The sequence below is a fragment of the Sceloporus occidentalis genome, unplaced genomic scaffold, assembly GCF_023333645.1.
Source record: "Sceloporus occidentalis isolate IW3139 unplaced genomic scaffold, rSceOcc1.0.p SCAF_7, whole genome shotgun sequence".
Classification (NCBI taxonomy): domain Eukaryota; kingdom Metazoa; phylum Chordata; class Lepidosauria; order Squamata; family Phrynosomatidae; genus Sceloporus; species Sceloporus occidentalis.
In genome coordinates this window covers 68,189,546-68,310,210 of record NW_028316987.1, presented here as the reverse complement: position 1 = coordinate 68,310,210, position 120,665 = coordinate 68,189,546, and the positions used below count along the sequence as shown (strand labels likewise).

General features: G+C 39.2%; 1 protein-coding gene across 1 annotated transcript; it reads right to left on the bottom strand.

Moving 5' to 3' along the window:
* Window positions 1-24,962: 24,962 nt before the first annotated feature.
* CALCR (calcitonin receptor) lies at window positions 24,963-104,588 on the bottom strand. Its single transcript, XM_089531389.1, has 12 exons — window positions 104,506-104,588; window positions 94,859-95,012; window positions 89,241-89,351; window positions 78,098-78,210; window positions 71,444-71,535; window positions 68,810-68,936; window positions 51,247-51,400; window positions 46,483-46,543; window positions 46,319-46,385; window positions 43,098-43,316; window positions 36,664-36,705; window positions 24,963-27,687 (listed from the first exon to the last, which is right to left on the bottom strand). Exons 1-12 carry the CDS (start codon window positions 104,551-104,553, stop codon window positions 27,466-27,468), a joined length of 1,410 nt encoding a protein of 469 aa, XP_089387515.1. The 5' UTR covers window positions 104,554-104,588; the 3' UTR covers window positions 24,963-27,465.
* Window positions 104,589-120,665: the final 16,077 nt, after the last annotated feature.

Genomic DNA, 120,665 nt, shown 5'->3' with positions numbered 1-120,665 from the left:
TTTATCACATGTCTATCCTCTGAAGTGTTTGGATTGGTTTATAGACGAAAGCCATATACAAACTCATTCAGATACTTCAGAGGATGAGTGTATGATAAGCACAATTAATTATTATTAATGAAGGCGCATTAATAGATAATTACATATTATGGTTTGGGAGAATCAGTCACTCTTCATTGAGGGATGTGGTAAGGTTTGTCACTCTTTCTGTCTAATGAGTGGGACCTTCTGTGCAGTTAAAAGTCAAGGGACATCCATCAAACTTCTTAAAATGGAAAGCAACAACACAGAGACAAGCCTAAAGAAAGATAGCAATGTTCTGTTGGTTCTCTAATGAACTCGCTGCTGTTTCAGGAGCCAACTTTCAGCCCAATCTGAGGATGAAGCTCTCGGATGCAGCTCAACAATAACATAGCAGAGTACAGAAGCAAAAAGATCTAGATATAGGTATTGACAATGCACTGACCACTTTCCACACTGAAAAAATAACTCAGACACTTGATTTCATCCAAATCCTTGTAACTTCTTTATCTTGAGTTGCAATAAGTACAAATATTTACAGACTCTCTTCACTAATTCCCATCAACTTCTCCATCTGTAGTACATCAGCTTACAGCTTCAATTCAATCCAACCCACACCAATTCAACAATCCATATGTGACCTGCTTCCTGGCCCACTTATATCCAGTATTAGTTGTGAGTCATAATCTGGTGCCTCACAGCATGATACAACCTCAGCAGAGTTTGCATCATGCTGCATTCTATGGCAGTCCCACAGGGTATTATGTCACCCATCGATCAAAATATTTTCACAATTATTTAAAGGAATATTTTTCTAACCTGCCTCTTTCACATGTGCTTATTCCTGGTTTTCAGAAACTGGGATAGCATAGGAGCTAAGGCACAATCAGCAAGAGGTCCTTCCTGCTGGCTGTGCCAAGACTGTAGAATTTCTTACCTTGTGAGTTCTATTTGGCTCTGACTTCATCCTCCTCTCCTCAATTCTTGCCCAACTGGTTAAAATGTTTGTCTTCTAGCAGTATTTATCTTATTGGGGGAGATTATTTTTATGTGGTAGACAAATGATGGGAACTATGCAGCCCTCCAAATATGTTGAATCCCAACTCTTTCCATTTCTCATCACTGACTCTCTCAACTAGAGCTGGTGAGAGTTGTGGTCAAACAGTTCCTGGAGAACTTCACAGTTCCTACCCTGTGGTAAACCAAGTGTGAAAAAATCTGACCCAATTGACAGATACAACCCATACGGGTTGTCCATCCAGCCTTCCAGCTTCTTTCACATGTGCTGCCTTTTCTCTCTTCTTTGGTCCAATGAGCAGCTGATTGATGATGGTGGTGGTGGTGGTGGTGATGATGTTGCTGGAAAGGCCCTTGTCTCTGATCAACTGCTGCTTGGAGATAAGAGTGTTTCCACGATCACTATGAATTTCAGAGAATAAGAGCTAAGAAATATCCCCTCTCTTTAACTGACCTGCACAGAACAGTTGGGGGGCAGCTTTGGATGGATATGGGAATGGTAATGAAGAGACTGAAAACTATTAACAAGGTGCATTTTTTCACATACATACATACTGCCTGCTATGGTTCCTCTTTTCTGATGGCCTTCAGCCCATGATAATCTGGCCAGAGGCCAGTTCAACCTTCAGATTTCCTACTGCTATAATAGATTCTTATTTAAGAATGGCTCAAATCTATTGAGCTTGTTTCTGTGTTTAAACTGTGCCATTTCTTTTATTTAATTGTGGGGTTTTTCCCTAATGGTTGTAAGCGATCCTCGGCAATACAAATCCACAGCAATGGCAGGGTATAAATTAAATAGGTTAGATGGGTGGTTGGCTTATTGATTAGCAATTTAAGGGCATTGGCTGGTAAATGGAAGAACCCTATTACCGTACTCAATTTCTGATATGCCACAATTTAAATAAAGTCACTGTCCCTAAGGTTTAGTCCAGCATCTGTGATCATAGGAATACTATTCATTTCCTTTGCAGAATGATCAGAATTATTTAATTAGCGCTGATGAAAGGTAGGCGTAGTGTTAGCTGAACATCACATAACTCCAGATCTGTCAGGCAGAAAAGAAACGTGGGTTTAGATTGAGTGCCATCCTCCTGAAGGAGAGATGTCTGTATGGCACCTCCAGAGTAAGAGACAGTTTGTGTCTGAATTCCATATGATGTAGAACTACAGCAGGAGAAGGCTTTTGCCCTCATCATGTCCTGGGTAGTCAATGTGGATGCTGGTCTAGATATGTTCTTATGATTGTTTGGGCTCATCCTTTTGGTAAGAAATATATTTGAAGTTCTCCATGTTTATGTGTGGTGCAGCAGAAAAAATATATTGCCCTTAGCAGAAGAGGCATTGTGGGAAAATAGACTGGCAGCTAGACTCCTGCTCAGAGTATTGACTGTGAGCTTTCTTTCTTTCTGGGGAGTCCTGGGAAGAAATTGGAAGTTGCTCCTGCTAAGATGTTGGTGTGCTGGCACCTGCCTTAAAATGAGAGGCAGTGTTGCTGTACATCATGTATTTCTATACAGAGTCCATACATGATGCCATGCCCAGATCCCAGGGCTCTGCACAAGGCTCTGGGGTCAGGGGAAGCCTCTGAGCCTGTGGTTGCCAAACTGGGTGGATTTACAAAGGCTGTCAGAATTCAGCTCCCAGAACTCCCTGCCAGCCACCATGAATTTTCTGGAAGTTATAGTCCAATATCTGATTACCCATTTTGGAACCACTGTTCTAAGCGTTTAGAGACATAGCCATGTTCATCTGGAATATTAGTATACAGAGGGATCTTGTTGCACCTTTGAGACTAACTGTCTACTAACTTCAGTAGACCAAGTCTACGAAAGCTCATGATACAATTTCTTTCACACAGTTAGTCTCAAAGGTGCTACAAGATCCATTTGCATACTGATATTTTAAGCATACAACTCTGTGCAAAGTCTTTCCCACATAAGACATTCACATAAATGCACTGATGGTGGGACTGTGGGGAGTTTAATGACAGCTAAAAGGTGTGTGTGGGGGGGTATGTCTTCCAACATGCTGTACCCCTTTTCCTGAATATTGTATGAAACAAGAGGTTAATTATAAAAATAAAGTTACAAAAATAAAAATAAAGTTTAAAAAAAAAAGAAACAGGAGGTTCATTAAATTGGGGTCAGGGGAGTGGACTACAAGCCTGAGCAAAATCCTAAAGGACAACAGAAGATTGGATTAGGTCGGAGAATGTCCATCATGTTGACCTCTGAATAAATGTGCATAAGGTGAGATTAGGGCAAAGCTCGCCCTCCGGATGTTGTTGAACTTCAAATTCCAATTGTCCTAAATTTGACCTACATAGCCCATGGAGAAGGAAGATGGGAGCTGCAATCCAAATATAAATTCTAGGCTTTTGGTTCATTATATTTTGCTATTTCTTTCATGGTTTTTTTTTGCTGCTAGCTTGCTCAAAAAACCAACAACCCCCAGATCTTCTTTTCTTCTTTTAATTATAAACATTATCTCTTTAAATTGGCTTGACTGTGCACTGTTCCATGATGCTGAACTGTCAGTCTCAGCTGCTGTGTTTAAATAAGTCAAATGTTAACAACTGCTGCTAAACCATCTTGGGAGTTTTATCTTCAAACTAGAAGAAACCATCAGTAGAAAGACATTTGCTTTAATCATAACTTTTGGGTTATTTGCCTCTTGAGGGATAGCAAAATCTCAAGCTGTTTACTTAGCCCTTTCTTCAGGACCTGATTTATGTTCGTCTGAGGACTGCAACATTTATTAGCATTGTGGCAGCCCATGCATTTTGCAGTAAAATTATGTGAATGATATATAAAGATTGACTTTCCCTTATCCAAAATGCTTGGGACCAGAAGCATTTGGATGTTTTTGGGATTTTAGAATACTCGTTTTTGCATATATGTACATAATGAGATATCTGGGAGATGGGATCCAAGTCCAAATAGAAAATTCATTTATGTTTCCTAGGTATCTTTATACACATAGTCTGAAGATAATTTCATACAATATTTTAAATAATTTTGTGCATGAAACAACTCCGTGTATATTGAACCATCAGAAGGCAAAGGTGTCACTATCTCAGCCACCCATGAAATTTCCGGGGAGACTCAATCTGTATCTTCTTTTTTGCACTTGCACATAAAACATGCCAATCAGTTTATTGTGTGTCTTTAAGTCATTTTTGACTTATGGCGAGCCTAAGGCAAACCTATCATAGGATATTCTTGCCATGTTTTTTCCCAAAGGCAGTTTGCTATTTCCTTCCTCTGAGGTTGTGTGACTTGCTCAAGGTCACCCAGTGGGTTTTAAAGTCCAAGTATGGATTTAAGCCCTTGTCTCCAGACTCATATCTAGCCAGCATCACCTAGATAGTCTGAATCATTACTCTATGACTGATGAGTCTGGATCAACCGGTGGGTCATGTTCCTGACACCATTGTTATTTTATCCTTTTGAGGCAGGTTGCTGAAAAATGGAAGCAGTGATGAGATACATTGGAAGAGATCATAGAATCATAGAATCATAGAATCGTAGAGTTGGAAGAGACCACTAGGGCCATCCAGTCCAACCCCCTGGCATGCAGGAAATCCAATTCAAAGCATCCCTGACAGATGGCCATCCAGCCTCTGTTTAAAGACCTCCAAGGAAGGAGACTCTATCACCCTCCGAGGGAGTGCATTCCACTGTCGAACAGCCCTTACTGTCAGGAAGTTCCTCCTAATGTTCAAGCTTGCTCCCTCTTCAATATGACATCCTTTCAAATATTTAAACAGGGCTATCATATCACCTCTTAACCTTCTTTTCTCCAGGCTAAACATCCCCAGATCCCTAAGTCGTTCCTCATAGGGCATGGTCTCCAGACCCTTCACCATTTTTGTCGCCCTCCTTTGGACACGCTCCAGTTTCTCAATGTCCTTTCTGAATTGTGGCGCCCAGAACTGGACACAATATTCTAGGTGGGGCCTGACCAAAGCAGAATACAGTGGCACTATTACTTCTCTTGATCTAGACACTATACTTCTATTGATGCAGCCTAAAATAGCATTGGCCTTTTTAGCTGCCGCATCACACTGTTCACTCATGTTCAACTTATGGTCTACTTGGACTCCTAGATCCCTTTCACACGTAGTTTCATTCAGCCAGGTGTCACCCATCCTATATCTGTGCATTTTATTTTTCCGCCCTAAGTGCAATACCTTACATTTCTCTGTGATGAATTTCATTTTGTTAGCTTTGGCCCAGCTTTCTAGTCTATTCAGGTCATTTTGAATCTTGATCCTGTCCTCTGGGGTATTAGCTATTCCCCCTAATTTGGTGTCATCTGCAAATTTGATAAGTATGCTTCCAATTCTGTCATCCAGGTCATTGATAAAGATGTTGAATAGCACTGGGCCCAGGACAGAGCCCTGTGGGACCCCACTGGTCACTTCTCTCCAGGATGAAAAGGAGCCATTGTTGAGCACCCTTTGGGTTCGGCCGGTCAACCAATTACAGATCCATTTAACAGTTTCTTTGTCTAGCCCACATTTAACAAGCTTGCTTGCAAGAATGTCATGGGAAACCTTGTCAAAGGCCTTACTGAAATCAAGATATACTATATCCACAGCATTCTCTTCATCTACCAAGCTGGTAATTTTATCTAAGAAAGAGATTAGGTTTGTCTGGCATGACTTGTTTCTCTGAAACCCATGTTGACTTTTTGTGATTATGGCATTGCCTTCTAGATGTTCACAGACTCTCTGTTTAATGATCTGCTCCAGAATCTTTCCTAGAACTGATGTCAGACTAACTGGACGATAATTGTTGGGATCCTCTTTTTCCCCCTTTTTGAAGATGGGGACAACGTTTGCCCTTCGCCAGTCTGCTGGGATCTCTCCTGTTCTCCAGGAGTTTTCAAATATGATTGCCAATGGCTTCGATATTACTTTTGCCAGTTCTTTTAATACCCTTGGATGGAGTTCATCTGGTCCCGGAGACTTAAATTCATTTAGATTAACAAGGTGTTCCTCTACTATCTTTTTACTTATTGTGTGCTGAAATTCCCCTATTCTGTCCTCTGCTCCATTATCCTCAGTTTGATAATTCATTTATGTTTAATAATGGTGCTGAACCCTTTCATCCTGTTATATGTTTGAATCATAGAATCATAGAGTTGGAAGAGACTGCAAGGGCCATCCAGTCCAACCCCCTGCCATGCAGGAAATCCAAATCAAAGCATCCTCGACAGATGGCCATCCAGCCTCTGTTTGAAGACCTCTAAGGAGGGAGACTATAACACCCACATTCTCTTACTGCTGGTAATGTGGGATGTGGCTACAGGGGAACTATAGGGCAGAACTTCTGCAGGGAGAAACCTTTTCAGTCTCCAGTCTCATCTTTGGAGCTACAAGTACAACTCTGGGACTTCCCATGTTGCTGATGCTCATTTGCTTGGCTATGTGTGTGTATCATTCTTTTCTTTTTTTAAAATCAAAGTCTGTGAGCCAGTTGTAGGAGCTTCAGTTTCTCAATACCTGTTGTTAACTGCTTGTCATTGAGATATAAGCAGTGCTTGGTTTTCTGTTGGAAAGAGTTATCTCACACATTTGCTCATGGACATTGCTCATGGATCAGGACCACTGAGACTCCTGTGCAGTTGAGCCCCCTGAGGAAACTCTGGTCAGAAGACTTCTAGTTTAGTTTTGTTTTTCTCTTCCTACTGCATACATTGAAGGAATTCCTGTTCCGTGGAAAGAATCAAATTCAACAAGTTGAATACAGATGTAATCATACTTACAGCAGAGTCACTGAAATGAATGGGAATTTTTGTAATGACTAAATTGTTTTTGTTTGTTTGTTTTTTTATTTATATACCGCTATTCCAAAGATCATAGCGGTGAACAGCAGGTAAGCTAATTAGCAGGTAAGCTAATTTGCCCCCAATAGTCTGGGTACTCATTTTAGCGACCTCGGAAGGATGCAAGCCTGAGTCGAGCTTGGGCCCTTTTGCTGGTCTTGAACTCGCAACCTTGTGGTTTTGAGTGAATGGCTGCAGTACATGCATTAAGCCACTGTGCCACCAGGGCTCCCTATTAAATGCCACTGATTTAGTCAAAGTCTAGTACTGCTAAGTTTGGGGTGGCTCTAGACACATTTCATTGCTCATGGACACTCTGTGCTTATCCCTGTTGTTGGAACTCAATAACAGGTTAATTTCTGAAGCCACGTAAGTTCCTTCTGATAACATCATGACTGAGGTAATGCAGAAAATTTGTATTGTTACACTACTCTTGATATTTTTAGAAGATAATGTTTCTTTGTGCTTTTAAAGTCACGTGAATATGGATTTCCTTAAATAAACTCAACCGTACTTTATAATTGTCCTTGTTACTTATGGGTTTCCTCTTAATTTGATGCTCTGACAAGCAATGTTACCAATTAAGCTTACCTCCCACACAATTTTTGTGGTAAGTTTGGGATTTTCTGAGATGAATGCCTTCAGTAACTTAATTTAAGCAAAGTGGAATTATGGCAGCTACTTGTGACTTTTAGACACTTAGCTCCCTCTCCCTCTGCCAAGATTTCAGAAAAGAATTGTGGTTTAGAATCACCTTGTGCCCCCATTTTATCACTCTCTTATGTTGGAATTTTGGATTATACATATGTCATAATGGCTAGGGAAAGGCTGGGCAGTCCTTGAGTTTTTTGTTTTGTTAGGATTCCTAGCAAAACCCTCAAAAATAAATCCAGGGCACTTTAACAACTTGAATTTTTAAACAATAATTAATATGGCGGCACTTTAAAGACATTTTATTTGTCATCAGCTGTGGTGGACTGTAGCCCATTTCATGAGATTCACTCCATGTATTGAAGTGCAGTCTATAAATGTTGCCAAATAAAACATGAGCATTGTTAAATTGCTCCAATATTCTTCGTTGATTTTCCTGCAACAGATTAATAGATGGCTACCTATTTGCATTGTTACAAAAATACTGCAGATGTAGTGGTTCTGTCTGTCTTATTTACTTATTTCCTCTGTTAAAGGTCTATTGAGTCCAAGGTCAGGCCAAAGGTGGAAAGCAATGTGAAGGGAGATCAGGGCTCTTGAAACATATCCAGAGCCCTAAACCACTCCTCATAGGGCATGGTTTCAAGACCTTTCACCATTTTGGTTGCCCTCCTCGGGACATATTCCGGCTTGGCAACATCCCTCTTCAATTGTGGTACCCAGAACTGGACACAATATTTCAGGTGAAATCTGACCAAAGCAGAATAAAGTGGTACTATTACTTCCCTCAGTCTAAACACTATACTCCTGATGATGCAGCCTAGGATAATATTGGCTTATTTAGCTGCTGCATCACACTGTTGACTTATGTTCAGGTTGTGGTCTACTAAGTCTCCCAGATCCCTTTCATATGTACTAATGTCAAGCCAGATGTCCCCCATCCAATAGCTGAAGTTTTCAAAAAAGATTTTCTGCCTAAGTGCCCAATACCTTACATTTCTCCCTGCTGAAATTCATTTTGTTAGTTTTGGCCCAACTCGCTAATATGTTAGTTAAGGCCATTTTGAATTTTGATCCTGTCCTGTAGTGACTCCTCCTAATTTGGTGTCATTGGCAAATTTGCTAATTTGATGTCATCTGCAAATTTGATAAGCGTGCCCTCTATTTCATCATCCATGCCATTGATAAATGTGTTGAATAGCACTGGGTCCGGGACTAACCCTGTGGCACCTCGCTAGTCATTTTTCTCCAGAATGAAGAGGAGCCATTGCTGACCACCCTTTTGGTTCAGTCTGTCAACCAATTTAAAACCCACCTAACAATTGCATTATCTGGCCCACATTTTAATACCTTGTTAGCAAGAATATCATGGGGGAGCTTGACAAAGGCCTTACTGAAATAAAGATACACTCCATCCACAGCATTCCTTTCATATACCAAGCTTGTGACTTGATAAAAAAGAGATAAGATCAGTCTGACATGACTTGTTTTGGAGAAACCCATGTTGACTTTTTTGTGATTGTGGCATTCCTTTCTAACTGCTTACAGACTGTCTGTTCTATGATCTGTTCTAGAATCTTTCCTGTTAAGATGTTTTGTATTTCTTTTTAAATAATAGTGATTATTTAAATTTGCACCTCTATAAAAATATCCATATTCACATTTTTTTCCTGATTTTATTTTTGGCAGCATAGATCAAGGATACCAGCTTGATTCACGCCATGGGCAAGGATCCATAGAGCTGTTTTCAGCATACTCAAGAACTTCAGCATAGCTAGTAGTATTGCCTTATGTTCTCTCCCTTTAACTCAATTGCCACAAGAAAACATGCTTAGAGGTTACCTTTCTTCCTCACAGCCCACTGACTTTGGCATTTGTGCTTTAGTTAATAATCTGACTCAATGAGCTGTGCAGTTACTTCATTTTAAGTAAATGGCTAAAATGAATTCACATGCCTGCTCCTCATTGCATCCAGACTGACATCTATATTAGCTGCATTTTAAAGAAGCAGATTATTTGCATTATTAAAATTTTCTTCCTCAGTCCTTATGAATCGTTGTCAGGCTTTGAACTGGTTTCTTTAAAAAGCTGGATACCACACCAGCATGAAATTAATCGAGCCTGCTCTCAACCCTTTTAATTCTTTGTAGAATGCAGTCAAGAAATCAAAAGAAGACTAGGAATGGGAAGAGCAGTGATTAAAGTACTAGACAAGTTCCTAAAGAGTAAAGACATACAACTGAGGACTAAAGTTAGAATCATCCAGTCCATTGTATTTTCCATCACCATGTACAGATATGAGACCTGGACAGTGAAGAAAGCAGATAAAATGAAAATCAACTCATTTGAGGTGTGCTGGAAAAGACTGCTGAGTATACCATGAGCAGCCAAAAGCACAAACAAATTAATCCTTGAACATGTCAAGCTAAAATGATTAAATTGATTAAACTGAGACTGTTATATTTTGGCCACATCATGAGTTGGCATGAATCATTGAGGAAGACAATAATGCTAGGAAAGATAGAGGGCAGTAGAAAAAGAAGAAGTCCAGATAGAAGAACTCAATCAGGAAGGTCATGAGCCTGAATTACAAGACCTAAGCAGAGTAATGGAGGACAGGTGGTCCTGGAGATGTCTCATACACAGGGTCACTATGAGTTGAGGTTGACTTGAGGGCAGTTAACAACAACAACAATCCTTGCTATGATCAATGCAGTTTGCACCAAAAAAAAAAAAAAAAAAAAAAAAAAAAAAAAAAAGCAAGTGCACAACTGGTCTTGTCAGGAGTTTTATAAAACATTGATTAATATTTTTTTGTGAAATTTCAGAATCAAAGAGTTGGAAGGGCCTCCATAGATCATTGAGCTTAGTGCAGGAAATTCAGCCAGAGCATCCCTATCAGGTAGCTTCCAGCATCTTTTTGAAGACATTCATTGAGAGGCCCCATCAGTTCTCTAGGTAATACTGTATATTGCTTATCGGTTTATATAAAAAATCCCAAGTGTGTTACATCAATACAATGACCCATTAATAAAATGCAATAAAACTTATTAATAAAATATTTTTGGAACAATAAATCACACATACTGCTTTCATTCAGCAAATTTGAATCTGGTTGGAAGATAATTTACAGATGTGTGTGTGTTTGTGGGTTTTGTCCCCAGCTGCCACTTCTCTCAAGAAATGGCAGTGATCCGAATTATGTCCATTGGAAAGGAAAGCTTTTCATACCACATCAACCTGTGAAAGTAACAAACGCAGGGAAAATAAGGTTTTAAATTCTGCTATGCCATTTCAATGTAACCTGAATTTTGACAAATCTTATTTTTGTTGTTGTTGCCCCAAAATGTACATCATCTGTATGTGCGTTGGGGGGGGGGGGGGGAGAGATCTATTACAATATGTTTTTTTCTGGCTGACAGTGAGATTTATTCCTTCTCTTTTCTTTTACTTGTAATAAATTTACCCAAATGAGAATCTGGTTTTAAATCACTCTGATTCCAGAATCAGGTATATATTTCCATCATAATGTAAAATTAGACTTCATAAAGATGAATCTGGGGGCACATTTTCAGTTTTGGATGGGTTGCTTCCTCAAAACATTAACAAAAGGCTAAGACTAAGCTGGGACTAAGCAGCTGTGCTTGCAGAGAAATATAAGGAATATTTGACATTCATAGCGTAAAGTAATTGTTATGCTTGTGACTGGCAATGAATCCCTTTCCTCCACTTTTCCCCCCTCACAGCAAGTATCTTGGTCAGGATTTCTATGATTCATAGCTTGGACCATGAGTATTAATTTTATTAGAACTAGACACTGGGGAAGTTACTTTTCTCAAGCACAACTTTCAGAATCTCCCAGTCAGCATTGCTAGTGGGGATTATGGGAGATATATATATATATATATATATATATATATATATATATATATATATAAAAATTTTCAAGCTGTGACAAGCTTTAGTGGGAAGGGAGTTTGTCTCCATCCTCACCCTCCTGGTCTCATGAGCATCTACTGCTCATGAGACCAGTGACAAACTAGCTGGTTTAGCCAACAAGTGTTGCTGTCACTGACTGCCATTTTAATGCTCTCACAATGCCTGTTGGGGCCCTGAAGTTAATGCTGCTGCTTCAGAACACCACTGGCATCATAGGCTCTGGTACTAGAATGCTGTTGACCAGGCTCCTCATATCAGATACTGGCTTAGAACCAGAACAGCTTCTTTAGCTGTGGATGTGGAAAGGAAAGGGAGAATTGTTTTCTTGCTTTGCTTTGTTTGTCTAGGAAACGGTGAGGCAATCTGTTTGAGACAAGAACTTGTACACACATTGAGTCAATAAAATGTCTATTTTAGCACCTTTGGCTGAAGGGCAGGATATACATGAACCCGTGGCAAGCAATACATCAGGCCAGGAAGCATTTTCCTGAAAGATGTATGGAAACGTTAACACATGGTTGTGTTCTTTCCAGGGGGAAAGAAAGCTGAACTGAGAAACGGTCAGTTCCTTTGGGGCACTGTGAATTGTGAAGCTAATAAACACCACACACACACACACTTGTGGTGCTGTTACACTTGTGTGTGCAACAGAATGAAAGCTAGTGTTCTTCTACAAGGTAGTTTTAAAAAAGTTAAGTTCCTGACCCTGTAAAAGGGGATATATTGGTCATATTTTTTTCCTTAATGTGCACTCCCAAAAACTCTATCCCTTTCCACCTCCACATTATGCTTCATCTGAACACAATAAATGTTTCTTTCAAGGAGAGAAAGGTGTCATTTTATGACAGCCTTCTCCAAACTTCCTGCCCACCAGCTGTTTTTTGGATTACAACTCACATTATCCCCAGCAAGCTTGGCCAGTGGCCATGCTAGTAAGAAAAGATAGGAATATCACCATCACCACCACCATTTTTACTTGTGTCCTGCCTTTTCCCCGGACATAGCTAAACATTCACAACATGTAAAAGAAAAAAAACTAATTAAAATATGAAAAAGTAAGCAAAACTTGTTAAAAACATAAATCACAATTGAACACATCTGGAAGCCATGTAGTTGGGGAAAGCTCCTCTGTTAGATGAAATTCTTTGTAATACGAGATATTATTATTTTATAAAGGTACGTGAATCCTTTCTTCCACCCTTCAAAGAGCACTAATATTCTTATTTTTCTTATCTCCATTCCTGTCTCCACCTGCATAATCTGACTTTTCCCCCTTCTTAACTTCTTTTCTTTTTCTGATGATATTTCATTCTATCATTTTCTTTCCCTCATCCATCTGCTCTCTTTTGATTTGTCTCATTAATAGATTTTTTGTATCATGGCTGAATAATGCAGATCACTTTGGTTTAAATACAATACTCTGCACGTAGATATGTTCAGCTGTAAGGCAGAGGACAGAATACCTTTCTTTTTCACAGATCAGATATCCTCAAAGCCTTTTCCATTTCTAGCTGTAACAATCTTGCTGAAAATGATTTTATATAACTCCTGCTATTCCCCTCCACCTGCATTTGTCTCCTTGAAAAGTTCGTGGAAGGCATGTTCTATGGCTGAAGGAACATGTTCTCTTTCTCAGCAACATCATGTGCAAAATATAGTTTTGAAAAGATAGCACTGCTAAGGATTTGGGGAAAAAAAGACTGCACTTTAGGAATTCCAGACAAAAACTTTCTAGTGAGTGCAACACACCTTGCTTTACTATTCCAATTTCATCTGAATTTCCTTTCAGTAAGGAATAGAACTTGGAAAAGTTCATTTAACTGCAGTTCCTAGAATTGCCATCGACCATTCTGGCTGAAGGTTTCTAGAACCTGTCCTCTGACAGCCCTTCAAATAAAAGAACTGTCCTCTCTCACGTATGACATACAACCACCCTAATTCTCAGGGGCAACTGAATGAACATTGGCTGGTATCCTATTCAGTTGTAAGATGGACCTACAATTTTGTAACTTCAGGGTTTTATATTTATAGATGTTAACTACTGAATGTGACCCCCCCCCCAACTCTATCTTTTCACCCTGACAGTACCCCAACCTACACAGGATTCAGAGGCTGTTCATATTGGGGGGGGGGGGGGTAGTCAGAAATGAGGTTGCATCTTTGTGACACACCTTGGGAGAAGTTGTGGCAGGACTAAGGGGTCTCTCCAGCTGCCTATTCTTGATGCACTCCAAAACTTAAAGAGCACTGCAAGTATTGTTTCCCAGTCCCCTCAACTACAGTGCCTCTGAAACCCTCTGGCTGGCTTGCTGCCAGGGAGAAAAGGTAGGTTTTATGCATACATTGTAGTTACAGCTACAATGACGGAGCTACACCTGACAATGCAGGATCTCAGCTTCTACTGCAATGTAAAATGAATGTAAATTTGGGCCTCAAACATATTTTTAGTCCTGACTAAAGTAGAGCCATTGAATCAATTGTATTAACCTATATGTTAGTTCACTTTCCAACAATTGATTCAATGAATCTACAATAGTTGAGGTTAAACAAGCAGAATCCAGCCACGTTCTTCTGATCTGGTGTAGGTAGTTCTCATGGTCTTATAGATCTGAATCATCTCATGTACATAAAACATTGTATTATACATGATGGAGTTACACCTGTATTATACGTTTTTCATGATGAATGACAATATCTTTCATCCAAAGTGTTCAAATAAAAATTTAAAATGGCAATGTGATCTACAATACTGCTGTTTTTACCAGCATAAAATGTGTATCAGAGAAACCATGTGGTTGGTGTAGTGGTTGTTGGTTGTTGGACTTGAGAGGACATCTGCACATGGGGCAGGCACTCAGAAATGACATCTGCCGCCCTCTCCCTGTTGAGGCATTCCTTGGGAGAAGTTGTGGCTGGACCCTGAAGTCTCCAGCTGTATCTTCTTGATGAACCCCACAACTGAGAAAGCACTGCAGATATCATTTCCTGAACTCCTTACCTGCAGTGTCTTGGAAATCCTTTGAGTTTCTGATTCATAGAATCCATTGGATTGTATTGGGCATCAAGCTAGTTTCAGTTTATGGTGATCATATGAATGAGAGACCTACAAGTCACTCTGGCATCCACAGCCCTGCTCAGGTCTTCCAAAGTCAAGGCAGTGACTTCTTTGATTGAGTCCATCCTCCTTTAATGCACTCTTCCTCTTTTCCTCCTGCCTTCCACCTTACAGAACATTGTTGCCTTTCCTAATAATATGTCCAAAGTGTGATAGAAGCCAAAGTGACTAGTGATAGTTCTGGCATGATTTGCTTTTAAGACCCAGTTATTTTTCTGTAGAACTTTCCTCCAGCACTACATTTCAAATGTGTTGATTCTCTTCCTATCAGCTTTCTTCACTGTCTAATTTTGACAGCCGTACATTGATATCAGAATTATCATGGCATGGACAATCCTGACTTTGGTATTCAATATCTTGATACTTGAGGATCTTGTCTAGTTCCTTCATAGCTGCTTTTCCAAGTCCTAGTCTTCTTCTGATTTCTTGACTCCATTTTGATACGATAGCTGCAGTTCAATAAATCATAGCCTCTTTTTTTTCCTTGATGGTGATGATGATGATAACAATTTTGGTAGTGCTATTGTGTTTGTCTTCACATTTTATCTGTTCCCCAACCCCTTGTTAGGCTACACTTCTCATTCTTTGAACAAGGTGTAATCCCACAGAGGAAACTGACACAGGACTGAGAAACTTATGGTTCCATGGATATTTTTGGACTGTCGTTCCCATCCAGGCTGTCAACTGATGAGGGATCATGGAAGTATTAACATCTGGAAGATCATGGGCTCTTTAGTCCTGGATTAACATGTGGTGCCAGGGCAGAGAGATTGGCTGAGGTTATACAGATAGGGCTGGATGAACAGCTCAAATACATCTCTTTTTAAAATAAGCTCAAATATATCCATGAGTTGTTCATTGAATCTTGTTCATTGAATCATTTCCACATCCCATACACTACAACAATGTCTTTATCTTTCCTATCCCTTCTTTTCCAAAAGAGCAGAAACAAGTCAACTAAATTTGGAAAAAGAAAGTCATGTCCTTAACTTTCCACAGCAGAAGTTTTGGTCCCATGATCATGACTGAAACTAGGCTTGCTTACTCTGTGATTGAAAATCATTATGAAACTGAGCATCCACCAGCACCTGTGCTTTTGGAAAATACATATGGAAGAGGTAAATCTCTTCAAACTCTAGACATGAATAAAGTTTCCCTGATTCAGAGATTTTGTAGGGTTGCAGGTGCTACAATCCACACAGATAAGATCCTTCACCCACAATGACTTCTGTATTCATTGCCTGAGGAAGCAGATTGGCTCATGCATCTGTTGTCTCATTGTGTGCACAGATTTGCTCTTTTCATTAAAACCAATCTGATGCTCTATTTATACAAGAACATCAAATGTACATTGGAGCATATGCACATTTCCAAGGAAGTAAATTCAATTGACTTAATTAGATTTGCAGGATACAAACAGTCTGCTTACAATCAGACGGGTGGAAAATACTGACGCTTGTACTAAACTTATTTTGGGGTCAACGTGTGGGCAGCAGTCACATGTGTTTAGATGGTGGATTTTAGTTTTCAAAAAACTGACAGTCCTCTGAGAGCAGCCTCTGTAAACCCAATGGGTAGTTCTGGAAAAAATTAAAAAATAAAGACTGCTGAAATTAGAAATCAGTATGATTCTTAAGTTGTTTTGTTTGCTTACAAATCACCTTGTCAATAGGCAGGTGGATTTTTAGGAGCCATCTTGGTTTCCGTCTCCATCTTTTCTTTGTTTTGTGCTACTTGTGGAAGGATTTGCTCATTTGCAAAGTGAAAAAGACACAACAAAAGATGGAGAAATGTATGTTGCTAAAAATATGTTATGGGTCAAACCATAAAGAGCACATTGACTCTGCAAAAGAAACAATACCATGAAATATAGGAGAGATAATTTTCCATGGGTTCCAAATTTGATTTTGTTTGTGGCCTTTATGTTTCTTTTCAAGTTACGAAGAGTAACATTATGTGCTTCTTGCACCTTCTTGTCTTCATTTACTTTGTTTGCATTAGAGATGTCTGTGCAGTGTGTCTTATATTATGTTGTTTCCTGTCTTGTTTTTGTGATGTTTGTCTCATTTAAACTCAGGGCTTTTTGATTGCTGGTTAAGTAAAAAGAGTATAAAATGTAGCATTCAAGCAATTTTGCTAAATGTCAGTATCAGTAACTTTTGATAAATAGGTGGGGCACAATGAGTAGAGCTTGAAAAACTTGTTTTTGACTATTGTTCCTACAGTTCCTTCAGAAAACATGGACAGCAGCCATCCTGGCTGGGGGATCAGGGAATTGCAGTCCCAAAAAGTAACATTTCCTAGTTTTGTAGCAGTGATGAGAATTGTGCAGCTCTCCAGATATATCTAAACTACAGCTCCCAGAAATGCTTGCCAGCAAAGCCAATGATGAACGATGCACCCAAACTTATGGCGACCCTAAGGAGATCCTATCATGGGATTTTATTGGCAAGGCTTCTTCAGAGGAGGTTTGCCGGTGCCATCCTCTAAGGCTGAGAGAGTGTGACTTGCCCAAGTGGGTCTCCATGTCTGAGCCAGGATTCAAACCCTGGTGTCCCAGTGTTCTAACCTGATGCTCAAATTGCTACACCAAGCTGGCTTGCTGATTAGGGAGTATCTTTTTCTAAATAACTTTCTAATTACATAGCGGGGGGTATACAAATGAGAAGAAAGGGGCAGCGAGACAACACCCCTTTCTCCCGTGGATTATTGCCGTGGCGACCACATGTCATGGTGATGATGTGCCCGGAAAAAGGCAGCTCCTTTCTCCACCATTGCCAAGGTGCCATTAGCACCTTGGAGCAGCGCGGTGATGTCTCTTGTGTGCTGAGCCGTTTGGATGCAGCGCACGAGGCACGTCATTGGCACACGCACTGTGTAAACGCTGGACACCAAAATGGCACCCGGATGGCACAGTAGGACTCAGGAGCATGCAGACACTCCACTCTCCCAAGCCCTAAAATTGGCCCCAGGCCGACGCTTTGCACCAGTCTGTACTGAGCCTTAGTTTCCTGCATATTCTCCTGTGATAAGATCCAACAAGATTTAAGACAAGACCCAGGAGCAGAGGGAAAGAATGTGCTTTACGGCTGCACAATTTATTTACTGAGAGTACAGCCAAGCCTATGAAAAACGTGGGTTGAAATTAAACTGAACAGATATGTGTCCATTTTAATCTAGGAAATTATTTCATACACACTGTAACAGCGACTAACAGAGCAGACAGACTCAAAGAACGATCAGACTGAAATCTCTGCCCACGTCCTCAGTCCCATGTCCCTGGGAGGAGCATCTTCCATTGGCACAAGTAGAGAAATCTAAATCCATTGCTGCTAACAACTCAGTTGGAAGCAATTTCTTCAGAAACTCCAGTAACCCACTGACATCCCTGGCAAATCTCCCACCGAAGACAGTGTTTTCGCCAGATCTCCGCATGCATACATAATCACACAGAACAAAATGCAGATGGATTGTGCAGCCTTGTGTACCCACAGGACAGCGATTCTTAGACAGTGACTCACAGATCCGGCATGCCTAGATTTCTTGGGTTTCTAAAAAGTGATATGAAAAAGAAGAAAATGATGCCTACATCTAATTGCTAGCCCCAAACAGAGTAGATGCACTGAATCAATTCCTGAAGGATAAGTCAACATTTCAGTAAATCACTTAGATTTAGTGGATTTCCTTTAGGTGGGACTAGCAATTGAATGTAGAACTAAGAGTTTCATTACTCATGTGATATTTTATTTACATAAAATCCTGCTTTTGTAGACAATTTTTCATGGCCAGATGCATGGTAGCATCTGGCAAGATTTTCTGTAGCAGCATCCATCAGTGGTACACAGATTTACCACCTGGCTCACCAAGAAATGATACAGATGCCATAAATACATACATACATACATACATACATACATACATACATACATACCTCTAAGCAAGTGCACAAAGTTTCCAGAATTGTCTGTGCACTGTACATGAAAGAGAGAGAGAAAGAGAGAGAGAAAAAGAGAGAGAATTATATTAAAATCTAATTATGGCCCGGTACAGACGGGCCTTTAAGTACATCCTGGTGACATGCTAGGGTTGCCTCGGGGTACCTCTTACAAACACCCCTTAACCCTAGCACGTCATCAGAATGCCTCAGCTGAGCAATGCCATACAGACGGTGCGCTCAGCTATGATGTCGCAGCTGTGCCGCCACCAAATGGCGCAGTGCAGCTATGACATCATTGTGCCACTGCCAGTGCTTTATGGCATTGCAGGTACACCACAAATAGGAGCCGTTTCCACGCGCTCCTTTCTTGCTGTGCAGCAGCCTCGCACAATTTGGTTGCTGCGCCTATATTCTTTTCTTAATATGTAATTACAGTACACTCACGTTATATGTGGAGGCGCTATACATGGACTTGAGCGTACACGCTCAAGCTGTAGGGAGCACGCGGGGCCCAAGGGGCAGTGTGTCCCATTCAAATGAATGGGGTGTGTGCCTGTGGCGTGTGCGCGCAGCCGCACCACCACGTGCACAAATCCCATTCAAATGAATGAGGTTCGAGCATAGGCGAAATTCACCTTACGTGGGGGATCCATCCAGAACGGATCTCCCGCATAAGGCAAGTTTCCACTGTAGTTGTTCTTTGATTTATTTGAGTCTACTGTATATACTTGTTTATAAGTCAACCTCATATATATAAGTCAAAGGCAGGTTTGGGGGCCAGAATTATGGATTTTGATATGACCCGTGGATAAGCTGAGGGTAAAATTTAGGCATGTAACAAAGGATATAAAGGATGAAGCAAAGGAAAACAATGCCAAAGAAGTTACAAAATTCCAAGAGCCATAACTGTTTGTGCTCATACTAAAAGTTGGATGAGAGAACTGAGGGATGTCAGTGCTTCCAGGATAGAGTACTCTCTTGCCTTTCAACAGGGGATGGTTATATATTAGAGTTAAAGTACAATACTTATATTGATTTGTGGATAGCTTGACTCAGGTTTTTGGGTCAATTTTTGGACTAAGATTTCTAGACTTATACATGAGTATATACAGTATATTAGCAGATAACTGGAAGAATTTGAACATCATTGTTATTTTCTTTGAAATCCACCATTTTTATAATGTATGTTAAAAAAAAAATAGACAAATGATACCACCAAGAACTACAAAAATATATTCAGCATGGTGTGTTTCTGGTCCCTCTTCCTAATTGTTGGATCCCAATAATTTGAATCAGTTGTCCTTCACATCATGGTATGGGTTGATTTATTAAGTTTGTTTGTTGTTCCAGCCCGTTACTGTATATTAGTGGTCTCATAGACAAAGTGTGGCTGCCTTAGCTTTCTGTTGCATTGTGGGGGGAGCAGCACCACCATCCACATTGTTGCCACTCATTCTCTGAAAAACGGAAGTGGTGCTTCTTTCCGCAGAACAAAAAATATCCAACTGCTTGGCTCTTGGGAAGAGTTGCCAGGTCTCAGGACTCTGCAGTCTGAAGTGTCTTTTGCACAATACAATTATAGCACTTTGATGCAATTGCAACTGCCCTGGCTCCATAGTATGGAATCACAGGATTTGTATTTTCCTGAGGTATTTAGAGTACTTATTCCTCACAAAATCCTCCTGTAGGATGGATCCATGGCAATTAAAGTGATATGAAAGTGCTATTGTATTTTTTAACTGTATTGTTTTTGTTGTAAGCCACCGTGAGTCCCAGTCTTGGGAGAAGGGTGGGATATAAATAAATATAATAAATAAATAAATAAACAACTATGCAGTGTGAAAGATCCCCTAGTCACCCTCCCCTAGTGTGAGGGTGACTGAAATCAACTGTTACTATAAAGTTTTTTTGGCTGCTTTCTTGCTTTCATATTGCATCTCAAGATTGAACTGATAAAAATTTGTCCCTTTCGGACCTTGGGTTGCCATCCATAGCAAAAACACAAGTTCTCTAGATGGGTAGTCAAATCTCAGACTGATTGCTGGAGAAGAAGTTGGAGTGTGAGATGGCTTTAAAGTCCAGATACCATCTCCACCCATTCCCAGCTGGCATCAAAGTTGGTTGGCTCTGGAGGAAGCTGTTAGTAAATTTATTGTACCTATAAATGCATTGTATATCAAATAGGCAGAAGGATGGGGAGTGGATAGAGGAGAAAGGTGATCAGATATTGGAAGCAAGTCTGGAGGACCACAGTCATCACATTTTTGTTGTAGTGGTGTTACTAGGGTTGGTGTCACCTGGTGTATCACAAAGCTGAAATATGTTGGGTTAACTGCAGGAATAATATAATCTTTTTTTCAATACCCTGAGACTTTGTTCCATCTCTACATCCCTTCTATTGAATGTTAGCAGTCCTTTTGCCTTTACCACCTTCTTTTTCCAAGTAAGGAGTAGCTATGAAAAGGAATGAAGAGTGGTTTCACATAACTCCTCAATCATACCTCCAAAAGATCCATGATAAATAAATGGAGTACATATTAGTGGTGCAGTATGTGGAGCTACTGAGAATGTGCATAGACGTTTATAATCTGTGCCTTGGCTTACCTAGGGATCATGACAAGAGCCAATATTTGCAAATTGCTATCTGTGGATTGGATCCAGGTTTTGTCATGACTGCCTAAAGTCTGCTGATTTCTCTGAGTCTTCTCTATATATGATTCAATCTGGATCCAATGAGAAGGGGCAGATGGGGAATTAGTGGTGGCACCAGGTTCTGAATGTTGCAGATGTTAATGTCTTAGACAGAAAGAAAAGGCTAATTCCTCAGGAAGAATTAGAGATAATTCAAGGCAGTGTTGCCAGGTCTGTATAAAGATCCTTTGAGGGGATCCATGTTGCCAAATGCAGAATATGTCATCCACATACCACATATGGCAGCAAAATAATAATTTCTTTTGCTGATCTTGAGTGCTGCAGACAAAGGTCACCCATATTCAGTGTGATCTGATTTCCAGTTTCAGAACAATTTCCCATTGACATCTGCTGATGATTCTCAAGATGTTTGGATGACTGTAATGATTCTAAACACTCCTTACCAATAAGGAGGAAGGTGGTATGAAATCTGATTTACATTTGATGTTGTTTCTTTATCATTAATACATTTTTGCCTCCAAGGTGGCTTGCAAAAGAAAACTTAATTTTTTTTAATACAAGCTGTTGTGGAAGAGTAGCTGAGAATCCTTACATGAACCCTTGGAGCTCTCAGAACTGTGAATTCAGGTACACATGCTTCACAACATGTCTGATTTCCTTACAGAAGAAGGCAGGCAGTTATTTCACTGCTAAAACCCTACAAGGCAATTCTCCTATTTGTCTTTTATATATCCAGCATCATCAGAAACGCTAAAATCAGTGTGCACCATTCCAGTGTGTCCACAAATGAAAGCATAGCTATTTCTTATCAGAGAGACAGATATTTTTCTAGCCTTGGGGTATGTAGTACAAGTAATCCAGCTTGATTTAGCTGTATGATTTAGTTCATTCACTGATTCCAGTTTTCACTGCAGTTAATTGGTATGCCTTTGGACTTTATCACATGGGGAAAATTGGGGGTTTAAACTGTCAATATCCCATGGAAGTCACACGAGTGCATGGAGATTTTCACACGATGTCGCAATTAAAGACGACTTATCCCGGCAATAACCAGATAATACCAGCAACAAATCATTCATGGGGAAATTTCGTGAATGATTTGTTGCTGGTTATTACCTGGTTATTGCTAGGATAAGTCCTCTTTAATTACAATGTGTGTGAAAATCTTCCCATTATCACACAATTTTCCCAGGACCCCCCCCCCCCCCCGATTTTCCCCACGTGATAAACTCCATAGATAAAAACCCATAACATCTCTCTCTCTCTCTCTGTCTATGTATGTTGTGTGCTTTCAAGTCATTCTTGACTTATGGCGGCCCAAAGGCAACCCAATTATGGGGTTTTCTTGTCAAGATTTGTCCAGCGAAGTCAACACATATTTTTGACTACCCACCTATACATTGCTGTAGGTCAACATTGAGCGGGGGGGGGGGGGGGACAAATATCATACTTTCCAAGAATCCTGATTACTCCTATATCACCCTACTTATCCAGCTACTTTAAAAAATATCCCAGTTTCTCTCTTATCCTTCCATTTTTTCCTTTTGTCCTTGTCTTATTTCCATTGATGCAAGCTGAGTTCATTGTGTAAAAGTAGTTTTACTGAATTAGTGGGGGAAAGAGGAGAGGAGGGGGCTTAATTTTGCCCTTCCCAGTAGACTCAGGCAAAAGCAAACTGCTGAAGCCTCTCCAAGCTTGTATGTGCTTCTTTATTACAGTCGGCCTTTCTTATCCACAGATTTTTCATCCATGGATTCAAGCATCCACAGTTTGAAAATATTCAAAAAAAGTATAAATTCCAAATAGCAAACCTTGATTTTCCATTTTATATAAGGGACACCATTTTGCTATATGATTATATTTAGTGGGACTTGAGCATCCATGGATTTTGTTATCCACAGGGGATCCTGGAACCAAACTTCAGAGGATAACAAGCATCTACTGTAATAACTTTGGCATCTTATCCACGCTCTGGTGTTGCTTGGCTGTATTGTCCCAGTTTCCATCTGTGAAATGTTGGAAGGTCTATGCTATGGGTGTATCCTAATGCTGAATTCCAATACTTAAAGCAAAGTACAGGTAAAATATATAGAGACAATGTTACTTTGAAGTCATATTCTTTTTCTTATATTCCTTATAAACTGTGGTGAATTTTTCATTTTTAAAAAAAATCCTGATATGTCGTCCTACTGTGTTCTTTTCCTCAAAGTCAGAAATATCTCCAGCTTTGTCACTTTTTAGGCAGCTCTGAATAGGTGTCACAAAAACTGAAACACCATTTTTTGGTGGAGCCATCGATCATGATCAACTGTGATCAGAGCTGGCAAAGCTATTAAACCTTCATACCTTTGTCTGAAACAATCATCATCACAAGTTAAGGAATCCACACAGAGTCGTTTGGGGGAAATGCCTTGGCAATCGTATTGAGTGAGAGCTCTGCATTTTTATTGAAAATGACTACATTTTTTGTTCTACCTACTCTCTCTTAAGGCAGCTGTGTCTCTGTCACTGGAAATGGGACAAAGACTGAGCCCCTCTCTTCTCTCCAGGTTCTGCTTTTCTTCAGACCTTTAAACGCATACTTACTCCAACAGTGGAGACAGGCATGAGTAAGGCAGGGTAGAGTTAGTTGTGAGACCTTTGCTCTCAAAATTTGATTAGACCACATTAATGACCATATTAATAGACCTGACATTTTAGTTCTGGCTCTAGCTGCAAATGAGCATTTTTGGATAAATTACTTAATTATTTCAAAAAAGATCGCTTTGTTAATTTTTTGAATAAGGTGCCTAATGCAACAGAACAACACATTCTACTCACAGAAATTAAAAGTTCATCTTGCATGAAGCCACCAACATTTTGATGGGATGAAAGCAAAGCAGTTAATTTAAAAAAGAAAAAAAATAATTTATATGAACAAAAGGAACATTCATGTTTTTACCATTAATTTGGAATGTCAGCTTCTTAATGACCATATTTATTTATTTATTACTAATTAAAATATGTATACCACAGGCTATATCAAAAGAAAGTCAGTGTGATATAGTGGTTTGAGTTTTGGACAACTCTGGACACCAGGGTTCAAATGCAAGGGTTTGATTTATATAATTCGAGCACAACCACAACATGGTGATAATGGCTGTGGGATTTATACATTAGCTGGTGAATTCCCCAATGTACTTAAAGTGATATATGTAATTCATTTTATAAATTTTGGTTGCCATAGAGCACTGAGAACTAGAAAGATATTTGTGGTATGTCACACTTTGCTTTCCTCACACTTTCTGCTTTCTGCCAGTACTTGTCTTCTCCAGGCTGGTGAACTGTATGTTTGCAGAAATCTGACAGATTGTTATATATTATTTATCTTCGATGAAAAGGTGTTAACACACACTTGATCTTAGCCAAAAGGCCGAGAAGCGTGTTAACAAAAAAGGCTTAATATGCTGAGCTTTGCACAAAAATAATGTATCATTATCAAGACAGAGTGTGTTAATTTTTCTTGTCCACCAAAATACGATGTGTATATGCAGTTTTGTGCCATAAACTTGCAGTTTCCCCAAAAGGGGGGGGGGGGGGGAGGGGCACAGCCTTAATTAACATTAAGATAGCATTAGTGCCTCCTCATGTGTAACTAAAAGGACTGTGTTGCATTCCTTTTAATTATGAGTGAAGAATTACAAATGGGCTGAACCTTAATTGAATAGTATGGTCAATGCACTAACAGCAAAAACAAAGAGAATGGATCAATTTTGAAGGATTTCAGTGGAACCAGTTTAATTATAACATGTCAGCATACAACGGATAGATGGATGTTCAGATATTTTCACTGATACAGGGCATAAGCTTTTAGTCTCTTTATAGCCTTGGTAGAGAAGAGGTCTGAAATAGCCTCTTATTTAAGTTTTATTCATTCTTGTATATCAGGAAAATCTGGCTCAAGAGATTTTGGACCCATTTGTGCTTAACCAGCTGCACCCTTGCAAGTAGCCCCATCACATATCAGGTACCCCACAAATACACACATCTCTAGATAGGTTTCTCTGGGTGTGTAGGCAGCTGTTGTGGAGACCTATTGAATTTCTTTAGGTGTGCAATATAATGTAATATCTACCTGCCTAATAAAACACACCATTGAAGCCAGTGTGGCTCACTCAGCAACAGAGCTGTAAGTTATCTTAGGAATTAAACCAAAGTGTGTAATTTTGCACTAAGATGTCCAGTTCAATAGCACTGAAACAGCTATTTTCATTCTGCAACAAGGGTCAGATCTCAGTTAAGTTTCTCTATAAACATACTCAGTTGGGCTTGGGTGTGCCATCTTATTCAAGCCTTCTTTGATGTACGTCTATTATTTTTCAGTTGCAGTCTCTTTATCACATTCTTCATAGTTTGAACAGTTAGGAAAAGATGAAGGATGTACTGGTATTTGATCTTAATGTAGGGACAGCAAAACATTCACCCAGAACTGGAAGACCTGCCTGGCTCAGGCACAGTTTTGGCCATGGAAGTCTTCAGAAATAACTTTTTGTTATACAAAATGTATACTGCATGAAAAGTCTTCAGCAGTAGCTTTGTAATAGAAACAATATACAATAGGTAGAAAAACATGATGGTTATAATTCCAGTTCTTATATCCCCCACGTGGAAGGCTGCTTCCAAGCAGCAGAGCAGGTCTCCATGGCTGTTCAATAGCCAAGGCAAGATGGTGGTACATGGGCAAGGATGTAGCTCTATAGCTGAGACAGAAGAGCAGGTGGTACATTGCCAGATTTGCAGCGACTACATGATGGAGGGCAGCAGCTGTTCTCTTTTCCTGATGTCAGATCTGCAACCAGATGCCACTTAAGTGCCCCTGCCTTGTCCCATCAATTCTCTCCTGCCCCTGAAGTGATTGTGGGAGCACATTGTGGTGCTTGGAAGCTGCCTTCAGTGTGTGTGTATTGTGTGGGAAGGTATTGAATACTGAGGATGTATTGAATACCTCCTTCCACACAACCTCTCACAAGTGATGTATACTGCTGTGCACCCTATTGCATTTAGTGTATGTCACCACCAGGATTCTGAGCAATCATTCCAAAAGGAACATAATTATTCAGTGGGAAAACTAAGTACAATATCACCCCAAATCCACAAAACAGTAATCCTTGATTGTTTTGTGGATTTTGGCTGATACTGTACTTTGCTGTATGGCCAACCTGGCCACCCCTGGATATGGAAATGGAAATCAGAAGGAGAGTGGAGGGTAGTGAAAGAAAGCAATCATTCCTGGAACAGAATCCTATTCTTCCTATATTGTTTCCACCTCTAGTACCAAATTTTCTGTTTAAGAAATAAGACCCAAGAACATATCTACTTCATTAACTGTGATATACCTGTATATGCTGAATATTTAGAAGCTGAGATATGTAAGATTATAAAGAAAAAAATATCCAAGAACATTTCACAGTTTATTTATAGATAAAAAAGTTCCATATGTCTGATTGTTGGACTGAAAAATATGGCTGAAAATTTCCCTATATATGATTAATCCAGCACATTGAAAAACCACACAGTCTCTTGGTCCTCTCATGAGACTTTCTGACAGAACACTGTGTTTCTTAGGTTATGGTTAATCCATTCTTTTTGAAAGTTTGTGACACAATAAATAGTTTACCTTCATTTCTGTCTTGTGCTGGATGTCAGAATAATACTGAATGACATCCTCTTGAGATAGTGAGGGTTTAAATACAGTGTAATGAAGTTTTATTGTTTTGCTCTAAGTGCAAAAAATGTTAAGAAAGCATTTGAGCTGACTGATATTCAAAGAATAAAAGCTTTCCAAGACACTGACAAATAACTCATATTTATGGTTCCAATGTCTAGTGTGAAAGGAAAGTATCTAATGAAATAGCTGTGAATTGTCTTTTATCTGCATTTAGCTCAGTTTCAGTACCAAAGATCCACTTGAAGAAAGCATGGCATCTCCCAGTGGTACATCTACGGGACATTTTTTCTTAATACTGTATCTTCATTCAATATGACCAAGATTAGGAACAGATGAAATCCTGTGCTTCTCACTGGGTAAGTCCAACTTTGGTCCCTTTTCACCCTTAATGCAGCATCTGACAGTTGGAGCCAGTGTCCACTTTTCTATCTTTCATACTCTCTCTGAGCTGTCACTACCAGAAAGCCGGGTTTCTGTAGTTTGCACATGATGCGTCCTGTCCCCTGACCGAGCACCCTCTTGCAGCGACCTTGCCGACTTTTCCTTCTTTTCTCCTTGCACAAATAGAAAGCAGCGCCTGCTCTTTGAAAGCTAGGCAGACGTCTCTCCTGATTTTAGGGCAACCAGTTCAGAGTCATCTATATACTTTCCATTAAACTGTTCACTGTTGGAATCGTGATGATACAGGTAAATCGGGACCTCTGTAATAGATGTTGCTGTGTAGGAGGTAGATCGTGTAGAGCAATGTTCTCGGCGCCTTTGGCCCCACTGGGTCTTATACTGCATCCACTGCCTCTTCAAAGCTCCTTGGACCTGCAGGCATAAGATATTGGAGTTTAGACTAGCATAAGAGAAGCTTTGGCATTGCTAATTCCAATACAGTGGTCAATAAATCTTCTCATGTCTCAAAAACCCACTTAGAATGGTAGACATTTTTGGCTGAGGTTTGTAACTACAAACAGTTGATGTTGGGATGTTGATAGGCTTAATGTGGTGGATAGGAGCCCAAACCAGCATCGTGTAATTGTTTCAGGGATGGACTAGGACTCTGGGCCACAGGCTTGTGTGAGGCCATCAAGCTTATTTTTGTAGCCTCAGGATCACCAAAATTCAGTGGCAAATTACTAAAAGCAATTAAAATGCTTTTAACCTTTTTTTTTTTGGTCTGCTGAAATTTTGGTTGTACAGGAGTGATCTATAGTTGATGGTGGAGGAAAATTAATTGGCCCTTGGACCCGTTGAACTTGCCTACCCCTGCTCTAGCAGCGACCATAGTTTTATAGCAGCCAAATCCTTTGCACTAGAAGCCATGTTGGTCCAATGAATTGTGGGAAAAATAATGCTACCATCATTAGATTGCCTCTCAGAAAAGGTATGCTATTCCTCATAGTTATTGTATTGCTATTTACTGGTAATCCTCCGACAGAATGTTTGAAATTGGTCCATATATAAAGTCTGAAAACAACAGCAAGAACATAAAGAAAATGAAGGCCCCCTGAAGCTGTATCATGATACCCAGTAACCCTTCCTCCTGCAGACTTTGGGAGGGGTGTCATCCGTGATGGAGGTGGGATTGCTAAGCCACTTTGCTCATGGTCATCCCTAAACCAGATCTAGCCTCATTGAAATTTATTTTTTCACTATAATTATGCAGTTAGAGTAGTGAAATGAGGCCTAGCAAAAGAATACTAGATGAACAATGTGTTGCTGGAGGCACAGGCTTAGTGTAGAGTCAGGAGCAGTGACTCTACAGATGGCACACAGCAGTAGTTCCCAAACTTTGGTCTTCCAAATATTTTGTACTTCAGATCCCAGAGGTCCCAGCCAAAGTGACCAATATCCAGGAATTCTAGGGTGTGCAGTCCCAAACTTCTGGAGGATCAAAGTTTAGGAACCACTGGGTGCTAACATGCATTGAAAATGAACCTATATTAACCCCCCCCCCCCCCGTGTAAGGCAAATACCACGTATGCTCGAGCCCCATTGAAAACACTGACGCTCATGCACACAGTATGCGTGCCATTGCCTGTTCTGCCACGTGGCTTTTAGCCTAAGCTGAAAGCCGCATATGATGTGGGTGCACTGTTCTATAGTTCAGCAAAAGAAGAGGTAACCATTTAAAACTGTTGATCAGGGGTCACCACCCTGGGACACTTTGGATGTATAGAATTATATTCTCCACCATCCCCAATCACCATAGCCAATTGCTTATTGGGGACATTGGGCACTGTAGTCCAACACATCTGAAAGGTCTGAGGTTGAGGACGGCTACTGTAAATGGATGGCCACAAGATAAAATAATAGCTACAGTGCAAAATGAATTTACGTAATGCATCCTAATACATTTCTAAACATTACTGCAGACCAGTCTAGAACTTAAAAAAATATGAAGTGATAATGAAATACATCTGCCTTGAAAATTAAAATGAAAGAAAACACAATACATCACCTTTACAGTTGGCGGTGAGAGTAACATTGAAATCTATCCAACTTTTTATTCTTCATTACTTCTACATAACAGTATTAACAGTTGTGTAGTTATCATTTTTGTTTGCTTAGATTTTTTTTTTTTTACAAATACAATGTTTGAAAATATATTCTAATTCCAACCATTTGCTAGTAGAGTAGAAAATGAAATATGAGAAATATGAAGGACACAGACTGAGGAATATCAAATGGATCCTAATTTTCTTTTTCACGTTTTATTTAATTTTAAAACATGTGAATCTTTTCTTCATGTAGAAGCACAAAACTATTACTGTTAATAATGAAAGCATGAATATGGACATGTATTTCTAGAGTGTGGGTTGTGATCCAAAACAAAAATAATAAGGAAGAGTATGGGTTCATTGACTTTCCATTACTTTCTTCAAAATACTTTCTTTGGTTGTATTTCCATACCTATTACCTAGGTTAAGCCCCATTGAACTCAGTAGATATTTATAAATAGCACCTTTTGTTTCTTGTCTCATTCACGTACACTTCTTTGGTACTGAAAGTATGAATCTATTTCACTCCAAACAGTCCTTAAGTTTTGTTGACCAGATTGTTCGGACTGTAACTAAGTGTAAAACAGAAGGGGGGAAGGGGCCTATGGTCCTGTGATCAAAAAATCAGTGAACAAAGAAGAGTATTACAGGTTGAGTCTCCCTTATCCAAAATGTTTGGGACCAGAAGTGTTTTGGATTTTGGAGAGATTTTTTTAAGAATTTGGAACTCTTGTATATACATTCCTCTATGGCAGGGGGTTGGACTGGATAGCCTTTGTGGTCTCTTCCAACACTATGATTCTATAATGAAGTACTTGGAGATGTTGCTGAGCATGACGAAGGTGGCCGAGATGGGTAGCGACTGAGGGGGATTTTGCTTGTTTTTGTTTTTAGTGAATTAGTATAATATTTTAGTATTTTATACTGTGGTGTTTTATCATTCAAATTTTAATATATATGGTCTTATGTACCATGCTTTGGTGAAAATGGTGTTATAATTAAATGTTGCTATTATTATTATTATTATTATTATTATTATTATTATTATTATTATTACCCAAGAAGTACTGCTTATTGGCCTGAAATGAATGTACCCCCTTTTGCTCCAGCCAAATATCAGTAATTTATTATCTTCTTTTTACAGTCTTCATTATACAGAACTATCTAAATCAATAACACTATCAAAATGGTGATGCAAGGGATGCTTGTATAGGGCATGTAGACAGAATTTTTGCATTACAAATGGCCTTGATAGATTTTATAGAGTATGTCTTTATCCATTCCTTTCATAAGCACCTCACAAAAGGTGGAAACGCCAGCTATTATACATTTTCTTCCATAGCCAATGTGTACAGTTATTGTGCAGCAATTATCTATGTGAGAATCACTGTGATTAAGGGGTTTGAGTGCTGGACGAGGAGCCTTGGAGATGAGGATTCAATTGCCCACTCAACCATGGAAACTCACTGGGTAACCTTGAGCAAGCCACACACACTGTTTCAGCCATGGAGGAAGGCAATGGTGAACCTCCTCTGACTAAATCTTGCCAAGAAAGCTCTCGGATAGGGTGGCCATACGTAAGAATCAACTTGGGGACACATCACAAGAACAAGAAATTATCTGTGTGGATAATGTCATTATAAAGATTCATCACTAGGCGGAATTGGAGTTAGTGTTGTGTTTGGAAGAAGTCAGTAATTTCCTGTGGGAGATACATAACAACATTTCTGTCTAACTTCCTGAATGATATCTCCTTTAAGTACAGTCAGCTCTTCTTATATATGGATTTCTTATACATGGATTCAAGCATCCATGGTTTGAAAATGTTCCAAAAAAAATCTTGATTTTTTTTTATAAGTGACACCATTTTGCTATGTAATTATATTTAATGGGACTTGAGCATCCACAGATTTTGTTATCCACGAGAGATCTTGGAACCAAACCCCAGTGTATAACAAAGGTCCACTTTATTCCACAACAAGATACAAACAAAAATGTTTTTTTTTAATTGATTAAGATATGAAATGCATGGGCTACTCTCTTTAAATTCTTGGTGTTCTGGACAGAGCTTTTGTGGGTACTGAAAATCTGGGAATAAAAGAGACTGTGTCACTTTCTCCAAATGCAGATGTGGAACATTATACTGTTTTTTAACATTTGTTTTGGATTAATTTTGGCTGGTTCTGTCTTCATGCAAAATGGTCCAGTAATAAGCAGTAAATCACTAAGGAAACCAAGCTTCCTTTGCATTACAGTTAATCCCCTTTTTGTGCCATGTTATAGTTTTCCTCTCAAAAGAAATATCACTTTGATCTCTATGCACCTGGCAACAGCTAGCTGGACAATTTTATTGGAAGAAACTAATAACTGAAGATCAGGCTCCCACTTTTGCTTAGGACTGGATCTAAGGGGTATCTGGAGCCTTTGGAGAAATGTTGATAGAAGAAACCAGAATATTTTCAGGTTCTCCAAAAGAAGTCACACTGGAGATGTAACTGTGCCCCCATTTAAAAGGAACAAGGGATTTTATGTTGCATTGTAACTCTGCTCTCCTTCACTGCATCCATGTTTTCAACTTACACATTCCCCCTTTTTTTTTTGTTAGCTGTTGAAAGTCTGCACTGATTCTTCTAACTTTCAGACTAATATTTATGATTTTTTTCTTTCTCAAAGTATTTCTAACCTGCCTTTCAGGGCAAAGATTCTCACAAGGCAACATCTATCAAGAAATTAAAATGCAGTTTGTACATCATAACAACATTTCCCACAGACCTAGTGGTTTTAGATTGTAAGCCTGAGGGCAGGGAACCGTCTAATTAAAAAGATTGTATGTACAGCGCTGTGTAAATTTACAGCGCTTTATAAATAAAGGATAATAATAATAATAATAATAATAATAATAATAATAACTGGAGTGTTCATGAAAGCTTATGTCCTAATAAATTTGCTGGTCTTTAAAAGTTGTGTTGAGATTATTTGTTGTGTTACATCAACGTTTTAGAAATCCATTTCAAAAGTCATCATAAAAGAGTACAGAATCATAAAAATATACCGAAAGGTATGATAACAGCAGTATTGACTAGGATAAGAGTATCTTTAATTTAAAACCAATAAAGCCACAGGGCTGTAAAAAAACAACAACTTTACAACCCTGTAAAATCAATAAGATCTCTAAACATTTAGGGAAACAAAACATGAAATAAACAAGTTTTCACTATTTAGCTGAGGACAGGCATGCATACTTCACCAGGAGAGAATCTCACAGCTATAGGGCCACTGCTAATAAGGGCCTATCTCATCAGCCTAATCTATCTCAATAATAACGACATGACTCTGAAACTGATCTGAAACTCTCTGTGTGTGTGTGTGTGTGTGTGTGAACTAGTATGGGTGAGTTAGAGAACAGGCAGTACTAATATAGGTAACTGATGAACTTCATGTATTTTGCGCAATCTGTTCTAGCAGTAGATATGAGTTATAATGCTCTTTTTGTTCGGAGGGTGCAATAGTGGTAGTGTTGAAGTAAGGTTTACCTGCCATTCCAGGAAACTTCAGTCAATGGAATGGTGGTGGTGGGCCACCATTTTATCCTTTTGCTCGGGGAGCAAAATGTCCTGGGTTTGCTCCATGGAAGTTATTATTATTATTATTATTATTATTATTAAACTTTATTTCTAAAGCGCTGTAATTATACACAGCGCTGTACAAAGTCGGTAAAATTAAAGAGTATATAAAAGCCTGCCCAAGGCGTACACTCTAAGATAGTAACAATTAAAAGAGGAATAGATAAAATTACCATATAGAAAAGAAAAACAAATTAAAAACATCAAATATAAAACAAATCACATCACATCAAATATTATCAGACAGCCAGATGACAATCACAAATTCCCTGAGAACGCTTCCCTAAACAATATGGTTTTCAGCTCAGCCTTAAAGCTGGTTAGGGAAGTGATGAGCTGTGCATGCAGAGGAAGAAGGTTCCAGGAATGAGGGGCAGCAAGAGAGAAGGGACGGATCCGGGATGGGGCAGAGAAGATCCTGGGTTGAAATAGGAGACTTTGGCTACCAGAGCGGAGAGTGCGAGTAGGGATGTAGGGAGAGAGAAGATCGGTTAAATAAAGAGGGGCCAGCCCATGCAGGGCTTTAAAGGTGAGTTTGTACCTGATGCGGAAAGGAAAAGGGAGCCAGTGAAGGGAGGACAACAGAGGGGAGACATGATCATAACAGCGAGCGAGTGAAATAATGCGTGCAGCTGAATGCTGAACAGAAATTAATGGGTGGAGATGAGAGAGGGGAAGCCCTGCCAAGAGGAGGTTACAGTAGTCTAGTCGTGAGACCACTAGGGCATGGACCAGTGTTTTTGCGGTAGAAGCTGAGAGATATGGATATGTTATCCTCATGCCATCCTTGTGAATACTTATTTAACCACTGGGGGCAACAATATATTAGAATTCATGAACCTTTGATCTGAACCACTGGCTTTTATTCTGTTGTTATGTAACGAATAATCATGTACATGAAAGGAGGGTAATGTTGACACTTCCCCACCCATTAAAAAAATGTTCTGAAACTCAATTTACATGTGCACAGCTCCAAAGCAGAGACTCCCTGATAAAATTATGAGATGTCTAGCTATTCAGGAAGATGTAAGGTCAAGCTTTTCTCAGGCACAGATTCCAGCAAAGTTAGCAACACTTGTGCCACTAAAGCCAATACTAGGCAAGACATCCAAACACCACACAGTGAGTTCCTAGTAAAACCAAAGTATAAATTTTGTGGTTCCTGGAACCTGGCCTTGACTTCAAGACATTAAACATCAACATCTCAATCCATGGCATTTCCAGGAAAAAAAGAGTGGAGATTATTATGAAACTATAGTTCAATGTTCAATTCAATATGTGGACATATGAAACCATTACTAAGTTGACCACATTTTAATGTTTCCAGACTGAGGAAAAGGAAAGGTACGCATAAAGATCACTGTAAAGCAGAGGTGGACAAAATGAGGCATAGGGGCTACTGTATACACAGCCCCCAAAGCCTTCTGTTTCCCCCCTCCCCCATGTCAGGAAGAAAAATTGGGAACAAAAATGTTTTTTGCCATTTCTGTTGTCATTTGAGGTGGCGGTTTTGTGTTTAGAAAGGTTGGCGTCCTGCACAATCATGACCTTTGAACCAAAATAATTTACAATTTGATTTTGTCTGTTTATAAATCTTATTTATCTATTGGATCTGTTGATTGTAATAAATGATGATGATGTATTGTGTGCTTTTGTTCAAGTATTCTGTATTTCATTTTCCAGAGACTTCTTCAAACTGGATAAGTTTGGCTAAAAGGTCAGTGCCAAAAAGAGGTCAATGTAAATTAAATAAGATACCTACTTATAATAACAGTCATACTTATTGCATATCATCCACACTTAGAACTCTTGTTCTCTGTTTGCATTTCCATGATAACTTTGTCTGCCCATTTTCTTTGGATGCTTAAATTGTATTTCTAAATGCTCAACAGGAATTTTAATTACTGCAATGTTAGAAATTTAGGGAGAGAAGGAAATTTTTTGGGGTGGGGGCTGAATATGCCTTTATTTCCCTTCTCCCCCATAGCTACACTATTACATCCTGGTTTGGTTTACTTTGGGAGAAGAAGGTTACTAGAGAATTGCTGGAGTTTTGTAATGTTTGCATTTATAGATAAGCAACTTGAGCATCAATGGAAGGGTACAAGCAAAGTATCCCAACATATTTCCAAAGGCACTTCTCCCCAGATTAACTCTCCCAGGGTTGGTATTGCCCAACAGGGCATATGAATTTCTCTCTCATTCAGTCAGCTTCATAAAATGTTCCAGAGCCATAGACCACTACTACCTTTGGGTCATCACAGCTGAGAGGGCCCTCTAACACAACCCCATAAAGTATATGGACCTCACAGTTGGGACACATAGAAGGACCTCAGCATAGAATCAACTATAGCTGATCCTCTACATTTGCAGCTTTGACTGTTGAGGATTTGATTATTCATGGAGTTAACATGTTGTCTCTAAAAATCTCTAGCTGTATCAACATGACCCTGCTGGAAGACGACCATAGAGTCACACTGGAAGACCTAGACATTCCTAGAGAAAGCACTTCTCTTGGCATTTGTAGGTTCTCCAGCATGATTCTATGCTCAGCGTCCAGTGGATGTGGACCACAGAGTTGCACTGGAGGACTAGAGCAGGGGTAGGCAATCTTTTTGAGCCGGGGGCCGGGTTGCTGTCCCTCAGACAACTGGGGGGCCGAAGCCAAAAAATAAATAATTAAATAATTTTTTAAAAAATTAAATATATAAATAAACCAGGAGAAATGTAGGATAAAATTTTCAAATGGAAAACACTTTTTTTTAAAAAAAATGGAGGACATGCAAAATTTTTTTTAAAAAATGTTAATATAAATGCATGTTTCTGAGGCTTCTATAGACAATTGCCCCCCAAAGGCCCCGGCGGCAATCGGCGGCAGGACTGGGCTGGGGCCAGTCCCAAGGCCTCGCCGGGCCGCATCCGGCCCATGGGCCGCAGGTTGCCTACCCCTGGACTAGAGATTCATAGAGAGGTGTTTTCTCAAGTTAAAAAATAGTATTTTTTTATTTTTGGTTTTTCCACTTTCATGGGGGGCCCAGTGAAAATAGAGGGCCCACTGTACATTTACCTATATTTTCATTTACCATTCAACAGTTGATTCAATGTGTCTACTCCAGTTGAGATTAAACAGGATTCTACCTAAAAGCTTTCCAGTCATTTCCTGGTGGAGCTCCCCAGGTCTGAGTCTAGACATTTGCATTGGAGGCTTGCAATGCTTGTCTCATAAAGCCTCTTCTACAACTTGAATCAAAATCTGATCTGGAGAAAAAGATCATATTTCCCCAATCTCTTTTCTCCCACCCAACCCCCAACTCCACCTCCATTAAAAAAAAAACATAATGGTCTGTGGCAGCAATGATGCTGGTGTTGCTCCAGACATAGGAAAAAGGAAGGCAAATGATTTCTTTGCTTTCTTACCAGTACACTTGTAGTGTGATGGGAAGAAAGAAATATAGTGATCTTTGGGAAAATGTCCTTTTCTCAATGGCAGTTTCTGTTGAATGGGCTCAGAACATGTCAATATGTTATTTCTTCATTTGGGGATGCAAATGACTTGGCCTATTTTCCAAGCAAAGCTGATGTGATTTTGGGAGGAGGACATTAATTTAAACATTACTGCATGTTTAATTAAGAATGTTGATTATTATAAACTGAAGTTAAATTCTTTCTATGCTTACCTCTCCATTGAAGAAACAGAAAATTGTTGCCACAAGTAAACCCTAAGAAACAAAAGAAAAAAAAGTTTCTAAGATTATTTATAATGTAAAGAAAGGAAATTAATCCAACAACTGTTTCATTCATGCTGTATAACTAGGCAGTATAATTAGAGAATGTAAGAAGGGCCTTGCTAAACCAAACAGTCTGTTATTTTGTAAAGCCGAAGGCTTTCATGGCCAGCATCCATAGTTTTTTGTGGGTTTTTTGAGCTATGTGGCCATGTTCTAAGAGTTTCTTCCGGATGTTTCACCAGCATCTGTGGCTGGCATCTTGAGAGAATGCTTTGCCTGGAAAAAGTTGGGTATGTATATACTGTGTGACCCTGGGAATGCAGGAGTGATTTGCATGTGCATTGTTCTGTGTTGATGGCTGGCCTCAGGCTGGCAGGCTAATGCAAACGAGGATTAATGTCTGCTAATTGGTGATCATTATCTGCTGGGAAAGCCCCTGACTCTGAATGGTTTCCCATTTGCATTTGCTGAGTCCTTATTTTGCTGTTCCTCAGGACTGGTAGCCAAATTTTGTTCACTTTAAGGGTTTCTTCTTTCCGGTTGAAATTATCCAGATGTTTATGGATTTCAATGGCTTCCCTGTGCATCCTGACATGGTAGTGATTGGCATGGTCCAGAGTTTCAGTGTTTCCAAATAGTATTTTATGCCCAGGATGGTTTGTGGCATGTTCTGCTTTTGCTAATTTTTCTGGCTGGCCCAGTCTGCAGTGCCTCTCGTGTTCCTTGATTCTTGTTTGCACACTGCATTTGGTGGTCCCTAAGTAGACTTGTCCACAGCTGCATGGTATGCGGTAAACTCTTGCGGCTGTGAGAGGGTCTCTCTGGTCCTTGGCTGAGCGAAGCATTTGCTGGATTTTCTTCGTCAGTTTGTAAACCATCTGAAGGTTTTGCTTCCTCACCGCTTTGCCTAGTCAGCCTATAATGATCACCAATTAGCAGACATTAATCCTCTTTTGCATTAGCCTCCCAGCCTGAGGCCAGCCATCAGCACAGAACAATACACATGCAAATCACTGCTGCATTCCTAGGCTCACACAGTATATATACACCCAATTTTTCCATGCAAAGCATTCTCTGAAGATGCCAGCCACAGATGCTGATGAAATGTCAGGAAGAAACTCTGCTAGAACATGGCCACATAGCCCGAAAAACCCACAAAAAACTAAGTCTGTTATTTTGCTTCACAAAGGCTGCATCTGCACTGCAGAAACAATCCAGTTTGACACTTCTTTAACTGCAATGTCTCAATGCTATGGAGTTCTGGAAAATGGACTTTTGTGGGATATTTAAGCCTTCTCTGTCAACAAGCTCTGGTGCCAAAACAGACAAATCCCAGGATCCCATAGCATTGAGGTGTGGCAGTTAAAGTAGTGTCAAACTGGATTATTTCTGCAGTGAAGTTGCAGCCACAGTGGCCAACCAGATGCTAGAACATGAAGCCAACTTGCTTCTTTCCACTGCTTCCTAGCAGCTTAGTCAGAAGCATGCTTATTTACCTCTGGAAGTAGCAGTTAGCCATCAATTGCCTCATCCACCATTCATTTCTCTAAAGCTCTTAAAGTTGCATGAATACCCTCCAACTGTCCCGATCTGCCAGGGACAGTCCTGAGTAATCTGCTGTCCCATATTTTTAGCCACTTATAAAATGTCACACTTTATTTTGCTTTCTCCCAGTTTGTCCTCAGCTTACTTCAATTGTTGCAAATTGAAGTGGGTTTCTATGGCTGAGCCAGGATTTGAACCCTGGTCTCCATTCAACAAAATGTATACCCTCATCCCTCCACATTCTCTGGGTTAGGGGCACAGGACCCTTGTGAATGTGGAAAAACTGCAAATAATAAAAACACGATGTTTTTACCTGAGAGAACACCTCTTTAGAAATTTCTAGGTCTTCCATTGCAACTCTGTGGTCAACATCTGATAGACACTGACCATAGAATTGTGCTGGAGGAACTACAAATGTCTAGTGGAATATTCTCTCTAGCAATCTCTAGGTCCTCCAGTGCAACTTTTGCTTAAAAGAGGATCTAGATATTCCTAGAGAGAACGTATTAATAAAATCCGTGAATAATCAAATCCGCAAAAGCCGAAGCTGCAAATGTGGAGCGCTGAGTGTACTTTGGTCTTTACAATGCAACCTATCCATATGTACTTGAAAGTAAGGCCTACTATATTCAGTGGAGCTTTTCTCCAGCTAAATGTAAGACTGCAACCTGAACTCTAATATTAAAGAAAGATCTTTCACATTTGTGTTGTTTTCTTGTTAATAAGGGCACTTTGGGTCACACAATGGTTTTCTATTCCTGCTCCTATTTTTCCAAAGTCTTTTCTAATTTGCAGTTTTATAGCCTTATTGTCTTTCTCCCCTCACCCCACCCCAGGAACAACGGAGATAGTTTCTTGAAGACTGTTTGCTCAGGTGCCCTTGAAATTAGATTTTAGTTAACAGTTCTGTAGAGGACATTTTCTGAGGTGAGAAGGGGGAAAAAAGAGAGACTTGTTTTTTAAAATAAAGTCCCCAAACCAGAAAGCGATGTTATTTCTGCAAAAGAGAAAGTAGCAGCCATAACTGGGGCAATAAAAAAAGTAATGCCTAGATGGCCTGACCTTGCAAGAGGGTGAAAGGAGATCACTATTTATGGCCAGCTTTAAAAGAAAGTGAAATGAGATGGAACTGGGATCTGGAAACAATCACAACAGCAGTCTGACCCTGACACTACTATCCTTGCTTAGTGAGTAATTATAGACTAAACTGGGATTTTGTGACTGTCCTTATTGATGATGGTATTGAGGATGGAAGGAATTGCCGGATAGCCCCAATGAAAAATAATCAGATAGTAACTATCTGAACAAGTTTTAAAGAGTATGAAAATGTTATTCCAGAGCAGTGGCCATCACTGTTTGGCATAAGCTGCAGTTTGTAGATGAACAGCACACATCTATAGAGAATGTGGTTTGGGCCCTTTCACACTGCAAAATTATAGCACTATGATTACACTCCTATGGAATCCTGGGATTTGCACTTCAGGCAGGTGTTTTTAGTCTTTTCAGCCAGAAAGCTCTAGTGCTTCACCAAATTACAAATCCCATGAGTTCACAGGTGTAACCATGGCATTCAAATTGGAATTATAGTGCTACAATTCTGTAGTGTGAAAGGGCCTCTGGTCTTTCAGAAGGAGTACAAACATATCGTAATTTCAGGTTGAATTTCTTGGTGAGCATTTCTGTCTTGTTTAGAGGAGTAAAAATTCTGTCAAATTTTAGTCCAAAGTGGAAAAATGTTTTCCCTTCATTTTTTTTCCAGAAAATAAGGGTGTGGTTTTTATTTTTATTTTATTTTTTTAATGTAGTATTAGCAGCTTCATTTATATACCACTTCATACCGCCTAAGGCAGTCTCTAAGCAGTTTGCAACTGTAAGCTAACATTCTTTACAGGCTGAAAGTAACATTTTAACAATGTGTTTTGTGTTTCTCGCTTGGCAAAAAAAAGGGTATAATTTTTAGTGTATTAAAGGAACAGTTTAATTGGACAATAACTACAAATTGAATTTCTTTTAAGATTTTAAGATTTTTAAAAAACAAATGGACCTATAAGGTCTTTAACTGTAACAAACGTCTTTTGTGTATTATACCGTGTTGCCCGAGGAAGAAAACATCTTTAAACAGTGGTATGGTTGATTTTTTAAAAAAACAATATTAGACCCTGATTTCCAAAATACACTCAGGCTCTCTGGGATGCTTATTTTTATCCTGATCCGGTTTGAAGAACAAAGCCTTAAGATGTTTAATAGCTCCTCTCCCCACTGTGACGGACTTTTATCATGGTCAATGGGAGCTTGTGCATAAAACATGGGGAGGAACCTCAAATCTAAAAAGTGTCCATTAAAGCCACATATCAACAACTAGACGTGAAGGGGGAAAATCATTTTAGTGCTTCACATTGATGATTTGTTAATGCTGAATCTGTGAATCCAATCTAAAATCTAAAAGTAAAAAGATGCAGGTGAGTTGTCAGTACTATGGCTTTCAGTAGCCACAGATTCAACCATCCGCGGCTTGAAAATATTGCACAAAAATATCAATTCCAAAAAGAAAACCTTGATTTTGCAATTTTATATAAGGGCCACTACTTCACTAGGCCATTGTATATAATAAGACTTGAACATCCACAGATTTTGGTATCCACGGGGGGAGGCTTCCGGAACCAAACCGCAAGGGATACCGAAGGCCCACTGTAGTTGTTCACTGTCCACAACTATCTATGTACCTCTGCTGTGTAAGGGAGTGGTATATTTAACCATTTACAGCATAGAAACTACAATTTTCCATAATAGTTTCATGTTATATAGATGTGGATGGATTTACATTTCCTTTAAGCACTTAATTGTTTCTAAGAGTTCGTGTTAACAGAAGGCTAATATTTGCTTTATGAACTTTACCTCAGAAAATAATTTTAATTAGATCTTTTCTCTCTATCTCTGTGGACTGAGGCACTTCACTTATGTCGTTTTTTCCCTCGTCTTATTTTTATAAGAACCAACTATGGAGCTACAGTAGTTGAATCAGGCGCAGGGGGGTGCAACCAGGTTTCTAGCCTATGGAAAGGCTCTCAGAACCAGTATTGTAGTAATGGGGAAAAAGAAAGGTCTGCTCCATTTTTGCCACTCATTTTCCAAGCAGCTCATTTACTTGCTACAACAATTTTGGACCATTTGTTGTAACAATACCATCTCAGTAGTGAAGCATTTATGAGGCGAGGAAACAGTGAGACAGGATTGTCATCACTGCTTTGGTTAAAAGTATATTTTCAAGTAGGAACAAGGAGCCTTTATTTCAGCACTTTATATAACTTCCTTCTTGACTGTGGAGTGCATAAGATAAAAAGTAATTTTAGACACATACACACGTATTTCTTTGCAATATATGCCAAATGGAGTACCACAAAATTATGCAAACCTGGTGTGGATAGTGTGGCTCATGCTTTATATGTAACTTCCCAACTCTTTTTGTTGCTTCCTCCAAAAACCCCCAAGAAAGTTTTTGCAAAGTCAACATCATGAGTTGCTTTCCCCTCAATGAGTCAAAGGGAAAAGGAACTAAATGCATCATAGCCAATGTGACAGTCACTGGTGTAGTCTATTTAATTCCTTTTACTCAGTAACAGTGTTCAGTATTATAGTCAATACAAAGTTAATTCAAGCAAGTTTATGCACCTTTAATGTCCATTTATACAGAAATAAAAAGTTAACAGTAATTAATCAAGTGCAAAGTGGAGGTATTCTATCAATAACTGGGGAAGCACTAATAATATTAGTTGAGTTTGGTTGAAAGAAAGGCATATTTTGTAGATGCAAATTGCTTCCAAAGAATTTTCTAATTCTGACAGTCCAAACTGGACAACATTTGTCACAAGACAACATGACTCTTTTGGGGGAAATGATAAAACTTGATAAAGTGGAAGGCATTTGATAAAAAGGAAGACTGCATTGCAGGTGGTTTGATTCAATTAAGAAAGACACAGCTGCCATGACTTTGCAAAAGTGAAGAGAGAAGGAATATTTCAAATGCCCAGAGTCCTCTTGCCCAGAAAAATGTATAGAAACTGATGCCCCAGGGGACCTTTGTGAGTCTCTCAAAGACTTTCAGAGTACCATATGGGTCTACAGAATTCAGTGGCAAGAAATCCAAGGAAGGCAAGTGATGTAGCCTAAATCTTCTCAGTGGATATCAATAGTCTCCCTACAATTGTTCAGTGGCTCTTTCACCATTTCATGGAACATGCCCTCTAAAAATAAGTTAAATATATAATCTAGTTTAATCCAGAGAATGGTATCTATGTCATGCTGTTAACCTGCAAGACATTTTAGGGAGAAAGATAGTCACTTGCCAGTGAGAACCATTTTAGATTAGTGTTCTCTTTTTCTCACTAGTTTCACCATAAAGGCATTTAGAAAAAAAAAACTTTTCAGGGGATTAAAATATGTGGGAAAGCATTTAAGTGTAGAATAATTACATGCTACCACATAATACACTGATTTTGTATGATTCCATTCTATTTGGTCAGAATGTGTCACTGATCTCAGTGTGGTTTATTCTTATGTAAAATCCCTCCCAATGAAGTTTGCTCCTAATCAAATATGCTTAGCCTTGCAGCTTAAGGATAGCAAAGGACAGATATTTTAAGCATGGATCATCTATCCAGAAAATACCAACCAACAAATCAATTAAGCTGGTGCAAAACTGACTTACTCTCATTGACTTAAGTGGCACTAATCCATTAGCTGAAGTCAGCTGTGTTTCCTGGGAAAAAGAGTCTTCTGCCAAATGAAACCTACCAGAAAATATATCACCAAAAATCATAATCAGTGTTATAGACCCATACCTGGTAATGCATTAATATATGCATGATGTAATCATACACTTCACCAGCAAGTTTGTTTTCTGGCCTCCAAGGGATAATGACAAACTGTATTCCTAATAAGGGCACAAGGATTAAAGTGGCTCTGACCGCTTTCATGTACATGTTGGACTCAGCCCGATGGGTGTCTCTCAGTTTTGTTACCAGAACTCGTACAATGTTGAGCAAGAAGAAGAAATTGACCTGCAAAAAGAAATTATTAATTATTACCATGTTGTACCATTCATTCTTTTATTTTTACAAACAGCAGAACTCAATACAGGCAGAAAGATTTAAAAAAAACCCCACCACATACTGCCTTCCTTTTCTTTATGTACAATGGGAGTTTTGAAGTCAAAATTCCATCAAGTATAAAAAAGTCCCATTTTCTAGGACTTATACAGCAAAAAGTAACTATTCCAAGCTTTAATCAAGGTTCCAAATTACGGGAGGAGTTTCCACAAAGGGAACTGGCCTTGTTTTTTAATGGTTCAGCTCTTAACATATGGAAAGTGTGAGGTTGGACCACGAGAAATGTGGTGGTAAATTGAGTTGCCAACAAGAGTATCCTTGCTCTCTCCCCTCATATGACGAAGAAAGCTTGAGGAAGAATATCTGAACAGAGCACCTAAATCTTTTTTTTTAAATGACATACCTTGCCTGAGCCTGACTATCAAGCACATCTTTCCTTTGTTGTCTAGTAAAATCAATACCAATATATAGTTACTTTGAAAAGCACAGTAATGAGCAAGCCAGATTGTAAAGAACAGGACTTGAAGCCAGCAATCATCATACGTTTTTCCACACAATGATTAAGAAGCCTTTCTAAAATCTGGTTTTATTTTTGATTGGGACTGTAGTATGTATCTTGGAAAAGTTTATTTAAAAATATATACTGTATGGGAAAAAAGTTTCTGTATCATCAGCCATCTCTGGTCTTTATATGGGGGGGGGGGGGGGGCAGGATGAGACTGTTGCAATAACTCTTGAGATGGCTGTAGTTCTGGAGAGACCAAAGAGCATGCACGATATTCCCATCCAGAAGATAAAATTGAGTATGACATTAAGCACAGCAGCTTGCTTTCACAAAGCATTATACTAAAAATGATCCTGTGTCATTCCTATTCTGGATTAAAGGATTATATCACTGAAGCTTTCATGCAATGAGCAACTTTTTTCCAAACAAATTATTATCTTTAAAAGACATTAACTTTTGTTGGGCAATGAGAAACTAAATTAAATTTGTGAAGACAGACTGAAGGCTACTTTTTGCCATTTCCATCCTGCTCATGAACAGAACATTTGTTATAAACAGATGATCCACAAGTCTGTCGACAAAGGTCAGATATCAGGCCATTCCCTTTTGAGTCTCTGTCAGATATTGATTCATATATTTTCCATAGAAAGGAGTGTATAAAGTCCCCAATACAGTATACAGAATGGTTTGTACAAATGGAGTTCAAAGATAATCCTGTACATGGCAACTGCGATATTAGCTATCTTATCATGACTAGATATAGTCCTAGTTAAGGTGATTCTTCTAAGTAGCTCTGGTCTGGAGTTGCTTGCTACTCTTTATGGTACACAGGAACCTATTACTAACATTTCTCTGCAGAAGACACCAATCCCACAATATTAATAATATTTTGCCATAATTGGTTCCTGTGTACCCTTAGGAATAGCAAACAACTGTACAGCCCTCAGACCCCTCTCAGCTTACTTTTTATAATGTTAATTTTAAGACATAACCTACCAGCCAAGTGGCATTCATCCAGACAGTGATATAGTAAATGTGCATCTACTGGATATTTTTATATAGTAGGTTAAAAATCCAAGGGCTCATTCACACTACAGAATTATAGCATAGTAATTTAAATGCCATGGCACCATACCCATGGCCTCTTATGTTTGGCAATTTAGGGAAGAGCATTTTGAATTCTCAGCCAGAGAGCTCACATACCTCCCAAAACTACAAACTCCAGGATTCCATAGGATATAGCCATGGCAACTAAAATAGTGCTATAATTATGTAGTGTGAATGGGCCCCTTAACTTTCTGTGCAACAGAATTAGGTGCTAAACAGTCTTAACATAGACTGTAAGAAGTGTTTTCTCCAGGAATCATCATGGTAAGGGATGAATAGTGATAGATCCTTTTGCACATGGGCTCCACAGTCAAATATTTTTTTAAAAGTTTGACAATTAGCTTATGTTCTAAAGCTAGCTGCATTTACCTCTTTCATGATATATATCCTTAATTTTGCATAATACCTGAATGCAGTGTGTTTGTCCAAAAGTTATGGACTTTCAGAATGCTTCTGGCAGAAGAATTATCTTTCAGAACAAAAATGCTAGTCTGTGATGAAACAAAACATTGAACTGTAGTTTTGTTTAGAAATAAAGATAAATGCTTCATTCATTCCACTATAGAAAGCACTGCGGTCGAGTTGAAATTACGTTTTTCCAACCAGAAATGGCAACATTGCATCTGACAGACTGATTTCCGGAAGATGTGGATGAGTGTTCACAAAAATCAGGGTATTTTTCCGTAGGGAATTTCTTCAGACTGCTAGTGGAAAAATCCATTTGGGGTGGTTCCCCATAATGAAAAAGAAGAAAACATTCTCTGCAAGAAAAAATTAGCACAACAGTTTGTTTGACTCTGCCCCTACAATCTGAACTCCCATCTGCAGTCCTTTATATCATCTTAAAATTCTACCACCCCTTTTTCCTATTATAGTAGATCTTCAGTGCGAGGACCGAGCAATACTATGGTGGACGGAGAGGATAATATGCAATGGGCAGGAAGGAATAGGATGGCAGGGTTTGTGGATGGAGGGTCTGTATTAATGTGAACTGTCTGTCTCATCTCCATCTTTATTTATCCATCTAACAATCCTTCCCTCCATCTATCCACCTATCTCATGTTCTATTTCTGGGAGCCCATGGTGAATGCAAGGGGAGCACTGAGTGTTTCCTCTTTGATCAACAGCTACTGGTACTGTTTGCTGGTCAATCCTTCTGTATTTCTTTATGTCTGCCTGTCTGCCAAGATGTTTGTCAGTCTGTCTGTCTGTTCCTGTTAGTTGCCTTGGATATTATGCATAAAGATTGGATGAAAGTTTAGGTAATAAGACTGAACAAATAAATGGGTGAAGAAAGAGAATAGAAAAGAGCTCTTATTCAAACAGATAATGATATTCTCACCAATAAAGCTGCCATCACAGGCCCGTGAACAACATACAGTAAGTGGGTGTCCACACTAATCCAGCAGCTGGAAGGGAAAATGAATGTATTAAAAGAGTGACATTTTTTAAAATGCCAAGCAAAATTATATTAAAAAAACCAAACAAAACAGGAATGATACTCACTTATCATTAAAGTATTTGGCTCTTGCCACAGCATGAATTGACGCTGGCACTAATGGAAAGCCTAGAACAGATAATTATGCACATCAGATTTCATATTATTTTAGAATGTATTTTATGGAACTTAGTCTAAAGCCAGTCTTTTGTAAAGCACATATAAATGGCAATGACAACAAGTTACCAGCCTTAAGCCATTAAAGTGAAGGGGCTGCAAAAATAAAATGATGGCACTTGTGGTTTCTTCCAACTCTGTGGTCCCAAAAGGCAGTGATTCCATGCTGATGTGGCTTACTCTAGTCAGAGGAAAGGCTGCCATGGCATCTACTCCTCTAAAACTTTTCCTTCTACAAACTACTCTTACAAGCTCCTATTATTTTCTTATGGCAGTGGTGATGATGATGATGATAACTGATAGATAGTTATGAAATATTTGCAGGTAGTTTTTAAACCCTGTTAAGTATAATTGGACTTACCCATATGGGATTATATTTACATTTCTCAAACCTATGATTATCTTAAAGGCTGATTATCTCTAAAACAAAGGTGGATAATTTCTAAGAGAGGACAAACAACATTGGTACTGCTTAAATCCATCATGAAGTGCATAATCCTGAATGAATGGTTACTTTAGCAGCAAAAAAGCACCTGCTTTTCTTTTAATAAAGCTTGTCCTCCCCACAGAACTTGTTTACAAGTAGAATCACACTTCCAGGAGGCTTCCAGGAGTGTGTTCCTACTTTTAAAACCATGTTTCAAGATGTTTTTCTCATTGCTGCTTCAGCCATGCTAGATTCAGTAACATTAGCCGCACTGGTGGCAGGGACTCTTGAACAGCTTTCAGAATAAATAGGGGACCCATGGCTTGCATATTGCCCACTCTTGCTCTAAATTCTCAAGAGTCCTAATAAAGGAAATAGGGAAGATACTTACAGCTTTTGGGGATACAGGAAGTACTGCTCTAAAACCTCAGCCAATAGCTTGAAAATTTTACTTTTTTGGACTACAAGTACCAGAATCACCCAGCCAGTACAGCCAATATAATGTTTCCAAATCAGATTCCAAAATTTTATTTGAACGGTAGTGTCCTCAAAATGTTCGTATTGCTGGCCAGATAGGCTGAAACTGGTGAGAACTTTAGTTCAAAATGCTAGAAGAATTAACTAGCCCTGAACTATTTTAATGGAATGTAGTTCTCAGGTGCATCTTTCCCATCACTTGCTATAGGTTCTTTTTAAAATAGAGATGCCAGAGGGTTGAACTCTGCGATCTTCTACGTACAACGCATATGATTTACCAATGAGTTCTGTCACTTCACTTCTTATATCCTTTACAAACTGAGATATTTTCCCTAGTGCTCTGAGAAGGTCATTTATCCTCTGTCTGCATATACGTAATGGATTTCCACAAGCTACCTAGTGAGGAATAATTCTTTTCAATATGCCTTTTCAATATAAGAGATGTTAGTGCTGGCTGAAGCAGGCCATGGAATCAAAGATTGATGTGTACCATTACTTTTAAAACAATACTGGCAAATGTCCCAGCTGAATGTAATTTTGTTCAGTAAAATCATTCCTTTGGTTTAGGTAAGTTGCCTAAAGTGCCAAAATAACTAAAAATGAATGTCAGTGAAGAATTCTGTTTGAGTGACAGTTTACTGAGCATATTCCAAAATAACTTCAATAACATTTGGTATACAGGTGTAGAGAAGACTTTTCTTCTTATTTATTTCCAGCTTTTTTAACCTGGCAGTTTACATTTTGAATTTAATTCTCCTCCTGCAAATTTGATCATCTACTGTATTCTGCTATCCTGTTCATATCCATAAGCCATTAAATATTTATGAATCTTGTATACTTTGGATCATTTTAAAAGCATTTTAAAAGTTGTCAATTGTTTTTAATGCAAAGGATTAGTTCTGCAGTTAATTATACCAACACATGCACCTACTTAACTGATCACTGAACATGATCACATATGCACATTCCACTGTTTCCATTTTCAAAGTATGTTCTACTAAAACTATTGTACACTATTGTACAATAACTATTGCATTGATCCTGATTTATTTTAATAATAGTCAAAGCAAACCAGAGCTCTTGTATGTGGTTCCACATAAATAGTGGTTACTTTTAACATGGGCCAACACATTAAAGATCACTTTATAAAAGAGGAGAAGAGGTGAGAGAAGTGTGAGAATCAAGGCACCTCAAGGTGTGTCCCCATAAAATTAAACCATAGTGGAGGCTTATTTCTCAACCAAACACGCATCTTGCTTTACTGTACTTTCAACTGTAAGCAATGAGCTCTCTCACAAGGGCTGAAAATAAAATTTATCAGAAGTACCTTGATTTGAGAATGGATGATAGCTAATTGGCTGAATCCAGATTTAGAGCACAATCCAACTAGCTGCCTCATCCAATTGGACATACTTCTCAGAAGACATGGAAAGGATTGCACTGTCAGTATTTTAAAACTAGAATTTGATCTTGATTTTAAAAGGCTGAGTTGAGTTATCTCATTCTGGGATGAACTTTTGCAGTCAATTCCAAAATTCCAAATAGATCAGCATTCTGCTATGGTAATGTTTGACATGTCATTAGTATTTAGCATACTGGAGCAACATCTGAAAATCTTACATTTATTCTTGGTTGAATAAAAACAAGCTAACTTTTCCTGCAGGCACTTCAAATTTCAGCCACAGATAATACAGATACCTCCTGCTTACTTCTTCCACATGAGTGATTTTATGACTACTGACTGCAAACTATAATATACACACTTGTCAATATCAAATTCTGACCCCAAAAAGAAATGGTTTGTTTGCAGGGAAAGAATGGCAAGAAAATACAACTTTGCATTTTTAGTGGGTCTGCTTAATAAAATGCAGGTATTTCATTTAGTTCATCTCCTGATTAGCATTCTCAGATACTGATTCATGTTAAATTCATGGGGTTGGCACTCATTACAATTATGTGCCAGAGCCGATATTAAGTCAGTCACAGTCTCAAGGGTTTAAAGTCAAATATCTTGGTCCCAACATAAAATATTGAATAGAATCGCTTCCTTTGCCTATAGTGCAAAATAGCCCAATTAATTATATGTATAATACATCTATGCTATCTGGACGGGAGCCCATTTTTATAGGCTGACAACAAAGAATAATTCTAGAAAAGGTAGCGGATAGAGGAAAGAGAGGAAGACCACAAACCAGATGGATACACTCAGTCAGGGGGTTATGGGCAGGGGCTTGCAGGATCTGGGCAAGGCAGTGGAGGATAGGGATTCTTGGAGATGTTTCATTCACAGGATTGCCATGAGTTGGAACCAAACAGGCTAGTTTGAAAAGGCTATAATATGCTCCAAAGCAGCCAGGGAGAGAATTACTAGAGCCGTGGAAGCCACTAAAAAGTTAATTCTTCTTGCATTTTGTTGAACAAGCAATGAATCTGGTGTGAGGGTTTTCCTTGTAAGGCACTGCTTCTTTCTTCTCATCCTAAGCAAGCTGTCTTATGCTGTGGCCATTAAGGGAGGACATTGGGCCAATATCCCTCAGGGTTCATATCAGATGTTAGCACTTTTCATAAGCATCTACATTTCTCACAAGCTAACACATTTTAAACAAAAGTGCTGACCAGAAATCTAGGTACTCTTGAGTTTTTGCATCAAGCACTAAAGACATCATATTCTCTCAAAATGGCCCCACCATCCTATTCTTACATATTGTACTTGTCTACAATTTATTGTACAGGTACATGAGACAAGACCGTATGGAATTCAAACCAGGTGGTATCTGAACATACAATTTACATATGTGCTAGTACATGAGCCAATTTTGTAAGTACCTTGACTCTTCCCTTCAACTAAGGGTTTTGAACTTTTGGCCATATTGATGTTTTGGAATGCAACTTCAATAAGCTCTTACTATTGGCTACAATGGCTGGGAAATCTTTTGGTGAGGAGAGGTAAAAGTTCTCTATGTTCATTTCAAATTACAGTCTTGGTTTTTAAAATGTAAAATATAAATATTTTTTATTTTTGCAGTGTTCTATACACTGGGTTACCTGTGTTCCAAGTTCAGAAACCTCAGTTAGTTAAAATAGCCAGATTGGTTACTTGAACATCCAGGAGTGATCATATCACACTGATATTAAAGTCACTCCATTGGCTGCCAATTAGTTTCTGGGTAAGGTACAAAGTGTTGGTTATTACCTTTAAAGCCCTACATGGTTTTGGTCCAGGTTACCTCTGGTACCTATCTCCTCCCATATAATCCACTCTGTATACTCAGGTCCTCTCAGGTTGGCAACTATCAGCCAGAGGACATTTTCTTCAGCTGCCCCTAGAGACTGTGGAATGACTAGCCAGAAGAGATTCAATAGCTAAATACACTGCCTGAATTTAAAACAGCATTAAAGACTAGTCTCTTATCCAGATGGTTTTTAAATTGTGAATTTTAAATAATTTTAAATGTGGATTGTGAACATCTTATTTGTCCTTTTAAATTGATGTGTGTTTTAACTGATGTTGTGTATTTGTTACTTGATCAAGGCTCCATGGGAAGAGATAGGTAAGAAATAATAATAATAATAATAATAATAATAATAATAATAATAATAATGTACTAAGCACATGGGACATGCCCAATAACTGTCAGAAGGAACCTTGCTGGTTTGATTTGTCTTGTTCAAGATCCTATGAATTGAGGACGGTAAGTGTTTAAAAGCATTAACCACAGGTGGGGGAAATGAATGGGGAAAGCACACATACCCCAACCCAACAGGTAATACCAGTGCAAACGTTGTTCTTCAGCAAAAACTGCCACCACTATGAGAGTGTGCAGATAAATGCCTTCACAAAGCATCCAGAAGTAGTTACAGCCCATCATGTATTGGTGAAAAAACTGAAGCACTTTGCAGCTCACCTGTCAGACAAATGGAAAACATTACACTGTAGACAGAGAGACTCTGGGCAAATAATAATAATGTGAATACCTTAGGTAAGCAAGCAAACAAAAATATAAGCTCCAAAGGATTTTTCCCTTTTGTTGGATTCTTTCAATTTCTGCCACTGACAGTAAAGTAAGCTACTAATAAATCAGACATATTGAGTAAATGTTCCTCTTAAATCACTAAGCATCAAGTGCAAAGAGCCAAAATTCCAAAAGCTGCTATCAGCAACTCAGAATATTTTTCCAGTCTGGTGGGTTGTAGAACTAACAACTAAGTAGATCTAAAGTCCAACTATGTCTTGGAGAGATACTAGTTGAAACCTCCAAAAGGTCACACTAACCTCTTTTCATATAATTATAAGCATTAAGTGGTGGTGTATTTCTATACCAATAATTAATTTCCAGAGTTACATAAGCCTGTTTCCAAAAAAATAGTGGTCACTGGGCACTGAATGTTATGAAACATAAAGGATTTAAAGATAAAATAAAGGAAACAAAGATAGAAATCATTATTTTCATGTTAACAAATCTAACAAATCTCTTCTAAATTATATCCATACTGGGAATATACTGTTTTATACCAGCTTCTCATGCCAGACTTTTTTATTCACCCCACTAAAGTGGAATATAGTGCTATATTCCACTTTATCTGCCTTGGCAACATTCTATGGAATGCGGGAATCTGAAGTTTGGTGAGACCCTAGAGCTCACAATCAGCCTCCATACATTTTGGGGTAATGCAGAACAGACATCCTACAGTATGTCAGAAATGGTGACTTTGAAACAGTTTTGAATCTTGACTGCTTTCTTTTTCTTCTTCCAAATTAAGCTCTTAGATGGAAAACAGCATGTCAGAAGGGGGGGAAATGCACATATTCCTTACGCAGTGGCAAACGTCTACGTTAAGGTACTTAAATCTTCCTCAAATTGTTTTCCTCAACTATGGGTCAATATGTTCTACAGCTTGTCCCTTGTGTGCTGAATAAAGCTCTCAGCTGGTGTCTGAGGAACCAGCTTTCTGCTCTTATTGATCCCATAGCCTGTGGTGGTGATTGGCAGTCCTGGAGCATTGTACATATCTGACCAAATCATGTCGGTGTCTAAAAACTGCCAATAAACAGATACTGTGAACTCAACATTGGCTTTCACTAAAAAACAAAAAGCTGCCTGTACTTGACAGACAGCAGATTGCTTCAGAAAAATGCCACAAGAAAGACATTCAAATCTTAAAGAAACAAATCGTTCCTCAGCAGACATGTTACATGAGTACAGTGGTCCCTTGGTATCTGCTGGGGTTTGGTTACAAGACACCCCATGGATATCAAAATCCCATTAAGTCCCATTAAATACAATGGCACAGTAAAATAGTGTTCCTTATATAAAATGGCTACCATCTCTCTCTCTCTCTCTCTCTCTCTCTGTCATTTTCAAGTCGTGGATGTTTGAATCCAACAATGTGCTTATCTATGGGTTGATATTTTTATTTGTCAAATGATTGAGACCCATGCATATGGCTTGCAGAACATACTATATAATAACAGACAGATCTTTTGGGTGCCCTGTCCTGTGCTAGTGTGGCACCTACCTCTAACAACTTTATCATGGTGCAGACCAGATTGCTGCAAGCTAGGATATGGCAGGATTCCAATTAAAAACACTAGTTTTTAATACCATATGGGACAACAGATGTATAAATATGTCATTATGTCTCAACCTTAGATTTGAAGATGGCTCATCCAAGATCTGAGCAAGTCTTTGGACTATAACTCTTAGAATCCCATAGCCAGCATAGCCTATTGATAGCAACAGCAGCAATAGCAAATACATTTCTATACTGCTTAACAGTACACTTAAGCACTCCCTAAGTGTTTTACAATATGTAAGCTAATGGCCCCCAACAAGCTGGGTACTCATTTTAACAACCTACTGAGGGATGTCAGATTTAGTGGACCTTGGAATCCCTGGGATCAAATTCACTATAATCACACCTTCTCGCATATGATAATCCTGTGTCCAGTGGAGGCTCTTTTTTGGCTTCATTACAACATTTTGCAGTAGAAAGATCTTTGACTTTTTCTAAAAGTACATCTGTACTTTCAAGTGTAAACCTCTGACTTGGAACTTGACTGATAATCATTATAGTTGGCTCATGCATCTTTCTACTATCATTAAAAGACTCATGCTCCAAGGTTGGAAAGACAAATATTCATAGTTCATCATTCAGTAAGTAGAAGAACTTGCTGTTTTAGTCACACATGGATATGTACTCTATAGATACCAGCTTCAAGCAAATATTTATGGGAGCATTAAATCAAATATATCCAACAAAATATCACATGTATTAACAACTGTCTCCTTCCTTCCTTCCTTCCTTCCTTCCTTCCTTCCTTCCTTCCTTCCTTTTTCCTTTTTTTGCATTTTTTTCAATCAATAACCCCCCTCCCCCCCAAAAAAGTCTAGCTAGGGGATTCTTTGGATGTGCTTTACGTGCCCTGTAAGAAGATAGGCTCTGTGCTTTCCATCTTCTGAAAAAAATTTGGGGGGGGGGGCACTGAAATATCCCTTGCCAGTGAGAATCCAGTGTGGTGATCTTTGTCTCCTGTCAAGCTTTATGGTGTGATGATTGTGTAGACACTAAACTTCTGGATTATTTGGTTTGTCCCATATTACATTTCCAACAGGCCATCTATATATCTATACTTCCAGTCATGTCTAGCAAACAATATTGTTTTCTGATTTAAATTCTGCAGTCATCTCATGAATTAATTCCTATGCATCAACTTCAGTTTATGGCTTTTTAAGAAGCTCCTGATGTGTAATAGGTTAAGGAAAGAGATTAGACGCATGAAGGATGAGCCAGGTTAGCGCTTAAAATCACACCTCATAAATCTTAAAATGTATTAGAAAATGTTAGCATGAAGATTTAGTAATTTATCAAGATGAAGTGAGTGTGTGTGTACATGTATACATCATAATATGAAAAACATCGGTGCTTACTTGCAAACATTTATGATGCTTTTCTTGTATACAGACATATTTTAAAGCTCTGCATCACATAGGAGCCTACTTGAATTAGCGATGACTGGTGATTATAAGCACTGACCTGGCTCATCTTTCTGAACTTTAAAGGAGCTACCAAATTCGTTGCACTCAGTCCCCCAAACAGTTTCAGTACCTTGAATCTTTAGTTCAGATTCAAATCTGGAGCAGTTTCACTGACTCTCAAACATGCTTAGTGCATGATATAAGGCATGAACTATCAGGATCATGATTATGCCACAGCAGGCCTTTCCTCCTCTTCATCTGTGGATGAGTCTACACTGGGCACAATATTCCAGGATGCTCCTGGAGTATTCTGGCCCCAAACTCCTCTTGTTACCTGTGTACTCTGGTGTGACTCCAGGTGGCTGTCTCTACATGAAGTGTTGGGAGGTTCACTAGTGAAATATCATGTTGTCCATCTCCCCTGCAAAATTCTGTGAATGAGACAGGACTGTTGTCTGCTATAGATCTCATCTGAAACTAGGTCTGGAAGGCAGACTACCATTTAGATCTTTAGTATTACCAGAAGCACAAGATAATCTGACAAAAGTTATTCATAATTAAAGAACTATCTGTGCCAAGCTTTCCTGGCAGCCTAAACTTGTTGCTGTAAATCAACTCCCTTCCCACACCATCAAAGATTTCTTAATCCCAGGACTGTTGCTGAGAACACGTGTTGCAGGTTAGCTGTGCTAGGTTAAATAAAAGAGCCTTTTGCAGTCAGAAAGCTAATACAGTAGGGATTGGATTGTCATATCACATACACACCATGCTGCCTCTTAGCTGCATGGTAGTGCAAACAAGAGCAGCGGAAGCTGGTGGATCCCATGTCAGTGAGGTGAGAAATTTACTCCATGTTTTAATGTGTGATTTAAATCCACAACATGCCAAATTCTACCCTCCCAATGGTTCATCACCTTAAAGAGGTTCTATCACATATAGGCCAGTTACAGACCGGCACTTGGGACGTCCGCAGGACGTCCCATTTTAAAAAAAGGGCGTCTCTTCTAGACGCCCCTGGCTCTAATACGGACTCTGTCCGTACAATATGGCGCCGGCCGTTCCACACGGCCGGCACCATCTTTACATATCGGACGCTGTGCGTCCGAACGTGTCACGGCGTCTGTGACGTTGCGAATGCACCCCTGGCGCCTCGCGATGCCACAGAGGTGCCGCAAGAAGAAGCTCCATTTTGGAGCTTCTTTTTCGGTCTGTGCGGGAGCCGTGCGGTGTGGCTGCTGCAGCTCCCGCACGGAGCAAACGGCAGCGGTGGCAGACCGCCTCAAAGCGGCGGTATATAACCAGCCATAGATTAAAACCTGGAATGGATTCAGTGCCTCACTGACATGGAAACCAGCAGCTGCTAGTAGTATAGAGCAGTATAAAGTCCAGCCTGTGACCTCAGGAATCTACCAATTCATTTTGCTATGTGTGGTCGATTAGGTCTTAAGTTGCAGGTAGAGAGCCAGCATGGAGTAGTGGTTTGAGTGTTGGACTATGACTCTGGAGACCAGGATTGGATTCCTTACTCAGCCATGAAGCCCATTGGGTGACCTTGGACAAGTCACACACTCTCAGCCTCAGGGGAAAACAACAGCAAACCTTCTCTGAACAAATCCTCCAAAGAAACCCTTGTGATAGACTTGTCTTAGGCCCTTAGGGTCACCAAAAGTCAGAAATGACTTGAAGGCACACAGCAGCAGCAGCAGCAGCAGCAGCAACAACAACAACAAAACCAAAAGTTGCTTACTTCAAAATACATACCTTTAAGATACCTGTTGAAGTGCAAAACATGCACATACACATAAACCTGGTGGTATTTTAATGACTAACACTGAGCACAGTTTATACTTCACTTCATTTCCAAAATCAGTTGCATTGCAGTTGAAATTTATCAGCTGAAAATTTGCTTCAGCATCAGTTAGAATTGGAAATGACACATTGTTTTATTACATCTGTCATCTAAATTCAAACCAAAGACATCAGGCCATTTTCCACAGTGGATATAATTCAGACTAAAAGAAGACTGCATTTAGTTTGAGCTTACTAAACCTACTCTGGTTATTAGATCACTGTCCTATGACAGCATGCTTAAATTCCCCAAACCCCATAGCTTCAAATAAATAAGTAACAGACCTTTTCCAAAATAACATGAGGTGAACCAGGGCAGCTTTAAATCACTTTCCTGTTGGAACATATAATACCTGCTTATATGCTACTATCAATTTGCATATTTAGAACTAGCTACTTGATTTAAAAAGTGACAATTCAGATCTTTTGGTTAAACAAAATATTTAGTGTATTATTTTTTTTTTATCAATGTCAAATATTTTCCTTCAAGGATATATGGTACTTTAGGCCAGTATAATTATTCACAACACTGTCAGTATATTGGAATAATATGAAAAAAAATTACTCTGGAGGTATCCAGAGTAAATGTTGCTGTTGGGTACTGTATCTGATGCTGTAGTTCTCATTAAAAAAAGAAGAAAAAAGAAATAGATGATGTGTCTGTTGCCAGCACAAGCAGCAACATTTTATTCCCACCCAGAAGGTGGGGTCTTTTTAAAAATTCCAGTATACAGTTGCCCCTCCACATTTGCAGGGGTTAGGGGAACAGGATTCCTGCGAAATGGAAAACTGTAAATATCATCTCCTCATCCCTCTCATGTTCATCCCAATCCACCTCCTATCAATCTCTCCTTCCAAATGAGCCAGTCAGGTTTTAAACTGCTTTCCACTCTATCGATCTCTCACCTCACTCTTGTTCTTACCAATCCTTCCAAAAGAGCCAGCCAGGTGATAAAGCCCTTTCCAGCCCATAGGTCTCCTCATCCCATCCCTCTTCTTCTCAAGCCATCTTCTATGAATCTCCTCTTCTTCCAAAAGAGCCAGCCCGATTTTAAACTGCTTTCCACCCTATTGATTTCTCATGCCACTCAATCCAGCTAAGCAGCAGTTTCACAGTGATGTAGCCAAGGAGGGGGGGGGGTCCATGGGGTGCGGACCCCCCCTTCTCCAAACCTTACGCTGAAGCTGCACTGGAATACAATGAATGGTGTGCGCGCCCATGATGTGTGTGTGCCTCCACACCCAAGCCCCCCCCCCCCAATATTCTGGCTAAATCCCTGAGCTACAAATCTGCAAATAGTCAAAACCTCCAATGTCAAACCCACAAATGTGTGTGTGTGTGTGTGGGGGGGGCGAGTGTGTATCATTGCATTCTCCTTCAAGTACTTGTATGTTCAGTTGTGATTCATATCAGGGGCCCATTTACAGATCAGATTTTAGAACACAGTTAGGGCCAATTTGAGTACTCAATTTCCTTTATCCTCCCTCACCTCCCTGCTACCTTTAAGAGGGTCCAACTGCAAAATAAAGAAGCTTTCTGTTTTTGTGTGTGTGTGTGTGTGTGTAAGTTTTTCGGGCTATGTGGCCCTGTTCTGGAAGGATTTATTCCTGATGTTTCACCTGCATTTGTGGATGGCATCATCAGAGAATGCTGGCATGGAGGTGTGTGGAGTAGATATACTGTGTGACCCTTGGTTGAGAGGAAGTGATCTACATGTTAATCTCTGTGTTAGTCTGTTGGTGAGTGGCAAGGCCTCAGGGTGGGAGGATATACAAGGAGGATTTGTGTCTAATTTGTGATCCATTGTCTGCTGGGAAACCCCCTGACCCTGGGTGATGTTCATTTGCAAGTGCTGAGTGTTGATTTTGTTTTTTCCCCCAAGACTGGTAGCCAAACTTGGGGGCTAAACAGACAGGCAAAAAGAGGTGCTTTCAGGCTGACTTGAAGGTGTGACGTTTAGATGACACATGCCTTGAAGCCAGCAGGAAAGTGCCCTCTAGGCACTTTATGTAGAGAAAAGCCTTTTCAAAAAGAAGCAGCTTTTCCCCGCTTCTTCCTGGCTTGAAGCCATATCATGTGGTCATGACATGAGCACTCCAGCTGTCTTGGGAGCCGGCGGTGTGGTTGGTGGGGTTTCAATGTGGCTTCAGAAAAGGCAGCTTCAAGTCACTTTTCTTGCCCATCTGTTTTGCCCCTTTGTTTCCTTTCAAGATTTCTTCTTTCCTGTTGAAGATGTCCAGGTGTTTGTGGATTTCAATGGCTTCCCTGTGCATTCTGACCTGATAGTTGTTGGCATGGTCCCGAATGTCAGTGTTTTCAAATAGCATTTTATGTCCAGGTTGGTTTATAGCATATTCTCCTACTGCTGATTCTTCTGTGTGGCTCAGTCTACAGTGTCTCTCGTGTTGGTGGTCCCTATGTAGACTTGTCCACAGCTGCATGGTACTGTATGTGATAAACTCCTGCACCCATGAGACCTCCAAATGATCTACAGACCGATTAAGAAAATCTAGCAAATGTTGTGCTTGGTGAAGGGCAGGAGAGACTGTCTCACTTTTCAGTAGTCTGGAAGTGCCTACTCTTTGCAACATAAGAGTTTATGGCTCAGAACTGATCCATAGGAGTCCAGTGACTCCAGGAAGTCTGATTGATCAGATCTGTTTCTACAGTAGACAACTGGCTGTTTGAAGAGCATAGAAAGGACACAAGCAGAATGATCACCTCTATTGTTACCCAACATATAGTACTCTGGGGTATGTTGAATTTGACATAGAAACCCTGGGAGAGATTATGCTAGCACTGGCAGTGAAAGAAGTGATATATACAGTGCCCCCCCCCCCCCGGCAAAACTGCAGGCTCCAGATCCGTGATTTTGAGTGATGGTGAATCATCACTCTACAATAAAACTCTGGGGCCTTCCAGGTGTACTTAATCTAAGAATATGTGGCAGTGGTATTGTACATATGTGGACTCCATGGGTTGAAATTACTTAGGCATGTCACACTAAAGGGAGTGAGTATGTATGCAATCAACAAGTGCCAGTTTATTTTTGTTTTCTTAACTTTTGGTTCTTAATAAAACTATTTTGCATTTGCACAATGTTGAGTATCTTGTATACAACAAGTGGTAATGATTAAATCCAATTCCAAGTTGTAAGACAACAAAATGAGGGAAAGTAAATGTACAAAAACATGGAGTTGAGGAGTTGTTGTAGCTTCCTGAGACTACTTCTGATTTCAACCTCAGACGTCTTCAGACAATTTTCAGCCCATTTCGGGGTTGGAGGATATTAAAAGATAAATTGCCATGTCAGGAGTGACAAACATTTTTCAACGTGTTTCCACCTCCCCATTGTGTACTGTCTGGTAACTTTGGGTATTTGGGTCTACATACCCAAATACTCTACAAACAGTCATCATTGAGACCTTTTCCACCTCTGGAATGGGTATAATTTCAAGAGCCCAATTGTCATCTTTTCATCATGCCCTAATTTGAAGAAGCTCACAGTTTTTTTTTTTTTTAATCCTCTCAAGAACCTCACAATGATGCTGTCATTGTCCACTACACTACAGATTATATATTACAAGAGTGGGATGTGGAAAATACACAGCAGACAACAATCTGCTTTTAACATCCCCCCCCCCCCCCAGGAAAAGCAAGCCCTGGAAAGAGAATGAGAACAGCAGAAACTGTGTCAAGAAAGAAAGATACAACAGTATTACATTGAAATTATGAAGGATGGAACTTCTGTCATTTTTGACTTGGAAAAGTCAAGTGAATGGACAAGACCTGGAACCAAGAAATAGATTGTTCTATGGTAGAACATTCAAATTCTTTACTGAATAGGTGCCTGTAGAGGGAGGGCTGGAAATGAAAAAATCTTCAGATGTTCACTTAATTTTTTCTGCCTCTCAACAGATCTTGTCACAACAGATTTTCCCCCCAAAAGTAACTGTTTGGCATTCACAGGATAACAGATTAGCTGTGACTCACTGAAAACTTGATTCACGTGGGAGGTTTTGATCTGAAATCACAGATGAAGTGGCTGTTTTATGATTATTATTTTTAAAGGCACCTCTTACATTACATCCAACACTTTGTTTACTCTTGGGTCAAGTGTTTCATTATTTTTCATTCTCAGAGAATCAATAACAGCCAACTGGAGTTCTCCTACACATCAAAAAGGACACATAGGTCATTTCCTTGTTCATCCAGCTTCTTGTAAAAACAGCCCATGGGGCTGATCAGAAAAAGGTCATGAGTGAAATGTCTTTTGTTCCATGGTATGGAGGCAGAGTTTGCAAAAGTTATCTTTTTGAACTACACTTTTTAAAATCCCTAGGCAGACTGGGATTCTCCAACTTTTGTTCCAAAAATATCAGATTTCCCATGTTCTGGTGTGAGGGCATGATATCGTAATCTTGTTGAACCAAAGCAGGTCTATAATAGGTTAGTGCTATCGTTACTCAGTATAGAAGGGCATTCTTGATACCTATATCAATAGCAAGAATAAGAGCACCAACGGATCATCAAAAGGTCATTAAGTAAATACTGTATGCTAATACAATAAAGCCAATATGCCAATACAATAAAGAAAAACGGAAGTATGGCCATCCTACTAAAGAGCCACTATACTCTGCATCTTGGCTTCTTGGCTTTCTTGGCTTCTAGTGACTACACAGAAGATTAAGGATGTAAATTCTGAGTTTGTTGATGGTTGTACAGTAAATAAAAAAATGCATTCCCTCCTTTCCTGCAACATGGTAAGATTATTTTGTTGGTACCAAAGAGGTATGGTATACTTATGAGACTGATTTCTGTATATATCTGCGTATGTGCAAATTTTAAAACTATAACACATGTTGCATTGTGGTACACATACTTAGAATATTGTTTCATTGGACAGGTGTTTTGCATCTTTTTATTCAAGCAATGTGTTACTTTTTGTTTGTTGCCTGTTGCCTGTTGCATATGTGCATAGCTGAACAAAGAAAAAATGTGCAACTTTTGTGGAAGGAATTTTTGCACAAATTTTGGAAATTATATGTCCCCCAATTGTGTCTGTTGGATTGCTCTTGTGCTGGACGTGAGATCTCTCATGGGCGGTGGAGAATCCTCACCAGGCTATTTTGCTTTGATGACAGTTTGTCTTCTTCAAAATCTTCAACAAAAAAAGGAAGTGTATCTCTAGATGCTGGAAATATAATATTTTATTAACTAAAAAGTACATTGCGGTTTGGAATATGTATACTTTTTTTATCTCAGGTTTCATAATATGGGCTGAATTTGGATACTCACTCTTTCACAGATATATTAAAAAACTGCAAAAGGATAACACATAAATATATGACATAGTATTGTATAAGATCATTGTTACATTTGCACATTGCCTATAGCCAGCTTAAATCAAAGCATGCTTTCATTTTGCCAGTAGTTGGTTTTGGAGGTCCTGGCTCAGCTCTGCTTTTAAACTTCCCCCAAAAACGTCTGAAATGTATCCCTTTCCCAGGCTTTTTAGCTAATAAAAGAACATATTTCTGGTGTCTTGAGATATGTCTTCTTTTTCTCTTGTGCATGGAACTGGAGTTATGATTTTGGGCAAAGGCCTTGCCTAGAAAACCTTGTGATACGTTCATCTTAGTGTCACCATAAGTTGGACTTGAAGGTACAGAACAAAGATTTTGCTCTCTTTGACCAAAATCTTGCCTGCTTCAAGGTTTCTTCCACATCCCTAATTAAAAAGAATAGTTATGATTCAAAACAGGATGAAGTACTAAAAAAACAACAACAACAACAACAAAAAACAGGATGAAGTACTAGAAGGTTGATCATACAATTTTAATGGCAGAGGGAAATTAAGATGGATCCAAATGGAGAGATTAATGGTGATGAATTGGGAGAAAGTGTTCCCCCAATGAAAACACAAGACTAAATGCAATACAATCCAGGTCAGTCTGCTCTTTTGTCTTATTAAATGTTCTGATCTTCAAAAGACTGGCCACAAATTCTATTCAGTGATTTACAGATTCCCTGAATCCATTAAGGCATCTTAGTTTCCTTCCATCAGAATGGTTCCCTAAATTGCATGACTCACTTGGTGACAGCATTAGAAAAACAAAGACGCTATTGTCATGTTGGACTATTGTAACATTGATCTGAGTTAATAGCTTTCAGTAGAAGAAGGGCAGAGAGGAGGGGGGCCTTTAGCTATGTCTTTATTGCTTATTTCCCTTCTCACCTGAGAGAGATTACTTCTCTCTCCCTGCCTTGTATTTCCTTAGCAGCATCAAATCAGCTAGGAGCCTAAAGATACCAGATCCTGTCTCATCTTGGAAGCTAAGTAGGGTTAGCTCCAGCTAATACTTGGATGGGAAACCTCCAATGAATACCAGCTGCTGTAGGTTATGGAGTTTATCACACTGCCGTTTTCCACCCTTCTCTCCTGACCTAGGCATGAGATGAAAACTTTTAAGCATAGTTTTTATTGCACGTCTCCATGCCCAGTCCAGAGGCATCCCATACTTGATCATGGCATCCCATACACGATTCAGACTTTTCCCATACTTTGTGAAGAATGGGAAAACCCCATTCTTTCAAAAAGTGCTGGAGAAGTCCTGATCAGGTACAGTATGCCATAATGGGATTCCTCCTGCCTGGGCACTGAGGTGTGCAATAAAATCCATGCTTAAATGGTTTCATCCCGCACCTAGGTTGGGAGGGAAGGATGGAAAAAGACAGTGCTATAGCAACTCCAGAGTTGCAGAGGAAGGAACTGGCAAAACCACCTCTTGAGTATTCCTTGCCTGAGAAAACCCTATGAAATTCATTGTTGTTTGTTGTTGTATGCCTTCAGATCGCTTCCAATTTATAGCAACCCTAAAGTGAACCCATTATTGAGTTTTCTGGGGCTGAGAGTGTGTGACTCAGGCAAGGTCACCCAGTGATTTCCATAGTTGATCAGGAAATCAGACCCTGATCTCCACAATCATAGTCCAACTGCTGTGCCACACTGACTCTCATTAAATTCATGGGGTTGCCATAAGTTGACAGGCAGTTTGAAGGAAAACACACACACACACATTGTCGGGTACCTATCCTACACATGCTTGTACTGTTACCGTTTTTGATTAAAGCACAAAACAGCTGGGAAAGTTACACAGAAACCTATTTAATGTGTGCTTTGGTCTTCAACACATATCCACTGTGGTACAATACACAGAATGAAGATTTGGACTAAGCAGGCCTGGGTTCAAAACCTACTCAGCGATGATGCTGCATTAGATTCTGTGAGATGAAAACAACAACAGGACAACATAGGTGCTTATCGCTCACCTTTTAAAACCGGCTCCAGCCTCCTAGGCTGGAACTGGGATGGAGGCGGGGTTTATTGCTCACTAAATTGCCACCAAACCTCCGGACTGCCAGCCACCATCAGCCTGGGTTCAAGCCCAGGGCCAAGCTCCACCTGCACTTTTTAGAAGGTGGAAAGGTCCTGTGGAGGTTCAGCAGTGATTTAGTGAGCAACAATCCCCACCTCTTTCCCATGTCCTGGCTCCAGCCCTGGAGGCTGGAGCTGGTTTAAAAAGGTGAGCAATAAGCTCCATAGTTTAATAGTATGAGCTGCTTGAGTTAGCAGAATATCAAAGTGATAAATTAATACAACTGTAGTATGAACTATTACAAGTTTGATGAGATAAACTCTAAAAAATGTTTTCACCAAAATTTCTAGCCCAGTTCTATTAATATTTGTAGTAACAATATTTCTAGGCATCCTCAGATGAAACCCTATTAAAAACAATGTTATTTAAGTTATTGTAGTCGCACCTTTTTGCCCCAGATCATTATTGTGGTAACCGCATGCCATTGCAGCGATCTGGCTTTCCCAGGACACAAAAAGGAGCCGCTATTAGCTGGCTTCTTCTTGCGCCCGGGAAAGGACATCACAGGCATGCTGGAGCACCATGATGATGCCCCTTCCATCCAGCACCGTTTGGGCACTGCGTCTCCCATGTGTCATGGCATGCGCTGTATGGATGGGTGTATGCCATGATGGTGGCTGGGCGGCGAAAGTAGGGCTTGCAGTGTTTGAACACTCAGCCCTACCAGAACCCTGCCACGCATGAAGGCCAACACAAAGTGCCGGTCTGTTGAGCCCCTTAGTCATGGTTAACTGGGGCTGTTCACATTAAAAGAATAGTATCAACTTCAATTGCTTCAGTTGTTTGAAGAAAATCTATGTATCCCCATTCCCGTTCAATTATAGATGTCTGGATATTGTTCTGGAGGCATCAAGGACATATCATAGTTCTATATACTGAAGATTTCTGCAGATAAATTACAGGCCAGAGCAATGTCAGAAATGGTGACCTGAATTATTCAAGTGTTTGAAGTCTTGGCTACCCTTTAGGGCTGCAAAAAGTTACTTTCAAGATGTTAGCTATGTCCATCCAAAAGAGAGAGAGAGAGAGAGAGAGAGAGAGAGAGAGAGAGAGAGAGAGAGAACGCTGTAGAATTTTCAAGCCACTGGAGCAAAAGGAAAGTGAGGCAGAGGTCTCAATTTTCTCCCCAAGGTTGTCAGGTTTTTGGCTTTGGTCTGGGCAAAAATTACTATTGTTTAAATACTCAGAGGTATTTGTGAGGCCTGTCAAGAAGACTGAACAAACATGGCAAAAGCTTATTGCTGAACACCTAAAATAGTGAATATTTACCTCTTTTTAATATTTTTTTAAAGAGAAGACACATTTCTAACCCTGCAGCACTTTTTTCTCTTATAATCCTTGTACCAATTTTTGTGGCTCCCTAAGAGAAAAAAACCCTTTCTTCTTTGTTCCATAAATCTGTACTCTAACATGATAAACTGCATCATTTTTCCCCTCCCCTCAAAAACATTCTCTTACAAACTCCATTTACATTGATTTATAGTGAAATACATATTTCATTTTGACTCTATATGTCATTTGTATTGGAGTTTGCATATCATGTCTATCAAGAATTTCTCTATCAAATGCTCTTCTTTTTGGGGCTGCAATATGTGGCATTTCAAGTGGAGGGAAAGATTGATGCAAAGTGGTATAAATTAGTATTTACTGATGGGTTTTGAGCTTTAGGGATTAACAAAGTCATACTTCAGCAACAATGCTTGGAAAAATTATTTTTTTGAACACACTTTCGGGAATTCTCTAGCTAGCATGGCCAGCGGCAATTAGAAAGCTGCCTTGTTATATGTAGTCTGGTGCTGTTTGCCTTCAAGTCATTTTTTACTTACGTTGACCCTAAAGTCATAGGGATTTCTTAGAAAATTTCTTCAGAGTGGGTTTGCCATTGCCATCCTCTGAGGCTGAAAGGCTGTGAGTTGCCCAGTGGGTTTTCATGTTATACCAGGTCAGATTATCAGATCATCTAGCACCAGTAAAAAAAAGCAAAAACAAAACAAAACAAAACAAACAAAAACAAAACCCAGAGTGGCAGTCTGGGGTCTCATTAAGTGGTTATTCACATCACCTGCTTCTAAATCCTAATAAACTGAAATTGCAGGATTGATCCCTGCAACCTACTGCATGCTAAACCTAATACTCTACCTCTTATACCTTTCATACAACCTAACCTCAGCTTCATGTAGCAAGCTGTACTGTACAAGAAGATATGTATCTGCCACAGATTGTAGCATCATTTTAGCCCATTCATGCCTCCCAGTACAGGGAAGGCAAGCACTCCAAAGAGAAATGATGGTGCATTTATAGGGTTGCCATGTTAGGACTATCCCAGGCCTTGAGATTTCAAGACCAAAACACAGGACGACCAATTCTGACATCACAGGAGACAGGATCTGTTGATGTTCAGCCCCAGTAATATCATTAAGCATGATACATGAATCAACAACCTCTACACATTTATTATCAACCTCAAAAATTGTAAAAAAAAATCAAATCTTACAAACACACATACTTTGAACATGATGCTCTCACACCTATTTTCGAGGAAGGGAGAAGAGAGTCCAAACTCTGGCCCAGTACAGACTGCCAGTTTGCGGCAGCCTGGGCCCGAAATTAGGGCTCAGGAGTGCGGAGTATCTGCACACTACCAAGCCTTAGTGTGCGGCAGCGGCACCATCATGGCAGCCTCCCATCCACATGGGGGGCCCCATGATGACGCACGTCGCAGTGTTGCACTTGCATCACTGATGTGTAACAGTATGCCCATGGCACACTCATGGTGGTGGCCATGCACACCAAGAAGAACCTGCTTTTAGCAGGTTCTTTTTGGTGTGGAGGGAGCCCACGTGGTTTGCTTGCTGCGGGCTCCCTCAGGAGCAAAAACGGGCAGCTTCAGCCCGCCCTTTCAGGGCAGTCTGTCAAGCTCCTCTGAGACTCAGGTCCAAGTCCTGATTGCTGGTAAACCTATCCATTTTCAAAGCCCTCTTGTTTTGTAAAGAATGGAATTATAAATGTCACAGCACAGACTTTTCCCATATATTTGGCATGTGTTCAATGAATGTGCATCTGGATCTTGAACACAAAACAACCTATAATACATACAACAAAATATGCTAACTGTGCAATTCTATATACATCTATTCAGATACAAGTCCAACTAAATCCACTGGAGCTAAATTCAGTTAACTTGATACAGGAGTGGAGCACAAGTGTTTAATCATGTACACACTAACCTGAGAGCATACCCTATCAAATGCAGTAGCAATTTTGAGAAAACATGCAAAGGATTGGGCTGAAATTTAGAAATTTCCTTTCAGCAAAATCCTGAATCTATTTGTCTGTAATGGAAACACTCCTTTCTAAAATATATCAAGTTAGTGAAAATACCATTGCTTACAGTTTTCATTCAGGAAGGGAAAGGAATACCAACTGGGTCCTTTTTTAAACAAGTGTGTATGCTTTGGGGAGGAGCAATACAAAAGATCTTTGTTTTTAAAGATTAATACAACATGATGTTTTTAAATTGAACTCTTACTGCTGTACTGTCAGTCCTCCATATCCTCAGATTCTTTATCCACAGGTTCAACCATCCATGGCTTGACATTATTTCAAAAAGATATAAATTCCAAAAAAAACAAACCTTGATTTTGCCATTTTATATAACGATGGCATTTTACTATGCTATTGGCTTTAATGGGCCCTGAGCATTCATGGATTTTAGTATCCACAGGGGTCCTGGAATAAAACCTCAGTGGATACCAAGGGCCCACTGTATTTAAGTTGCCAAGTAATGAGAAGAAAAATGATTCCCCATTTCCACATCAAAATAATCTAGAGGGAACATTTTCCCTACCCACCAGTCTATTCAGTCTATGGCATTTATCTCACATTCATAACTATACTTTGTATTGTTATACCAAAGTGATCAAGTTTTCTTTATACTGTTGTGTGCCTTCATCATTATGGTGACCATCATTATGGTGACTCTAAGGTGAACCTATCATTGGGGTTTCTTGGCAGAATATGTTTTGAGTGGGTTTGCCCTAGTCTTCCTCTGAGACTGAGAGAGTGTGATTTGTCCAAGGTCACCCAGTGGGTTTCCATACCCAAGCAGAGATTTGAACCCTGTTTTCCCAGTATCCTGGTCCGACACTCAAACCACTACACCACACGTTTTCAATATACTGTCAAGAAAAGCAGTTTAGATTTTTATATTTATCAAACAATGTACAGAAATTGTTTGCACACACAATATTTTTTTAAAAAATAATTATTACTACAGTGCCATTTTATGATGGTGGAATTACATTTTATAATGAACAGACCTAAACATGACAACATATGTAAAGGCACTTATTCCTGTAAGGCCTAAAGAGTATTCATTACAAGCAATCAATAATGTAGAATGGAAATCTACATCATAATCACTTTACAGGGCCATGTTTACACATAATGCTAAACCAGGAATCCTGGCTTAAGAAAAATGTCAGCAAGCAATATCAACAACCAAGTAGCCTATTCGTTCTGTTGCACTCTTCTTTTCAACCAATGGTAAACAAACTATGTAACATTTGAAATCAATATTAGGCTCTATTGCCCCTAAACAAGTCAGGATTTGTAAGTGGTCAATAAACCTTGGTTTAAAGTTATCGTATTATCTTGGCTTGCTTGGGCACAATACAATATATCCTAGGGTCCAATGAGGCTAACCTCTTTTGAGTTTGTTTCAACACTCACACAAAAGAAGGACTGAAACAGGGGTGCATTGGCTGTGTGCACAAGGAGTTTGTTCATTTGCATGATTTATAATACTAGGATTCCTGGTTAAACATTATGGCCTGATATGGCCAAGGACACCAAGGCCCTGCAAGAAGTTATACAAAAAGAATCAGGCTTGAATTGGTGTTAATGTTTTTAGAGGTATATTCATGTTCTTCAGAACACTTACATTCAACCATAGACAAGAAGCAATATCTTATTTTCAGGTAAGTTTTGCAGTAGTAAGACATTTCTCCACTTAGCAGTCTTTATTTAGTAAAGGAAAGGAATACTTACTGGGTCCTTTTTTACCATGTCTCGGTCAGACACTACTGCAATGAGGTGGGCGAGTGTAAACACTGAGTTAAGAACATATGAAAAAAACAAATTCTTGTGCAGTGTTATCCTTTGACAGCTGAGGCTCCTGAAAAATATGCACCACAAATTGAAAATTAGACTTTTGACTCTGATGTCACTTTATAACAAGCACATGCTGGCGGCACTTTCTGAAGAATGCAATCTGGCAACAGTGAGTTGGAAAGCGCCCGGCTGGCACTAAAGGCATGGGAGCAAACCACCACCACCACCAATTTCTCACACCTGTTTAAAGCTACATGCTTTCTAGATCATTTTAAAATAATCTCTTAATCTGCATTCTGTGCGAGCACTATATATTTAATCTGCACAAAACAGAAAGGTATGCTGATAGTGTTGCTTTTTGCATACTTATACATTACGACCTTGAACAGCACATTTATTATTCTATACAGGGATGTTGTTTGGAACATGTAGATGGAAATTACATAATGTTGTTGTCAGCTAGTGAAGAAGGAAAAAAAACTGACTTGGAATTTCCCTAGATGTTAAGGAGGTTTGGATTCCTATTCTCCATGGTTTTGATTCTTTATTGGATTCCACCAGTATAAAAGATGTATTTCCTGCTTAATTACGGCCAATATAATCAAGAAAGCGGCCTGCTTTTCAAGGTTTCCACAGTTCCAAAGCCAAATTTTTACTATAACTAATCACAAAATGGTTGCACCATTAACTCACTAGACTTATTTGGAATCACAAATATGCATTGGGTTGTCTCTTTGGGAGTGGAGGTGGCGTATTTGGTTGCCAAACCAGTCAACATGAAGAGGGCTTTTTGGGCAGAACATGCTGCCTGAAAATATAGTCTTCTCTTTCATTAACATATTTAAGTAGTGTTTGGACAGCCATCTATCAAAGAATCTCTCTCTCTCTCTCTCTCTCTCTCTTCTTAAAGTCCTTCCATAGTTTCTTCTAATTCTGGAGTTCTGAGATTCCTGACAGCAAGTCTAAAGAATCTCAGATTCTTTCTTAGCCCCATCCAGAGATCTCTCAGTGGTCTTTTTAAGCCCAACACTGATTTGCTTCCAAACCAAGAGAGATGCAGGATGACTTAGTGGTGAAATATCATGTGAATTAACTGGAATAATGAACCTCTTTTGTTCCATTTTGAAAATTACTCGTCACCAGTTTCCTATTTTTCATGGTGAATAAAGTAGTGTGGTTAAAGAGCAACAAATTCCCATCAAACAATCTTGAGAAAAGGGATCCTTACTGAAGTAGTAACCTGCTGAGTCTGGGTGACACAACTATTTGAGATTAATCAATTGAATGCAGCTGCTACATTATACCATTAATGCTATCATACTGCATAATCATCTGTTTTAGATTACTGTGTGCGCCTAAACACATGCTCACCTTTGTTTTCTACAGAGAGCAAGATAATTAACCAATGACAAAAGGGTGCATCAATGGTTTGAAATATTTTAGTTTGATTGCCTAGAGAACCTAGTCCTGTTGTAGAACTCTGCGTGGAACATTTTCAGTGTGATTTCATTACTCCTAGATGCATCTAAATTAGGCAGTAAAAATATCTATATTAAATACTGTACAGTATTTTACAAATTTCCTGAGCAGTAGCATGGCATAGTGGTTTGAGTATTGGACTACGACTCTGGAGACCAGGGTTCAATTCCCATCTTGGCCATGAAACCCATTGAGTGACCTTGGGCAAGTTACATGCTCTCAGCCTCAGGGGAAGGCAATGGCAAACCTTCTGTGAACAATTCTTACTAAGAAGCCTTAGAGTTGCTATAAATTGGAAGTGACTTGAAGACACACAAAACACACACAATTTTTATAAGTGTCAGTGTGGTGCAGTGGTTTGAGTGCTGGATTACGACCCTGGAGACCATAGAGCATTAGGTTTAGCATGCAGTAGGTTTCAGGGGTCAATCCTGTAATTCCCATTTAGATGATTTAATAGCAGGTGATGTGAATAGCCTGAGACCCTGGACAGCTACTCTGGTTCAAGCGGGTAAAAACTGGGCTAGATGATCTGATAATCTGACCTGGTAAACCCACACTCTCTCAGTCTTAGAGGAAGGTAATGGCAAATCTTCTCTGAACAAAACTTTCCAATAAAACCCCATGACAGATTGCCCTTAGCATTACTGTGAATTGGAAATGACTTGAAGGCACCCAATAACAACATTTTTTATGCTGGGAAGTTGATGATGTTTTAATTGGCAGTGTGACAAGCATCTGCCTTTGTGAGATTTAAATGTCGAGAACATTTCCCCTTCTGAGTACAAACATAACAGAACTAAGATTGTTCATCTGATCTATTTTTTGTAGAAGTATCCATATCCAATCTTCCTTTACAAAGAAAAGTTAATTTGCCTGGTGTTTTGAATATTTCTGCATAGTTCCAAGAAAGCATGGTGCTGCATCTTTATGGCAAAATGGCATTTGGTTAGGGTTATTTGTAGTTTATTGTTAACCAATAAGGAAATAGTTTTATTTTTATGGACACTACATGAACTGGTGGTTCTGCCTGTGACTATCTCAATCAAGCCACTGAAGCAAAGAAAACAGAAGTCTGAAGAAATCACTTACTTGAAATAGAAGAAGATCCCCAACGATATTAACAGGGAGGTTATAGACAAAGCATGTCCTACTATGGTCATGTAGTAAAGTATGAATACCATCTGAAATTTAAAAAAAAAAGACAACTAAATGAAGAAACAACTAATAGTAATATTTTTATTTGTTTACAAATTCCTTTTAGAAATTGTAGTAGTGATGATGCCAAAACTTTAAATTAGTCAACTTGAAACTCTAAAATACTTGGTTCATGATTTCATTGCATATCCATATCCTTATCTGAAATACTATCTGAAAGCACAGTTACTGTACTTTCCTCTGTATCACATTTCCTGAAATCCAAGTTGGGTTTTGTTTTCATGTTAGTGTAGCTACAGGACCATATGTAGGCAAGTATCAGAAACAGCATTGTCCCTTCAAAAGACTGTCTTCATTTCTGTAGGCTTGCATATCTGAAAGTAACCTTTAAATTTTTTAAATTAAAAGTTTATTAAAATGCCTTCTGTGCTATGGTACCTCATTCATGACAGGCTCACCCAATGAAGGTCCAGTTGTTTCTTTTGCCTTTTTATGGCACTGAGACCAAATGTGGCTTTTTATTACAATCTTTGGGGTCTAATTGACTTTTCAAATGTACATGTATATGGTTGAAACAATTTTAGGCGTTCAAGCTGTTTTAACTTGTTAACTTGTTTAAATATGTTTTTATCTTTTAAAAAATATTTTATTGTTTGTGATGTAGGATTGTTCTTGTTTTACTTGTATGCCAGTCTGAGAGGCCATGATATAGGGTGGGGTATGAACAAACAAATATTTAAATATTTATTTATTTTTTTATTTATTTATGCTCTGCATTATAGGGCTGCTGGCTAGGAGCACATAGGTAGTGATGTAGCGGTGTTATAATTTTTATTTAGGCACATCTTTGGATCATAATTTATGCCAGAAGGGGCTTTTAATGAGATTGTGCTTTTATCTTTTTAATGTGTTTTAAATGTGTTTCACCAGTTTCATTTGTGTTTGTCTTAGAATTGTATATTTAAACATTTGTGTCTGAATCAATCCCCCCTCAGCTGTATCTAGTTTTAATTAGTTGTGAGCTGCCTTGGGTATTTTGCAAGGAAAAAAAGGGATACAAATAAATAAATAAATAAATAAATAAATAAATAAATAAATAAATTCAAATGAAAGGAGATATTTTTGCTTTATTCCTGGGGAGCTGCCAAGACTCCCAGGAGTGGAGAATTAATCTTGAAGGTAAGAAAGTTGTGTTGTTTTGGTCAAACATAAAGAGAATCTACACAACGTGCAATATCTTATTCATACCTAATTAAAATGCATGGATTAATTTAGTTACTGATGACTAACTTTAAGTCTTACTGCTATCTGCTAGACCATTCGAAGTATACCAAGTAAAGATTCAACTCAGTATGGTTGCATTTAATGCCAACTCATTCAAAATTCATAATTGTTGAGAAGACAAATCCTGAAGATGTCCTTCAAGAAGGAGAGGATCAGTTGAATATCTTTTGGAAATGTCCTTCGATTTAGACTTTATGGGAAGGTGCACTAGATCTAATCAAGATATTATTGGGTTGGATACAATTGTTCTTCTCGTAGCCCAACTGCACAGTACCTTTAATAGGTAGCATGCAGCAAAGGGTACCATAGACAGCCAAGAAGACAAACAAATGGGTTCTAGGACAGATTAATCCTGAACCATTCCCAGAAGCCAGGATGACTGAATTGAGGCTGTCATACTTGGGCCACATCATGAAGCAAAAAGCGGTATATAAATAAACATTATTATTATTATTATTATTATTATTATTAAAATGAATTATTAGAAAAGGGAATGTTGGTAGGAAAGGTGGAAGGCAGTAGAAAGAGAGGAAGACCACATGCCAGGTGGTTAGACCCCATCAGGGAGGACACAGATCTGGGCCCTACAGGACCAGAACAGGATCTGAACAGAAAGTTTGAGGATAGGAGGTCTTGGAGAGGTCTCATATACAGGGTACCCCTGATTTGATTTCAGGGCAGTTAACAACAACAACAATGCAAAAGTTAGATTTCTTTTCTTTTTACTAAAAGGTAAGATCAATTTATTCAATCCAAATCAGGAACCTGGCATGGGTGACAGATCCTCTTTAATCCTTTATTCCCACATTTATCACCATCTGGATCACTCTCCCTACCATTTTCATAAGTAAGGTCCTACTGAAATGAATAGGGAATCCAATACAAATGGCAGTTGAAGGGCTCCACTGGATTGAACCTGGGAGTAAGGGGAGGCAACACCGACCCCACATACTAGGATCCCAATCTGAATTGACTCTCCTATGATGATGAGGTGATACTGAAGCATGTAACCTATTAAAGGTGACCAGTAATTTTGATCCCAGACAAAACAGTAGATGACAAAACAGCAAGCTGACACCTATCCACATGTATTATTTTATCTTATATAATTTTATTTTTAAAAGATCTATGTACTGTTTACTGCTGACAAATAAGTACAATTTTTGTTTTCTGCAATAAAATTCAAAAGTCTGTAATTTCTCATAAGATTCAGGGTAATGGAACTTTGTCCACTTGCATGTTTTCTCAAAAATATAATTTGCTAGATGTCAAACCAAGTTATATTCAGGGGTAAAACACAATTTCTCCCAGGCAAGAGGTCACCAGAATCTCCCAGACAGCATGGCCAGAGTATAGTCTAACCGAGTAATTTTTACAAGCTCTGGAGTAAAAGCAGAGAGCCTTATCCTGACTCCATAGCAACTCAACATTATTAGTGAAGGACTTTTAGACAGTACGTTTAATTATTACTTCCAGTATTTACAACAGTGAGCTGCTACTCTTGGGTGGCTTTTTATCAAATCAACTGTGCAGTTATTTATTTGAAACCCGCTTTTCCTCATCTTGTTAAGTCGTCACAAAGTCGGTAAACCTGTATCTGGGACATACTGTTTCAGATTGCAGATAAAGGATTACAGGATACCATGCTTCTCCATGCAAAACAATTCTTTGCAAATAATAATAATAATAATAATAATAATAATAATAATTCCCACCTCTCCCTCTAGCATCTCTTCTCCATAAGATTTATTTCTCTACAATTTAGGGAATTTGCAGGGTGGAGTGGACTTGGAAGAACAACCTAAATTGTGATCCCCTTCTTGCATACACAACTGGTGAATTGATAGAGCAGGGGTGGGCATATTAATGGGCATAAAATGACCAAGAGATCCCCTCCTAAAGATAGCAAATATGCCTCCTTCCCTTAGAGGGAGTTTGAGGCTATTTGGGAGCAATTGTTATTTTTTCGGAGGGTTGGTGGGGGAGGATTACAGTCCCTCAAGGTTTCTGGGGGACCATGGCAGCCCCCTATACTCCAATTAATGGGGGGCATGCATGGCCTAGAAGGACAGGGAGATACGTTGCATTTGGATTAAATGTTTGCCAGCGTTTTATGATGCATCACAACTGGATTTAAACAAGCAGTTAATGATGCAAGCTCATCTTTGTTAGCCTGGAATAAAGTAAGGGCTAGTCAACACAAAAACACATTATGCAAACTGCTGTGGATTTTTGCACATTTGGATCAACACATGCCTTCAAGTTCCAGCGAAAATCTGCATCTGTTTGCCTTCCCTCTGCTGAAACTGTGCAGCCATTGAAGTGGCCATCTGGCCACACATTCAATACTCCTCATGGGCACACATGGATTTTACTGTGCTAAAACTCATGAATCCTTTTCCAGCAGATTTTATGAAGTTTTTCGCCCCTTCCCCTGCAAAAAGACTGAGTTCCTTCGAATCCTGTGTGGCTGGATCTGTCTATTTGATTGGAATAAACAGAATTTTAACTGTGTAAAGCCCTAAGCCTAGCTCAGCCTCTTCAATTCTTGCCTTGCATACTCCTAATTACTCAGTTTTCTTGCAGTCATTCTTTATATAAAAATGTAGAGACATTTTCGATCATTTTTGCTGAACAAAATAACTGAAAGGCACAAATAAAAAAATTACTAAAAAGCTGAACAGAAATGAAGGGAAGAAAACAGGAATACATTTTCTAGAGAATCTTGCTGTATGTGTGTATTTTTTTTTTTAATTTTACTCCGATGAACGGTAATTGCGTTCAGATGCCTGGAATTTGTCCAAAGCAACACCCATGCTCTGCTGCACAGTATTTCTGTTTTATTTTTCTGTATGTCTAATATAAGTAATAGTAAGATTTCTACCCATGAATGACATACTTGATCTCCCCTCCTTAATCTACCATCTGGCAAAATGAAAATCTGTATAGATGTTCCCTGAATGCTTTTGTGAATATTAATACTTCTTGTGGCAAAGGGTCATGAATTTTCTGGGTATATTAAAGGCCATCTTATATAAACCTAATTAGACATTTCCACATTATGACATAATGAGTAGGCCACTGCTCAGTCTAAATGGTGGCAAAAGGGAAGTCCTCCAAAAGGGAAGTAATTCAACCCACAACAGTCTGTGAGTTCAAAGCACACACACACACACAGACACACAGACACAGACACACACACACACACACACACACACACACACAGAGAGAGAGAGAGAGAGAGAGAGAGAGAGAGAGTTAGGAATAATAGTGAAAAATAAAAGCATATAAAAATAAAAGCTAGGGCCCCTTAAGCGATTATAAACTTCACAATGAAAGAACAAATTGAGAGCTAAGGACTCTCCCACAGGCTTAATCAGGTGCTATATTTCATATATTGCTGTCAATTTCTGTTTATACAGGTACAAGTGAATTCACATTACCATGTCAAAGGTATCTAATTACAATGAAATCCAAAATCCACAGAAGTGTAATACCTTTATTAGCCAACTAACATCATGCAAGCTTTCAAAGCTTTACTTTATTCGGCCTGAAACCTAATAAAGAAGCCAGAGAAGTACCAAAATGGCATGAGTGTTGGCACCAGTTGGGTCTCCAGGGAAAGAGCATTCCACAGTTGGGGTGCCATTGCTGAGAAGGCCCACTCCTATGTCCCAACATGGTCTATTGACCTCACTGGAGGAACATGGAGGAGCACATATGGAGAGAGGCACTCCCTCAAGTACAGAGGCCCCAGGCCACTTAGGGCTTTACATGTGATCACAAGCACCTTGATTTCAGACTGAAAATGTCTTAAAATATGCACATTTTATAACATATGCACACTGTTTGTATGCATTTTTCCAACTGACTAAAGCATGTCTGTGCTGTTTTTCTGCATGTGCTTGCAATGTCTATATTTTTCTATGTTATTGTTATTGTGTATCTTCAAATCATTTTTGACTTATGGCAACCCTGAGACCATCATAGGGTTTGTTTGTTTTTTGAAAGATTTGTTCAGAGAGGGTTTGACATGGTCTTCCTGTGGTGCTAAGACAATATGAGTTACCCAAGGTCACCCAGTGGGTTTCCATGAATGAGCAGGATTTGAATCCTGGTCTCCAGGATCCTGGTCCAACACCCCAACCACTACACCATTCTGGTACTCACAGTTTTTTTAACCACAGCCATTTGCCCAGAACTGATATACAAAGTGCAGCCATTACAGGTAGTGCACACTAGAAAAAGTCTACATTAAATGCTCATTTCCCCAAATTCCTTGCACATTCTTGTAACATGACAGCTTATAACTTTGCAACATTATGAGTAAAAATGGATTAAGAGCTGGTGATTGCTTTTTGTGTGTATGTTATTGTCGTTGTTGTTGTTTTGGTTTATGAAGAAAATGTACAAAATCAGTGCCAAGTCAACAAAATGATTGACTGAGATCAACAAAGTGTGTGTTGGTTGTTGCCTGGGGCATCCCTCATTCTATCACTAATCCTGGTTAACTGCACATTACACACATTATTTGGCATGCACAATTACCAGGATGGATATTTCTTTCATTTTAAACCATCACCCTTCAGGATATAGAACCTGTAAGCTAGACTGTGAGGCTTCTGAGGCAACACTTGGAGGATTTATTCTGCATAAAATGTCTATGGTTTTTTTGCACAGAATACAGAATTTTCTGGACAGAAAATAACATTTCTGTGCAGAAATATTTTCTGTTGTTTCTTGTGCATGAAAGCTTGCTTTTTGTGCAAAAATATTGTGTGGATTCTGTACTGAATAAGTCCTGAACTGTGAAAATGCTTATCAGTCCAAGATTCTCATCATGATTTCCTGATACTCCAGAACCAAACATTGTCCAACCATTTCCCAAATGTTTTCAAATATTTTCCCATCCCTAAAAAGCATAGAGGGATGCAGTGACTTAATGGTTAAAACACCTGATGATTGGAAGATGGGAAGGTTGGCAGTTCAAGGCCTGAGTGCTACACAATGGAGTGAGCTCCTATCAATAGTCCCAGCTTCTGCCAACTCAGCAGTTCAAAAGCATGCAAATGCAAGTAGATAGATACCTTCAGTGGGAAGGTAACAGTGTTCAGTGCAATCATGCTGGCCACATGACCACCAGAGCAATCCTCGGACAACGCTGATTCTTCTGCTTAGAAACGGAGCATTGCCCCATACAGTCAGTTATGACTAGACATTCATGTCAAGGGACTACCTTTGCCTTTAAAAGGTATAGAATAAAAATCAGGTAGAAATAGGTGTACTAAACTTTAAATAGCTCACCTTACGCTTTTCATTTGTGAAAGAGTTGCATCGTGTATAGTTGGACCATGTTCGATTGCTTTCAGGATGGCGGAACCAGGTTCCTGTCTTATCACAGTACTTTGTTGCTGTTTCTGTGAATCAAAAATGTGAGAGACGCAATTAATTTAGGAAGCCTAAGTCTGTGCTAAACCTCATTAGTTTTTAAACGTCTAATTAATTTAACTGACATTTAGATCTTATTTCCCACTTCAGTGAGACTGATTATGACATGCTAAACTTCATTTTGAATCAGGAAAATAACAAGCCATTACATACGTATCCAAATATCTTTTTGTAACATGTTATATTAATTATTCCCTGAATCTTTTTTTAAATAGTCTTTATTAAAGTTTACAATATATACACCAACAAAACAGTTGCTTTCCCTCATTCTTTCACATAAGTTCTTGTAATTACCCCCCTATGATTGATTACAGTAAATACTTTCTTAACAGCTATTCAAATATATTTCTCTATTTAGACATAATCTTTGTGTAACTATGATCCTTCATAACACACTTTCTGTGTGTATATATATGTTTCTATGCTTTAATAACACCAAAGATTACATTTTAAACTAAGCTTTTTCCTTAATTCTCCACCCCAACTGATATAAACACAAAAAATTTTGTTTGATCAGAAAGAATAATAATAAGAAATAAAGATTACTGAGAGGGTTATATTGTGTTGTCCATCTGTCTTTACAGTATTTCATCAATGGGTCCCAAATTTCATTTGTCTCTTTGGCTTTATCTCTTAGTGCCATTGTAATTTTGTCCATTTCCACTATTTCCAAAGATTTATAAAGCCATGTATCCATCGTGGGGACTTCCGAATTTCTCCAAACTTTTGCTAGAGACATCCTTGTGCTTGTTATTAAATACAATATCGGTTGTAATTTCTGTCTTATTTCCTTACTATCTGTCATATTTAACAAGACCAACTCAGGATCCAGCTTCAATTCAATTTGATATATCTTTTGTATGGTCTCCCAAATCCCACTCCAAAAGATTTTTACCTTAGGGCATGTCCACCACATGTGATAGAAAGATCCAACATTACCGTTACACCTCCAACATAGACCCGTACTATTTTTATAAATTTTACTTAATTTACTTAATATTCCCTGAATCTTTGAAGTACTGTGAAAATCATCAAGAGAATAAGGGATGGTAGTGGCCAGTCCTGCTATAACTGACTACAAATAAATACTTTTATTTTTATATTTTATCTTAAACTGGGCTGAATATCCACTCTTCCTTTGTTGTTACATGCCTTCAACTTGTTTCTGACTTATGGCAACCCAAAGGCTACTCTACCATGGGATTTTCTTGGCAAGATTTATTCAAGGGGTGGGGGTGGTTCATGTTTTTCTGATGCTAAGAGACTGTGACATGCTAAAGGTCACCCAGTGGTTTTTCATGTCCAAGCGGGGACATGTTCTTAAGAGTTGTAGTCCAATGCTCAAACCACTACATCATGCTGGCTCCTCCTTACTTACGTGAAAACAGTGAGGAGATATTTGGAGAGTTTCAGGGGATGAATGGCTGAATTTAATAATTTTTAAGATTATTGGATGGTTTCCTTTTTTAAAACTTTTTTCCTTCAAGAATAGGAGTGGGTCCAGGGTTGCAAACAGTCTCCCCAATTCTTTCAACCCCCTTGGCATACCAGTTTTTAAATCTTCTTAAAATACATGCAACACTTTAGGCCATTTAAAAGAAATCTGCCTTCACCTAAAGTAGTTGTGTGGGGGGGGGGGTGCATTGGAATTTCTCTCAAACCCACTAGAGGCCCCAAAGAACCTTTTAAATGTTTTCCCTAAAGTGCTCATATCTTGCCATTCCCATTCAACAATAATGTCTTCTTGCTTATTTGTTTTGTGGTGCAGAGCCTTAGCACAGTGCCCCAGTAACTCCCTCATGACACTTCACATCTGAAGTGATAGCAAGAAAAAAAAACATAATAAAAAGAAGGTAAAGGGGCGGGAGAAATCTTGGTCAATTTTAATGTAAAACTATTGTTGCTTTCCTCCTAAAATTAATATAATTCCTGGCATGAGAGCTTTTTAAATCATGGTCAAATGTTGATTGGAGTGAAGATCTAATGCTGAAGGTTAAAACTGCATGTACAGTTTCCCAACATCTCTTGAAATGCTTTAGTGCAGAATTATTATTCTTATTAGTATTCATGGTCAAGTGGTTATTGAGGCAAAACTGTATACACGCAATACAAGTATTCTCTGAAAGCTATCTGTTGTTATACATGCCCAGTCACAAATCACAGTTTATCTGGTTCAAGCACATATAACAGTCAGTCTCTTTGCTGAACATGATTTATTAGTGATACATGCTGCTTTTGGTTAAAATGATTTATGTGGGGAAAAATACATGACATTACAGTACATAGAACCCAACCAAAAGAGGGGAAAAAGAGCCATAGGACTTTAAAAATGAGACCAGGTGAACTATTTTTTATGGCATAAGCTAGATACTAAATTATCATTCTTTTTAGCCACAGGATTCTTGTTGTAACAGAACCAAAGTAGTGGTAAATAAAACAGAACTAACGCTAGAACCAAATCTTTTCCCATTTTATGCCAAATCTCGTAAGTATGAAAAAACAATAACAAAGTTTATTCAGAGGATAAGTCTTAAAATTCAATAAAAACAAAGCAGATTCAATAAAATTCAACAAAAACAAAATACAGAATTTTCTAGACATTTCAAGCATTAAATGCCAGGCAGAACAGCACTGTTTTAGCTGCCCGCCGAAAGCTTAAAAGATATGGAGCCAGCCTAACTTTCTTCCATGGGTTTCACAGTCAGGGTGCTGCTACAGAGAAAGCCCTGTTGCGTGTATCCACCAACCTACCTTTATGACATGTTGGGACACACAACAGGGCCTCCTTTGATGATCTCAAATTTCTGGCGGGCTCATAGGGGAGGAGGTAGTCTGTCAGATATTGTAGCTCCAAGCTGTTTAAGGCTTTGTAGATCAAAACTAGCACCTTGAATTGAGCTCAGAAGCAAATTGAAAGTCAGTGTAGTTCTTGCAAGACTGGTGTTATATCGTCTCTGAAATTTACACTTAATACCAATCTAGTTGTTGCATTTTTGCACTACCTGCAGCTTCCAAGCACTTATCAAGGGCATCCCCAGATATAGTGCATTACAGGAGTCTAATAAGGAGGTAACTGAGGCATGAACTACTGTAGCCAGATCTGCCTTCCCCAGGAAAGGATGCAGCTGACACACTAGCTGAAGCTAGACAAGATGGTCCTGGCCATCACATTAATCTGGTTTTCCAGGAATAGTGATGTGTCCAAGAGCACCCCTAAGCTACAAACCCAATCTTTCAGATGGGAGGTACAACACTATACAGAACAGACTGTGACCCCAACCCAGTTTGGTTATCCTATTGACCAACAACACTTCTGTCTTATCTGGATTATGCCACAGTCTATTCACCTACATCCAGTCCTTCAAGACTTCCACAGCCTCCTTGGCATCTGTTGTAAAGGAGAGCTAGATTCCCAAATTCTGATGACCTCTCCCAGCAGCTTCATGTGATGTTAAAAAGCGTAGGGGACAACACTGACCCTAGTTAGATAGAGCCTTGGGCCTGTAAGCGGATACATGCATAGGTGGAAACAACTTTTTACTGGTTGTTTTACCGACATTTCACATGTCCTTTTTTTACTTGTTTCCCTTTAGATTTCATGGCTGTTTATTACATTTTATTATAGTTGCAGCATTAGTGTTTGTAGCGCTTGGTGGAAAAGTGAGATATAAACTTAACAAAGTGTGTGTGTGTATGTGTGTGTGTGTGTGTGTACATAGTTCCTCATGTATCCTCCACCCAAAGAAGAAGACATGCTGACATTCCTATGCTGAGGGAATGTGTTCACTTTCTGTGACCAGGAACATACTTTATATAGAAACCTTTGGAATAAACACATTCTACACAGTCCAAATGAAATGTCTTCTGGAATAACTACATTTCAGTACAATAGCTCTTGGGATCCAAAGTTCAAATGTGAATACGTGCCCAGGCAATATACAGGAAAAGAACACACTCTTGTTGCCACCCATCAATTTAACTTGCAGATCATCTTAGATACTTTCTGACAATCTTTACTAATACATGTGTTGCCAGATACTATCAAAAGCTGGAAAGCATTTGAAGTCTTAAATAGAGGTTAAAAGTGATGATACGATAGAACGCAATGTACCATGTTTTTGCCTAATGTCCTCCTATTGATATCCAAGAGATCATTACAGTAACAGAAGCCATTCCTCTTCTCCAGTGACCGGAGAAAGATGTTGCTTCAGCAGGCTAGAAAAACAGTGTTTCTGGGGGGAGTTTTGGAGGAAAGGAAAAAAAACAAACCTTTGTTCTAATAATTATGAAGTCTAAACTGTATGTCTCTTTTTCCCCAGGCCCCATTCAGTGAGTCTGACTCACTGGCAATGTGCAAGGATAATCAATCAGAGGACATTTTCCTTGACAACTTTCTATACTAAAGGGTCATAATAAGGAGCTATAAGACAGGTTTTGGAACTTTTAAGTACCTCAGTATTGAAGATTTGTCCCAATCCACTGTGCAGAATGAAAGCAGGAGGGGTTTAAAACTGTCTGATTCAATTGATGCTGCCATTTATTTGATGAGAAAAGGTGTCATGTGTTTAAACCAGGATGGCTGTAAGCCAGGAGTAGTCAATGTAAGGTCAGAGATAATATGTACTTTGCTGAACCTTTCTTCCCGTTCAAGCAGTAGTGTCACTTTCTGCCTGCCTGCTTTCCTTCCTTCTTTCCTTTATGTAGTAGAAAAGATCATTTTCCTATTCCATTTAAAAATTTGCCCCTTTTGACCCTAGACATTTTGGTGAAAACTGGATGGATCACAGCAATCTGCTGAACTGCATGACTAACCTTACACTCTCAGTTCATCTTTGTTATATTATATGAGCCAAGTTCTGCTGGTAATGTCACACAGAGTACAGATAATGATTTGAAAGACAGAACTGAGCCAAAAATTAACCTATTTACAGCACTGTCTTGTTTACAGTTTGAGACACTGGATTCCACATTAATGTTTGGGGTGGAGGAGAGCCAGTGTGGTATAGTGGCTTAAGCACTGGATTATAACTCTGGAGACTAGGGTTCGAATCCCTGCTTGGCCATAGAAACCCACTGAGTGACCTTGGGTAAGTCATACACTCCGCCTCAGGACAAGAAAACCTCATGATAGAGTTGTCTTAGGGTCACTGTAAGTCAGGAACAACTTGAAGGCACACAATCACAACAAGAACTACACTGAGTTCACTTACTACACTGTTCAGTCTCCCACCCATACCTCTATTCAGTTACCTTTACCACTTTTTCTGCAGCTGTTTGCAGCTTGGAAAAGTTACCTTTTTTTGGACAGGAGCTCCCAATAGTCCCCAGCCAGCATAGTTATAACTTTTCCAAGCTCTGTAGTTACAGCCATTTTTGCAGAATACAGTTGATCATTGGTAGCTTTCCCCCTTTCTTTATGTTCCCTTAGGAACACAAAGTACACTTAGGAAGATAGGGAAGTGTCCCCACATGGCCCAGGTTACTGATAGCTTCCCAATGTTCTTCTTGAACTGTTCTGTAAAAATGGGCAGGACCATGTCAACCAATAGCCACAGAATATTGAACTTTGAGCTTGAAGGAAACAGCTGTATTCTACAATACCCACCCACCCCAGTCCATTTTACCACCAAAGTTTCTACAATGCAATGCTTTGTCCTAAAAATAAGTTATAAAAATGTATAGGATCATGTATAGGATATAAAACATATGACTACACTTGCAGTGGTAGAAACCATACAAAGCATACAAAATAAAGCTCCATGCCAAAGTACTTGCTTGTGGTTTGGAATGTGTTATTCATCATGTCTAACAGAATATGAAAGGTGAAACTACATTGTGGATAACTTCCAAATCACCCGCTAGGGGCCAGAGGATGTCAAGGGGGAGCTCCTTTCCTCCAAAGCACCATCATGTCACATCACATGGGCCCCTTATTTTGGGTCCCATAGTTGCTTTCTATGAAAAGGGACAGACTCTCTCGCCATTAAAGAAACTGAGCCTTCTTTTAATACTGGGAACCTCTGCTATTATCTCTGACCACTCATTGGATTTATGAACTAATATTCATCCCACAGTATTAGAAGAAGGCTGCTTATAGCTAGAACCATCCTTTCTTAGTGTTGGGGGGAAAACCCATACGCATACCATTAACCATTGGTCAGAGTTAAATCTGGGCATCCTTCTCCTAGTACTAGAGAAAGGCTACCCAGTTCTAGAGACCCAGCATATGTATCTAGCACTGGATCCTTTATTTTCTTTGATCATTCATTGAAAATAAGCATGGGATTCTTTGCCAGGCTGTTTAATGTTGGGAGACATGGAAGGGCCTGACACAAGGCCTACAGTAAGGGATGTTTTTATTTTCAGTTTGAGTGTGAGAACTGTTTTAGAAGACTAGGTGAATTCCGTGAGTGAGAGCTAGCTGGCAGTACAGTCCATGGAAATTGAATGTAAAGACATAAAATGCAAATACTGGTAAGTATTAGTATCTGTGGCCCGCCAAAGGAAGACAGTAGATTCTCAGATAATAAGATCTTTTTATTTCTGGGTCTCGTAAGCTTGCTTTTTGTTCCACGCTGTCTTTGAACAGGTCAGGATACCACATTCACCTCTGCTCCAACTAGTGCTGAAAAGAAAAGGGAGAAGATGAACCCTGCCTAGATGTGGAGACACAGGACCATCCATGATACCTAAGATGATCTGTCTTGGCAGGTTCCACATCTTTTGCTGCTCTGGATGCACCCAATACCTAACAAATTGCTTCAGCACAGTGAAACTACTCTTGCAGCCTTGAGCAAGTGGTAATTAGCAACACTGGTTTGTAGTCAGCACAAAAATTCCTGATTCAGCCACATCTGATTACATCTTCCAGTGAAGATCAGTCACTTGTGAAGTCCATTTTGAGCTGCATGCTAACTTGCCCAGCAACTGTTATATGTACCTCTGACAACTGATAAACAATCATCAAAAAAGCCTCTCCCATTGAAACAAAAGTTTATGAGCAGGACAGAGATGTAAGAGAACAGAGCCAAGTGGATAAAATACAGGAGGGTACAGAAAAGAGTGGGGAATGCTAAGAGTGAAAATAAATGTTGATGGATAACACTGAAAACAAACCATCAGTGGATTTTTGTGGGTTTTTCGGGCTATGTGGCCATGTTCTAGAATAGTTTATTCCTGACATTTTGCCAGCATTTGTGGCTAGCATCTTCATAGAATGCTGGCATAGAAGAGAGTGGGATATATATAGTGTGTGACCCTGAATAGGGAGGAGTGATTTGCATGTTAATCTGTGTATTGTTTTGTTGTTGATGGTCAGGCCTCAGGGTGGGAGGATATGCAAAGAGGATTAGTGTCTGCTTAATTAGTGATCATTGTCTGTTGGGAATCCCCTGACCCTGGGAGAGTTTTCATTTGCATTTGCTGAGTCTTAATCTTGCTGTTTTTCAGGACTTGGTAGTCAAACTTTGCTCACTTTAAGGGTTTCCTCTTTCCTGTTGAAGTTGTCCAGGTGTTTGTGGATTTCAATGGCTTCTCTGTGCATTGTGACCTGATAGTTGTTGGCATGGTCCAGAATTTCAGTGTTTTCAAACAGCATGCCCAGGATGGTTTATAACATGTTCTGCTACTGCTGATTTTTCTGGCTGACCCAGTCTTCAGTGTCTCTCGTGTTCCTTGATTCTTGTTTGCACACTGCATTTGGTGGTCCCTATATAGACTTGTCCGCAGCTGCATGGTATGGAGTAAACTCCTGTGGCTGTGAGAGTGTTTTTGTTGTCTTTGGCTGAGCACAGCATTTGCTGGATTTTCTTGGTCACTTTGTAAACCATTTGGAAGTTGTGTTTCCTCACTAGTTTCCCTATAGTGTCTGTGACTCCTTTGATGTATGGTAAAACTACCTTCCTTTGGGTGGATATTTTGAGTATTTTTATCATACATCAAAGCAGCCACAGACCTAATAGGGAAACTGGTGAGGAAACACAATCGCCAAATGGTTTACGAACCGACCAAGTGTTAATGTGATGTGAAGCACTTTAGTGGTAAGTCCCTACAATGTTTTTATGCAGCAAAATAAATGTGTGAAGATCACCCAGGATGAGATGCACATTCCTTCATGAAAATACCACCTTAAGAAATTTATGGGTGGAATGGCCTATGGTTGTGGTGGTGAACCTATGGCATATGTACCAGAGATGGCACACAAAGCCATTTTAGGGCATATGGAGGGCAGGGAAGAGGAGGAACATGCATGCGCATGTTCCTCATCTTCCCAGCAGGCCCAGGCCTTCACTTGCCTCTCTGGGGGCAGCTGAAGGCCCGGGAGGGTGCAGGGGAAGGGGGAGGAACAGACACTCTTCCTGGCCATCCCAGACCCCCAGCTGTTTCCGGAGAAGCAGTTGAAGGCCCAGGAGGGCAGGGAGAAGAAGTCCTGCCTTGGAAGTCCCACCCCTAGAAGGCAGAAGTCCAACCCCCAGAAAGCCGAAATCCCACCCCCGGAGGGCAGATGTCCTGCTGCAGAAGTCCCATTCCCCCCTCTCAGAAGTCCCACCCCAGCAATGGGTAACACCCAGTGCCGGAATGCCTTTTAGTTTGGACACTCAGTCTCTAAAAGATTCGCCATCACTGGCCTATGGCAAGCATGGAAGACTTCAGAGTAATGTTGGTTGCTTCCCCATTCTAGCTTGATTATGTGTTGCAAATGATAATACATGTTGAGGCATTTAATGGATGGGTAGAAAGGGAATTCCAACTGGAATCTTAGGTTCTGTGTGACAAGTTAAGCAGTCAATATCCCCCATTCTATATGGCAGTATTTGCAACCTGAGGTTCTAGGTCTGCATGCAGCCATTGGCCTTATTACTTTTAGCAGATGCTGTCACAAGTGAGATAAAAGAGAAATTAGCAGGCAGACCAGATATCTGTGTAAATGGATGGATAATCTATGTTCATTTTTTTTTAAAAGGGTGGGGGTGGGGGGGGTAAATGATGCTGATAATCCTCACATAGGTTGCATCTGCACTGCAGAAACAATCCAGTTTGGCACTATTTAACTGCCATGGCTCAGTACTATGGAATCCTGGGATTTGTAGTTTGTTGTGGGACCAGAGCTCTCTGATGGAGAAGGCTAAATAGGTCACAAAACTACAAATTTCAGAATACTATAGCACTGAGTCATGGCAGTTAAAATGGTGTCAAACTGCATGATTTTTGAAGTGCAGATGCAGTCATAAAGTCACTTCTTTTACACATTCTGTATAAAGACACATGTTCTCTTTCCAAAATCTCAAGAAAAAACAATGTGTGAAGGGTCTAAAGAGAAAGACCCTTTCCGGACGCCCCTAACTCTAGTATGCACTGAGCGCGTACAAAATGGCAGTGCCCATTCTACATGGGTGACGCCATTTTGACGTCACAGACGCCTAGCGTCCGCACGTTGCACAGCAGAAATGATGCCGCAAGTGCGCCATTGGCGCTTTGTGATGCCATTTCCGTGCCGCAAAAAGAAGCCGCTTTTTGTGGCTTCTTTTTACTGTGCGAAGGAGCTGCGCGGTTTGGCCGCTGGGGCTCCTCTGCACAGCAGATGACGGTGCCGGCAGATCGTCCTTTTTGGGCAGTCTGTAAAGTGCCTCAGAAAAGTATTATGGCTTGGCTTTGGCCCTGATTACTACAATCTCTAACAGCTGGAAGCCAATAGAAAATGTGAGAATAGGGCCTTCAACAGAAAAAAAAATATTGCCCACTCTAGCAATTTAGACCTGTTTACTGTTGTGGGCCTTCAAGCTGTTTCCAACACATGATGATCCTAAGGCAAACGTATCACAGCAAGATTTGTTCAGACAGTGTTTGCCACTGCCATCTTCTGAGGCTGAGAGAATGTGACTTGTCCAAGTGGGGAGTTAAAAGAAACAAAAACTTTGATTTCTTTTGCTCCTGGTTATTTTATTTCTGCTGTACTCCATCCTTTGATCAGCCTCAGAAAAAATAATTTTTGGGACATCAAAAAGCAGATTCCTGCTATCCATTGGGTTCTAAACGAAAGGACAACTTGTCCAGCTTCTGGTCAGGATATTACAGTGCAGAAGTAAACACTTTTCATTTGTGTACAAATGCCAGTGAGTCACTCACTGGTAGACGTTTCCAGAGGCTCTGCTGATAGAACATGTCTGTCTATGAACTGAACTGTGATAGATTGGATTGACCACTCTTTCTGTTTACATTTTTAAAACATACATGAACAACTGCACTTGTCAGATTTAGGGGTTTCATCACATGTCCTTGCTGGTTCCCACACTACATTCCAGTACTTTTGCCACGATTCATATGGTTATCTACTCACCTTGGCTTTTGGCAACATTCTGTCTTTGTCTCTCAATGACCATTGACCATTGTTAAAATGAAACATGTCACTTCATCTCCACACCCACAACGTTTGCATTTCAATTGCTATTCTCACACACAGCATGCTTATACAAGTCTGTCCCTAGACCCTCCACTCCATGCATCTGAGGAAGTAGACTCAAGTCTACAAAAACTCATGCTACCTGCTTCTTTCAGTTCATTTCAAAGTTGCAACAAGATTCCTTTGCATAAGGGCTTTTATAACCCTTTTGAAGGATGCAGTCCAGGGCAACCAGCATGTCTATGAATGAAGCAATAATGAGCAGTGGGCCCTCAGAGGCTTAATAAATTGTTTTTGAGCCTTTTTAAACATAAAAATCTTCAAGAACTTTATAAAGTTGTCTTGGACTATGAATTATAGGAGAGAACCCCTGGGAATAGCAAAATTCATTTTACAAAAAGGAACCAGCTTTAGCATCTGCTGTTCAGTTCACTACAACTAAAAATAGAATGATTATAAAAACAGGCAACATTAAGAACAAACAACACCATTAAAATAAATGTTATTTAACACATCATTTTTTTTAAAAGAAAAGCTTTCTGTTTCTTTGCATATCAAAATCCTACATGCTTTTGCTGAAGATAAAAAGAAAGACTTTACCAGTTGGATCAAAGTCTGGAAAATAATCAGGGCAATTTTGGTCAGCAAATTCTCCAGCAGGTGTGTCATCCCAACATAGCCATCCATCCCATGTCCGGTTACAGAATAATCCTAGAAATACAGAAAGAATAAAGCTTTATTGTTCAGAAAAGAAACCAATTGACCTTTTCTTGAACTGATTACAGTCAGTCCTCCACATTTGCACCTTTGACTTTTGCAGCTTTGATTATTTGCTGATTTGATTAATACATTCTTCCTAAGAATCTCCAGGTCTTGACTCCTCACCTTCCCACTCGGGCCCTCCATTCTGGTAGTCAAGGTCTGCTGTCTCAGCCCAGGATTTTCTCTGCCCCATCCTGGATTCATCCCTTTTCACTTGCCACCCCTCACTCCTGGAACCTCCTTCCCCCTTGAGCTGCACGGGTCATCACTTTTTTAACTAGTTTCAAAACTGAGTTGAAGACCATCCTGTTCAGAGAAGCATTCCCAGGCATTGCGTGACTATTATTTGCTATTTGACGTTTTTAATTTGTTGCCTGTTTCACTGAACCCTTCCTGTATTGTTATGTACTATTTATATGTATTATGCTACTATTTCTTAGCTTGTATGACTTGGACAGGTTTACTCGTATCTGTTTTATTGTTTGTATGTACAACGGTGTGCAAATCTACAGCGCTATATAAATAAAGTATAATAATAATAATAATAATAATAATAATAATAAGTATACTTTGAGCTACAGCAATCCTATAAATGAAAGACACCCAAGAGATATTGTAAATTCAGGCCCATGGTTTACATGATTGAATCAATCCACCTGAAATGTGATCTTCCTATGTTCTTACTGTCTTCAACCTTACAGGGCTTTACCATCTTTTCCAAAGAGCCATGTGATCTCATGATTTGTTCAAAACAGCAGCAATAATTGGTAGTAATGGCAGAAGAGGCAGTAAGTTCACTGAGGGAGACAGCTCACTGAGGCGCGTTACAGACTGCCCCTTTGGGGCGGCCTGTAGGTGCTCCTTTCCCCGCCGGATTGGGGCCTCAGCTGCCAGAGTGGCAGCCTCCGAGGCCCCGATCCACCGCTTTCCAGGCCTCAGGGAAGCGGCAAAAGGCTGCTTCCCCGCAGCCTGGAAAGGGGTGTCCCTGGGACTTCATGCCCCAAGGACACCCAACGGTGGCGGCGAGGAGGAGAAAGGGGCCGCTTGGCCCCTTTCTCCCTTGTGTTGCTGGCACAGCCATCTAAAGGCTGTGCCAGCGATGCATATCGTGGAAGGAGCTCCGTTTCGGAGCTCCTTCTAGCGCTGCGGAAAGGGCGCTCTATGCGCCCTTGTGCGGTGCAAAGATGTCACGTCCGTGCCACCCCGTTTGGAGGCGGCGCATTCGTGACATCATAATGGCGGCCCCTATGTGTATAGGGAGCTGCCATTTTGTACATCCTGGGGACGTACTAGGGTTAGGTGCGTGTGTAAGGCACGCGCTTTCCCTAACCCTAGTACATCCCCAGGACGTATTTTACGCCCGTCTGTAATGGGCCTGAGAATGTTATGAAAAGCCCTCCCCAAATCCTTGATCAGACGCTAGAAGTTACCTACTATTTACTCACAGCAAGCCTGCGAGGGGAAATAAGCCAAAAGAGTAGGAGTGGGCTAGGTCACCTTGAAAGCTTAATGGATGATTTGAATCCAAGTCACTTGGGAAGAATTTCTAGCTGTGTTTAACCCTTATCCAAACCAATGGCACAGTTCAGTCTCTCAGAAACGTGTTTTGTTGGAAACTTCACATAGAAAGGTAGCTACAAGAACTGGGAGTGGAAGAATGAAAACACTGCCTCCCCATAAGAATTCTGTACCCTCCAATGATTTTTTCCCTTGACTTCTTAAATTTCTAACATTGCAGTAACTTAAAACCTCTGTTAAGCATTTAGACCAGGGGTAGGCAACCTGTGGCCCACGGGCCGGATGGGGCCTGGCGAGGCCTTGGGACTGGCCCCAGCCTGGTCCTGCTGCCGATTGCCGCTGGGGCCTTTGGCCTCTCAGGGGCAAGGGGGGCAATTGTCTATAGACGCCTCAGAAACATGTGTTTATATTAACATTTTTTAAAAAATCAGCAATTTTTTTTGCGTGTCCTCCACTTTTTTTAAAAAAAGTGTCCACCATTTGAAAATGTTGTCCTACATTTGTCCCGGTTTATTTATTTATTTAAATTTTTAAAAAATTATTTAATTATTTATTTTTTGGCTTCGGCCCCCCAGTTGTCTGAGGGACAGCAACCCGGCCCCCGGCTCAAAACGGTTGCCTACCCCTGATTTAGACATCTAAAGAAAATAAGCAGGCAAAGTTACCAAGGGAAAGCAAACACAACACATATCAATGTTTCAGGTGTGAACAGTTTTCAATGCCTTACATTCTGCAATGCTAGAAATTTGGAGATTGAAGAAAAACGTCATGGTGGGTGGTGAGAGAAATCTTATTTGGAGAGGCAATGTCCTCATTTTGCTCACCCACCCCCTGAAGTTGGATTCACACAGAACTAGTCCTTCAAAATAAGCACTTTATGACTTTGTTATGTGAGGAGTTGTAAATAATACCACAGAGTTTAAGCCACCTACCATGTACAGGTGTGTGGCTTTTTAAAAAAGAAAACATAGGAATATATTTTTAAGAACAATAAATTGTTTCACAATTTTGGCAAAAAAGGGGGGGTTATGTGGCAGTGATTCAAAAGTTCTACATCATGGGAACATGTGTTTTCTGGTCTTGGATATTGGGATATTGTGGAATATCTTTGCTTCTCCACCCACAAATGCTCTTGTCGAATGGGGCCTCCTTTTTATAAATCAGCAGTAAAACAGAATTCCCTCAGGGCCAGAAAGTACACTAGAAACTCAATGCATGTGTCCCCCCACTTTAAATAAAAAGTTTTTGTCTAATGTGCCAAAAACCAATATCACATTTATATATAACTGTTTCCTTGTTTCTTGGAAACTCGCCATGGATTGCTAGGCAATGACTTGCAGACTTGCACCAGTTCACTGTTTTAAGTCATTTGGCCACTCTTTTTACTGTCATGTGTGAAAAACACACACATATGATTTGATGACTGAGTGTGAACTGGGTGGCCAGAGCTTATAACCTACACAGCATTATGTAAAGAAGGGCAGCAGTAAAATTAACATCTATTTAGTTTTTAAGAGTGAATAAAGGCTATAGAGAATTAATACTGGCAACCAGTAAGTGACTAGACTGAAATGTTCCAATTTTAGAGATGTAAACATTTCCGAAATGACATTTTAAAAATTACTATTATACCCAGTAATTATGATTTTATTTATTTTGTAACTGTCAAGTCTTATTTTTTCAAATGCATTTATCTCATTATGTCATGTATCCATGCACCTACATATTTTCCTCTTAGAAAATCCAAACATGCTAAACCTTTTGTTTAGTTTATTAATAAATCATAACTGCATCTCTGTGTGGGATCCAACACCATCACTATATTTCTTTCTGACAAATATTGGATTTTCAACCATCTTTGGGTTGAATTTTGTATGGAAGGAAAGAGTTATCACACGGTATCAATGGAAAAGATTGACAGGGGAACCCAAGAGCCACTAAAACACATTTCTAAAATACAGCAGGGATGACTATGTAGTCTTGGTTTCTAATCTTGGTAACATTTTTCTTTGTGTGAAATGAAAAAGATTCCTGTTTTTCAAAAGATTATACTTTTTTTTCACATAGGGGAAATAATAATAATAATAATAATAATAATAATAATAATAATAATAATATTTATTTCTATACCGCCCGGTGGCAAAGCCAATCTGGGCGGTGAACAACATAAAAATTTACAGAATAAAATATACATAAATATTTATACTCCCTTCCCCCCCTTAAAAAATATTAAACACTTAAATGTATTAAAATGGGACTATAACAATGTATAATTATACCCAACCTAAAGCCCAACACCCTCAGTAATCCTCACCATCAGGGGATGGGGCCACGAGAGGAATAAGGGAAATCGATTTCTCTTCCACATCAACCTCATTTTATAAAAAGTAATAGATCAATTTTATGTCTCTGTTCAGTTGTTTGGGATGTACATTTTCAGACAGTTTATTGGTTATCCTGAGTTATTTCTTGCTTCATTAAAATAATCACTCAGCTTCCCCTCAGCTTTGTTTTGTTCTGTGAAATCTTTTCTGTTTAATTCTCCGCTGTACACTCTTGACTGTGGCATTTTCAATTCGACAAGAGTGTGCTAAACTAAATGGCCACATTCTGTTACACAAAATCAATTCTTTGTTACAATCCCTGCTGGGGGAAACAGCATGTGCTCCTAGAAATAAAGAAAGTTGTCAAGGTGAGAGGTGGAATCCCTTCTTGTTGCGACTGGGATGCCATTGCAGGTTTTGGATACAAAAGCTGAAGCGCTCCACTACTGGGACTAAGAAGAAAAGCTTTAGAGCAAGATCCAGAAGCTTGCTCTTAGACAATGTGCAACATTTAGTTGCAAGAAAGAACAGGTATATTTTAAGAACATTTGTTAGGGTTACTTTTTTATATTGTATGATAATCAGAGTTATAGGCTTCCTGACACATGTTCTCAAATGCGTGTATCTCTGTGACTTCAAATGGCTTGTCAACTTATGGTTACCCCATGAACTTCATAGAGTTTTCTAAGCCAAGGAATAATAAGAGGTGGTTTTGCCTGGGTCTTCTTCTAAAATATAGCCCACAGCACCCAGTATTCATTGGTGGTTTCCCATCCAAGTACTAACCATGGTTGACCCTGTTTAGCTTTCAAGATCAGATGAGATCTGGTGCCTTTAGGGTATTTAGGCCAACATGGTCTGAAATATAAAGAGGTCTTATGAAACAGCACATCTGTTTGTAAAGCTAGTATCCTTATTTGGAACACATTACATGGAGGTCAGTCCAACACATTCAGGCTCTGTGTGTGTGTGTGTGTGTGTGTGTATATATATATATATATATAAAATATATTTATTATACCCCGCCTTCCTTCCAGTACAGGGACTCAATATTTGCCAACGTTTTTCTATAGATTTTGATATGTATTGTACATTGTTACCCACCTTGATTCCCAATGTTAGGAAGAAGGCGGGACATAAATGATGAAAATATGAAGATGATGATGACGATGACAACTACAATAACAGCAATAATAAGAATGTAAACATATAAAGGATAACACCCAAACCCATTACCTCAATTGCTTGTAGAAATAAAAATGAGTGAGCCATAAATGGAAGTTCCAGAAGAGAAGACCAGCATGGGAAAAAGTACTTCCAGAGAAATGTACAATTTTTAAAAAGATTTTTTGTCTATTTAATACATCTCAATCAGCTTTAAAACTAAAAGATTGCACTGTAGGCCAGCTATTGCAAAACTTTACTTTTTTCACTCTTTAGAAAGTCATTTGTAATTTCCAAACTTACATTTATCACAAAACAACAGATGTGTCCATTTGTTCTTATAGCTCTGATTATTCGCACAGAGTATTTTTCCCCCTTCATTCTTATAGCATTTCAGAAATGCATCAAAGTAATTTAAAATTGTTTTTTCTAATTTGCTTTTCTTTTTACCTTTTTTCTTGTAAGGAGGTGTTCTGTTCATCCTCTCATAGCATTTGAACTGTGAATCTACTATCTTCTGACGTACTGCTGAATGTTGAGTTGCTACAGGCTCTAAGGTGGGGTCAGTATAACTTACAGTAGAAGAGAGACTTGGAGCCATTCTCTGCATAAAGAGGAAAATCTGTTAATGCACACGTGAAATCCAAGAGGATATAATCAGACACAGGAGGTGATCATCATTCTTACTTCAAAGCCCATTTTATCTGCACTTAGACTTAAGGTTGTCATGGAGACTTTATGTTTTGTTTGCAAAAATGTATAGTGCTTTACCATCCATGACACATTTCTTTAGAAGAGGCAAAATACAGGTTTGAATAAGCCATTGCAAAGGAATGCATGGTTTTGATTACGGACAGAAGCTTCTATTGTGTCTCCAGCATCTATTTGTTTCTTTGGTATATGTGCTACACATGATATATTTAGATATATTTTAACAAGTGGAAGTTGAGGAGCATGGTGGGTTTTATACTCCTACACAAACCCATACTGGGAGCACATTGGGGAATAACATTATATAACAATAACATGGCCCCAACTGTCCCAGTTTGGCAGGAACAGCCCTGGGTAATCTGAGGCTACCCACTTTCTCAGCTTCTTTTATATTGGAGTTTATCACATGGGAGGAATGTCTCTTAATTTCAAATGAAAAGAAAGTGGGACCAGAACGTATTCATGTGAATTTGCCAGTTCAGCAAATTTACGTGAATTTGAATTGCATTCGAACTGACTTCCCATTGGCCGAAAATAGCTTGCCATTGCCCGAAATTGTGTGTGGTAGTCTATCACGCAGTAATGTGAAACCTCATGATTGCGTTCGGACTGACTTCCCATTGCCTGAATTTGCATGTGGTAGTCTATCACGCAATAACATTAAACCCCATGATTGCATTCAGATTGCCATTGGATTATATTTCCAATTTCCCTAGTCTGATAAACTCCAGTGTCTCCTCCTCTGACTTTGTCTTCAGCTTACTTTAATTACTGTAAACCAAGTGCAAAGTGAAAAAGTAGTTTGCATTCAGTTAACTCAGTAGGAGGGAGAGGAAAGGAAAGGATGGAATCTTACCCTTCCTAAATTCAGCATAAATTCCAGCGTTTCCCTGCTTAAAATAGTAGTTTTGTGTATTCTTCCTCATTAACATTGGCTCTATTGCCTGGCCACCAGCAAGGCTGAGATTCCACCCCCTTTTCTATTCTCTCTCTTGCTGAGTTAATTGAGTACAAATTGAGTACTTTTGCATTTTCAACTCAGTTTGCAGCAACTGAAGTAAACCAACAACAAAGGGGAAAAGGGGGGGGGGATGGGAATGGGATATTTTAAATGCAGCTGAAAACATGGGGCTACAGAGGATTAGCTGGGGCTTTCCCTACCTAATCGGGAAGGTATGGTGTAATGCACATATCTGACAAACCAGCTGCTGATCTAACACAAACAACTCCTATTGCTGTTTTCAGAATAAGGCTACATCATGATATCATCTCATTTTGAGCTGCATTAAAACAAGTGGAGGGACCAGCATTGTCTATAGCTGATCAGGATCCAGGGCCTAGTCTATCCATAAGTGTATTATGTGAATTGCTGTGAATTATTGCACATTTGCATCAGTGCTTAATTATCTTCACTTTCCCTGTGCAAATTTGCATCTATTCACCCTCCCTTTGTTGAAAATGCATAGCCATGCAAATTCATGTGAATTGGACAGATGGCATATGTTCAGTGTGCATCCTCATGGATACTCAGGTGTCAAGTGTGAATCTTTTCCTGCAAAAAGCCCAAAGTCCTTTGAATAGTGTGAGGCCAAATCACAGTATATTTGATTTGAATAAGGAATAGTTTAATTGTGTAGGCAGCCACAGGAAAGGGAGCCAGAATGTTCTTTTTATGCTCTTTTTAGTTACTCAATCATAAGTAATAACACTGCCAACCTCTTTCATCCTCCTTTGACTCTTGTCCTTAAGATAAACTCCTAAGAGATTGCTTCCTATATCCCACACAGCTTCAACTGAATTTCTGCTGCCTTTGAAATCTAGTGGACTGAGCTGAAATCTAACTGCTCACAGGTTTCAAAATACTGTCATCTGATATAGTTTCAGGTTTGTTTGTTTTTTAAAAGAAGGCCTTCTCCCAAATTAGCATGCAGAATCTTATGAAGGGCCATTAGAAAAGTTGGATTTTAGTCTTTTAGTTTGTAACAGCCAGTTCTATGTATACCATAAGGGTTTGCAGTCATGTTGTATTGCTACCTGAGCTTTCTTAATATAGTTCTCAATGGTGGACCATACTATGTTTACTGGGACATTACCAGCTGGTACCAAAGAAAATCAATTTATTGCTTGTGCCCAAAGGCCATCAGATATCACACATAATAGAGATACAGAAATATATATATAACATAATATAAAGTATAAAAATATTTACAAATGACTGTCAACCATAGCTGTATTTACAACGATCATCCAGAAAACCTTTCAATGATTCCAAGGATTAGTGCTAATGTAAAGCAATAGAGCAAGATGAAATTGTGTGCAGCCTAGCTAATGGATTTTTATAAAGCCAGCTGGGCTGTAGAGTTTCTGCTTCTCATTTTTGTCAACATATGTGTGCATGAACACTACCACAAATGAGATTAGGTTGGAGGAGACCTGCAAACTCATACTGGGGAAGTGAAGCCCAATGACATTCTCAATCCAGGGTACATTTGCCTGTTCATAGCACCAGATCTACCTTCAGGTAGACTGAGGTGGCTGCCTCAGAAAACAGATTTTGGGCATCATAAAAAGATGGGAAACTGGCAGTTATTACTGAAATTTATTACTAGTGCATTGTTACTGCTAAGTACAGAGAGTGGGGTCTGTGAGATTTTCTGCCTCATGTTCCAAAAATAAAAAAGAACAAAACAAAGCAAAAACCCATATTATTGGCTGTTTAGTAACTTTCTCAAGTTCTCTGAATGGGTTCCCAAAGACACCATTCCAACTATTAGCTGTAATCACTGAGTTCCAGCTGAAGTTGGAGGATGCACCTTGCCTGAGTTCCCTTCTATAAGCCTCGAAAATAGGACTAGAGATTGTCTGAGTAAAGGCTGCGAAAGTAGACTCAAGAAAGTAGTTTACAATCCATTGAAAACATGGGAATCAAGAAGTCTTCCTTTTTGTAAGCTTTACATAGCTTCTATCCCATTCAGTTGAATCATAGAATAATAGAGTTAGAAGAGTCCACAAGGGCCATCCAGTCCAACTCCCTGCCATACAGGAAATCTCAATCAAAGCATACCCGGCAGATGGCCATCCAGCCTCTGTTTAAAGACCTCTAAGGAAGGAGACTCCACCAAATGTATATATGTGGATTACCTTCCTCCACTGAAATCCACTGGATTTTTTTTTTAAAGTACTGCATATATATTTTGTACTCTCAGGCTGCAGTTCTATGAAATCAGTAGGGCCTACCTCCAAGTAGACAACCATAGGGCAACACTATTAAGGTACCAGTTTACTGCCCCCACTCTTGCCTATCAGGACATCCTGTCAATGAAGACATTTTCTATGCATGTTGAGCAAATCCTAATTCAGCAGGTATAAAGATTTGCTACTGACATGCTTGTGTTAGATTCCTTCTATTCTGAATAGAGTACACTGTGTTTTAAAGCTTCTGTCAAAATGTTATGTGCTACCTCAAAAACAGTGATTCAGAAGACCTAATGGCAAAGTCAAAACAATATTTGAAAGATGAGGTGATTTTAATGTTTTATATTTCGGACACTTATCTGTACTATTCCACTTTACCTTGACAACATGAGGAGATGAATCTGTTGCCAGTATTAAAATAATTTCCCTTGCTATATTAATATTGGCCAAAATTGTGACCTCAATTCTCACAGGAAATAAAACTATCTGTCCCTTTCATATGTCATTCACCTCACCACCACAGTTTTATAGAAGAATTTAATGATTTAAACATAAGCTTGTATCTGTGCAAGCAGAAGGAAACATGAACTCTTTTAAAAGATTTAAATGCCGGCATGGTCACTGGCTGTGATGGCCAGGGATGCTGGAAATCATTCTACAAAACATCTGCAAGACTAATCCACCACATTCAGTTTAATTTAATACTATTAGACTTCCCAGATAATTTCTTAGGGGTTGAAAAATCAACTAGAATCACATTAATTTTGTATTTCCAGTCCTGCATCAAATCCATCCAGCATTCATACAATTTATTTAAAGCCCAGTGAAAGCTATGGAAATGGCAAGTGTTCTAGTTTTCATCTATAAAGAATTTTGAAATGCTTTTATTATTTCATTCAGAAAATTTTTACTCCATTCTGTTGGGCAGAAGCTTCTCAGTGAAGTTGATGTACAATAAAACAGCAAAATTATACACAGTACAGTAGAACCAAACCCTCCCAGAATATACTGTACAGTTTATGTGCAGAATAAGAACTCAGTACACTTAAGAACTCAGCATTTAAAAGTCCAAGGCAAACAAGAAGGTCTTCTCCAAGACACCAAGCTTGAAGCTGGGGAGTGTTCCAAAATTGCCAAAGCGTTGCCCAACCAACAAATGAGTGCTCTAGGAAAGGTCCCAAAGATAAGGTAACTGAGATACATAACATCCTCAGTAACATTAGAGGTCTACATAGAGCCTGATCATCTGGGATGTCCTTTTCCTTATAGGATCTTCTTTTTCCAATGGTCCCAAAGATTGTGGAAGAGAAAAGGGGGAAGATGAAGATCCCTTCAGACTGAATTAATCTCAGGGAAGCTCTGCCACAAGGCAGAGCAAAAAGAATTTACAGGAAAATTTCTATATTATGGATAAGCAAAAATGTTATATTATTGCATGAAAGAGTATCTCTCTGCTCAGTTTTAGGCAGACCTTTGGCTCTTAATTTGTTGTGGCAGGAGGATTTTCAAATGGGATGTGCTTAGTGTTGTTTTTTTTTAAATGTTTTCAATGTATTCTAAACTGTTTAAACTTTGAATTTTAATAGAACTGAGCTGAGTTTTAAAAAACTTATATTTGTTGTTGTTGTTGTTTGTTGCTTTCAAATCATTTCTGACTTATGGTGACCCTAAGGCTTGGGGTTTTTCTTGGCAAAAATAGCTTTGTTTTATGTTTTATGTAGTAATCCGACCATATCTCTCCACCTCTACTGCCAAGATCCTGGTCCATGCCCTAGTGATCTCACGACTTGATTACTGTAATGTCCTCCTGGCTGGGCTTCCTCTTTCTCACCTCCGTCCTTTAATCTCTGTCCAGCATTCAGCTGCACGCATTATCACTTCCACCCACCGCTCTGACCACATCTCTCCTGTGTTGGCATCCCTTCACTGGCTCCCCCTCCCTTTCCACATTCAGTATAAGCTCCTGTTGTTGACATTTAAAGCCCTCCATGGACTGGCCCCTCCTTACTTATCAGACCTTCCTTCTCCTCACCTTCCCACCAGGGCCCTCCGTTCTGGTAGTCAAGGTCTGCTGTCCCAGCCCAGGATTTCCTCTGCCCCATCCCGGATTCGCCCCTTTTCACTTGCTGCCCCTCACTCCTGGAACCTTCTTCCCCCACAAGCAAGAGCCATCACTTCTTTAACCAGCTTCAAAACGGAGTTGAAAACTATCCTGTTCAGAGAAGCCTTCCCAGGCATTGCATAATTGTTGCTTACTATTTGATGTTCTTTTGGTGCCTGTTTATCAAACCATTTCCTGTATTGCTATGTACTGTATATGCATTATCCTACTTGAGAGTATGTATTTTCCCTGGAAAATGATTAACCATCCATTATGAAGCCAAGCCCTCCCTCCACTCCATCTGCCTTGGTCCAAGCCTTGGAGGTAGAGAGGAACTGCTGCACCTCTTACCCTTTCCCTCCACCACTCTCTTCTCCTTCTGTGTCGTGTCTTTTTAGATTGTAAGCCCAAGGGCAGGGAACCGTCTAACTAAAAAGATTGCATGTACAGCGCTGTGTAAATTTACAGCGCTTCATAAATAAAGGTTAATAATAATAATAATAATAATAATAATAATAATGTGCTTTAATTTGTTCTAAGCTGCCTTGTGTCCTGTTCTGGGAGTCAGGCAGAACATAAGTAAAATAAGATAAATAATTAAATAATCACTAATGTTGCAACTAACATAACTTTTTCATTAGAACATAGTTTTAAAAGTTCAGGATCAGGATTAACACCATCTAGTAGGATATAAGTGACAATTCTCGACATTTAAGTGGGAACCGGGCATCATTGCTTGAGGCGGGGGAAATGTTTCACCATCAGGGTTTCACAACCTGACCTGTGGCTTTGGAGTCAGAGCTGGAGTCGGTAGAAATATTCTAGCTTCAGAATAAAAACTTATAATATTAAATGCCTAGTTTGTTGCATATTTACTTTCATAGGAATTTATGGAGGTTTTCATCTTCAGAATGTTTAATCAAATAAATATATTTGATGTTCTATCAATCTAAGTAACCTGGTGATTCATGTGGTGGCGGCCTTATGCTACCATTTTACTACAGCAAATTTGTTATTACTAGTTAACATACATTTGACATTTATGAAGACATCAGAATCGGAGTCAGACAGCAGAAAAACAGAGGAGTTGGAGGTGGTTTGGCCTTTGGTGCATCTACACTGTAGAAGCAATGCAGTTTGATAACACTTTAAGTGCTGCAGCTCCATTCACAGAATCTTGGAATTTGCAGCTTTCCAAAGTCTTTAGCTTTCTCTACCAAAGAGTGCTGGTGCCACATAAAACTACAAGCCCCAGGATTCTGTAGGTTGGAGCCATGGCAGTTAAAGTGGAGCCAAACTGCATTATTTCCACAGTGCAGATGCTCTCATGCTGACTCCATATCCTTGCCACAACGGAAAAGTCCCTCTTACAGATCCCTAATTTAAGTATGCTATGCCCTGTTGGATTTTTAAAAACTTTTTTCTTTGAATAACCCATGCCTGTTTTTCAGCAGTTTGTTTTTAAATACCCACTCAGTTTTTCATGCGGGTAGAGATAATAATTAAGAAACACAAGTCCACTCAGTTTTTCATGCGGGTAGAGATAATAATTAAGAAACACAAGTCCAGCATTATACAGAGCATTCACAATTCTTTGCATGGTTCTTTCAGTGATGGCTTCTGCATATAACACCAAACATAATCTTTACTTTCATGGTATATAACTGTGTCCTGAAACACAACCTTCTAAGATTGTATTTTAAATGGAAGGATCAATGATATTACTGTGTAGGTTGTAGAAGGTATCCCACATACCTTAAACCTTATATTTGAGGTATAATTAAGTAAGTCAGCAAATAGTTCTTAAAGAGGAATGAATTAATTACAGCTTCACAATCAGGATGAAAGGGGTTAGTAACAATCCTTCCGAAGACAACTGATTAATTGATGTCCCATGTGGCAGTTTAGCAGCCGTACATATGATGTCACTCCTAAAAAAACAAGTAAATGACGTCGTACATACGACCACCAAGCCATCACGCATTAGACTGTTATAAAAGGTGCTTTAAACACACACACACACACTGTAATAAAAAAGCAGATTTCTGAATGTTGGTAACCTCTTTGCACATAAAAGTTGTTAATGGAATCTGAACAGAAGCAAAATTTGCCTTAATGAATATTATTGGACACTCTGAAATAATGCACAACTGCCAAGCAACCAATTCAAAAGGAATATGAGAATCTCCATGGATAAGACTCCAGATGAAGAAAATATACAAATGATGCTGAAAATAGCTCATATAATGAGCAAGCATCTGAAAAGGTATCTTCATTGATAATGGAAGCAGAATATTAAACAGAACTTTTTAAATGACCTTTAAAGCAAATGCCACACATCAAATATGTTTTGCCTGTGATCCTCAAAAACATATAATAAAGCAGAAAAACTCTAAGGTCAAATAGAATGTAAGTCTTTTATAAACAAGGTTTAGCTTGGTACATTTTTGTGGCCACCCTAACTGCCCACTAAAGTTTAACAGCACAGTGAATGAATTCTTTCCTTAAAGTCATACATTCCCCTGCCAGCAGCCACCAAAGCAATAGTACAAGATTCGGGATTTTCATTGTATGGTGCCTGCGATTCATGCTGTAAATACTCTCAGACACTCTGTCTGGGAATTATTGAAATCTCACCACCATAACCCCATCTCTGAATGAAATATGTACCCCAACTCTGATATAAATGGCACACATGACTCCTCCTTTTGTATTTCCCACATATTCCATTACTTGTAAATGTTTTTTCAAAACTGTGCAGTCTTATCAGATGTGAAAATTGAAATATATTGAGAAATGTTTGCATGTTTTAAACTATGTCACTCATAGTATAGAAGGTGACAATAATGATAATCAATATTGTCATACCAATAGACAGTATAAAGTAAAGTAAGAGCCTTCGCTGATGACCTGATTTGTTTTTTGGATAACCCACTAGACAATATAAATGTTCTGACATCGATTTTACAAGAATTTGCTGAAGTTTCAGGTCTGAAAATAAACCAATCTAAAACATCATTTATAACAAAGAATCTAAGTAAAGAAGAGAATTTGGAATTGAGTAAAATTTCTGGATTTGATATAAAAAATAAGGCTAAGTATTTAGGAATTACAATAACAAACAGGAATATTGATTTATTCGAAAATAACTATAATAAGTTATGGGATGAGATAAAAAGAGATTTAGCCACATGGGCTAAATTGTACCTTTCCTTTTCCGGTAGGATTGCAACTATAAAAATGAGTATAATACCACGATTCTTATATCTATTTCAGAATATACCAATAATGTCTAATTTGAAAGTATTCTCAGTATGGCAAAAAGAATTGTCTAAGTTTCTATGGGAAGGAAAACGAGCAAGGGTAAGATGGAGGATTCTAACGGACAATTGGGATAGAGGAGGCTGCGCCCTCCCTAATCTTAAATGGTACTATTTTGCATCTGGGTTGTGTTGCTTAGAAAAATAGTTCAAGTTAGAAGATGAAAGATTACTATCTCTAGAAGGTAATGATTTGAGATTTGGTCTACACGCTTTCCTCTGGTATAACAAAGAAAGAGAAAACAGAGATTTTGAACATCACTTCATAAGAAGATCTTTATTGTTGCTATGGAACAACGTAAAACCTCTGTTTTATAGACAAATACCTAAATGGGTGTCTCCTCAGGAAGCATTTCAACAAAGGTCCAAAATCTGTAATAGGACCTGTCTTAGATATTCTGATTTTGTTTTCAGGGGAAATGATAGAATGATCTCCTTAAAAACAAGGGAACAATTGGAATTTGAGAATATTATAATAGATTGGTTTAGTTACTTTCAAATAGCGGAAAGATTTAAATCAGATTGTGTTAATTTTGGAATTACCATGGAATCTAAAGAATTGGATAAGATTATAGAAAATAAAGAGAAAGGAAAGCTGGCCCAAACTGCTGGTCTGCACAGTCCCATATAAGCAGTGTGAAATGTCTGTTCTGAGAGACAAAACTATATGATTAATATCACATGTAGGTGGGCTCCTAAAGGCTTCTGCTGGTTTTTATGATAAATGTGGAAGAATATTTTTTTACTGTTTTTGATTTGTTTTTACTTACAATTAGTAGAATAATCAGCAAGAAGCAACTATTGCTTTTTTTATCCATCGCAGATCCTTTCTGGAACAATATGTCCCTTCTGGACCTACTGGGAATTGAAAAGAAAACACATGCTGTTAGGTCTTAGTTATCCGTTGCTAATCAGGTATAAATTTTTAAATGTTTGTTTCTAAAACAACCGTGTTTGTGTGTAAGAAATAATGACTTCACAGATGGTCAGAAAACTATCCAAATATGGTACATACTGAAGTTCATTGGTTCACAGTATCTAAAAGTTATTTGCTAAGCTTGAATGTTTTTTTCATTAGTGCGAAGCTAAAATATTAAGACTTTAATTTTTAGGCTTTCCATGTTTCATCAGGAAATAAAGCAAGGACTGCATGGCTACCTTCCTTCCAAATCTGAAATGCTTTTGGTTCTTAGTGTGGTGTCTCAGATAAGTGCACCATTCTGTGGAGCCTCAAAAATCCATTTTGGGGATCTTTTTAAGCAGTCCTTCTGATATCCAGGGACAATAGGTGACTTCCAGGTCAGTGGAGTGGCTAATATGCTCCAGGTTTTTATTTAAAAAGCTACCCAAGGTGTCCAAGCCTTATCCCCCACATAGGATCAGCACCTTAGATAGTTCTTGTAAAGTTGAGACTAAAATATGGAGTGGATTCACTGCCCCACTGACATGAAAACTAGCAGCCATCACTGCTAGTGTCCAAATTTTAAAAAGCTCAAGGGGTACTTGGAAAAATGAAGGCACTTTTCAACAACTGCAAAGTAAATAAACAAAGGAAAAACAAAAGCAAACAAAAAATGTATGTCTAAGGAAATAGTTTCATGTCAGCTGGAATGCAAGCACAAAATGCCTCATTTGACTCCCCCCCCCCCCATTGCATCCTGTGTGTTTATCCCAAAGTGATGGCAACAGTGTGACACAAGACTTCCAACTCAGAATCAATATCATCAGGCTTAAACTAAGGTGGAGACTGAAACATCACCCCAGAATGAAGAAATGTATCTGGAAACAGAAATATAATGCATCTTACCATAGTAGGGAAGAGAGTAACCCAGTGATCTGCATGCTTGCTCAACATGCTGTCCAGATACTGACTTTTAATTAGTAAAGCAAAAGCGTTTACATTTCTATACTCCTTTCATAGTGAACTCAGCACTCTCTAAGCAGTTTACAATCTGTCAGCCAATTTCTCCCAATAAGCTGGGTACTCATTTTACTGTACAATGAAAGGATGGAAAGCTGAGACAACCTGGAGCCCTTTGGGATTGAACTCACAATGCTGTGGCTGCAGTACTGGCATTTTAGCACTGCACCATTAGGACTCATTGGTAACTTCATAGCCCTTTCTCTCACTCTTGAAGGTTCTTTGCCTTACATTGCATATGGATTGGGCAGCCCTGCAAACAGAGGGTACCTTTAAAGACAAGTGTCTTCAGATACTCTTTCAAACAAGAGGTCTGTCCTACACTAAATTGGACATGGACTAGTGTAAAGTAGGTCCCTACTTTCTAAATACTTGTATATCCCATTACCAGGAGTCAAACATGTAGAGTGGAGAGCCTCAAATTCATTTTTAAAACATTGAACTGGTTCCCCTAACAGGGATACAAGAGCAAGAGACACAAGATTTCATGTGACTTTAGAATGAGGAATCAGGAGTTTGAGAAGTCTGACACCTGCTTCACTTAAGTCCTATAAATGAGCTCCAACAAATCCTACCACGGAATTTTTTTTGAGGGGGGGCAGATTTATTAAGAGGGGGTTTGCCTTTGCCTTCCTCTTAGGCCGAGAGAATATGACCTGCCTAAGGTCACCCAGTGGGATTCAAACCCTGATCTCCAGAGTCATAGCCAGCCCCTTAAACCATTACACCACACTGGCTCTCTTTTCATGCTTGCTTTAGACAAGTGGTAGGGTGGGTTGATAATCATATCATGCCCTTTCTCAGTACAAGAGAAACAAATTATCCAGAGATAATTTCCTCCTCTTAATACCACATGCTTATCAGAAAATACAAAGGCCACTGGGAACTCAAGCTATGACTATTATTGTTGGCTGCAGGAAACATAGAGGAAAAATTCAGCAGATGTGATTAAGCCTACTCCAGATGCCCCAAAACAGGCAATGGCTAGAGAGAGAGAAATTTAAAAAGGTTCTTCTCTTTAAATTACTGAGTTACACTGCCCAGCCTGAGGTGTTAGGTACAGTCAGGACAGTTGCTGAAACCTCTGACAAGTAGACTGGAGTAAGCCAATCTTTTCTCTTCTTCCAGGCATTGTTGCTGTGCATGAGTTGGCATTGCCTTCTGGATGCTTTCTCTTTAGTGGTTCATGAGTCCTTTTCCAGATCCAGTTTTAAGAAGAAAAACATACCAAAGAGCCTTTCTTTTCCTAAACCTGTTCTCTCATTTCCTAAATTGATCAACCACATTGCTTCAAGTAACTGTACATTTCAGAGCTGCAGTCGAGGAAGCTTTCTTTCCAAAATCAAAGGTTATAATTTTTAATGGATGGCAGTATGATGGAGGATCAGAGTATAATCCTTGCCAAGTCAGAAAACAAGGCGTGGGGTGATGAAAATATTAAGGTGAATGTGTTTTGCCTACTATTTATATATTATTCATCAAAAGTATGCATATATTACATTTCTGCCTACCAGGATCCCCCAGATGATGTACAATTAAAGCTAGTAACAACACAATTACAGAAATACAGAAGAATTTTTAAAAACAGGACCCTAACCATTTAAAATGGCGAAGGCTGACTAAACAACCCCAGAACAACTACTGCCAACTGAAAAAGCAATAGGAAAGGGACTGTCTTGTCTTCCTTTGCAAGACAACTCCACAGATGCTGCTAAAGAAAGACCCACTAGCTTAGCTTCTCTTGCTGGACAACAGTTCCTCTGACAAAGATCTCAAAGCATGAGTAGGCTCATGCAGGGGAAGGTGGTATTTCACATATTCTAGCCTCAAGCAATTTAGAATTTGATATACTAAAAACAGCACCTCAGATTGGGCTCTGAAGCATATTAGAAGCAAGTACAATTGACTGGAGATTGATGACTTTTATGGTTTTTAAAATACCTACCACAGGGCCTATTACATTTTGTGCTAACTGTAATTTCTGAACATTTTAAAAGGGAAAGACTACATCAAGAGGGATGAGTAATTGTGGTCAGATCTATCTTCGGCAGAAGGGGAAACAGCTGGTGCACCAACCAAAAGTGAGAAATGACACTCCTGGCCAGAGCAGCTACCCAGTAGTACTTCTGGGTCCAAGAATGTTCCCAAGTTGCAAATCTGACCCTTTAGAGGCAGTGAAACTCCATGAAAAACAGACTGCAACCGCAGTACCTCTTTGACCAACATACAGCATGTTGTGTCTAGATTGTGCCACAATATCTTTTCAATTCACTACACATCTAGTCCCTTACTATGTCCATGTGGGTCAGGATTTCAAAGTTTTCTTGGTATCAGTTGGGAAGAAACTAGAGCTTTTTTGAAGGAGTCATCTAGAGTCCAGGGGCTGGGGCTCTTCACAATGTTGATACCCCTCCATCAAACTAAAGATATCCTTTTCCAATACATTCATATAAAGAAAGGTTTATCTTATATAATATTGAGCTTTAGGGACCCCATTAGCTTATGGTTGTGAGGGTGAGCAATAGTTTATGCACTTCCTTCTGGGCACATTCAACCAAAAAAGACTGGAACCTCCACAAAAGTTTCCTCATGTCACCAAACATACTGGATGGATACTAAGAATGATGGTATTGAATGCTGCTGATAGCTTCAGTAGAGCTAACAAGGGCAAAAGCTTCCACTTCAGTTCTTCACATGAATCAAGAATTTTATTGACTGAATATTTCATAGATTCTTTACTGCAAGCTTCTGATGGCCCCTCCTCACTATCCTGGGTTAGGACAGGATAAAATGCAGCCCTTGAGTCAAATATGGTCCTTCAAGGATGGTCGGGGTGTGTGTGTGTCATTCTAGGGCTTTTCACCCTTTTCTGCCCCAAAATCGAGCACAAATTGCTGCTCATCCCTGTAATAGCCCCTTAACTACCTGAAACAACTCTCCTGAATGAGTCTACACAACAGCACCTTTACTGCACCACAGTGTGGACCCTAAAATGAGTAATAACCTATGTTTGATAAGATTTTCCTCACCTTAGTTTTAGTTGTTTGCACAAATGCTGTATTTGCCCAAGCCCCTCAGAAAACAAAGTAGACTATGTCATAAAAACAAGTTAAGGCAGCTTAGGAATGAAAGGGCAAACTACCTAAACCATCTCTCCATTTCACACAGTATTAACAGCAATGGCAATTGGAAATTCATGCAGAGCATTCAGTAAATTTTTTGGATCTATTAGCGTCTGCAGTTAGGCCATTTTAATACAGGTCATGACCCTGCAGACATTCAGAGTCCTAGCAAATCTAACCACCCATCTATCCCTTTACAAGTATTTACAACTTTTCTCCTGATTGGGACTCAAGGTGGCATACAAAAAACAGAAAATTACAATAAAAACATATAGTTAAAATATACAGATGTTGAGGTTCAAATTGTCTTGAACTAACAACAGAATTAAAACCATGTCAAATATTACTTGAAAACAAAGGTGAAAAGCAGTACAGTGCCATAAAAATCCTTCTCCTATTAACAATCAGTTCCCAGAGCTTGTCAGAATAGAAAGTCTTCAACTGAAGCCAAAAAGACAGCAAAGAAAGAGCTGTCCTCATTTTATGCCCGGATCCCCTTTATTCTTCATTTGCATACTACTAATAATACTCACATATTGCCTCCTTTGGGAAGCAAAAACAACAACAACAACAGACCAAGAGTGTAGGGGTTTGGCCAGATACTGAAACAAGTTCATAGTTGCTATGAAATCCTGAGTTGCTCCCAATGGTTATATTTATGTTGTTAAATGAAGAAAATCAAAGCATAACAATAAGAAACAAATCAGTCTGAAAGGGGAAAACATTATTCTATTCTCCTGTCCTATTTAGTGATGCTGCTGCTTGTTCAAAGCCGGAAATCACACTATTGCAGGGATAAAAGGTTACTGAATTACATTATTGATGCTTCTGCACCTGAGGAGGACTGGTCTGCCAGAACATATTTCACAGAGCCTCAGAAGCCAAGATCAGTCAGCCTTTTATTGCCCTCTCCACACCTGTTAAGTAGCCCTTTACAATGCAGGACAGTTAGTTCTAACTGCTCAGCCATTTAACCATCATGAGATTAGGTCAACTTGCCCTTTTTGCAAATGATACACTGCTTCAATTCTGATAAAAGGCCCACTAACATGGGACTGGCTTTTCATAGTATTCCTGAAATTACCAATTAAGGTAAAAAAATAATGTATACCCCTCTATTTATCTTCTAGATTTATCTCCTTCTCTCTCTTTCTTTTTCATCTTTTTCTTTTTGCCATTATCTCTCCTTCCCACATTTTTTTGCTCAGTCACCAAATGGCTGCAGTGTTGCTTGAGCATCACACATTGTGGTCAGGTCCATGATTGTGGTCCACAATAACTTCTAGCTGAAGACAAATTACTGAAGGTGCTTGCATGGCAAATAACTTGGCACCTTCTCTTACTTCTTCTTTCACCTGAAGCTGTAGCATTATGATTGTTCAGCATTTTAGTCATGTATTGAGAGCAGATCAAGATACATTGCCCAAGTCAAAATGACATGGATTACCTCCCCAAATAGAAACCAAGTTGAAGGACTGAAGCTCTTCATTTGAGGGTTATCTGCTTGGACAGCTCCTATGCTAACATTACAGTCTCACAGCAGTATAAGCCACCTCCTTTGTAGCAGATGACTTTTCAGCAAAAGCCTTCCTGTGCTTTCACCACAAAGTGACATAGAACATATAGGCCACATGTGGGAGCCTTTGGCCCCAAAACTAAACATGGCCCTCAGTTTCTGTTCATGTGGTCTTTGGATTAGGTATCAACATCTTCTTCAAGCAGTCATTTCAGATATCTGGCAAGATGAATCTCCTTCTTTCCTAGCAGCTTACTGGGTGAGGAAGAAGACCCCAAAAGAGGGCAAGAGAAGAACAAGACAGAAAGAGATAGAAAGGATGCTGTTCCTTTCACTTTTGTCTCTGGCTGAACTCACCATTGCCTTTGCACCTCCCTACCAACAGCATGTGGCCCCTACTAGATCACTGCACAAAGAAATGAGTTTGTCTCCAGGGGAAGCCCCACCCCGTCCACCTCCAAAAACCTTGATATGTGTCCAAGTCAATGGCAAACCTAAAACTGCTTCTGAAATTTTTGACTGACCACAGGTAACACTTAGAAAATACAGTCTGCCCTTCCCTTGTGCGGGGGATCCATTCTGCTCCCCCCCCCCCCAGCACATAAGGGGAAAACTGTGTATGCTCCCACCCCATTGAAAACAATGGGCCACATTCATGTGGCATGTTGCGGCACAAGTGTGTTTGTGTCATTCATTAAATTGTACAGGGGCTTCAATGTAAGCTGGAAGCTGTGTAAGGGAAGCTCATGTATGAAGCACAGGGAGTCATTATTCATTTGTCCATTTAGCCTCTTACTCTGGTGCGGTACACATAGCATGCTCGGTCCGTGCTAGGGGTATGGGACTGCGTGGCAACCGCATGGTCCCTAACCCTAGCACATAATGGTGGCATGATAATAGCGGTGCACTGTGCACACAGGCACCGCCATTATGATATCATGGCCGTGCCGCATCCAAACGGTGTGGTGTGGGCGTGACATCTTCACGCTGCCCCAGGCTGCAAGAAGGAGCTCCGAAACGGAGCTCCTTCTGTGGGCGCGCCTCGCTCCCGCAACCACCAAACAGGTGCGGGAACAACGCCAGGGAGAAAGGGGCCGAGTGGCCCCTTTCTCCCCCGGCTCCGGCTCCCGGGGTGTCCTGAGGCATGAAGCCCCAAAAACACCCCTTTTCCAGGCCACAGGGAAGCAGCATTTTGCCACTTCTCCATGGCCTGGAGAAGCACCACATTGGGGCCTCTGGGCTGCCAGTATGGCTGCCCTGGCCCCAATCCTCTGGAGAAAGGGGCAGGTGCAGGCTGCATCAAAGGGCCTGTCTGTACCGCGCCTATATTTGTTAGTTGTTGTTGTGTGCCTTTAAGTTGTTTCTGACTTATGGGGACTCTAAGGCGAACCTCTCATGTGTTTTCACTACAAGATTTATTCAGAGGGACTCTGAGGATAAGAGAATGCCCAGGATCATTCTGTGGGTTTCCATGGCTGAGTGGGGGCCAGTCCAAATGCTGGGCTTCCAGAGTCCTTGTCCAACACTCAAACTACTACACCAACTGGGTCTCACTAGGGCCTGTTACAGACTGCCAAAATAAAGCTGCTTCGGGTCTCTTTGGAGGTATGCTCTTTAAATGATGCATGGGTCCTAAGAGTCCAGAGGTCGCACCAAAGCCACACTCCATTCCTAAGCACCAGAGTGCAGCTTTGGTGCAGCTTCCGGAGTCTTCGGATGCATGCATCATTTAAACAGCATGCCTCCAAAGAGACCCGAAGCAGCTTTATTTTGGCAGTCTGTAACAGGCCTATATTTGTACTACTCTATCATTTAAAGTGAACTCAGTATGTGAGCTTGAATCAATGTCATTAAAATTAGTGCTCAAAAAGTCCTATATCAGCCTTGCTCAGCTTAGTGTCATCTAGATGTTTTGACCACAAAATCCACAATCCCCAGTTATTTCCATGCTAGCTGGGGCTTATGGGAGCTGTAGTCCAAAACATCAGTTGGCACCAGAAGCGGGAAAGCTATATGAATGACGTTAGGTTCTATCTCACCTTAGTCACTTTGACTAAGTCAAAATGAGAGGGGATTCTTTCTGCTGAACACAGACTGAGAATACAAGTTTATAGCATCAGGTTACTTAGAAATAAATCTCACTGGGTCAACTTTGGTCTATTCCCTAAGAAGTAGGCTTAGAGTTACAGACAGATTCATGTTTAAACCAAATAATTAATTTTCCCCTGATAATAAGTAAGCTCCCCTGGAAAAGTACTACGTTTCTTTGAGAATTGTCTGTGCTACAATTGGTAGGGCAAGGAAATTGTCCAATAATGCACATCTTTATGTCTTTTAAGCAGTACATTCCACATACTTAATTTCTATTGCAATTCACATTTAGTTATTAAGCCTTTAAGTGATGCTGCGAAATTAAATAACCATCATATTTCATAACATTTTTACAACTAGTTCTGGGGCTATACATAATTAAGCGCTTCTAGGCCTCAATGATTTGTGGGACAGCTTTATACTTGCATAACAGACCCAAAAAAAAACCTCAATGGGACCTTAAAAAGTACTTAACTATGAATTAATATATCCCTAGTTACTACTTTGTGAAATTCTTCTGCATTTTTGTAACAGTATAACAAGCAAAAATGATGGATTTTTAAGTCACAGAAAAATTATCCTTAAAAGAAAAAAAATGCCTGTACTCTAGAAGATACATAAAATTGCCCCAGTGATTCCTCTAATTTTAACTGTGCAAAAGTATATTCTTCTGGTACTGCATGCTATAATATAGGGTTGAAATTCACACTACACTCCATGCAGCTGAGCCACTGGTGACAAGTGTACATCAATACAGACTGAGGGAAATTTATTAATAGTGCACAGAAAGTAGAATAATGCAGTATGAAGTGGTAAGAGTAGGCTTGCCATTTGTCCCAGAAAACCTGGAAAATCCCAGACTGAATGGACTAAAAAAAATGGCCAGTTGGGCTGGTTGAAGCAGTAAATCTCAGATTTCTCTGTCACAGGCTGATGGGTTGGTTAAAATGTGGCGGTGGCGATGAACCAGGAACCCATGCAAGAAAACTGGCACTGGCAGAAGCCTAAGCCCACCGCGCAGGCTCCGGTTGCTACTGTGCAGGTGTAACACTGCCACTTTATTCATCCTTTCGCTCCCTCTTCCTCTGTTAAGTCTAGGAGGAGGAAAAAGAAAGGAGACAAGCAGAAATGGCTGTGTTGTGTGTAGTAACTGTGTTGGTAGCTTGAAACTTGGGCTAGGCAGCACTGTGGAATCTCTTTTTCAAACAGCCCTGAGAGAGTAAAGAGAATCCCTTTGCTCTCTGGGGCTGCTTAGAAGCTTTCCTCTTCACATCAGCTAGTGGGGGAAAGAAGGAAAAAAGAGCTCTTAGCTAGGTACTGGTATTGAGTTTGAAACATAAGATAGAAAAAATGACAGCCCGGTGACAAAACTTTTGGCAGATTAGGCCACACAGAGTGTCAGAAATCATGGCTCAAGGAGGAATTAAAATTAAACTCACCTTCTCAAATCTAGTAATAGTAGCCTCTCACTGCAGTTTTGAAAAGTTATATTCATCCTGAATATTTCCTAACACATAATTTACAACAAATGAGCAAAGCTAGATTTTGGTCGGTAATGTTTCATAACTTCTTTTTAATTAAAAGATTAATTTTCATCCAACAGCATCATATATTTTCCTAACTGTTCAGTTCGAAAATTAATGCAGTGGATTCTGTCAGGAGTTGTAAAAATGTTTCATGTAGTATTTAGCAAAATGATGATTTTTGTCCTAATTGAAATTGGGAATTGCTGCTGTCATATTACATCAAAGCTCTCCGAAAAAACATCTCTTAATTCCTAGTGGCTGAGCCAGCATGGGAGGCAACTTCTAGATCTGAGATAGATTGCTCCAATTAGATTTTTCTGCTTTCATCTCTAATAAGAGCTGGAGAAGTAACTTGAGGTTTTAACCAGCTATTGAAAGATTTTCTTAAGTCAACTTAATTTCCCAGAGGCAGGATTAGAAAGCTAATTTTAAATTTATGTAGAGAAATGGTAATATTAAAGACCTGACTATTTATGGCTTCATTTCCATCTGTATCAGTTAGGAGTGCAGACATGTCTTCTCAGCTCATTTTAAAATGTGTGTTGAGATCAAGCCACCAAATAATAATAATAACAACAACAACAACATGAACTGTGTGTATTTGTGTGTATGCAGATATAAACATGCACACACTGAGAAACTACAATATATAGAATTAATTATACTTAGAGTATAATGTGGTTGGTTCAAGAAGAATATGTACTGGTACATATTGCCCAAAACCTTCCATTGCAAGTAGGAATAGCTCAGCAAATTACAGACCTGACATTTATGTCTTATGTCCAGACCAGAGACATAATCCATGACTTGCTCTCAGTTTGTATCTCTGGATTGTCATGAAACAATTTGGATTCAGTCATCACAGTACACAAATGGGTAATGTTTACTTGCAAATCATAATCCCTAACAAGACAGAATACTAAAGAACCTGTTTGCCATTGCATCTGAATGTGCCCACAGTTTTCCTTTCCAATTCTCATACACTACATTCCAAAAGTGAATACGAAATATGAGATGGATGATATATTCTTCTGCATATATCCCAAAGCTCACAAAGATCACACACGAACAGAAAAAGACAGCTCAGTGGACATTTTAGTATTTTGCCATCTTGATACATTCTGCAAAATGAATGGTGCTAATCGCTGAGTCCATGAATCATGAAAGGCATGGGAGACCTTAAAATTGAACTTTTCACATTGTTAATGGTGTCACAAAAAGATTTGTTGTTCAACTGTAGTTACCCAGGAGGAGTAGCCAATTGTTCAGCTGTTGTTGGACTGTGGCTCCCATCATTACTCACTCCTATCTATTCTGGCTAAGGTTGATGGGAACTGAAGTCCAACAACACTTGGAGAATGACAAGTTGCTCATTCCAAATTTACAGCCTAGGATATATTTTATGGGAAAGTACATAGATTGCTTCTACACATGTCCCATTTCAACTGGCATTTCATTAGAAAAAGAATTTACTTTCTTGCACTGAACTGACCATTTAATTTTATTGCAACTCTACTTGGCTAGAGTCTTTTGTACTTGGGTAAAGTCTATCCCCTCTGGACACAATTCTCGCTTTGCACATTTATTCTCAAAAGAGTCCTATGAATACCAGTCCTTGACAAATTAGTTCACTCCAAATTTAACTCTGGTTTCTCATCAGGTTGTATAATTTTTTCATCTTTTACTAACATAAACCAATTTAATTGATACTTCCCGGACGAATACACAGATAGTAGTGTTGTCTTTTGGATCAGGTACTTCTCTAAACTTACATGGTTCTCAGCTCAAAAAAGATGTGCATATTTGACATGGAAATGGATAAAGAAAGTGGCTTTGGAGTGAATGTACAAAATCCATATTTGATGGAAAGGGAGCTTGTAGCATCTTTGAGACTAACTGAAAGAAAGAACCTGGTAGCATGAGCTTTCATAGAATTGAGCCTACTGCCTCAGAAAAATGGAGTGGAAAGTACCACCATGGAAGGCACCATATTTTATGGAGAAATATAGAGAATTTAAATGCATATTTGAAGTGGAAATAGATGTGATTTAAAAGCAAATTTTATGAGTTTTTTAATTCATAGAAAATGGAACAAAATCAACTTGTGACTGAAAATATGGAACATAAACATGATTACTGAAAAAAGTCAAAGAAGAAAGTACAAAGTAAGGTTTACAGTTTAATAGCAAGGAAACAAAAATAATGACCATAGATGATTTACAGAACTTTAAAGGAGACAATGAAAACCTGAGCCCAAAACACCTCAGAAATAATGCAGTTTAAGACCTCTTTAACTGCCCTGGCTTAATGCTAGGGAATGGTGGGAATTGTAGTTTTCTGAGACATTTAACCGTCTCTGTCAGAGAGCACTGATGCCACAATAAACTACAATTCGCAGGATTCTCTAACACAGAGCCAGAGTAGTTAAAGCAGTCTCGAAATGGATTATTTCTGCAGTGGGATTTGGACCATTGATATAGACAACTCTTCATATCTATAGATTTTTTGTTTTACAAATTATATTCAGCAAATGAATTTTTGGCTTTTAATGTGATGGTGATTCAAGATAATGCATATATTCTTTGGTTCTTAAGTGGTTCCAACTAAAACTGGCTTTCTATATCCACAGATTCTTTATCCATGGATTCAACCACTCATGGCTTGAAAATATTCAAAAACTATATACATTCCAAAAGCAAAACTTGATTTTGCCATTTTATATAAGAGACGCCATTTTATTATGCCATTGTATTTAATGGGACTTGAGCATTCATGGATTTTGGAATACATGGGGAGTCCTGGAACCAAACTCCAGCAGATACCAAGGGCCCACTGATTTTCCATACCTTGGTCCAGCCATAAATCAGAATGGAGACTGAAGTCAAGAAATCAGAAGAAAGATAGGATTTGGAAAGGCAGCTATGAAGTAATCAGACAAGGTCCTGAAGTGTAAAGGTATATAATTGAATAAGGGGGGAGGGGGGAATTTGGGACATAGTGTTGTAAATGTGGATATTTTAATATGTTGTGATCCACTTTGATTGTCTCGTCACAGAAAAGCGGGATAAAAATAAAAGTTTTATTTTTATTTTATTAATATGAAAGTTAGGGTCGTCCAATCCTTTGTATTTTCAGTTTCTATGTATGGTTGTAAAAACTGGTGAAGAAAGCTGGCAGGAAGAAAATCAACTCATTTGAGATGCAGTGCTGAAGAACAGCTCTGCAGATATTGTTGACTGCCAAAAGACAAATGAATGGGTCCTAGAGCAAATCAAGCCTGAACTCTCCCTGGAAGCTAAGGTGACTAAACTGAGGCTGCCATACTTTGGCCATATCACGAGAAGCCATGATTCACTAGAAAAGATATAATGCTTGGTAAGGGGGAGGCAGCAGGAAAAGAGGAAGACCACATTCCAAGTGAATACACTCAACCATGGAAGCACCTGGAAGTCATTCATTCATAGAGTTGAGGTCAATTTGACAGCTGTTAACAAAGCCACAGCTGAAATAAATCTATCCATCACTACTTATGAGGCACAGGAGCTGGATATCTGAGACTCAGTGTGGTGTAGTTAGTGGTTTGAATGTTTGGGTATGGCTCAGTTTATTAATCTATGATGGGTCCCATATTAGGGGAAAGGTAGGACATAAAATAAAATTAAATAGGATGACTTGTTCAACTCCTTTGGAAAAAAGGAGGGCTTTCCCCCAAAGCAGCTGGAGAAGACAGATACTGAAATGTCTTGCCATAACACTCAAAACTTCTGTTTTGTTAGTCATTTTAAATAAAGTGTAGCTATAATATCTGTAGATATAACATATCTTTTCAAGACAGCAGTTGACAGTGAACCACACTCAAGTACATTTAAGACTTTTTGTAAATTATTTTGGATTTCATGAACCAGGAGAGGAAAACAGAGTTCTGTACCCTAATAAAATGCAATTAAAAAAACAGATCTAACCCCAAACATTTAGATCTGGTTCTGAGTAAATACAGGACTGGGTAACCACAAAATGTTGGTGAATTTATGTAATTATCTTAAAAGTCTCATGAAGACATAAAAAAACACAGCAGTGAATGAAATTAATTACAGACATGGCATCTGACTGTGAAGCCAGCATGAAACACATTGGACTGTCACTATAATTTATTGAATAATTTCTCTTTTAAACTGGCAACAATGAAGTGGAACATACTTTGCCTCAACAGCCACAGGAAACTCTCTCCTCCAATTCTCTGCTCACAATAAACTAAAATCTAGCAAAGGAGAAAACGGCCTTTATTTAAATCAGTATGTGAAAAAAAATCTGAGATAGAGAACCAAAAGAATGGATCAATTTATACGTTCTCTTCTGCCTATATCACAAATTTATTTGAGTTATCAGATAGGCACTTACCCATCTACGAAACTAGTTCAGGACACTATTATTGCCTTTACATACCCTCCCCAACTACCCCAATTTCACAGGGACAGTCCTGATTAATTCTCCATCCTAGTTTTTCAGCAGCTTTTAAAACATCCCACTTTCACTGTTCTCCTCCCACTTCCCCCCTTTGTCCTCAGCTTACTTGAATTGCTGCACATTGAGTTCAAAGTGGAAAATAAATTCAGCAGGCAGAGGAGGAGAGAAATGAGTGGAATTTTGCCCTTGCCAGCCTCTTCTAGCTTGTGTGTTCTTCCTCATTAATAACTTCTTCCACCTTGATCACCCTCTGATGTTGTTTGCCCACATACATCCCAGTTATCAGCTATGAAGTATTGGAAGGTATGTGATTGTTGGGGAGTAGGAATGTTCCTCTAACATGCCCTATGTTAATGTGTCACTAACAATAATAAAGCTGGGGGGGGGGGGGGAATACCACCCAACATTTCACAGATAGAAATGGGACATAAGTGGCTAAGCAATATCAGTGTGGTCATTATGACAAAAGTTCTTAATGAGGAAGAACACACAAGTTTGGAAAGGCTGCTGTAGTTTGATTTTGCCTCAGTCTACAGGGAAAAGCAAGATTCTGCTCCCTGCTGATTTAGTTGAGTGCAAACTACTTTTGCACTTTGAACTCAGTTTGCAGTGACTGAAGCAATCTGAAGGTGAAGGGAGAATCAGGGACATTTTAAAAGCAGCTGAGAAAGTAGAACAGAGGATTAATGGGGACTGTCCTTGCCAGATATGGACAGCTGAAGGGTGTGCCAATGGTACTTAAATAATGACCTCATATGTAGACCTTAATATATTAACACAGGTTCATGTTGTATCCTTTATAACATGCTCACAAACTTGAGCCTGTCTTCAATGAAAAGAAGGATGGACATGAGAATTTAGTTATATTGCACATTATCCTAGGCTGGATGGATGAGTTATCTATTTATTAGCAATCTTTTTCTGCAGGATTTCTGTCCCTAAGCTATGAACGTATGCGTTGTCTCTTTTTATTTCACAGCTAGGCTTAAGAAGCTAGGGAATATTGAGAAACTTTCTCATCAAAACACAGCGTGAAGCTTTGTGAACTCCAGAGGCCTTAAAATTAACCAAGAGTACATGCCTGATGATTATGTCACTTCAAATATAGAAACAGATTACGCCTATGTGAATTTTCATGTTATCACTTCTTTGAAATTTGATCCCAGGAATCAAAACTCTGGTATTGTTACCTGGCTGCTTCCCAGGGTTTGGCATTAGAGATAACAAGATTCTGGCTCCTGAGAAGTGGTGATGTAACAACCTTATGAACTAGAGATTCTAATGGCATGCTAATAATATAGCCGATGGTTTCTAACTGCATAATACAGTGTGAGATAAGCACCTGTTTTCTAAATCATTTGCAAATTTAACACACTTTTCATTTCATTATCTGGAGGGAGGAAGAGCCCATAACCTTTTGCGCTACATTTCAAGACCTGATAGCAAAAGTGCTTGGTGCAAAAGGAAATTCTAAGCAAATGAATAAAGCAGATTACATTGTGATAGACTGTAACTGAGAAAGTTTATTAAGCATGTCAAAGTTGATTATATTCCTATATATTCATATATATTTAAAGACTTTTACACCACAGCTTTGGATGTCTGGAAGAAAAGCAAAGTTCTTACATTGAAGTGGATGAATTTTCAGCTATAATAGATTTGTAGAAAGATGGAGTCACCATGGACAAGAGAAATAGCATTTTTAGAGTGAGGCCTGGAGAATGTAAACAAGGATTGGAGCAGAGGCGTGTAAGGCACAAGCTGACCTAAGTGAAGGCCTAGAACTCTAGGAGCCAGGAACAAACTGAGAGTCATAATTCATTTAAGATAAGAAGGCCTCTGCTGAAGGTTAGGAGAGGGGGATCTGAGTAGCCAAGGGGGAAAGCAATGAATGGAATGCAATTCTAATGTATGCATGTGTCTTTGCCCTGATTACAAGAAAGCTGTATGTTTGAACTGTAAATTAAGCAATAAGATGCATTGAAGAAAGGATAAGATTCATTTTTTTTAAAAAAAGGCTATGTTTGAACAACAAGGTAAACCATAGTTCTGTGTGACAAGAACAAACTGCACTAGGGCCCCATACAGACAGGCCAAAATAAAGCTGCTTCAGGTCACTTTGGAGGTATGCTGCTTAAATGATGCATGCGTCCTAAGAATCCGGAAGCTGTGCCAAAGCTGCGCTCCAGTTCTTAGGAATGGATCATGGCTTTGGCATGGCTTCCAGCCTCTTAGGACGCATGCATCATTTAAATAGCATACCTCCAAAGTAGCTTTATTTTGGCCTATC

Coding starts and splice junctions, on each gene's coding strand:
- CALCR (XM_089531389.1), bottom strand. CDS start 104,553: ATGGATAAAAAAAGCAATAGTTGCTTCTTGCTGATTATTCTACTAATT. Junction 78,211..89,240: donor TCCAGACTTTGATCCAACTG/GTAAAGTCTTTC, acceptor TTTGATTCACAG/AAACAGCAACAAAGTACTGT. Junction 43,317..46,318: donor CTGTGATGGCAGCTTTATTG/GTGAGAATATCA, acceptor TTCTTTTTGCAG/GTCAATTTCTTCTTCTTGCT.